Genomic DNA, 107,893 nt, shown 5'->3' on the forward strand with positions numbered 1-107,893 from the left:
AGAGTAGACGGACTGGAGCTGCTGCTGCTGCACTGCTTCCACTCAGACAGTCCTCATCAGGAAGACGATCAACTGTGAAGTTTATTTAAACTCATATTCATGTTTCTTGTTAGGTGGTGACCTCTAGTGGCCATAGTAATTAATATGGAAGCAAAGGAGGAAGTCAGGTGAAGCAGGACTTTCACCCAGGAGACCACTGGAGATATTCAGTGTGAACCCAAACCAAACTGTGAGCGTACAGTCAATAGGCCTGTCCCTGCTACGCCGATCTTAATTTATTTTTTATGTGTTGTTGCACCACATGAAGTGAGTATGAAGTAGAAAGGGGCACAAGATAAAAAGATCAGATGGTGAAGGTAAAGAAGGTGACGAAAGGGGAAAGAGAGTAAAAACACAAGTGGAGGTGATGCTCCAAGAAAAACAAACAAGAGCGAACCAACAGTAGTTTTTAGTCTGACCTCATGACTTTTGTCACACACCTTTTTTATTATTTTTATCTCTCTATCGCTCCCTAAAGAGCGTGTAACAAAAGAGAAAAGCATCTTTCAGGGGGAGCATAGAAGAAAGAGGAGGAGGGGGGGAAGGAAAGGTGGGAGTAAACAGGGAAGGATGCCGACGGGAAGGGAAGTCCCGGCTGCCTGATGGGAGTATTGTGTAAAAACTGAGCCGCTCAGCTGGTCACAAGGCTGCCAGGAGAGGCTCAGACCCCTGCTCTGGTGAAAACACACACACACACACACACACACACACACACACACACACACACACACACACACACACACACACACACATTCCCCTCTCACTCTCTGTGTTGCTCTCCTACACACCAAAGAGGAGGAGGGCTTGTTCTGAAGTGTTCAGGGAGAGCCCTGAGGACTGGACTGTTGTGTCACTGGACCTGTACGTGTGTGCATCGTGTGTTATGTTACCGCGGACGTCGGACTTGGCGCTGGTTTAGCCGCGTGGCTCGGACCCTCCTGTCTGTGTGGATTTTTTCACAGAGCAAGAACAGCAGCAGCAGCATGGGATCAGTGATGTGTAAGTAATGAACATGTTGGCTGTTTGTACAGTGTTACAGGTGTGTGTGGAGTGTGTTGGCGACACACCTGGTAACTTGTAGATGTGTTATGGAGGGTCAGCACCTGTTGGGACATGATGTACCCCTGCCTGTGCGCTTGGTGCCGCTTGGACATGATGGGGATCGGACCCCCTAAACATTTAATAAAACAGACGCCCAGTGTGAAGAATGTTTCAGGATCCAGTGCACGTTTCAAACAAGGTGGGACAGGTGATCAGGTTCACTGGTAACAGGAGATAGTATCAGGATTTGGTATGTGAGGAGCATCCTCAAAAGTCTCAGTTGTTCACAAGCAAGGATGGGGCGAGGTTCACCAACACATGTTTGTAAAAAGGATATGGGGTCCATGTCCAAACTCTCTGGAACTGGGGATACTGAGGTTATTATCTACAAAAAAAACCCCAAAACATCTTGACGTAATTGCCAGCAGTATGGACAAATGATTCCACTCACTTTAATCACTTTAATCATGTGTGATGTGCAAAAGGAAATACTGACAGACCTCAGCTCTCTGCTGTATGTATCAGTGTTGACAACGTTCAGCTGGATGTTCTTGACTTGGCGCATCAGTCGGAACATCATTTCAAATACAGAAACATCTGCTAATAACAAGTTTAATGATGTAATGTGAAACAAAGAAAATTAGGCCCCACTGCTCCGGCTCAGATAATCTTTCATTATGAGAAGATGCAGATATCACTCAGTGGCATCCCTTAAAATACACAGATCCTCTTGTCAACATGTTTCTGTGTGATCCACACAATGTTTACTGTTTTAAGTTGTTTTTTAAATGAGACATTTACGTGTCTCAACACTCATGCCTAATACAGCGACTTTTAATAACTGTAGTGACTATTTTAATTACATATACTGTACATTTTCTATCTAATTCTGTTACATGAGTTCAATGTAAAGAGTCACGTTTAATGCAATTTTTTTCGATCATGTTGAGTCAATGTGTATAAATTAAATAACTTTGTAACTTCGTCTTATTAAATGAAATGAATGCAGGCTAAAACATAAACCTGTGCTTATTCAGTTATTACATATAAAGTTAAGTGTAACTTTTCCATAAAAATAATGTGTTTTTCAATTATTATAAATAAAAATGATGCATCTCAGATCGGTGAGGAGTTTGAGAAAGCTGCAGTAGGCGTGATGCGTCTCACATTGACTGCATCACTGTAATCCAGGTGCACTGCTGCTTAAAATAACACGTCTGCAGTGGGATAGAGTGGACAGAGGTAAAAGCGTGGAGTCACTCCCTCACAGCAGATTTTAGTTGTTTGTTTGAGGTCATCACAGGGGCGGGCATATGCAAATGTCCTGTAATAGGCTTTACTTTGTAATGCAGAGATTATGGGATACAGAGAGACAGACAGAGAGAGAAGCAGGGAGGTTAGAGGCACCTTGCTGGACAGGTACACATGCAGGAACAGCTGCAGCAGCACTGCTGGAGGGGAAAGAAAACTGGGTCTGCGTGACAGTGTGTGTGTGTGTGTGTGTGTGTGTGTGTCGCAGACAGCAGAGGCATCGGGGAACCATGGATCGTTCCACTGTTTCTGCTGCAGGCTTCATGTGCAGACACAGTAGATAGAAACACACACAGGCTTGTCGGAGTTAGGTGGAGTTATGACCTGAGATGGGTGCTCTGGGCATGCTGCAGTGCCACACCCTCCTGTCTCGCTGTCCAAAGTGTGGTCAATATGGACCAGCCTATTCCACCGTGCGGATCTCCACCGCGGAGATGGAGTCTTACTTCCACTTCCTGGAGGTGTGTCGGGAGACTGAATCAGCCACACTGAGAAGTATGTACCCATCCCTCCATCTTTCATCCCATGCTTCCCTACAACATTTGTGTAGTATTTTACTGTCTGTAGCCTGTTTTTGAGAGGACCCCCAATGCAAGCTCTGCTGGATCTTCACAAGTATCCCTGCACAGCTGGTGTAATCATGAAAACACCGACACATATGGCCACTGAAACTATTGCTAGGTCCCTGTCTTGTTGTAGATATTAAGCTAACATGGTGACATGCTGAACACTGATGGTGCAAATTGACCTAAATGATCAGAACTAACTGATCGCAGTGATTGCAAACATGGGCTTCATGGTATTCCAGCATTTTAATAGCTCAGCATCATAACTCATCTGTCGATAGCACGACCAAAACAGTAGATTGATGGATCGTAAGCACATGTCTCTGTTAGTGTGTAAGGATGCTTACATTTACTTATTGGCACTAGCCTGACTCACCAGTGTAGACTGATGGTATAAACTCGTCACTGGGCGCCTATTTCAGGTGGAGTTCATCTCTTCCTTCCACTATCTGTGCGTTTTTCAAAAATCCCGACATGAAACAACAAAAACCTCCAAGCTAGCAACCTGCATGCTGAAACTGGCAAGTTACTCTAACACTCGACTGGACACCAGCGGTACCAACCTCAACACGCTAGCAGTTCTTACCTTACCTTTCGCTTGCTTGGTAGTTCCCTCCAACATTATTTACTGTAGCAGAATCTTTGGTTGAGTGTTGCCCAAGTAGATTGTGACTAGTTTAGAGAAATGCAAACGAGCCAGAGCACCCAGAGCTTCACTTTCTCCAGCGCTGACACGGTGCTGTGGAGCACGGTCTGAGTATGCAAGACTATCAGCAATACACAAAGTACATCTGAGGCTGATGGAAATGTCTTGCAGGTATTTGGTCATAAACCAACGCATGCCTGACAATTTTGACCTGATGACAATCTGATGGCAATCAGTGAATGCAGACACTTTGATTAAGCTGCCATCTGTTTTGAGTTTTGATGGAAACCATCCAGATGGCTGTGGAAATGATTTGACTATATTATTGGGTTACTTTTACTAAAACGACTAGACCTTTCTTATATCATGTTGGGTTGTGTACATTATCCCAAATGTTTCCAACAATGTTCAAATCCAGAGCATCTACAAATTTACGCGAGGCGTGTTTTGTTTGGTCGCCTGTCGCTATGACTTCCAGGAGAGAGTCAGAGAGTGAGGACTGAGGCTGGACGCAGTGTGAATAAAACTAATACATTACCTCCGACTGTGTACAAAGAAGGTCTCCCGACTGAAGGTTTTTTTTTAAGTACTTTATTTATTCATTTTCAAAACATCCAGGTACATAACAACCCAAACAATTACCCCTTCTATCCCACCCCCCTCCCCCAAAGTAGGTTAGGGAGAAAAAGAAAGAAAAAAGACAGATAAAAGGAAAAAAAAAAGAAGAAAGAAAGAAGAAAAAAAAAAAAAAGGGTGAAAGTTGTACTCTACTGTATTACAGTTTCTATGGCCATCCATGACTGTATACAATTATATACATTTGTGTAAATTATGGACAAATAAATACTCAAACATAATCAAGAAATCAAGGTGTCATGAGGGTCCTCTCAGCTGTGTGATGTGATCAAGAAATGGTTGCCATATTTGATGGAATCTGTCTGATTTTCCTAATAACTCAAATCGAATTTTTTCCATATATAAAATATTTGAGAACTCAGTGAGCCAGGCTTCAAAACATGGGGATGTTTCTTTGTTCCAGACTTTAAGAATAATTTTCTTTGCAACAACCATTCCATACTGTATTGATAAGGCTTTCCAGCGACTAAGAGTATCAAGCTGGTGAGACCAGCCAAAGATACCTGTCTCTGGGTCTGGCGTGAGATCATATCCGTAAACCTCAGAGTAGAAATGGAAACATCATGCCAAAATCTACCAAGTTTGTTACAAAACCAGAACATGTGTGCCAGTGTACCATCAGTCTGTTTACATTTTACACATAATGGTGAAGTGGATGCATAGAATCCGACTGAAGGGTTTGAGTTGTGGCTGGTAAACAAGTTACACAGAGGTGGGATTCATGTTCTGTTGACACCAGTTGGATGATCCGATCCAAGTTAAGGTTGGTTCTGTCTCGCCAGCTAAGGGCCTGTGTTACGTCTGAGTTGAGGTTCTTTTGTTCAACTCGTACTTCATATTGAATACAGTTCATGTGAGGGCGGCTGTACCTGTTATTTTATCACTCTGGTGTCTGTGGGTCTGTGACCTGTGAACAGAACCAGACAGAAAAGGAAAAGAAGCCGTCTGTCAGGGTTATGTGGGGACTCCAGAGTTCAGAGTCCCAAAGGATTAACTTTCTGGTCGCAGTTGTTATTAAGGTAATGCTGAAATCCAGGCAGCCGTGAGCAATCCTGCATTCCTCAGAGGGAGAATAATGACATCATGTAGGGGGGAAAAGCTCAATAAAGAATACAGAAGACATGAACAGAAACAGTTTGACTCTGAACAAGATAAGTAAAATACTTTCATATTAGACAGAGTAGAGAGCACCCTCTGCTCCCATCCACGATCAAATATCTCCTCTGAGGAAAGGCTGGAAATAACGTTTGTTATGTAATCATTTTCTAACAGGTAATTAAATATGCTGTAACAACTGGATCATACCAACACATTGTTCTGAGATGACATATTATCAAACATTAAAATAAGCAACAATCATCACACTTTATAACATTTAGTCAGTTTGGGCAGGCTTCTCTTATTTAGTGAGTGTCAGTTAAAACACATCAGTGAGCCTCCCTCTTGATGGGACTGAGTCATGTTTCATTTCATGTGAATTTATCCACAGCTGAAGGGTGTCGCTTCTGGGAAAGGGGTCCCTGCTCTGCTGCTCTTCCTGAGGTTTCTTTTGTTTTGCCTGTTACAGTAACAGGAGTTGTTCCTCAGCTGAATCCTGAGTTGTGCTCTTACATGATCCGAACTGTTTCCAACACTGTCAAACCCCGAGAAAAATCCACAGGTTCAATCGAGGTAACGGTGCGTCTCGTTTGGTCATCTGGTCACAATAACAAAAGTGAGAAACAAAGTTGGCTAATGAGACTAAAGGTAATGTGAATGAAACCAATACATTACCACCTGTTACGTTTATCCCTCAGTCACATTAGATGGGTTTTCATCAGCAGCGGTTGTTGTTTGATGGTGCTCCTCAGTGTTTATTCACCCCAAACAGTCAACTTTACTCTGGATTGTAGCCGTGAGCTAGCGAGAACAGCACGTAACAAGGGTGTGTGTTTGTCTGTGTGTTTGAATTCAGGCCACACACTAAACTCAGCACTCACCAGAGACTCTGGTTCTCTCCCCGCCGATGTGACACCAGGGGTTTCTCTCTCCTCCAGAGCTGGTCGGCTCTGAGCAGTTACACCACTCAGTGACACCCGTGCCAGTAGTCAATGCTTTAAATATGGATTTTGTGTTGAGTTAGAAATAAATGATAAACTGAGTTGGCATGAAATGTATTTTTCGGTGTTAACACGATGAGTCAAGGTTCATTTACTTTGTATGACGGCTGATTATGAGGCATGTTTGTTCCTTTCTTCAGACACTATCACAGCTCTAATCACATATTTTATATAATCCTCCTGAAACCCTGTTGTTGCTCAAACTTATGGTGATTTACAACAGAGACAATGACACGCACATTAACACACGTCCACACAAGTGCACACAACCTCATGCCACAGAAGGATGTCGTTCGTTTCTAGCGTGTCGACTCTTTCACTTTATTTTTTTTTTATAATTGGTGTGAAGACATTATCAGGCCCGTGCCTGTTTGTCAGCACAGTGCACGTCTCATGAGGCGATAATGATATTCATTGGAATAATGCGTGTGTGTGTGTGTGTGTGTGTGTGTGTGAGGTAGCCCTGTTATCAGCGGATCCTGTCATTAGACATCCTCTAATTGTCTTCTTGTGTTGACGCCTTCTTCCTGAGAAGCGATAGGAAACCCCCCCCCCCTCCTGGACCGTGAGGAACCAGCACCCAAAAACAACACAAGCCCTGCACAGTGTGTGTGTGTGTGTGTGTGTGTGTGTGTGTGTGTGTGTGTGACTGAAGAGTGTCTTTTTTTATGCTGTTGCAATTAAAGTCAGAAAAAAGAGAAGAAAAGAAAGAGAGAAGTGAAAGAAAAATGGAAACATTATAAATAATTCATCATTATTACTTTTAACAGGGTCAAAAAGCATCTACCTCAGTGTCCGTCTGTATATGTCTCTGTTGCAATTACATCAAAATATCAACCTCCAACCTCGGTCGGACCCAGAGTTGAAATCCACTGCCACAGGATGATGACTGAGCCTCAGCCTCTCAGTGGGCGAGAGAGCTCTACAGTGACTCATGGTCTGACTCCCTCACAGAGCGAAGCAGAGGTTCATGGTTGTTTGTTTTTTTTTCATGTAAAGTAGGCCAAGCACTTTCTGCACTGCTGTCCTCCTTTGGGCAGGAAGGTTTATGAACACGTGACAGTCAGTCAACAGCTCTCACTGTTCGACATACATTATCTGAGGAGTTCATGCAACAAAGTCACATTTACAGATGTTGAAATACAACAGCGCGACATGTTCATATCGACGGTACACCTTCTGTCCTCTCCTGGGAAGTAATCCTTTTTTTATGCATCCCTGATCCCTCCGAGGCAATCGTCTGCAGATACGTGCAGACGTCTAGCATTCATTGCATGTACGATCATGTGAACGGTGGCCATGAACTTTCCAGTCCCACGAGGAGAGGGATTTCTCTGCAGGGTTGAGTTACGGAGATGGAGAAAACTGACACCATCCCGAGATAAGCTGTAAACCTCTGTGGTCATCGAGGAATATAAACAGGCGCTCTGTGTTGTATGTTTTTAGATGTGCTGTAGATCCATGTGCCGTGTGAGGAGTTCAGAAAAAGTGAACTAGTGTAGAGAAATGTGAGAATTGATCTGAAATGTTACAGTGTACATTTGTGGTGATACCCATGCAAGTGGATATATTTTAATTATTAGATACAGGATATTTATGTCACACAAGGATCGCCCTGTCTCCTGCCTCTCTGTCCTGATCAGTCAACTCTACTCACCTGCTCTCACAGCTGCGCCTCACCAGTAATCAACCTGGTGTATATACACTCCTGTCAGATTGTTCTTCGCCTTCACGCGAGAATCTCCAGCACTTTTTCTCGGACTGATCACCCATTGCCGACCCTGCCCGATCTACGGTAAACTTACCTGCCTTCTGTCCCCAGCGTTGAGATTCTCCGCTACTCCTCTGGATAAAGTGTTGCCCGTGGCAAACCTATATCCAGAGTGTATCTGTGTATATGAGTGTATTTACCTCCTGTGTGAGTGTGTGGGCAGCTTCTGCAGTCAGGGCTGCTGTTGCTGATGTTCAGGTCCTCAAGGCTCAGGCTGCTTTGGTCCCATGTTGACTCTACCTTCAGACAAACAGCAGCAGACTGCAGGTCTGAGGGCCTTTCAGCACTCTCACACTCGTATACAGTCGATATCGGAGAGACGGGCTTTACGTGAAACAGTTTAGCAATAAACTTTAAGTTAACCAGTGAAGAGTAAAGCATAATGTTCCCTATTCACGGATTGCAGATCGGGGTTTGAAATGTGAACTTGTTACCTCTGCTGTGAGCTGTGAGCGCCTCAGGTCTCACGACAGACCAGAGGAGGTGACCACAGTGATGGCTCGACTTCCTTGTCCCATCATTTGATCCTCATTTCGATCACCTCTGATCCCATGACATGAGTTAGCTCTCCCAGCTTTAATGGAAGCTGCACCAAAGTGCATTTCTAAAGACGTCCTCAAAAGCAACACGTTGTGAAACTTGTCCAGGCCATTGATTAAAATCACATACATGGTTCCATAACCAAAGAAAAAAAGTAAGTAAAAGCATATTTTGCACAGAATATAACAGAAACACAGATTAAAGCTACCTACAGTATATAACACATCATTTAATGTCCATGCATTGCATTGGAACTGAAGACTGCCACGATATACATGTTCATGCAAGTAATCTATATCATCACACCCCGCATCCAGGAGTTTATGCCCTGTGACCTTCAGTATAACCAACTATTACTAAACGTAAAGCACCTGGAAGTGATAGTACACTCTGAGCTGCTTGGATAAGAAAAAAAAATAATGTACACGTCCAGATACAAGCAGAGGTGCAGCATCACAATGTGAGCAATGTCAATGTAGTGGACCACAGCACGATCCTCAGCCCTGTGGTCCACTACTGGTTCAGCCATCAGATAGACTCAGTGTCCCAGTGTTCGGTGTAATCTCCTCTGTTACGTAAGCTCCTCAACACAGACTCTATTGTGAGTGTGTGGGAGGTCTGCTGGTACGTTCAACCAGCAAGGTAGACTGAGCTAAGACACCAGGGTCGGTACCCAGCTGACACACACGCACGCACACACACACACACACACACAGTATAGTAATATCCTGTTCGTGTCTGGTATGTTTGAGTTGTGTGTTATTGATGTTCATGTACACGTTGAACCAAATTACACTGAGACATATTTGCACCTGTTTCCATTCACTCATTACTTTTGTCATCTTTTGTTTTTGTCAGGAGGAAAACATCCTGTCTTCACCCGTTTAAAACTTCACGAATCCTTGTTAAAACGATACTTTTTCTTAATAATATTTTATATATATATTACATGTATATAACACTCTAGTTATGGTTTGTTGGAAGATCATGATTTGAGTTGAAAGGGGACCTTCGTTCTCACGATTACAACAATTACTGCATACTTAAGATTAGGGAGTGATCGTGGTCATGAGTCAAAAAACAGTGTTTACTGTGTTGTTTTGTTGAACGATGCTCCACCCCCACCCAACGTCACCTGACTTCCTCCTTTGCTCTCATTTCTGCAAACCAAGGATTTGTTTAATTTACTTTTCCTTTCTGTATGTTACATTTTTTTCAATTTTATGTGACAATGAAGTGCTTATGGTCTGGTTAGGTTTAGGCACAAAAACAAACATCATGTTTTGGCGTAAAATACCTGGTTTTGTCACCACCAACGCGGCTGGATGCTTTAAAAATATCCAGTGTTTTCTCACTTGCAAATGTTGAAATGCCATCTGGAACAGTGGTGTCCGGCTCGGCGTTGTGACCACCTGCCTAATATTGTGAAGGTTCCCCTTGTGCAGCCAAAACAGCTCTGACCTGTCAAGACATGGACTTCAGACCTCTGAGGGCGTCCTGTGGTGTCTGGCACCAGGGCGTTTTATAGTGGATCCTCTGGGTCCTGTATGTTGGGGGGTGGGGCCTCCATGGATCAGACCTGCTCCAGCACGTCTTACAGATGCTCGATCAGATTGGGATCTGGGGAATTTGGAGGCCCGGTCAACACCTTGGGCCCTTTATTAAGAAAAATAAAGACACGTTGCCAGTGTGCCTACAGTCGTGATGTGCGATACCATTTAATTCTTTCAAATACCGAGTAAAACTGGCCGATACTGATACTTTGCAGTAACCTTAATTAAGTTTTATGAATGAAGAACTCTTATTGTTTGAACATCGGCACACAGACTGAGACACTTTCCCACGGTCAGTGACGGTGTCAGGACCCAGTAGCTACACTCTCTCTCTGAACCTGGATGATACCTGCAAGTGCCTCAGTGACTGAAGTCCATCTCACCCCACCAGCACCTCTGATGTCAGAGCGTTTAGATATTTAGATATCTGTCTAAACTTTGAATCGATCCTAGAACAGAAACATTCGTGAAGTTAAGTTTCCTTTAATATATATTTTGCAAACAAAGAAAATGAGCAGTATACGACCGACACACATGAAACATCAGCCCGTGGGAAACAGTAATAAGGTTTGATAGTGTAAGAAACTAATGTGGATCTGATGCCACTTGATAAACCGCAGACATTCATGTGATTTTATCAGCAGATAAACTGTGTTGCAAGAATGTGATCGTACCGTCTGACCGCGGGTCGAGCTTTTTTCACTTCCTTGGCTCAAAGTTCTTGTTTTCTGTAAACTTGTACACAATAGAGGAGAATAATGAACATACACACATCACTTTCCTGGGAATACAGCAGAGTTTATGTTCTTATAGGAAGCAGCTCCCAGGACAAATCTGACAGCTCGATAGGCATTGTATCGAAAACAATGTGTGTGTGTGTGTGTGTCCACATGTGAATTTGTGTGCATGTGCAGTTTTGTGTGGCCACTGTGTGTGTGTATGTCAGTCGCTACAGTCCAGCGTTTCCATATTTGTGTTTGTGTCCTGGAGGTTTTGTGTGTGTGTGTGTGTGTGTGTGTGTTCACGGATGTGTGTGTCTGTGTGTTGTGCATGTGTGTGTGTGTTTACATATGATTCTATCACTGTGTGACGTTCATTCGGATGCTATGAGCAGTGGAAAACAACAGAGCAGTGCTGCAGCTGTGGTTCCTGCAGTGTTTTAAACCAGGAGATCGTGTTGGTTATAAAATCAAAATAAAACAGGAACCTTGAATGTGAAAGGACCCAACAAGGAAAGTAAAAAGCTCTAAACTTCCTTAAACGTGTTGTTTCCTCTTTCTGCTGTGGTTGTTTTGGGCTCTTGGTGTTTCTTGGTCTCATGTATTCTCTTCTCTAGTTGTTCTGGTTTGCCTCGACGAGCTGATTTACAACACGTGAGTTATGCAATTGTTGTCCAAAAACAAGGAAAACCACAAAAGTAAGCAACACTGATGCGCTGGGTGACTGGTGACATGTTTCTTCACCACACACTGTAGTTTATTTTGACTCAGTCTCTCATTCACTGTCCTGCTGACCCACACACTCACCAGAGCACCAAATATGGATTAATGTGCAGATAAAAACCGTCCACGAGAAGTTTCCTCCTGTTTCAGTAATATTTGCTAAAAACTACAATGCCCAGCTGTCAAAGTAAAGACTGAAATTAAATAATATATGCATGACTTGCATTTAAAGATACATTCATCATCATCAGTGGTCCCTATCGGTCCTATTAATGCGTCTTGACGAGGCTGAAGTCGATCTAGAACCACAAACTTTATTGCAATTTGTCTTTTTTATGATGGTGACGATGCAGTCGATGTGAACTTCCTCTAACACACTGATGTTTGACACATCCACGGCTCTGATGTGTCCAGTGTAGCTCGTCCAGGTCTCTGGTACATACAGTACAGTGGAGTGGGACGAACCACCACCCTGTAAACTAGCAGTGTGGTTGGTACTGGTGTGTCTTGGTGTTCAACACTCTTGTCTCTTGAGCTTTGCAAAGGCCCGGCTGGCACAGCTGACGTGATGTTGCATTTCTTTGTTGATGTCAGTTCTAAGGTGTCGATGCTTCATCCAGATTGTCCAGTCTGATGTTGACAGTGTCTTATTGACACTGGTCTGAAAGCTGAGCCGTTTGGTGGCAGCTGATGGAGAATGTTGTGTCTTCCTGATACTCAGGGGCCAGTCCTAGGAGTGTGTAGAAAGTATTAAGCATCTGTACCAGCCACACGATGCGATTCATCTTTTGTATCCGCTGACATCGACTTCAGTCCTCACCAAATCTCCACCTCACCAGGAGCCAGACGGTGGTTCAGATCCATTTCAGCTGCTAGCTTAATGTTAGCTTAGAGACTCGGAAAAAAAGTGGACCTAGTGTTTTACTCTTCAGGGAAACCTGGTGAAGAGACGCCTCAGCCCATCATGTGGGTCTATAAAGTTTACCTTCACAGGCTGTTCACATTTGGCAGGCCGACATGGTCCTCATAAAAACACCGCAGACACACACACACACACACACACACACACACACGCACACACACACACACACACACACACACACACACACACACACACACTGCAGCTCAGCCCCATTCTACATTTCTCTCTCCCTCCATCCCTCCACACACACTCCTCTGTGCCCTCCCTCTCTGACTCCTGATTGGCTGATTGCTGCTCAGAGGAGAGCTCTTTCACTACCGCTGGAGCTGGAAAAACTGACCACAGACGCATGTAACAACACACACACACACACACACACACACACACACACACACACAGTTCAGGGCTCTGCTCCGGCTGGCGTTTTGTGTGTGTGTGAAACCGGGAGGAAGGAGAGAGAGGAGACGTTGATTTGTTTGTCTGGATGTCTGGAACAGCTTGAGTTTGATGATGAGGATCATGATGGTGATGAAGAAGAAGCAGCTGCTGTTCACACAGTGGATGTTACGCTGTCCCCAGTTGTTTTGGATGTCATGAGAGAAAGGAAGGATTTTTACTTTTTTTACGTCTGTGAATGTGTTCGAGCCAGCGAGGTGGCAGGATGAAGAGTGTCAGACACGTTATAGGTAACGTTCACACATCAAGCTCATTTATTCAGCGTGTCTTTGTGTCAAAAGTTGTGTATAGCTGCAGATTTACAGTGTAAATGATCATGTGCTGTGTCATACACACACAATGTCTTGTGTCTTCTCACGGGCTGTGTTTAGACACAACAGCAGACTGTCGAGGAGAAACACACACACACACACACACACACACACACACACACACACACACACACATCTGTTGCCAGCCACGCTTCTCTCCGTCTGCCTGGTGTCATCTTTTTTCCACTTCACCAGGTCTTTTCCTTTTACAATCTGCTGGTAAAGTGATTTAGTTTAGTAAGTATTTCCTTTTTACTTGCAGATGTCTTGTGATGGAGTTTTGAGTTGAGTCCTCACACTGTTATGTTGAGGCTCTGCCCGAGGTAACAGCTGATCTACTTGTGCTTTAAAAGGGATCTTTCTCTGATGGTTCCCTTGACATTTTAAAGTGGTCTGTTCAGTGCATAAGAAGACTACATATGGAGGGTTGAACATGAAGCTCACACATTGTTTATTGTGTTTCAGTTATATAAAGTAAAGTAGCTTTTCTGGCGCTCAGCCTCAGGAATCAGTCTCTGGGACATGAGTCATATTCAGTTTGCTGTTGGTCGTCATGCACACTGATATTTCTGCAATGACGGTGATAAACTCACTATGTGGTCAGCGAGACAACAGTGTTTCGTGCTCGCATTTCAGCAAACATATGGTTAGTGCAAATGATAGGCTCAATGCTAGCAGCAGGACACTCAACAGTGAGGTTTGAGGAATTTTTCCCAGAGCTTTATGGAGACAAAGTCAAATGCAGGAAAGGAGAAGAACAGAAATTTTCCTGGTGATCAGCAGACACACTCCACCCAATAGGTCAGTGTGTGTGCTAGCTAGCTTACAGAAAACAGTTGTACAGTTGAAGCATTGGCTGTTTGGGGAGATAAACACAGTCCTGGTGTGGCCCTGAGCTGAACTGAAGAATGCCCTTTGAACCATTTTAGATCACATCCACCATTTAACAATATATGTCAAGAAATTAACAAACAATCAGTTTGTTTTCCTGTCAGAAAAACCACTAAATGTCCCGTTTGCTAACATACTGGGCCGGATCCAGGCACACGCCTCGGGCCTTATGGCCACTAGGGGACCCAGACACAGGAGGAAATAACTGCATGCTTTAAATAATGTTTAACATACATTTAATTTTTTTTTTTAGAAAAATAGCAAGTTCAATGCCATCATGCTACTATATTACATAAAACCCAGCAGAATAAGTTTTGCTGAACATATGATGAGCTCATAATGTTTTAAATGTCCAAAGTTTGCTGCTCAGGTTGATTATTTGATGTCAAACATCTTCGAGAAAATGAAAAACCTGATGAGAAAAACATCGTAAACTGTTGAATTCAACATAATGCTGACATGACATGTAGGGCCAACATTCATAATCATGTTTTAAAAAATAGTAAAAATATTGTTGTGACTTTGTTGCCATATTCTGCTTTTCATCTTAAAGGCCTGTCTGTGTTAGTTACAGCAGAGCATGTACTGTGCTGTATTTAATGTTTTAATGATTGCATCTTTACGATGAAACATTCAACAATCTTCAAGTATCTTTGTGAGGTTTCACCCATAAAGATGGCTCCATATATTTAGTGTATGTAAACCTATTTTCAGAATGATTTGCTCTCACACAGTTTAATCTGTTCCCTGTTTTAACAGACAGCTGTCACAGACCACAGTCACTGCAGCCGACGCTCAGACGAACCAGGGCAGAGTGCAGTAAATAGACTTACTGCCGTCCGTCTTGGTTTTCTGGTTGGATTTTATAGTTACTGCGATTTTTACATCACTTTTTACTCTAAGATAGAGCGAGACTGAACTTTGTGTTGAATCAGTGTGTATTTCAAAGCTGGGATGGACAAATGTAGTGGTACATTTAACTCTGTAGCCTGTAACTTATTTTGAAGTACAAAAAAATTTTTAAAAGTACAAACACAAGAACAAAAAACCTTTTTTTAAAATTATTTGAATGTTTTATAGAAGTAAAATGGCTAACACAGTTGAGTAAAAGCAAGAAATGGCATGTTGCCTTTGTGTCACCGTGTTCAATCCAAGATGATTTTCGTCTTCGCCAAAATCACGCTGTGTTTGTGATGAGGTTAAATCCCAAATGTTGAGCTCCATCTGTCTGTAACTACCAGCAGCAGCGGCGGCGGTGACGGCGTGTGAAAGCATGCTGCTTAATCCTTTTTATATTTAGAGCAGTCGGATGAAGGTGACAACGAAGGTGTGTGTGCACGGGGTGTGTGTGTGTGTGTGTGTGTAGACACGGGGTGAGGTGGTGTTGGCACCATCATTGTGTTGCCATGGGAACATGGAGTTTAGACACCTGACAACTTGGCGGAGAATCAGCTGTGTGTGTTACTGCTCAGTCAGCTGTCAGCGCCTCGAGACGCCTTCCAAGATCTGCTTTTTTAATTCAGGCATATGTTCTGTGCAGAAGAAGATTTATTGGTATTATTAGGCTGCAAAGAAACTGCATGTTATGATTCAGATTCATTCTTTATTGACCTCTATGGAGAAAATGTGTTTTCATAGCCTGCACACAGAAAAGACCTTCTGATCAAGGATGTCATGTTGCACCGCAAATATCATCCAGGAAGTGATCGCCTAAAATGAAGCTGAGATGGCGTCAAGATGAGGTTGATGTACGATCACAGTCCAGTCTGCTCACAACTAAAGTTTTTTAATAAATTAATCTTAGAGTGCAGCTTTTGCTCACCTTGAGGTCGACAGGTGCGTAGGAGAAGACCGAAGGCCGACAAAAACAGGAAAAAGACTCCCGCACACTGTCACTGTCGGTTTCCGAAACGTTGTTGTCAATAAATGTAATTGCAGGTGAAGTGGACAATAAATGAATCTTAAAATTTGAAATGGATTTCACTTCACAAGGATGTTCTGTTCTGTGCGACTCCCAAAACGACACATTACAAATTATTTCTTGCATTTAACACTTAAGTTTGGCACCGGATGGAGGTTGTGCGTTTTTGTGGGCTGGTTGTGTACACGTGCTAATGTATCTCAGTACAGTATCTTCAGTTCAGTTTCAGCATACCTTTCCTTATCTTTCTGCAGCAGTCGTCCATCTTTAAGAGTTCTCATACCGTCGGTAGGAACTCCCTTTGTCAAACTGAGCAATGTCCCGTCCTTTCAAGAGGCTTTTCAGGGTTTGAAGCTTTCCTCCTGCGACCATAATTGTGGTCAGACTGAACAGGAGTAGCCGCCCAACATAGAAACAAATGACAGCTGACTAGCTCGCAGCAAATTGTAGCTTGTCCTAAACAACTACAGATCTCTTGCCATGTTACTCCCTCGCTTCTACCCTCTAAACCTAATCTCTCCAATCAAGAACCCCACCGGTTCCATTAGTGTGTTCTGACTATATAACACAACCTGACATCTGCTTATGTGAGTGCTTCCTGCACTTAGCCTGCCCACCGCCTCTTCAGACCTCTGTTTCTAAAAACAGCCTGGATCCAGAGGTGAATTTCCTTGAAGTGGTCATACATCACGTCTGTCTGCACCACTCCTTTTCTACTTTGATGTTTCCAACAATGCAGAACATCCTCCGTGCTGAGGTGCCTGGCTCTGGTTGCATAACCCTGCTGACACGTTCCTAGACAGCTACATAACAAGATCCTCTGACCCACTGCTTTTGTGGGGCACGGTGGGTTTTCATCCTTGAAAATGAACCGTCATATTTACTACTTTCATTTCTAATAGTTTTCTGCAGCTGTTTGTTTTGGTTTCATGTTAGATAATCTTATTTAAGACATTCAGCGAGGTCTTCTTCAGTAACCTTTCACCGGCCTTCACCCACGTTGTTGTGAATTGTAGGATAAAGCTTGACTTGATGGATTATAAAGGTTTTTTAGTTTGACCTCATGTTCCTCCTGAACACTGTAAGGAACTGCCTTTAACTTGTGATCCACATACAAGTCAAGCTTTTAGCTTTAGCTTTTAGGAGCTCCATCTGCTGAGGAAGCAGGTGAAAGCTGTGGAAAAGGCTCGTGAGTGTTGGACCTTAAGTTGGGATGAAGCGTGAGCAGTGTCAGGCCTTTAAATGTCTTTCAGCTTAGAATCTGCACGTTATTTTTATTTTGTGGTTCAGTGTGGTACATATGTGCTGTTTAAAACACATATGTTGGGTGAGTATGTATTGGTGTGTGTGATCAGGCTGTAATAGAAGCTGTATGTTAATATCCTCAGTCAGCAGGCTCAGATATAAGAACAGAGGTACATTGATATTTCCTCCATTAAAGTCTGGACTCACTACCAGCTATTGTGCTCTCCTTGTCCTCCTGTCTGTTCCCACCCCCACCAGCACACAACCTAGACAAGCATGTTTCAGAGTATTAAAGTACAGTCGGTGTTAATGCACGTCTTTATTCTGAACGACAAAGAAATGGTTTGTTCGCCGCACACTGAGCTCAGAGGCTCCAGGCTGCAGGGGAAGCGTAATAACCATGAATAGCAGAGCAATAATACATGGGTATACACACATACTCTGTTCTAGCTTCTTACATGAGTCAGTCTGAAATGGATAGTTACAGAAGAGGCTCCATGTGATGACAGGACGTGAACAAAGAGTATTTTCTAAATGTGGGAGAAGAGCTCTTAAATCATGTGTCTCTACAGCTCAGCAGGCTCACAACTTACATAAAATAAATCATATGATGAAGATGTGCACTTCTTCTGTTCAGGGTGATCCACAGTTCAAAGGTCGAGCTCTAAGATGGAGGTGAACAGAGAAAAATACAGTACATCTAACAGTTTGACTGATACTTGCTTGGTGTTCCAGGTATTAGTCAGACTCTCAGGTTTTGCAGGGAAATGGAGAAATGGCTTTTTCTTTGGCAAGTGATTATGATGTAAGTGGGATGATGTCCCTCTGGAGGTCCATAATCTGCAATTAATGGACTTTTATTATGTCTTCCTCAATTTTTGTTGGACAGATGCTAAACTTTTTGGATTTAACGACCTCGTCCTCTGGCACCAATCAGGAACAATATAACACTTTTATCCCCGCTCCTCGTAAGACCCTCCGTTTTGTTTTTCGTGGTGTGTTTTGTTGTGAAACAGCTTTTTCATTGCACAGCAGTTTTCCTTTTTTATAGTGAATCTGAAAGAGCTGCTTCTACTTGTGGAGAATCTTAAAGACGTGAAATCAAAAGAAATGTTGTGTCATTGAACTGATCAGAGATCAGACCGATCGGATCTTTGAACCCATTCACCCGGCTGACTTGTCTCCAGTGTTCCTCTCCGTCTCCCTGACTGTTGTATTTATATTGTTTGAAGGTTTTTATGTCCCAGCTGTGTCTGTCTGTATCTGATCAGTGTGTGTTCCTCCTTACAGATGAGATCATGCAGCAGGAGATCAGGCCCCTGCTGGCCGTCGACATCATAGAGCAGCTTCATCGCCAGTTTGCCTTGCTCTCAGGTAGGTAACACCACTCCAGCGTCCTGCTGTTCACACATGGAGGCTCCAGCAGAGAGATTATGACCCTTTCTACTTAAGTGCATGGCTACTTTAAAAGAAATCATGTTGAGTTCCTCAAGGGTAACTTTTAAGAGCAGTCTGTTGTTTGGTGCATCAAACCTGGAAATGTGTGCTGGAATTTATTCATATTTGTTTTTAAACTTTTGAAAATCTAATTTCTGCAAAACAAACTTCACATTTCAACTTTTTGTTGATAATCTGCAGCAAGTTTCTGTTTCTGGATGTTTTTTGTTTTTTTATTAGAAGCACATGTTGATTTGTGCGTCTGCTTCAACCAGAAATCAAAAGCACATTTGGATTTGAAGAAGGCCAAACCATCCATGTGAAACTCTATTTACTGATCTGCTTCTTTTTTACAAAACCTGAGAAGGTTTTTATGAAAAATCTGCCAAGAAAAAAAGTTTAAAAACACACAAGAGACAGACGAAAGGTCCGGATCTGTGCAGCAGCGGCCGAGATTTTAGCTTTTAGTCGTCTGTGGATTTATCTCAAAAAACACCAAGTAGACACAAGACTTTTAAACTCCCGTCTCCAGATCCTGCAGCTCCTCTAGGCAGACAGAAGACTTCACACAGCTGAGTTTGTTCTCAGGCTGGATCCTTTCGAATAGAGCAGAATGGCCTTTGTGTGTAAAATTGTTGGAGTTGCTGTTGAACCACAAACATCTGATCTGTAGCACAGCGAGTCTATATTGAATGTTACCACATACCCCACTCTCATGTTCCCACTACTTTTGTCCTCGTCACTTTAAAATAACTATCGCCAAGAAAACCTTCATTTGAATCTGGCTGCTGCTGATTCTGGTGTGAAATTATGACCAAATAATATGAACACAGACGCTAATATGGACCTGCAGAAGACTAAACTAAGGCTGAGCAACAGCCAACAACATGTGATCAGCAATACCTGTCACAATGGAAAAACAGTGAGGACCCACATGCTGATATGGAGACATGCAGTTAAGATTCCTCGTCTTCACACTGCCACTTCCCCCCCTCCTCTCGTCACGCTTACTGGAGCTCAAATTTCTCTTTAAATGCTTCTGATGTGGCCGCACATTCAGTTTCTGTTGACACAAGTCACAGAAGAAAAGGAATTAATGTTTAAAACAGCTGCTTGGTTCTCTTCAGAGAGGAACTCACATAGAAATCAGTAATATGCTCATTACAGAGGAAACACTCACAGAGAGCCCATCAGCTGAGTGATTGATTTGTATCATGATCGTTAAAATACAACAGTCTCACAGAATGTGGACGTGACTGGTTTAATCCCACATAACGTCGTGTTTCACCGGAGGTTTATCAGCTCATCTTGATCCCGGTAAGAGAGCGGGTGAGCACATTTCCCAAAACGTTGGGAATCTAACCCACATTTTTTGACGCCTGATCCAGAGCTCGGGGGCATTTTTGTGTGATCCTAAATTCCTCTCGTTACCAACGACCTCCTGAGAGAACTGTGCAAAGTAAATGTCCACCACAAACACCACAGCCTCGTCACGCCCGTATGGAGACGCAAGGCCATTAAAGTAGACGACCGGTACGTATGAAGTACGGCTTAACTTAACAATATAAACTTTAATTAGTTCAACTTTTTTTTATCACAGGCTTATTCGCTGCAGTCCAGCTGCTGGAAAGTCAAATCATCTTATTTTTAAATGTTTACGTAGGATTATTGCTGCCCTCAGACTTTTCCAGATGTGTTGTTACCGGCGGCACGGCAGCCGGTGTGGTTCCTCGGGGATGCCTCTCATTCCTTCTCTCAGTCCTCTCACAACAGCCCGAATAACAACCGTTTCCAAAAATCCCTCTCTCAGCATTACTTGCCTTCAGAGTTACATAAGTTGAACACAGGCCTGGTTTATGGCTCTCACCACATGTGTGTGTCTGTTGTGAGTGTGTGTGTGTGTGTGTGTGCCTTCTCAGTAGGATGTGGGTTGACACTCTGGATGGATATTATAGTCTTTATTTTTATGTTTTTTACGTTGTCACATATGAACTGGAACGATGCTGGAGGAGCTCTCAAACCTACATGAAGTGATTTTTTTGTCCACATGGGGGCAGTGAAACACGCTGCAAACACAATATCAGCACATCTTCACTCATCCCAGAGAGAACGCTGATATGGCTAATTTGCTTGCAAACAATTGAGTATTCACACAACAGAGTCAGAACACATGATTCTGGGTCACCTGGTGAACAGAAGTCACTCTTCTGTTAGCTCTGTTGTGGCGGACATCTTTTACAAAGGTAAACTTAAAACTGTCTTAAAGAGACAAATGGGAAAAGTATTTTCTCTAATAGTAGCACGCCTCAGATAAATAGACGTTGCCTCTTCTGCTGAGGCAGATAAAAGCATCTCTACATGGTCTCATAGAGCGTGTAGTATATTCTGGTCACCTTGCTAAGACAAGGTCAATGCGTTACCTTCCTCACAAGCCTTTCCAACAGTACGTGAGGCCACATGACACAAACATGTCCTGCTCCTCCTGCAGTGCGTCAGGTGCAGCTCCTCCATCACAGGAAGTTAATTGGATTAATGTGGTTGGCAGAAGACGGGTGAGACTGAAGGTGACAGCAGAGGAGATGAAATGTGTGACACATGTGAGTCAGTGTCAGACTCGGTCTCACGTCACACTTCTGCACTTCATGTGTTGGTTATTTCCAAACTTACACACAGCTTTGCTCAGTGACTGTGAGCTGAGGCGTTGGAGGAGTTTTTAGCTCAAGGTCGCCATCTTGTGACTTTTTTTTGTGGGTGTTAAATGGGAATGTTTGTGTCTTGAGTGATTTACAAGATTTTCCATGACTAAGTTATTTAAACTCTTAAAATGTTTCCTCCTCGCTGGTTTTTATGTTTGCTTTTAAAGAGATTAAGTGTTTAGTTTCACTACAGCTGGGCTGAACAGAGAGGCAATTCATTATATTCATGGAAGATAAAATCTCAGATGTTCTTTTGGAGCTAAAGAGTAAAATCTGTTGACTTTCTGGGATACAGATCAAAGTTTCAGGAACACTAATAAACCTCCTCAACCCACAGTCCTCTGCTGTCGGGACAGTCGGCACAAAGCAGACGTCTATTTTAAACGACAAAGTTTCAAACAAAGACTAGACTCAAGCTGATATTGCGTGAAATGTGTATAAATTGATACACAACAAGACGTCTAAACATGTGGAAGAAAATTAGAGTACATGTGTTGCTGTCAGACAATGTCAGGGTGGGTTTGTGTTAAATGTTGTGTGTGCGTGGTGTTTGTGTGTTGCAGGAGGGCGAGGGAAAGATGGCGCCCCCATCATCACCTTCCCAGAGTACTCAGGCTTCAGTGAAGTGCCAGAGGACGACTTCCTCAACGTTGTTACTTACCTGACCAGCATCCCCAGGTACACACACACTCCCAAAACTGTCACACTCACGTTAGCTGTCATTGACAACAGAAGGCCTCACTGTGCTCATCAGACACACAGCAGTGTCACATTCAACAGGTTGTTACTCTGACAGACGAACATGAGTGTTTACAATATAAACTCACTGTAAACTAAACTTGGCTGACACCTCAGCTCCTCAGATATAAGATAATGGTTTCATCCACATAGTAGCGGTCCTGTAGGTGAACTCTGTAAAGTGAGGAAGATGATTTTACTCTTCAGCTGAGCTCTGTGTGTTCAGGAGCAGTAAACCTCTGATGATAGAAGATTTGATTATGGCTCGCATAGATGCTCACATGCACAAAGCAGCAGTCCAGTCACATGTCCCTCTCTGGTTCCTGACTCCAGCCTGGATGCTGCAAGCATCGGCTTCGTCATCATCATCGACCGGCGGAAGGACAAATGGAGCTCGGTAAAGGCCTCGCTATCCAGGATCGCTGTAAGTTTCTCTAAGACACCTCGCATCACATACTCGAATACTATGTATATATATTTATATATATATACACACACATATACGTCAAGATGTTTATATCTAAAACAGCATCATGTCAGGTGCAACCAAACAAACCAACAAAGACTTCGGCAATAAAACCCAAGACTCTCTTCTGTGTGACTCCTCTGGTCTTCACTGCATCTGGTCCACAAATCAGTTCACAAATAATAATTCAAAACCAAAAATCTCACACGCCAACGTGCCTGTTCTCAGTGTGCAGCGGTCAGTCGAAGTCCAACCTGCTGCTGCATTATAAGGGAGAGTGTGTTTAGCCAACAAGCTAACAGCTGTGACCATCAGCTCACCTGACGCTGCGCTCCTCACGCCCCTCGTACCTGCAGCTCAGGGCCAACCACGCCCACGTCCACGTTATGATTTACAGAAAGTACAAAAGATGTAAAATATTCTGATGCATCAATTTCCAGGTGTCTATAGGCCTATTTTACTCTGACGGCACATGTAAAGGAATGATAGCCTGAACTATAAAGTGTTTTGTGCTTTAGTTTCTGTTCTTTCTTTATTGGGATGAACTCTTCCCCTCCTCTGTGGAGGAGCTCAGTGTTGTAATATGTAATTGTGTCCCCTAGAGGGCAGTCTATGGAAAAAACTAAACTCTTTTGCTTACTAACCTCGCCCCTCATGTGAAGGGGTGAAAGTTTATAGTTTTTTAAAACCATTAAAGCAAAAGCAAAAAACAACAGCAACAAAAAATCCCTCATCATTTTGTTTGCTGTACTTTTCTGTGATCGACAGCAGCACCTGCATGTTTCCTGGGAAATCTTCACCCAGCGTCACATTTAGATCGAATGTTAGATGTCTGAGGCCCGGCTGCTCTACTGACAAGCATGCAGTCACCATCAGATAACACAACAATGTCTTCAGGAGGATGACACACATATTTAACATGACTCACCTTTAGAATAGAATTCAGTGACGAGCTGCAGCCGAGGCAACGATTAGTTCAGCGACTCAGCTCATGGGCTGTATGATGTATTTGGATTTCAGCTGTATTATGAGTCAGCACCATTAACTAGTCATGTGTCAGAGTATCTGAATAAACTGATGTAATCATTTGATATTTAATGGTTTGATAACAGCATCACACACACATTATGTGTATACACACAGGTGATGGTGTAGAGATTTATTATAGATTGACATGCTGCTGTGTTATCTAGGGGGCGTTTCCTGGAAACCTGCAGCTGGTGTTGGTGCTGAGGCCGTCCAGGTTCTTCCAGAGGGCCATAGCAGATATCGGGATCAAACTGCACAAGGATGACTTTAAAATGAAGGTACCGGTAAGCATGCTTCAACACCGACCATATCAACTCCATGGGCTGCATTCATGAGGGAAAATGTATGTTTTTCTGAATGCGTGAGGAAATAATGATGTGACGATGAAGTCTATACAGAATGTACAGGATGCAGTACGCAGCCCGCTGTCTGCTTCAGTCTCAGCCTGTAGGGGTAGTGGCAGCAGTATCAGTGTCTCTGTGAGCTGATGCTGTGTCCTGCCTTTGTGAACTAAAACCACAACCAGGTTCTCAACATGTCCTCATCTGATACCAGATCTGTGCACAACATCCAATTTCTTGCACACAGGCATCTGTGAGCATGAATGTAGAAACTGGTTTTCGCTGTACAGAGAGCTGAGTTTTACCTGACAGAGATGTAAATGTCATATTGGAAGTGTGCAAATCATTTTTTCGTGGCATCAGCTGAATGTGCAGAATTACAGTAATTGCTGTGAAAATGTGTTTTTGATTTCAAACCTGTTTCGAAGCCGGGAGCAAGGTGCTGATGCACTGCAGAAGCTTTGCTCAGTGTTTTATAATTATATATATATATATAAACCTGTGTGACTGCTTTACCTTTTACTGAAGGCCTTTCCTTTACTCTGGTGAGTAGATCAGATCAGATTAGATCAGATCAGATTAGATTCAATCTTATTGTCATTGTGCACAGTACAGGTACAGAGACAATGAAATGCAGTTAGCGTCTAACCAGAAGTGCAAAAAGCAGTAAAGTGCAAAGTTAGACAGAATAAATAGTGCAGCAGGCAGATATTACAATATGTACAGTATATAAATAAATAGAGTGTAGTAGGACTAGGTACAGTATGTACAGTATATACGTGTTGTGTACAGTATATAAGTGTTATAGCAGTACTAAAGGTGGGGTTTAGATGAAGTATAGAATAGTCAAGAGTAGTGCAGTGTCCAGGTGGGGTGGGGGGGATCAGTTACTGGGGGAAGTGATGGGGGAGTAATGTGATGTTATCAAACCACAAGCCCTTTCCTTCTAACCAGCAAAAACATAACCACAGAAACCTCTGTGCTGGTGTGAACATCAAACTTGTTGGGTAGGATTCATTTCTCAACAAAGTTTCTACCGCAGTGTAACAGACAATAACTTTGTCTCGCATTGTCTCAACCTAAAACAGCCGGCAACGGCTTCGACCTCCTGTTCTGATCAAAGAAGTGACTAAAAACAACTAAATCTTTGTTTTAGATTTTGTAACTTGTGTTCTAACCCAGAGAAATCTGTAATTTTAAGTTTGATTGCCTGTTGCTGTAACTTCCTGGAGAGACTCAGAGGCTGAGGAAGGAAGTCAAATGAGATCAAACATCACATGAATAAAACTTTGAAGAAAGACCTTGTATGTGAAGATTTCTGACTGAGTCTCGTAGATAGATTTTTCATCAGCAATGGTAGTTGTTCAAGACAACAACTCCCATGATCCCACACTTCTTATATCTGTTGTTTTGTTTCCATACGGTGCGTTTAATGAGTCTGGTCGAAGCACGTTGGGGCTGTGGTGACCAGCGTGATGTGATAGACAGTGTTCAAGTTAAATTTAACAGTTTACAATTTTTACACACCCAAATTATCAGCTGTTATTTTTCATGCATGTAGAAAAATGAAATCTAATGAGTAAGAAATACTTTACAACTTGAAAAAAATTAGACCACACTCAAAAATGTTTACTTTCACTATGTAAATGACACTACAGCATGATGACAGATGGTTATTGTATGTATTGTAGTGTTGACAGGTAAAAAATTACAATAGAAAGCAGAGAGGGTCTGTAAGTGTATCTGAGCTGCCATGACATCACTTTCCACACTAACACCAGTGACTCTATCAACCCACCACATCTCATCTCACAGCCGTGCACACTGCAAGCTGAGATGTGCATTACCTTTTTTATTTTCGGCACCTACTCTCAACTTCACACCACAGATCTTTTCTGAGCACAAGATAAAAGTAAAGACAAAGACAAACAACTAAAACAGTCAAATGGGGACATTCGGAAGGTTTCCAAGGGCAACAGGAGACGTAAATCAATATCCAGGAGCCGCCTTAATCACAACCGCGGGTTTGTTTTAGAGAGCAGAGTTAAGTTAAATCTAATTTCAGGATATAGACCTGACTGAGAATTGTCTCAAGGAACAGGATATAAAACTCTCTGGGTTCTGTGTTTTTAGTGCTGTTTGATTTTTAAATGTGTCGCTCATCAGAGGCTGAAATGTCCTGACTGTAATCTCTAGTATGAGGCGGACTCCAAAAACACAGGAACTAACACCAACGCCAGCATCTTTTGTTCAACCCTTCCTGCCTGTCGTGCTCCCAGATAGTATCTCTCTTAGTGTGTTACATATTATACTTACAGAAAATACAAACAGTATTAAAATAGTTTAGGTTAAAACACTGGCAGCACGTGCAGATCACATGTAAGCAACATTTTTTAAATTAGGCCTTCTTAGCGCTCGCTCTGGAGCCACAAAAGACATATTACCACTGTTGTTACAGAGCTGTACTGTCCATGACAACTCAACTGAACTGTGTGTGTATAACCAGTGAACTTCTCCTTTAAAGGACACTAGCACATTTTTTCTCTTAATGAAGGTTAGTTTTCTACTGAATTCATTAGTCCTATCGTGATTCGTCGTGATCTAAAGAGCTCGTCCTGATCCGTTGAGTGTGTTTTGCAGATTGTGATGCTGAACTCTCTGTCGGACCTGCACGGCTACGTGGACAAAGGCCAGCTGACCCGAGAGCTAGGAGGAAGCCTGGAGTACTGTCACAGTCAGTGGATACACCACCGGACTGTGAGTGAACACACATCATCAATGCAGCAAGTGTAGCAGTTGTTTTAGGATGCTGCAGAGTCACGTGCGGATTTTTTCTCCTCAGGCCATAGAGAACTTTGCCATGACAGTGAAAACCACGGCCCAGATGTTACAGAAGTTTGGGACCGACCTGGCTGAGACGGAGCTGCCCAACGACGTCCAGTGCACCAAAGACCTGCTCACAGCACACACCGACAAACACGACAACCTCAAGGTGACTAAGCACCGACGCATGGACAATAAACAGCATGACAACATGCTTTTCAAACTGGTTGGGCTGAAACAGATTCGTCAGCTCCAGCAGCAAACAAAAGAAAAACAAGTTCCACTTGTTCGCAGATGCAATGTGTGAGAGTCAAATAAAGAAAAAGTCCTCGTCCTTGAGAAGACTCTAGTTGTTACTAACTAAAGTTACATTCATGTCTGAAACATGATGTAAACCAAAGGTCAGCACAGAGCAGATCCACAGTCCGCAGCAGTCTCACTGAAACACACTGATGTTGCTCTGAAACTTTTCTGTTGTAAACGCTGGTGTGACCGAGCCTGCAGCACAAGGACATGGACCTAAAATGTCTTTCACACGTCCTTCAGTGCCGACACTTCAGGGAGACCCACATCGGGGGGAAAAAAGGTCAAAAAGCTTCTCCTGCTCTTTCAAGCTGACTGTCAGAAAGCTACAGGCGAGCCCTTTCTCAAGAAGCAGAGCCATAAAAGTACAGCAGCATGGCTTCTGCAGACCCTGTAGGGGCCACTGCAACATGCATGACAAGGGTCAGGTGCACGACGGGGAGTCTACCGGAAGTGATGAGCTTGAAGCTAAAAGTGGCAGGTTCTCTTTCGACTCTCATGAGCCTTAAGCTTGTGTTTAGTTGCTTTAGTAGTTATTGTTGAGCTTATGTATGAACGTAACGGACATACTCATCTCTGAAAGGGCTTATTTTTATTTATTTGAATCGTATTTAATCGGGACGATGCAGTTTAACATGGTTCCAGTACAGAGAATGAACCTGCTGTGTTTATAGTTTTTTAGTCTTTTCCCTCGTTGGGCTTTTAAATGTACAGTGTAATTAAATCAATACACAACGGATATCGAAATACAGTAATATACACACACCAACACATCATCGCACATACAACGTACGTACAATTAACTAAAAATGGGTACAGCTCGGTGTGCTTTTAGCCAGCACTTAACCTGCGTTGAGATTTTATATCTGGAGTTAGTTTGATTTCAGTCGGTGATGTGCTGCACCGCACGGAGTCGTTTGTGCCAAGTAAGATTGTGCCAAGTGCCAAGAGGCCAGACTTTCACGTTCCCAATGTCTGACCTGTAAAGCTCGGAAATTAACTGTATTAAAACATAAACTTTTTGTTTTCTTTCTCAACTTTGTTTATTAGTTTTCACAATTAAAAAAGAAACATTATACATACAGAAAAAACAATTCACCTTTTTTAATCTTAGAGGTAGGTCGTCAGTCTGACTCTCTCTCTCTCTCTCTCTCTCTCTCTCTCTCTGCTTAAACAGCCTGAAAACTTTTAAATGAAGAATTTCTGTGACTAGCGACAGAAATAACTAATGAATGGGTTAATATGCCGACTAACAAAATGATCAAACGAATGCTGGAATGAGGTTGTTAAAGGCCGCCAGTTGAATAATCCTGTCACAGACCATTGGAAAGCCTCTGATGCATATTCCCCACTTTGTTTTAAATACTTTTACAGTCTTTCACAGTTGAATTGAGGACAAAGTGATTCAATTTCCCAAAGGGAATCAAAATCTGCCAATTGGTGGTCAGATATTCACTTCACATCTGAGGACCTCTGCATCAATCTGAACCTCTTCTCAACATCCCTTGACTTTTTGAATCTTGACTAGTGGTGGGCGGCATCAGCATGTTTAGGTTCAAATCACAATAAATAGCATCCCGTTGTGTCTCCAGGGACTGAATCTGTATGTGTGAGCAGAAGTGAGAATGTAATACAGCAAGTTTACTGAAAAGTAGCCGACAGATGCCTTCTGGCTGTCATGAGAACGTTGCACTGCAAGTTGTAACAGCCCCCCTGAAAACATCCTGCATACTTTGCATATAGCAGATCAGTCAGCGTTGTAAAAAGTGACTGAAAGTCATTTTTGAGTAAAAGTATCAAATATTAAATGTTTTTGATTATCAGAAGTACGTATTAATGTGCTTTAGTATCAAACGTGTGTACCTATATGTTCCTGTATGTACAGTACTCTCTGCTATGGAGCCTACAAGTTCACAATTAATGTTATTCTCAATGCTTCTGTGTCTCTAAACCAGGATGAACTGAAGCTGGCTCTGAAGCAGGGCACCACCTTGTTGGGCTGTATCAAGGAGCAGGCGGCCAAGTCAGAGAACCACAAACTCAACCCGGACGAGATGGAGAACCAAACCACCGTGGAGAGGTTGGACTTTCCTTTATGTATCAGATAAGTCTATATTCTCAGTCTATATTAAGCCCGTGTAGTCTATGTAGAGAGTAACTCCCAGTACGTGGTGTCGTGAACTTCCTGTTGTGTGTTTCAGGCTCCTTGCCCAGCTGGATGAGACAGAGAATGCCTTTGAACAGTTCTGGTGTAAACACCATCTGAAACTGGAGCAGTGCCTGCAGCTACGACACTTTGAACAGGACTTCAGAGAGGTATATCTGTGGATCTGTCTGTCTCCCAGTATGCCTGGCTGCCTCTGGACTCAAACCTTTGGATCTCGCCTCTGTCTCTGCTCCTCACACAGCTTCAAACAGAAAAAATCATACTTTGAAAAACATACTTAATGAACTGTTGGGGAGTTTGTAAATACAGTGTTCTCTCGTTGGTTCTGCAGGTCAAAGTGTCTCTGGACAGTTTGATGGACGGTCTCACCGGCCTATCAGATATCGGGGATTGTGTGGCCAGAGTTGAACACCTGCTGAAGGAACTGAAAGCACTGGAGGAGAAGGCTCGGGTCGGTCAACACACACACACACACACACACACACACACACACACACACACACACACACACACGTACAAAACCATTACACACACTGCTGCACGGAAATCTGAGAGGCCTTCAATGTCCAAACAACTGATATACTCTGCATTGATTCTCTTCCAGCCCACAATAGAGAAGGCCCAGCTCCACGCGCTGCACGGTGACCAGCTGATCCAGAGTAACCACTACGCCGTGGACTCCATTCGACCCAAATGTGTGGAGCTCCGGCGGGTCTGCGACGACTTCAGCAACGAGGCCAAGAAGAAGACGGACGTCCTGTCCAAATCCCTGCAGATACACGTGGGCATTGATAAGGTGAGGATATGTCTACAGACGTCAGTTCAGAAACATGTTAGATTCCTGATGTTGATCGTCCATTATATATATATTGGCATATTTTCCATGATCACCATCAAAGAGCGGCATTTTACCATAATTAGCATCAACACAAAGTAGACATGAGGCTGATGGGAATGCATCACCAATATGATAAAAACCTCCAGTTATTTGTTGGTTTAAATCCATCTGGACCAAAGTGGAAGACTTGCTGGACATTGCCATGGCTAGAGCCGTAACAACAGCGTGGCTAAAAACAGTAATTTGTTGGGCTCGTAGGCTGTTTATATAAAGATAGAAGATCTTGCCACCCCACCCAAACACCGGCCCACCTCAGTCACAAGCAGGGCTTAGCTGTCAATTGCGACATTTCAGCCCCTTTTATAGCGAGTGAAACTAAACTTTGCCTGGTTTCTCCGACGTTGGATGAAGTTTTTTCACCAACATTAATTGTTGGACACAAGCTTTCTGCTCCCTCTTCATCTCAACAGCCAGTTATTTTAATTTAATCCATTATAGAGTGACATCCACAAACACTGCAAACACATTAGACTGTCTGAGCTCCGTAGTGAAACATGAAACCAGCTGTGGTTGCATGTGCTGAGATCTCGGCCCACGGTGACATCAATGACAGGGAGGAAACGCGAGCAGTCAGACCGGTCAGACGGGCTGTAATTAAAGCTCCAGGTTAGCAAAGTTATTAACTACGGCAACTCTTTGTTGTGAAGTTTACAGACTTACTTCCTTGACGCCCTGTAGTCAACATTTTGGGCGCACTCACCTTCAGTTTGACCTCCAAATAAACAATGTGTTGCCAATATCAGCCGCTTGAGGAGCACAGTGTCATTATTACTACAACTCCAAAAATAAGTTGTAATGAGCCACAATGTTCTGTTAATTATGTTCTCACAGTCTTTATTGAAACTCGTAATTTGGTCTAAAAGAGTTTCAGCAGGTAAATTTGTACAATGGCAAATGAAATGGCAGGTAGACGTAATAGAAAGACTTAATTAAAGACTTAATGAGGACTTAATTATCCAGAAAATAACCTCTAAAAACTGAATATCTTTTCTTCTGTGCCGAAGAGGTTCAGAGTTTCCTGGACAGTATTCTCTCCCGCTCCTGTTTATATACATATTTTGTACATTCTCAAGGTTTTTATCCTTCATATCCTGCGAGTAGATGTTCCTCCTGTGATCAGATAACACAAGAATGCATGAAGAACAATTGATGGTTTGTCCCTTAAGACCCCAATTAACCCCAAATGCTGCCCAGCTTTAACCTGCTTGATTTTTTTGCTGTGTACAGGTGAACCAGTGGTGTGAGTCTGGCATCTACCTGCTGGCCTCCCAGGCGGTGGATAAGTGTCAGTCGCAGGACGGGGCAGAGTCGGCGCTGACCGACATCGAACGCTTCCTGGAGTCAGCAGAAAAGAACCAGCTGACCGAACTGAGGAACCTCCACAACCAGTATGAGGTGGTCCTGTCCGAGGATATTAAGGTACGGTGAACAAAAAAAACAGTCTGTCGTAAAAGTGACAATGGACGAGTGTTGATGGTGAGCTGTCTGCCTGCAGGCCGATGTCCTGAAGGCACTGAAGCGCCTGGAGGACGTCCAGGAGATGTTTGAGAAGCGGCACGTCAGTCTGAAGAGACTGTCAGCTAAACAAACGAGGCCCGTCCAGCCCGTAGCCCCGCGGCCTGAATCCTCTCCTAAACGGCCTTCCCTGAAGAACCCCCCCAGGACTACCGGGACCCAGCAGCGTGAGTCCGATGCTGTTGTAACTCTAACCCTTCAGACTGTTTCCACTCACGTGACAGGACTGACACCTCGAGCTTGTTCAGTATTGCACGTTTGGTTTTTTTCAGCCATTATCTGAACGCATCTAAAGACTGAATGCATGCGATGTAACACAAGCTCCACAGAAATAAATTATTAAAGTTACCTTTTGTTTGCGTTCTCGTCATTTATTTTCAGCTCTGGCTCGCAGAGCTTCCGACAACTCGAACAGCGGCAGGCAGCCAGCCGAAGCTGATCCCAACAAGAGGAAGATCATACGCAAGGCCAAAGGAGGCATCAAGGTACCAAATCTCACTGCAACAGAACAAAAACATTAATGATTTTTAAAGTTCTGTTAATCTCAAAATAAGAAAGATCAGCTGACTGCGACACGAGCGCGTGGTGTCGTCCAACAAGTTCTGACACCAGTACCGATTCTGATTCTGTGATTTCCTAACGTGACCTTTTTTTACTTGTAGTCTTAGAGATGTGTATCTTCAGAAATGTGGTCCTACTTTTCTTATTATTGTTTATCAGATGTGAAAGAAAATGAAAATGAAATGGCAGGAAGCATGTGTCGGCCTGATAAAGTGTACAAGAGTGTGCTTTAGGAAACAGCACCGATGCATATTGTTTAGTGTGAGCCAGTCTTATGTGACCAAAGATCATTTAACATGTTCAGGAACTTGTTTCTAGATTAAATTCACCCGACAGGTTTTACACTGACGTCGCTTTATGTTGTGACACCAGCCGTGTTTTTACCTCCGAGAGGCCGTGTTGTTAAAAATACCCAACGCCTGCAGCTGAATGCAAAATGAATGCAAATTTTATTTCGGACATGTGAGAAGGAAAGAAAACAAAACAAAAAGTTAAATTAGTTCCACATATATGAAAAGCATGTTACAAAATATTCCATTAACAAACACTGACAAGAAGTTTACACTTATTTAATCCTCCATCTTCTCCAGTTGAGTGAAGATAAAGTTAAAATATTACTATTACTAAATGAAAATGAAAGAAAAAAGTCAAAAGTATCAAGTAAATTATACATATATTTTCATGTATTGGATAGTAGTCAATCTGATATTCTGTATGTTTCTGATCATCAGTGTTTTTGTTATTGTTTTTTTTAATTATCTGATTAAAGATAAAAATACTCTGGTTCTGATACTTTATCAAATAAATGTAGTGGAGTACAAAGTGGCAGAAAATGGAAAATACTCGAGTACATGAGTAGATGTACTGAGTTACACTTGCATTACTGCTAACAGGTGGCCGCTCTAATTGAGAGGAAGCTGTATCACAAAGAGGAAAACTAAAGACCGTCAGAATCAATGACATGAATCGCAGTGATCCGACTGCACACCAGGTATTCAGGACTGTGTGCAAACTGAAAATATGGCCGGAGGGTTTAAGGGAACAAAAGCCGCTTTACATGAAGCACCTCGTTCAGGGTTGTGTAACCGGAGCAGTAACCAACTGACAGCTGCTCCCAAGAAGAGTTATATGTAATATCGCGATAAAATAAAATAGCTACAGTTCAGTCACTTACTGTTGAGGAGGTTATACAGATTATTGTCACTTCTCCCAGTAGCACAGGTCATGTTATGGAGGCGGTTATATAATATGGAAATGTGACCTAAATGCAGTAAATAGAGTGAAGAACAACAGACTGGGCTGTTGGATGCATCCTTCAGTCAGATCACACGTTGAATGTGCAGTCGATGCCAGAAGTTGATGACGTTCTTATTTTACTGCACCGTGGAGACGACAGTGCAACAACGCCATAAAGCTTAACATGCAAATCAGATTGTGTGACGGTACATCATTGGAAAAAAGGCTGCATTGTGTTTCTATTCATGTCTGTAAAATGAGCTTATAACAGCCCGCACCAAAGCACGGCCAATGTAAAGTTTCCATTCGTGAGAGCAACATCAGTTTTACTCACAGAACTCATTTGACTAAACACAAACAAATATTGCATCGTATCCAGTGAACTCTGACCAGCAGCTCTGTGGAAACACACGCTGCTGTATATATTTGCATTGAGCTGTTACAGTCAGTGTGTTACCCCACAAAGCCTCACGCAGAGGTAGGCCTTACACACGTGTTAAGTATCCTGTCAGGGAGGATATACAGCAGAATTAGATGTTCTACTATGTCTTAAAGGGTAACTCCACCAATTTTAGGTCTTGGGGCGTACTACTGCATATATAAAAAAAGTTGAATAAAGTCGTTTGTGGCTCCAGAGGAAGCTGCATGTAATCGGACACATTGCCTCCAGTGTCATTCAGTGGCTTTTAATTGCATTGTGGGTAATGTAGGTGCCAGGTTTTGAAAGCAGGTCCACTGGTCTATGGACAATTTAAAAACAATGCAGCAAAATCAGAGATATCTCCTTTTTTATCCCAACCACTCTCCTGGTGCCTACATTACCCACAACACATCTTCGCAACTGAGTGACATCGCTAGAGGCAGTTTATCAGAGTACATGCAGCTCCCTCTGGGGCCACAAAAGACTTTATACTATTTTTCCACAAATGTAGTCGCAGCCTCCAAGACCTGTGAACACACTTTAATGTGTCTCCTGCGCCTCGACAGTCTGACACAACGACCCGGTTTCTGTCGGCACTGCGATGATCCGTCTGTCAATTTCATGCTCTGTCTTACCAGCAGATAATAAACAAACTTACAAACAGAACCAACAAAAACTAATGTTATCACACAATGCTCTACCAGAATCCATTATAACCACACTATCTCTCCTCACACACAAACTATCCTGGGGAAGGTCAGAGGTCACCTCCAGACCCAGAGCCGTAAAGCTGGTGGGGGATTCGGTGTCAGCAGGGGTGATGGTGCTTCAAATAAAGTCCCTTCAACAGGAGGGTCTCACTGATCAGTATGCCGCCCTGCTGCTGTTTGCCGCTATGCTGCGATTTCGCTCTGATCTCATTAATTGGTTTACACGCACGCCCCGAGGTTATTTTGTGTTGCTGACAAACACGGTCTGTCTGCGCAGTGATAGTGTTGGTGTGTTAGACCATAAACCTTCCTCCATAATTGATGAGGACAGAGCTGTGTGAAGTCGGTGCCAAAAATCAAAAGCCGACCAAGTTAGCTTCCTTCTTGTCACTGGTTGTTTCCTCTAACATGCTTAAAGAGGCCTGTGCTGAATTCTAAGTGTTGAAGCAGTTTTTTCAACAAGTCACATTAATGCAGGAGGTTTTTTCCCTCCATGACGACTGCTGTCACATGAAGGGCACTGAGTCTCTTGACTTTTTTGTCAGAATGCATGAACCAAAACCTGATCAGGTATTCGGCCATGCACCTGTAAGATATCGACGCAAAACTGCAGGGTTGTCTAAGTCAATGTGCCCCAATTTAAATATGTGCTAATGAAGCAGAAAGACAAAGAAATATAAAAAAAAAATACATACATAGGTTTATGGAAATTAAATGGCAAAGTTAATAAATAGGTAAATAAATACAAAGATAAAAAAATAAACACATAAACTAACATTATCAATACAATCGGGAGAAACAACAGACGTCTTTGTACTGTGTTACAGAGATGTCTCCTGAACTTAGCATGCTAACCAGCTAGCCCCGGCCCATCCTATGATCAGCAGTTGTGGCCCAGGCAGACTCTAGTCAGCTAATAGACCCACTAATTGAGCTAACAGCAGCTAGCTAGCTACCTAAGCTATTGGGAGCAGCAGTTGCCGATAACTGTCGATATATTTTTGGAATTGACGCTGCATTCTGGCCATATTTTACATATTACACCTTTATGCCTGCGTTAACGTGTGTGTTTGTGTGTCACAGATTGAAGTCATGCACGAGGAAAGCCAAGGAGGCTCCACCCACGTTGTTGTAACCAATGAGACGGAGGAGAGTCTGTCCAACAGACGCAGGTAAGGACAGAACACACGCTGCTGTGGATGTAGTTGAGTGTCTACATCATCCTCCATGTCAGTGCACAAGATGTGAGGTCATATTGCACAGCAGTGATGAATTCACCCATTCCAGAGAGCAAACACACAGCTGCTACAGCAACAGATATATGAAGTGTGTGTCTCACCACCTGCACTGTGTGTGTGGAGCGCTCATTTCAGACACAGGTGGTGTAAGAGTTAACATCCAGGTGACGGCGTCACGGTGATGTGTGGAATTTATCTACGTTTAATTTCACCCTGCGCTGCGTGGAAGCAGTGAGATCAGAGCGGCTGTAGCATAACAACATTTATATTAACAGCTTCACAGTTTATAGATAATCCCCAGACATTATTGAAGATATATAAAGTACTGATATTGTGGTTTTTGTTCATAAATAAGTTAATTTGCCTCCACTGAATGCAAATAGTGTTGATTTCAAAAGTTTAACTGCTGAAGACAAGGCTTCTGCGTCTTCAGATTACCACATCAGGTTTGTGTAACCTGCATATTGATTAGATGTGATTTGACAAAATAACACTCGTGTGTGTGTGTGTGTGTGTGTGTGTGTGTGTGTGTGTTCAGTACCATTAAACCAGAGGTGCTCAGGCTTTTTTCTCTTGGGGGCCGAAACTGAAACTAAATGGTCGTTAAGGGGCAAAAAGCAAACACCTGTTGTACAGTTATCATGCAAACTGGTACCAAGATCCTTTAAATCCCCTTTACCCATTAATATTTAACTTCCCCCTTCTTCCCTTTCTCTGGCTACCATGCTCAGATTATGAAAAATCATGGAAGATTAGGGATACATATTTAAATAGCATTTTTACCTAACAAGAAAAGTGGCAAAATTACATGGCATCAATTTATATGATGTATTTTTATTTTTCGGTCAGAGTTTGTCCGGTGGGCAGCTCTTCTTCTTCATCTGCACTACAGAAGAAGGCAGGAAAGGTCAAATATTGATAAAACTCAAGTGGAGAACATGAAGGAAAATGACTTTGATATTTGCTTCATGTATTATTATTTGAAGAGCGTCTCAGTGAATTGATAAGGCGCACAGAAACAGATGGATGGAAATCTGTTTGAAGCAGTAATCTAGTCAAAGAGGTTTTTAGAAGTTTCACCCGTAGACTTTTTGACACTCCTTCAGTCACTGATGTCTCGTTGATCTGTGAACATCAGATCAGATCCTTTGTGAGGTCAATGCACTGCTGCAGTTTCAGAAAACACTTTCTTTTGCTCTATATTGCTTCCTTGACATGCACCACACGAGTCAAAGCAGCCTGGCGTCGGGTTTCATTTAAATCAGAAAGTGCTGACTGAACACGTTTTGGATAGAGACGCTGACACACGGTGTGTTTTGTTGTTTTGGTGTGAAAATATCAATATAGCATCAATATACCGTATGACTGTATTCCTAGTTCCAGTAGTGAATGCTTTCCATCTGTGGACCCACACATGTTCTCCCCCCGCGGTAAAAAGTTCCTTATACGGTCACGTTTCCAACAAACCTGCACGCTCCTGGTGATTCAGCCCGTCTTGGAATTTTTGTATAAAAACCACAGGATGTAGCAGACAGCAGTGGTGGGAGAGAAAAAAAGAAGAGTCACTGGAAAAGAGGGGGGACTGAGTGTGGAACAGGAAACAGAGCCGAGGGGGAGAGTGGTGAGAGAAAAAAAAAAAAAAAAGACCCGACAGTCTTGGCAGGAAAAATTCTCCTCAGGAGGTGGGAGAGACGAAACACAGAGGAGCTTGGGAACCACAGCTCTTAAACTTAAGAGTCAGAGGTGTAAAAGTCCCGAAGCCTCAAAGAATCTGGTTAATTCTCCTGCAAACCTGAGCTTCTCCCAAACATTTTCTGTTCTGTCTATACTGTGGTAGGAAACTCATTAAACTCAGAGTCTGGCCGGATATTTCCATTTAAATGTCTTGATGGGAAATGTCTGATGCACTTAGTCAGCCTGATGGAAGTGAATCAGTCGGACCAGAGCTTAAAACGTGCACGAAGTTCAAGAGTCCATGATAGACGGGAGGATAAATGAGTTTCTGGTCATCTGGTTGTTTTTTTTTAAGGCAAAATTGACAACAGGGCTGCAACTATTCATTCATCTGCCAATTATTTTCTCAATTTATCAATTAATGTCAAATGTAATAAAAAGCCTAAAGATATTCAGTTTTAAAACGATGTAAGATAAAGAAACTCAACAGTGCAGCAAACGGCAGACTTTTGCCATCTTTGCTTAATAAATGACCGACATAAATAATCAATTATAAAAATAGTTTCCTTTATCGATCATTGCAGCTCTGAAGTGCACAAAATAAAGTGCACTTTACCTTTGGATTAAAAGGTCTATCACAGTTACAGATGCAGTAACATGGAAACACATCAGATGTGTTGGATTTTTATATGTATCCCTTTTACAAAACAAGAACCTGTAGTCACATTAATATTGAGATCTTAAAATGGTTTACACAAAATTATACGATTCAACTTCCAGTCCATACTGGGAGTGAAAAAAACCACATTCCTCGTCTAAGTCACTGCATCTATCTCTGAATGTGACATGTTTGCCGAACATGTAGTTAACTTTGTCAAGTGATGAGAGAATTCATAATATTGACCAGCTGGTTTAAACGTTATCTTCAACAACTCACACAGAACTAAACCTCTTCAGAAGTCGACGAGTGAATAGTAATGTGAAACAAAGTGAAAAGCTGATGACTGAGAACAAATGAGTGCATTGTTTGCTTCACAGAACAGCTCTGTTCTTTATTACAAGACAGCAAATACACAGTATAGCCAGCAAACAGTGAAATTTAACATGAAGGGGGAAAAAAAAAAATGGCGGCAGACCATTTGTGTGAGGCAGCGCCATGTCTGTGTGGTACATTCAGCATTCAGCAGTCCTTCATCTTAAGAGCATTTATGTAAAAGCAGCCATACAGGAGTACGTGTTCTGGTAATACGGCCGGCACAGCAGCATCACTCTGACCGCTGTGCAGTACAGATTACCCATAAATCCTCTGGAGCGGTGGTACACTGCGGGGTCTGTCGCTTCCTGCCATAGCAGGCGCACATCTGTGGCGTGCCCGTGCGATGTGATCATGTGATCGTAGATGCAGGGGTGATACGGCGCCTTGCCCTCCCCTGAAAAGTACACATGCCCCTGGGGAGAGACCCCCATGGCTTTGGCACATATTCCCATGAATACGTCGTCAATGTACATGGAGGAGTTCAGCACCAGAGTCGCGTGGTAGATCTTAGCGGCCACGTCGCCTGAAACCACGTACCCTGCGCCAGCGGTGTAGTCTGGGTAGGAGGGCCAGGGGTACAGGTCATCAGGAACGTGGTATTTGCTTTCTTTACGGCGAATCGGAGGGGCTCCTCTGTGTACATGCCCCACCCACAGGTCTTTGTCCCCTGATTGACTACTCAGGAGCTGCCGCAGGTACGTCACCAGGTTGGGCATGTGTACGAAGATGTCGTCGTCCGCAGACATGAGGAAGCGTGCCTGGGGGCAGTACTCGTGGCCCCAGTGGAACTGCAGGATCAGTTTGGTAGTCAGGTTGTGAAAAGTGTCCAAAAAGTCCTGCTGGATCAGGTCTCTGTAGGACTGGTCCTCCCGCAGCAACGCTCTCTGCACACCGGATCTCCGACCGACGTCCGGATGCACCCCGAGGGCGAACACCACCCTCACGTTCGCCCCCAGCTCTGACCAGGCAAAGCTCTCGTTCCCCCATGTGTCTCGGATGGCCTGGCGCCGCTCAAAGTTCTCTGGCGATGATTTGACGAACAGAAGCAGGAGGACGTCATCTCCACCACCGACACCTCCACATTTACCCGGATGGTTGATGAGGTATGGATAGTTCACTACCCCGACATCCGCACCGTCCTTTCCGTGCTGGTGCTTGGATGTGATGGCGAAGGAAGAATTGAGAAAGTCGTAGCTGTTGACCAGGTAGCGATACGTGTAGGATCTCATGTGGCTGACCACGTGGTGGTCCAGCTCCTCCCAGCAGACCATCACCATACACAGCACCAGGCCCGTGGTCAGCAGCCGCACACACTGGCACTTGTGGATGCGACGGAAGTTCATGAACATCGTGACTGCTGCTTTATTTCTGCTGATCTCTGAACGCTGGCAGCACGTATCCTCTGGATCTGTCGAGACTTCTGCTCTCCTGGAGCTGTATCTTCATCAGTCTCACCTGACTCCTGTTTTTATGACAGTTTTTATGACAGTACAGTAGCTATTTCATCTCTGCCTTCATTCACTCCTCAGCTTGACTTCTCATTTGACTCCTCTGCCTCTAGCTCTCCTTTCATCTATCTAATCGTCTTCCTCATCATCTCATTCACTTTAGCGTCTATCGTCTGTCTCGCCTAACATGTATCCTCTTTCTTTCCCTCCTCCTCCTCCACCTCCTCCTATCCTACCAACTGGCTTCTCTTTTTTGACTTTGTCAAGTCCAGTAAGCTTTCGTCAGGCTCTTCAACGCTCTGGCTGCTCTGTAACCGGTCTTTCTCCGCTGTATGAAGCAAAAGCTCCAGTCCCTCATAGTGACCAGCTCCAGATGAAGCTCGGTGTCGTTACTTCAGCTCGAAAACATTCAACGTGCTCTGTCGTCGTCCTTCTCTTGTGTGAACTCCTGACAGGTTTCCCTCCTCTCGTCCACTTCCTGATCCCTCCTCCTCCTCTCAGTTACTGTAACGTCATCGTATCACAGGAACACATGGCACCTGAGGAAGAGACAAAAAAACTAAGATCAGAGTCACAGACAAGCTGTTAGCTGATGTATTCATCAAGTTATTGCCAATTATTTTGATATTAGATCAACTAATTAAATCATTCAACACATAAAAACAACCCATTCAGGCTGAAAATAAAAAGGTGATCTGTGTTTGCAGCATCACCGTTCTCTCCTGCTCCTGAACGTCTGTACTGTGGAAGTATCAGTAAAACAAAAATGCACAACAAGTCTGCTTTTAGGAGAGACTTTAATATGAAGACTTGTTCTATTTGGACTTTCTGTGACTTTAAGTGTCACAGTTTAAGATTTGTGGACAGCACTACTGTAGCTACAGCAGTTTAGGACAGGATTAGACCTGAAGTGATGAGTCGACTATTGATCGTTTAAATCGTTATCAAGCAAACATCTGCTGGTTTCTGTGTGAAGATGAGCTGCTCTGCTCTGAACATCTCATGGAAATTAAAGTCATCTTTCTTGGTAAATAAAGTAAAGACATAAAAAGTGTGTTTTTAGCTCTGAAGAAGAAGATCTGTGGCTGCAACAACACTAGTAGAGATATGATTTTTTGATTTATATTAAATGAAAACGTGTTGCAAATCATCCTGGGGGGGTTTTCTTGGATGTTGAGGACAAATTATCACCAAATCCGGTGAAAAATAACAACCGGTGAGGATCAGAACACAAAGAATCCCAACAATGATTAAATGTATCTGTGAGGAACAAACTGCATGGATGGATTAAAGCATTTGGAGGACGGAAAAATGAAAACTTCTGAATTCTGGCATGGAGCGCAGAGCCCGAGGTCTGAAAAATCCTGTTTAGTCTGAACCAAAAATGCACCTCTGAAGATATCCAATGTACTACTATTAATCATGATACATAACATCATTAAATCTTCACATCTGAGAAGCTGGAACAATACAACAATGACTGGTATTTTCAAATCCTTTCACACAACAGTTGTAGATTATTTCTCCGGCTCCAGTTTAATTCATCGTGTGTTTTCATCACAGGCTCTTGTGCAGATCCGCAGCGTGAAAACAGCCTCATGCACAGTGTCATCAGACTGAGGTTCAGTCCGGATCTCTGCGCTCACACGCCAAATCCACCAGCACAACATAATGAAGCTGCTGTTTTAATTAACGCCATGTGAGGGTGAACAAATCAGGGCGGGTTGATCCTCACCTCTGCGCGCACACACACACGCGCGCGCGGGTCACTCCGCGCGTAAAGCTCTCAAACACACATTTTTTAAGAATCCAAACAGAAGATGACATCAGAGAGTGGAGTCACATCAGGTCACTTTAATCTCCAACCTGATATCAGTCCGACGCAGCAGATCGCCATCGTCAACGAAAACGCATAAAACAGTGAGAGGTCCTCCGGTAAAGAGCGACTCACCGGAGCTGCGTCGATAAAAAACCAAAGTGGAGACCTGGAGAGTAAAAACCACCCTTGGAGCTGCACACGTGATCAGTTGACTGGAAGTACCGGTAAGTTGTGGTGACACGTAGCCACTCGTCGGCTGTGCGTCCTCGCCGAGGATGAGTTCATGCGACACCACGTGGTATTTGAGCAGACAGGTGTCTACAGGTGTCTTCCAGACCCCTCAGGGCTTTGCAGTGTGTGGGAGGCGTGTTGGCCCTGCACAGCTGAATCATCCTTTTAAACTGGCTGATAGCCTGTGTATTGTTTCACACATCGCAGAGGTTGTGGCTCTGAGTTTCCAGAATATTTGAGTATATTTCTGTGGAAAGTATCTCGTGTCAGGATGATTATTTCTTATTTCTTTTGGGTCTTACTGTGAGTCTTGTCAAACAAATGAACTCAGAAGAGTCTGTGTATGGGGTGGAGTTGAAACAAAGCACAAATATAAATCACTTAAAAAATATATATATATTTTTGGCAGGTATATGGAGGAAGAGGAAAGGTTGTGTCAGGGGTGTTCCTATTTATTTTGCAACACCGGGTGGATATTTAGGTTGTAAATTAACTGATGTGAATAAATGTTATTTATTTATTTATTTATTTATTTAATTGGGTGGCAGATAAACTGGGCGCGGTTGTTTGTATATCGGTTGTCAATAAATTTGAGAATTTATGTGCAGCAGTGTTTAAAAAACAGTGTAGACCGGCTGATTTTGGTGGAAAAGTGGCAAAAGTTAACTGGATGTCATTATTTGAGTGATAAAAGTGTCTTTCCTCCTCCCTGCTGCACGTCCTGCTGTACTGCGGCACAGAGGCTCAGAAAGGATCGACCGAGACGACATCACACTCTGTAGAACGAATCGGACACAGATATGGATGGTTTTACACAGTTACTCAGTTAAAGCAACAAAATGTAACTTTGGCGTCCAACCCGAGCTGCAGTCAGCTATCTCCAGGAAATCACATTTTGTTGCTTCAAAGTGTGATAGTGTCAGTGTGACACCAACTAGTGTCAAACTATCCAAAAATAACCATAAACTACAGTGTGAAGGGGTCAAACTAAGTGCTGATGAGTCTTCTCTCACTCACAGTGCTGAACGCAGCAAACTGCTTTATCAGCCGTGTCTCTTGTGTTTGACTGGTGATGAAGCCTCAGTACAGGGTGTCCTGTTTCTCTCTTGGCCGAGACATGTGTTGTGAATCTTTTGTTGTCGTGGCTCGACCTGTCCCCCGCCACCCCTCTTTGCTTCCCCCCCCCCATTTCCTTTGTAATCTTTGAGTCACATGTTTAACCTGCCTTCCTGCCATTGTTGGTCCAGATATGAGCACATATGGGAACATGGTTGAAGGGTCGACCCCTCTCACCTTTCCACTCACGCGTTCTTTACTTGAACTTGTTTCCGACTGTCGATTCATAAAAGATGATGAGCGTTAAAAACCCTGTCAGCAGGTTTATAAGAATCACATTTGTAACTTTGTGATTTCCCCTTGAATTAACGCGGCACTGATGAAGGTTGAGTCAGGAAGTGGCCTGGGCCAAAAGAGAAAATTAGGTGAAGCCGGGTGACGTGTATTATTCTGTGGAATACATAGTGGGCTGAAAAACAAGTCAAACACGCAGTTAGGAAGTGTGTCACCGCTGCACATTGTTCATAATGCTGGTTATGAAGCTGGTTTGCTTGGAGATGAGATCATTTCCACGTCAAGGAAAGGTTTTTTTTAAATAACTGCTTGTGGTTTTCTGCTTCCTCAGTCTTAAAAAGCATATTTTTAATCGTATTATATTCATTGGTAGTTTGCCTGATGTTGATTCTGTGATCGCAGGGACGAGATAACAAGCGTGATGTTCAAATGACATGCAGCTGAATTATATCTTACAAAATTGAAACTCAAAGATCTGCTTCCATTTATCTGCTTCAGTAAACATCACATCACGATACAGTAAATTCAATTTCATCACTGGATAAATGTCATCAGACTGGTCAATCTTCAAAAGAAAGCTATCTACATTGATCTAGAAGGTGACTTGCAGGACTTCTACAACTAACAGCTGCATCATTTTATCTTTCTTTTCATGTAAAAACAAGATGAATGTGTATTTATGTTTGATACAAACAGATGTATCTTTGTATTGATAAGATATTTTCCTGACATCATTCAGGCCCAACTGGGACCAGAACAGGGCGGATGGTGGACATGTAAACATGTAAATCAGCATTGTATACTGTAAACAGCCCGTCCCCCACGTTGGCTGAGTGTCTTTAACTCTGCGGAGGACACTGTGAATGTAAGTGCCGAGCCAGCACAAAGAGCTATAATAGAGGGGCTTTAGCCCGGCAGAGCCCCTGAGCAGAGAAGCTGCTGACGTCTGTGCAACGCTGCCACACAATAGGTTGAACACATATTTCCACAGCAGCATATTTCGAATGAACGCCGGGGTCAACCGACAATGGAGCGCTCTGACAACACGTGGGCCGGCCTTGACATCCACAGGTCTTGTGACTAAACACAACATGAGAGGATCCACTATGTAGGCTCTGGACATGAGGTCCGCTTAATTATTTAATTAAAGCAATTATCTATACAGCTTCATATATGACCATTTAGCTGCTCTGTATTCTCCATGACACACTGCTCTGCCCACCTGCACCTGTGAATTAGCTGGTTTTATTAATAAAAGGTATCGGTGTATGTATTTTTGATACTCTCTTTGATATCGCTACTTTAGAAACTGGAATAATTTCATCTACTTTGAAGATGGAAAATAACATTACTGTACACACTGAGTGCAAAATGAGACCCTTACATGTTAATACACGCAGCTGTTGCAAATTAACAGCGGTCACTCGTCAGGAGTTAATGTTTCTGCTCCCTGGTACGTTCATATTTGTACGTGTCATAGTTTACATCCATACTGCAGTTTGAGACAGAGTTTCAACACTTGTAAGCGCGACAAAAGTGTATATTTCTGATGGGAAGTTGAGGGGACAGGAAGTTAGACAGGACATCTCTCGTTGCTTATGTCAACCAAAACAGGTCTTGTAAGCCAAAACTTGATCTTTTCTGAGTGGTATTTGCGCCTAAACCTTACCAGACCATAAGCACAACGCTGTCACAAGCTAAAATTTAAAAAAGTTGAACCGAAGCAAACGTAAAGTTGCAACATAAAAATTGGCAGAAACGTACATTGCTAACATTTCTTCTGGTGATTAGGACGGGGGGTACGTTCTGGGTCCTTGCAAAAACTGGTAGTTACCTTCTTGAGGTGTGCTTCCTGTGGCAGGAGACTTGTAGTAAGAATGTAAACACATCTCAAAGACGCCTCATATAGTATAATCACAGTGAAACTAGTCTACTCTTAGTGCAACAGCTTCGGGCATCTTCACCCTGAAGCCAGAGTCGTGCCTCTCTGAGCTGAACATGAAACGTGCACGGATGCTGTTTGGACGCAATCCTGTGTTTGTTTTTGTGAGTGCTTCTGTCAGTTTTGTCACATGTGCTCGTGGACGTAGTTAAGACTCTCTCAGTGACCTCATCTGATTCATGTCATTTAATTTGACACTTTCGTTTTGTACTATTGTGTTTTGAGACAGGTGAAGCTGTAAAGCTTCACGCTACAGAGCAGATTGTGATGTTATCTCGTCCACGCAGGCTCTGCCACAACTTGTCATCAAGTCAAAACTCCCCTTTTTTCCTCTGCAGGAATCCTGAAGAAGCTTCTCAGCGGTTAGATGCACAACTGATCACCAATAACATGATCGAAGTACTTCATTCATTTTCTTGTGGTCACTTGATTGACAAAAAAACAGTACAACATGAACTCACGCGACAACAAATGATTAAAAGTAGGTCATCTTAAAATTTGAAACCCTCTCTGGAGAGCTGCAGCGTGTTTCCTCAGAGTGGGAACATAATGTGAGTTTTACACATTGATGGATATCAATGTTCAGGTGGTGATATTTGACACTGAGCAGTTCTTTATGCTCGAACAGCTCAGATTACCCAACCGATGTTTTTTTCCTACACCGCAGCAGACAGTACAGACGAGTTCACTTTACTACGGTGAAATTAACAGGAACTGAAACTGGATTTTCTCAAGTCTGTGTGAACTTTGTTTACGAGTTTTGAATGTAAGCAAATGTATAACAGAGGGAGAGCACTGAGAGCAGAGAGGACGGATTACATACTGGTACTTCCTTCACATACTCTTGGTTCCCTCCATAATGTGTGGTATTGGTCACTGGGGTGAAATATTACAGGCATGCAGGATATTTGTGTTATTCAGGCTGCGGTCGCACATGTTTATTCAATGGGAGTTTAATCATACAGTCTGTTATCTTAGATAACTCTCGTGACTGGTCTGCCACAAATGGATTAGAAGTGTCCACAGCCCCGCCTTTACTGTCACAGCATGTACTCACCAAGAGAGAAACAAGCTGACGGTTATACAGACCATCCAAAGGACTTTATTTGCAGGTAAAACTAAAAGTGAGTACGACTGAAATTTCTGTTGTAATCATTGTGCAGGAAACGTCTGTGGGCGCACAGTAAAAACTACAGGCGTACGACCCGTGTACAGGTCAAAGTCGTAGTAAAGTCTCACACTGTGGCTCGGTCTGAGTTCACTCAACTGACTTGTGACTTCTCCTGTCAGGATTAATGAAGTCAGGCGTCTGCTGCCAGATGATGGGTGCGTACCAAGAGCAGCGTCGCTGTCACTTCATATCACCTGTCAAATGAAATATCAGGTTTACCGTACACCTAACTCCTAACAAACCTTAACTGAGAGCCAAGTCAGGACAGTGATACAACCAGTATGAAACCTTCCCTCATGAGACGGATCAGTGGAAAAAGGCAAAGTCTAAACAGCACGCTGTTGATACAGCATGTGCATTCGACTAATACGGGCAGGAACATGGGCCACGCCAGAACACAAATGACAACCTTTGGCCCAGGTGGTACAGAGGCTCCTCAGTGAACTCTTACACACAGGTGGAGGTAATAATGTTAGTCCTCATGTGTCTCCATGACCGAAGTAGTAAACAACCGTGGTGCACTGCTGTACCTGCTGCACAGACGAGAGAAAGAAATAGACAAAGAGAGTTTCATCAGACTGGTCAGCTGCGGTTGGTTTGAACCCAAACAGAAGGGGTCAGCCTTCCTTTTGTTTTTGAAGACATGCAGATGGAGGCAGGAGGAGACATGAGGGAAACATGCCGTCCAAACTGGCTCGATGAAAGTAAGAGTAACATTTCCCTCAAAACAAAATCCTCCTCACACTGACCAACACCCAGCATCCACTGTGCTGCAGCAGAGGCTCTTCACTGCTACCATGAGGGAAATTCCACAACCACTAAATAAAAAAAGACACTGTGAAATATATATTTTTATAGTTTTACTGTAAAATAAGTGTAGGCCACAACCTTTGTTCTTTTATGAAATATCCCCTAAGGACAGCGTACGGGATATAATAGCAGTATTTCTTGTTCTCTCATCAGTAACAGCAGCTACACCTGTTGTGAAGCCCTATAGCATGACAAAACAATCAAAACAGGAACAAAGCTTTCTATATCTCGGTTCGAGATCTATCAGTGTCCACAGCGTCAGGCTTTTCAATTATTCAAACGCAGCTATGGTCATGAGCTGGCAGAGCTACAGCGATGACAACAAATACAGTGGCGAACATTAACGGAATGGACGTGACCGTCCTTGTTGTTGTATGTTGTCAAACAGATTAAACAACTCTTAAATCACCACATTTCTTCCATCAACATGACAAACACAAAGCTAAAAACACTCCCAGACAAAGCCCAGGAGGAGAACTGGACTGCGAGCCAGTTTTAGGCGCGGTGGCCAGGTTCTGTTCTGCAGAAACAATTGCACAATCACAATTTTTAGAGATTTAAAGATCAAATTGCTGAACTTTCTTATATCTCTTATATTTCTTATATAGATTGACACAGACACTCACACAGGAGAAGAGAGAGTGAAGGACACCCTCCTCACACAGTCCTCTTGCACATCTAATGGCCTAATTGTCGTCTCTGACCTATACAGCAACACTATTGTATCCTCATACAGTGTGCAAACTGTGACTGTGTCTGTTCAGTAACCGTCCTGTGCTCCGGATGATCTTGGAATCAAGCTATTATCTCACTCTCACTTAATTGATAGAGATCAGCCGTTGTGATCTTCGCCCTTGTATTTGCTGTTACGATGGCGTATCGTTTTATGCTGCTGTGAATCGGCATTACAGAGAATCTGTCGCGGCAAACATGATACGGTGTATCCAACTTTTACAGAGGAGAGCCCAAAGTGTACCAACACTGTTCACCCTGCTGCCGTCTGGCAAGCGATACAGAAGTATTCACTGCCGTACCACCTACACAGCAGCTCCTTTTTAACACTGACAGAAAAAAGAAGAACCTCGGAAGATTAATAAAGAACATTTAGACCGATGAAAACTAACTGTACTACGTTGAAACCAGAGCGCATTATCACAACAACATACGCAGGTACTCCGGCGAAGAATGAACCACTTCACAGCTACTTTTTATGACTTTCTGTCACGTGAGTTTCTTCAAGGTTTGCTAGCTTTTACACCCTGTGTGCTCTGTGTTTCCCTGCTGACCTCAGCCTGATTCATCCTTCTCCGCCTTTTTCTGCAACATTTCTTGTAAACTCTGACTGTGTCGAGGCAACCTCTCCAGCAGAGACCCGGAGAGAGAGAAAAAATGCTTTGAGTTCCAGGACTATTTACCTGTTTGACTTCATCATCTTGACACATGCAGCCTGTTTTCCCCCTCTTACCTCTCTTAACTCTGTCAGTCTGCTGCTGCAAGCTGACACCTTTAGCCTTGAACACTGGAAGGTATTATAGACCTCATTTAGAGCAACACCCTTTAGCACGCACACACACACACACACACACACACACACACACACACACACTGATATACACACTGTGTTTCCTGGCTTACCGGGCTGTTTTTGAGTCCAGTCCATGTGTGGGGTAAAGTACAGATAAACCCCTCTCCTCTCCTCAGCTCAGCTCAGCTCCTGTAAACTCTCCCTCTATCTGTCTACCTGTGACACTCACTTTCTCTGCCTCACTCTTCCCAGCTGCTTCTCTTTTTCCTTCACCATCACTGCCACTTAGATTTTTTCCTCTTCTCCTCGTCTGGTTTTTGTTCTCACTTTTTCCCCTCCTGTCAGACGCAGTAGTCCACTTCAGCAACTCAGCAGCAGCGCTTCAAATATGGCTCTGATTGCCCTGAAGGTCCCACTGTGTGTGTGTGTGTGTGTGTGTGTGAGAGAGAGAGAGAGAGAGCCACAGTATGTGTGAAGTGGGTGGGTGTATCTTGTAGAGGGGGAGGATCCACGAGGCGCCTCTTTCCCCCTTCACTTCATCCCACCTCCCTCTATCTGTGCTTCCTTTCACACACAGTGTCAGTATTTATATGCACAGGCACATGAGAGGAATTTCAGTTTTAAATGAATCAATATGTGCGTGAGCTGGTGCCCCGCACAGTACACACACCGGCACACCGGCACGCTGACAAACACTTTACGTATTATGACTTTTGGATTGTTATTAACGTTGTCGAATGTCACGGTTTGGTTAAGTTTAACTGCTTGGTTCCGGTTCCTGTTATCTACAGGCTGCTGTACAGGTTATCTTACTTCTGCTTTAAAGGTTTGTGGCTCATGTTTTTATTCATGTTATTATTGTTTAGATGTAAAATTATCTGTATTTGATTATTTAAATGAAACATATGAATAAGAAAGAACATATGTTCAGTCTCAATACCTGAAATAAGTCAATCACATAATATAAAACACACGTTAAGTCACTTACTCAACATACAGTAACTTCAAATTGAATTATTCTTGACCCTTGGCCATAAATGGAAGGAGGCCCCGGTCTCTCGAGGGGAACTCCAGTGTATGACGCATCCAACTACCCTGAATTCCCCCTGACTCCCACCTTTCGAGCTACTGCATTCAACAAGTGACGATGGAGGGGTAACTAGTGTAGGGCCAGGCTGCTGTGTGTGTTTGACAGATTGGAAGTGAGAACAGGCTGGTGCAACATGGTGGACTCTGTGGAGGAGGACCCGCTCCCTCTGTCAACAAACATGTCTCATTCTAAGGTAACAAAAAGACGATTCTTAGTTTCAGGTGATTATTCACTAATGAATAATATATAATTAAAGGCATAAGATTCCCACACACTGGACCTCTCACGCTACAATTAAGATTAAGATTAAGATTAAGATTGGCTTTATTTATCCCACGACGGGGAAATTCACTTGTTACAACAGCTCGAGATGCAACAGTACAGGAAAAAGAATCAGAAAAATATGCATAAAGTTAAATAGAAAATAAATAGAAACAAAGCAAGATATTTACAAAAAACAAACAAGTGAGTGGTAATATGGCATTATCAAAAAAAGAAAGGAAAACTATGCACAATATAATATAATATAATAAAATATAATGCTCACCACAAGAACAACAGACAGATATTAGTCCTAAATGCTTACTCCCTGCGACTGAGACTGAGCGCCCCAGATACTGTCTCCAGTGTAACCCCAGAGAGACACAGAAACCATCCCCTACGCTCGCAATCTGAAACCTCAGTAAACAGGAAACTGTTGAAACTCAATTAGGTTCATTTGCAGCCAAATGAAACTCTATTTACTCTATCATTTAAATTTAATAAGCCTGAAGAAAAGATAGATGAAAGGATTATTGAGGCATCTTTGAGATTGTCGTGACTCAACTGTGCAATCAACACCGTATAGAGGGAGAGAAACTGGAGGGTCGGAATAACTTTTGAATATATGTGGGTATAAAGTGGTACATATTATCACATGGGAGCGCAGGTGTCATGTCATTTATGCAATACTAATACAAGACTATGTTAAATATTGATTCTATTGTTACATTTTGATTGAAGAAGAGAAGCCAAAGTTCTCAGATCTTAAATGTTGTGTGATAGTAGCAGCACAAGTAGAGAGGGAGACATTAAATCAGCAAACTATATCAGCTTCACAACAATATTTACCATATAAAGTTTGATATTAGCTAACTTGTACCAGTGTAAGCTAGCAGTCACACCAGACCAGTGTACTGGATTAAATATGTTTCATTTTTTATGAGTGCAACTTTTATGATACTTGATACGACACCTTTTGTTCAGCAAGATAATCTTCACAGATAAACACCACTGTTATTATTTTTGAAGCGTAATTGAAATCATCAGAAGTAAAAAAAAAAAGCTAGCATTAGGCTACAAACAATCTACAGGCATCTAACTGAAAAACCCATTCAAGCGGGAGTGTGAAAATGCTAACTTAGTTCTGGGTTTAAGGTCTCGTTCCAGCACTACTCCATGAAGAAAGTTGGTCTTGGACATGTGATTGGAGGGTGGGCGGGACACGTGACTATAAAATGACTTGCTTGTCCTTTAACAAATCAGAGAATAACTAAAGAAGATTTCAAATCTGACATGTAATGCAGAAATGTTTTACTTGACACTTTCCTGTGCTCAGACATATTTTGCCAGGTACCAAAACTATACCATACGGTCCTCTGAGGGTCCGAGTTCAATACCAAAAGTCTATATTTAAAGGTCTAAAGTAGTGAATTGTCAGTGGTTCTTGTTTTTTGTTGGCAAAGAACATTCATTAAATATTAACTTATGTTCAACAGTATATAGAATGCATGTCCTCCAGGTTGCATCAGCTGATCCATGCATCATGTGCAATAAACCTAATTATGGTTTCAGGTTGAGGAGAAGTCTGTGTCTGTGCATGAGCACATGTGTGAAATCGTACAAATCAGTACCAGCACTCATGTTGTGAGTATTTTCTAAGAGAGCAGCGCACAAGAAGAGCCCTTTGTGTCCCTGTGCTTGTGCACATTCTCAGTTATAACAAGGTTAGAGAGAAGCGATTCAGTTACAGTCTGCAAGTCAGATTTGCAGCAACGAAAACACAGACACCTGAAAAGTCTCCGGTTGTCCAGCATAAAAAACATTTGCACAAGTTCTTTCATTTCCTGTTTGTATGTGTGATGTGACAGATGGGAGCACCTCATGCAGTTACTTTGAGCTTTATTGATGTTGTGTGCATTAGACAGCCTTTTAGCATTAGACAGCCTTTTAGCACAGCTCTGGGTGTGATATAAAAACATATGTACATGAAACAAATCATTCTCTGGATATAATGAAGGCTATAAAAGCAGTTTGCCAATAAAGTCTCAGGTCAAATAACTTACAAGCTTTCTCCAGAACTTTCAACTGCATCTGTTCATCTTCCCCAATGGATCGAGGATGAATACCATGTGGTGAAAAGCTCCGGAAACAGCTAAAAGGTTCACTTGAATTCTGACTTGTTTGCCAAAGTCAAGAATGAGCTTTCATACTCATCCTCAAAACTGGATGATGTCATCAGGGTTATCTAGGGTTAAGACTTCAAATGTTTACCAGAAAGGCCCAATCCCATGCATTCCTTGCCCCCTTCCTCCATTTCACGCACTCACGCTGGGAAAGAGGGCCACGGTGAAGTGATAAGGCTCCATGGCACACTTCAAATTCTCTGTTGTTTCAATGAATTATTGTCATTTTCTTTACAACAACCATAAAACAACCAGTACTGGCTGCTGATGTTTCTGTAGCACTCTAAAGCTCGAGGGAAGGTTAAAAAATTGGGATTGGGCCAAAGCCCGTGTCACAAGCTGGAGGTGTAGTTTGAAGACAAACACGCTGCCCGTCTCAAGTCTCTGCTCGAGTAACTATGAGCTGCTACAAACATAACACTCCCAAATCTCTGACCAAGGTGCAAGAGTTTCATTGTGGGTAATGTAGGCGACCAGGTCGAGATGAGGAAGAAGAATCAGTCAAATGAAAAACATCTGTGGTACCGCTGCATCCATCATTAGATCAAGTCAATGGAGTATTCGTTTACGGCTTTCTTGGGCGCTGCTCTCCTCTCTGATGTAGGTGTGGAAGTCTACATGTCTGATAAAGCCATTACAGCAATTACATTTGTAAACCGCTCTCTTAGATTTACAACTGTTAGAAACCGCTGCAGATAAACAATGATCCATTTACTGTGGTATGTTCTGAGAACAGGGAGTAGATTTCCTTCAAGCTCCTGGGCAAATCCTCAAATATTCCTGTTGAGCTAACCCTTCCTTCCGATCAAACTGTAAAATGACATAACAGAGCTTGTTTACCATTTTGAAATAATGACAGATGTGTCCTTGGGGAGGCACTAAAGGGAATCCCTTTATCTATGGATATCTGCGTCATGGTCCTGCTCTGTTTGTCTTATTTTATTTCTGTTTTATGTGTTTTTTAAGGTTTTTGTGGCGACTTTTCCCTCCACACCTGTAATGCATCACCTTTGTCAGCCCAGCCCTGTTTCCTGTGAAGCTCACTGTATAGCAAACACGGCTATAAAGTCGACTTCCTCCTGGTGGAAGGATCCTCACTGCATAATTGAATCATGAAGGTTGAACATGAATGTTCAGTTTCCTGATGACTTATAAAGCGATTAAGTCCCTTTTATTGAACATCAGGGTAACGATGCAATTACCAATGTAGAGGAGGCACCGTGAAATAAAAAAATGTTTCCCTTTTGTAATGGCGCCACATTTGCCCAATGGGAGACAAACCCTGATGAAGTCTGATCTCACTGCTCATCCTAAACGCCCACAAAACACTTTCTGGTGTCATTACTGCTGTGCAAAGATTGAAAAAGCCATTATTTGAGTTTTCATGTTGTTGTCAATATTGCGTTAGTGGGTCCAAGTGGACAGCTGCATAGATGAATACATGAATGTTTTTTCTTTCTGTCTCTGCAGACACATCATGACTGAGCTGATTGAAACAGAGAGGCTGTACGTGGAGGAACTGCAAAGTATCATGGAGGTACAGTTTTCATGCTTACATTTCCCACCGCTTTTACATGCTTCTTAATTGATCAGCAGCGAATGGACAGTGGATAGTGAAAATCTGAAGGGACACGAGGCCTTATTTCAAGGTAAACAAGACATATTTGGTAACCCATTAGCTACAGCTAGACGATAGCTAACTTTAGTATATGTAAGGCAACGTTAAATAAATGATGTGTGTTGATAACTGAGAATTAATATTCAGCTTTCCTATCATGTAACACAAGTGGTTGAATGCTGACGTTAGCTGCTGTCTAATGGTAGCTAACAGGTTATCAGATATGTTGTTTAACCTTGAAATATGGCCCAGTGTCCCTCTGAATGTTCATTATCTGTCGTCTTTTCAGTTGCTGATCAATGGAGAATCTGTGAAATGGTCGTCGTCTCTCAGATTCACTACATTTATATAAGCACTTCAACATTTGAGCGCCGTACCCTGAGCGTGAAAAAAGAGGAAAATGGCTGCCATGTGACTACGGTCTATTGCTTACTGAAAACATCTTCAATCCCAACAAACTACACTGTATAACCATGTCAATGTACTGAGCTAATCCTCCAATATAGAGGGCTGGTCTGATCCATTACTTTAAACAGTGATTATTAGTCATACACCTTTAGTTTGGAGTCACTTGACTTCCTGATACCTGACTCTGACGTAGGTCTCTGTGTTGGATTTTATCTTTTCAGCATAGTCTTCAATCCAGACACTGAACTGGTGCATCCCTGAGCTGAACACTACATTTCTCTTCCCTCATATGTTAAACCTTCAGACTCATGTCAGTGTATAACCTTCATATGATCTCCTGGGTCGAGTATGTTCAATCAATTTTCTGCTGGATTACAAACGCATGAAATGTTGAACTCCAGCAGGACTGCATTTGATTCTGACAGTACAGTTTATTGATCACACGAGCAAAGCATGATGTGTTGGTGTAAATAAGTCTTCTCATCACCTATAGATGTCAATCTGCAGGACTGCAGGTGGACCGAAGTCTTAAGTCGAAATGATTAGATGTTTTAGATGTTTTACAGCTTATTACGGCTAATCTTGCTTTCTTTTTCTTCTTATCTGTCCCGTTATTCTACCCTCCTCCTCACCCTCCATCCCAGGGTTATTTTGCAGAGCTGGATAACTCAGAGCTCAGCCACCTCATCCCCCCGTCCCTGGAGAACAAAAGGGATGTGCTGTTTGGCAACCTGCCAGAGATATATGAATTTCACAACAGGTGGGTGGAATGTATTTTGTACACTGCCCTGCCACTACGTCTTGGAAACACTGATATCGGTCGCAAACTTAATACCTCTCTGACACTGTAAACTGTGAGTTCCACAGGAGTGAAGTCATCTTGATCAGCTTCCATTAGATTGTTCAGTTTTTCATAATATCATATCACAGTGGTTTCAAAGTAGTCCAAACACCCTCAAATGACCATACGTATTTTGTGAAATTAAACCAGTCAGTGCCTTGTTAACGGGTCGAAGTAAGCCGCAGTTTAGACGAACGTTCAGTGGCTGTTTTGTTACTTATATAAACACGTTTTCACTTTGTCTTTCACTCTCTTACACTCTTGTATTACCTCTAAGTCCAACGTCCGTCTATCCACAGTTTGCATCCCAGCTTGTCTGTTTGCTGAAGGCGGTCACACACACACACACACACACAGAGACACACAGAAATAGTGTCTTCCTAACAATCAAACATTAGGACTAAGATATTCTGTGCAAATAGTGGGAGGAACAGAACAGATACTGTATATTATGTCAAGACTCCCGGCTGATCTTTTGACCCCGGCCTCACAGCTCACAGCACTGATACTGTATCGTAACCAGCTAAATTGTATTGCATAATTAGATAAAGAGCCAGTGTTTCCATTGTTGCTGTGGCTGTTGAGTGTGTTTGCTTGTTCAGTGTTCATCCTGTTTGCACATAGTTTACATTTTAAAATAGTAGGTCACCTCCATATATACTTACTTATGTATATTTACACTTCTTTTACTCAGAAGAGAGATATCCAGGTAGTATTTAATCACCTTTTTAATTTTTCCTAAACATTCCTTTTGTGTTTTTATGATTATTTATGAGTATGAGACACTAATCATGCTATATCTTATTTCACCTTTGCACCTTAGCAGCAGTGTCACTATTGTTAACACGATGACCATCATGACTGCTGTCTGTATAGGATGTGTCTGTGTTCCAGAGCAATCAGTGGAGACCTGACGTTGTTTTGGTTGTGTTAAAACGGAGGGTCGAGAGAAGTCATCCTAAAAATAGTAGTTGTAGATTTATGAGCCAAAGTTTTAAGATATTTGTGTTTTTTTTAAGGTGACTAAGATGTAAGTGATTGAGTTTCCACTCTATCACAACCATATAAGAAGATTACAACCCAAGTGTTTGTTGATGCTGGCTGTGTCGCAAGCAGATTTTATCTGTAGTTACCCACTGAGCAGGCAACGTCTGTGGACGTCCAAAACAGGTTGATATCATGTCCGTCGGGCCAGGCCATGATCTGGACGTCCACTGACAGCCAGAATTAGTCGATAAATGACGTTGAGAAAAGACGTCCAGTCAGGCCATAATCTAGACATCCACTGACATCCAGAATTAGTCGAGAATAGACATTCATACTGGCTATGATCTGGACGTCCACAGACAGCCAGAATTAGTCGACAAACGACATATAAACGTCTATACAACGTCTAGAAAAGACGTATAAAAAAACTTTCATTTTGGCTCCCAAGAGGACGTCTTTTAGACGTCTTGGATGTCCATAAATGACGTCTAAAAGACGTGATCTAGACCACTTTTTGCTCACTGGGTAGCTACTTAATGTTAAATCTGTGATTTAGCTGAAAACTCCATCTCCAGCTGATATTTGAATAATTCCAGCTGACCTTTAACATATTAAAACGTGTCATCGGCGTACTTGGGCTAACCTACCTGTGAGAACCACACAGTCTCATCTCATGGTCAAGTTAGTAATGATAAAATTGCAGTGTTACACTTTCAAGTAAAGACACCAAAACTACTTGGTTAAGTTTAGGAACACGCTTTGGTGCGAGATCGGGCTGTAAAATGAGTAAACCCTGTAGAAAGTTTATCGAGAGGCTGCCTCCTTGTTTGTCCCGGGCAGAGTCACCATGCTCACCAGTATCGTCCATGTAGTCCATCAGATTTGCTCTTAAACAGTGGGCATGGGTCATCAGAGAGATAACTCCCTTACTTAATGACCCCAGCACAAACAGCTCTCACAAGTTTACTTCATCCCCCTCTCCTTTCATAAAGACTCATGCGGGCAATAAAAGACAAATAATGACGATTTGTAGACTGGAATCGTGAACGTGTGGGACTGTGCAGCCTGTATGTCAACACATGAGCTGTAGAGTTTGTGTTTACTTCCTCAAATCGTCGCTTCACTCTGTAATTTATAGAACTGAATGCATGTGTGCATGTGCTTCAAGTATGTCGAGAAGATGGTTATTCAAAGCAACCGTCAACAAGCAGAACGATTCAGAGACATCACAGGCGTTCCAGGCAGATTAGACTCCCTGAAGGCCTGAACCAAAGACTTGTTCCTCCTTTCCCTCCCATCCTTTATCTCATCCATTCTCTTTCTTCTTGTACTTCCTTTCCCGCCTCTCTTGCTTCCTGTTTTGTCTCACCTCTCTTCTCTATCCCTCTCTGTTTTTTCTCTCCCAGTCTACTTGTTAGCACAGCCTCTCATCTCTTTGTAGTGCGACTGGTAAAAGTCTGAAGTGGAGCCTATATTAGACTACAGTGGATTATTTCATCTTCTTTAGGCTCCGTGGTTTTGCATTTCGTAAACTTAGAGGCCAAAGACTAAAAAAGATTTAAAAAGAAAAGATGGTAAAAATCGAAGCAGCACTGGCTGAAATATCCTCACAAATCACTGGACCCTACATTTTCCACAAGTCCACACCTGCAGTTTGTAACGCTTTCTTTTTCTGTTTTGCTTTGAGATCTCCGGGTCCAAGAGATGATCATCATCAGGGTTATTTTATCAGACTTGACTTGACTCCTTTAGAGCCTCAAGAACACTTTATACAATGATTTCACGGGCTTGGTAGATCTTCTCATCTTCTCATGACCCATAAACCAACCGTCATGTGTAAAATGTCATTTTAATGGAAGAGGTGTTTTTACATGGTGGCTGCTACAAGGAATTTTCACTTTTTGTTGATGGTGGCGTCAAACAGCGTAAACTATTCAGTGTTTTTTTGTGTCTTACTGTCATACCGTACCACGAGACTACAAAGCAGCTTCTTTCTTCAGACTGAGACCCCTCGATTCATCCTCAGCACTCTGCCATAAAAAAATAGTAACAGTATCAATAATAACCATTTAGAAATAGCCAGCCTTTCCACATTTGCTTGTGTAGGTCATACTGTATTGAAGCATCAGTATTAAATTGGGACTGTTTCATAACCAGTTATGAGTTCTTACATATTATAGCACATATTATATGCAAAAATATGTTGTTGTTTTAAACAGTGACACTATGAATTGGTGTTTGGCGCAACTGACAAATGAATATTATGTTTGATAATGAAACGAGTGGACCTGCCCTGCTAAAGCAAAACCAGACCAACCCAATCGCCAGAATAAATGTTGGGAAAGGACATTTTTGCAAAACCTCAGAAAGGTGCTCTGTTTAGGTTCAGGCACGAAAACCACTTTCAAAATAAGGTTCAAAATAAAAAATAGCCTTTTTTTGGGGGACAATTTTTGGAAATTGTCCCCAGGTCTCATTAAAAACATCCAGTGATGTCACGCTTACAAATATTGAAACAAATTAATGTCCAAGTTGTTGAAGCTGCTTACACACTTCAGTTTAATGGTTTAGTCACTTAAAGCATTGGCTTAATGTTGGTTTCCTGCTCGCCAGATTAAAAATTACAACGTGTGTCATGTTCTTGTTGTTCTTGTGTTCATTAATCACCTGCAGGACATTTCTGAGGGAGCTGGAGAACTGTGCAGAGAAACCAGAGCTGGTGGGAACCTGTTTTCTGAAAAGGGTGAGTAGCTCAGAAACAGTGGTGGACAGTAACAAAGTACATTTACCCAAGTACGTAGTATTTTACAGCAATATTGCCATTCTCTTAGTTCACACTTTTACTCAACTATATTTCAATGAAGATACTTTATTTCAGATATGCTGAAAGAATTAGAAAATTAATTTATTGACACAATAGGAAGGGTTATGACATCATATTTTAATTGGGTAGTGACGCACTGTGCTGTAAAGGAATTCCCCCCCAAAAGAAGTATTACCTTACCTCATTACCTGATGGGGTCGAAGCAGATTTCTAGATACAGTACATAATGTAAAGTTAATTCATGGAGAAGTGTAGCTGATAAAACAAAAGTGCTCTATTTTTCATTATATAAAAGGCAGCAGATGACGAGCAATGAATTGGAAAAATAACTTGAATTACAGTACAGTTGTGCAATGACGAGGGACCTGCGTCAGCGAGACAGAGATTATCAGGATGCAATAAAAAATAAAGCAATTACTAGGATGCAATGAGTGTGGCAGCAATCACTGGAGAGCAATTAACATGACGACTTACCAGAAAGCAATAATATGTAGCACTTACCAGCAACATAACATGGCAACTTGTCAGCCATGACTGAACAACTGAACCGGGGTTACGTATGTAGGCCGCGATGACCAGATGTGTTTTATGTTGTCGGCAATGATCTGAGGTCAGCTGTGACTAGAAGTACCAGACAAGATGAATTCAGAAGGTTGGCAGTGAGCAGCAGGATAAGGTGACTGACAACTGAGTGACACACAAGACAAGAAGTGTTTGAGTTTCCAGTGCTGGGTCCAGATATGTGAGTGGCTGCTTTTGGGTAAATCTCACGAAGTGCAGATGACATTGGGAGTAAGATGGAGGCCAGTTACTGCACGTTTCCTCCAACATGTATATTTGTAGGAAGCGGTGTCTGTCTCATGATAGTAGGCTCCTTTACTCAAACGCACAGAATGAGTAGATTCGTAGATGAGGGTATTTCATACTTGAGAAACAGCTGAAGTGGACCAGGAACTGCCGATGCTGATTTAAGGCCCTCTCGTGACTTTGACATGCCTTTGTGTCGACAGAAAGAAGAGCTCCAGGTGTATGAGAAGTACTGTCAGAATAAACCCCGCTCTGAAGTCCTCTGGAGACAGTGTGGAGACAGCCTCTTCTTCCAGGTAACACACACACACACACACACACACAATATAAGGAGACAACAACAGTATAAGGAGCCTTGTAAGATTTGGTGAATTAGATCTTCTTCTGGAGGTCATGACGAAGTTCAGTCATCAAGCGTATGGTGCTGTTTATGATGTTAGACTTCAGGACACTTCCATACGCCAGCAGAAGACACTGTCCATCGTGAAGCTACAATTTAAATACCTAAACAGCAACATCAACGCATTTTGTCACTTTTTGGAACAGGTGTGTTTTAATTATGATCATTTGCCTGCTGCAGCGTTAACAGCAGGTTGAGTCGGTGCAGCACATGTCGCTTCCTGACGGAAAATGTTTGGTGTGTGTGTGTGTGTGTGTGTGTGTGTGTGTGTGTGTGTGTGTGTGTGTGTGTGTGTGTGTGTGTGTGTGTGTGTGTGTGTGTGTGTGTGTGTGTGTGTGTGTGTGTGTGTGTGTGTGTGTGTGTGTGTGTGTGTGTGTGTGTGTGTGTGCCAATAGGAATGCCAGAAGAAACTGGACCACAAACTCTCTCTGGACGCTTACCTGCTGAAGCCTGTCCAGAGGATCACCAAATACCAGCTCATGCTCAAGGTAACTACACACACACATTGTTACGGCACAAATGAATCTATGAAGTGTTTGATTTGCTGTTAACGTGTGAGACAACCAGTGGAAGAACAGGCATTCGATGATCATAATAAACTTTGTTATTATGATCTGTGATTCGACTCTTGATGTAGAAATTTACAGCCGACCTTCTGCTGCTTTCTCCGGTTCAAGAGATAAGCCACACCAACGCAGACCTTTGCTATTTCAATCCCTGTCTTGCTCGGCGCGTTGCGTTACGGTCAGTGATTTTGTCCAACTTACTTTGGAGACGTGGAAATCTCATGCGACAAAGATCCGCTCCACGAGCTGCAGAAGTGGAGTGCTTGATGGAAAACGACACGCAAATAGATCAAGATGAGGGCTCATGGGAAGTTTTTAATAGAGTGTTAATGAAACTCTCCAATTCGCTGTGTAGAAATTGTACATTAAAGCCCGCTCGTGAAGTGTGTAAGTGAGTATTATTGCATTTTGCAGTCTTGCTCTCTATATTGAAAGAATGAGTACGTCGCAGCACTGCTCACCTCCCATCAGTAAAGGTCAGGTCAACTGTAAAGCAATCCATCTGCTGTCATAGCGCTCTGATATGTTGCCTGAGCTCTGGTTGAAACACCACTGGGCTGTCTGGCTGTCAGCTGTGCGACAGTGAATGATATGAACTCTGAAGTCTGCTCGCTTGCTTTGGTTGAGTAGCTTGTTTGATTTGATTTCAAAGCCTGAATAAAAAATCATCCCAATGTTGTTTGACAAATACTTCAGTACATTAATAACGGGGCATTATTTTGTGTAATTATCGGCTAATTAGTCGAGCCTGCTCCACTTAATCCCCCACAGGAGTTCCCTGAAAGCTCTATCCCCAGCCTGGTGCCGCTGACAGCGAGGCTTCAGTCTCTCACCACAGCGCCCACATTTATGATCATATACCGCTCCACTCCTCATGTTGGAGTGTGCAGGTTTATGATCTGATCGCTAACCAATCTGCAGACTTTAGACTGTGCTTGATCACGTGGTTTGGAAGCTCCTCTAAACTTCCAGTAAATCTGATAAAACGGAGTTGGATGGAGGTTTGATTTGTTTAATGATGTGTTGGTTTGTTGGGTAAAGCAGGAAGGGTTTCATGTAAGTGTGCTGCATTAAAATAGCCTTTTTTATGGATATGCAGTCAATAGTTAGGGCAAATAATTTAAGGAGGATCTGCGTGTCCTCGTCTTGACTGTGTTTAATGGGCAGTGGTTGGATGTACCTGTGTTTTGACCTTTGACTCCACTCCTTCACAAGCAAAGGTCTCAAAACAAAGTTTAAACATTTAGGAGGTCAAAATTCACAAAACTTTTAATGGGGCTTTAGTAACAAAGAAATGATTTCTCTTTCAGCTCATCCACACATTGTAGGTGTCAGTATTAGGACTTTGAAGTGATTGCGCCGAAAAACCACACAAGCTTGGTTATGGCAGCCCTGAGGGGCAAGTGAATTTTTTTTTTTCATGTGTGAAACAGAGCAAAATAAGTTTTTTCACTCGGCTCGACATGTGAAAAAAAATTTCACGAGCGAAAGTTAGAAAATGGAGCACCAGAAAAAAATGTCACTTGCCCTTCAGGGCTTCTGTACTTGGAAGAGGTGGCAGCACAAAATTGTATTTCAACTTTATTAAACATAAACTTATTATTATTTTTTGTGCTGCCAGGTGTCTGGCAAGAAATAAAGTAAGATTATATTTCAGTTGCAAGTTCAGGGTAAGGTCGGGGGAAACATCTGCAATAATTGTTAATAAAATCCTATAAAACTGTATACAAACCGCTGTAGCCTTATGTTAACAATGGAAATAAAAAACTAAATTTTCTGAAATATTGCGCCTCTTATAGTACACGAACGCTTTTTAAAAATGCTTAACCCTCAATACATCACCAAAATAGATTCCAGTGAAATCCTGTCCACTGCAGCCAGATATACATCATTGATGAGGGTTTACTCAACACCAGAGGAGCTGTTACTCAGACAATAGACCTCATCCTCAGCTTGATAACCCCGTCACCTCCGCCTGCCTATCAGCGTTAATGATTTACTCCTCAGTGTTCATCATCATCAGTCTTGTTCTCTCTCCTCTTTTTCTCCTCTTCTGTGTTCATTCTCTTGTTTTTCTTCTTTTTATCCTTAACTCACCTTTCTAACCTTTCTAACCTGCTTCATGTGTTCCAGGAGATGTTAAAGTGCAGTAAGGGCGAGGGGACGGCTGAGCTGGAGGAGGCTTTAGCCACCATGCTGGACATCATCAAGTCAGTCAACGACTCCATGCACCAGATAGCCATCACTGGCTTTGAGGTCAGTACGCGGAGTTACTTCATCATCATCATCGTCATCATCATCTTTATGCAAACTGTAAAAATGTCGAGAAAACTTGAGAAACAAGGAAACCAGACCGAAGCCTTGTTGACTCTACTGAAATGTAACCTTGTGTTAGGTTCACCAGACTTAAAGAAAGTAACATTTTATCATTAAAATGTCTAAAAACCATCATCACCATCATAAATGTTACCTACAATCTTTAAACCAAGAGAAATCTTAATTTTATTCAAGGTAATGGTGCATTCATTTGGTCGTTTGTCACTTTAACTTCTGGGTCAACGACAGATACGTCAGAGAGGGAGGAAGAGAGTAAAGAGAGCAAATGTGGAGAGTCGATGCATACGAGGAATTTATTACCTCTTTACCTCACTTCTTACTTCAAAGACAACAGAACCGGTGCAGTCGCACATTATCTACGAGAGATCCGTTCACTTTACCTGAGTCGATGCCCGTGTGATCAAAGTGTGTGAGTCGAGGGTTGTTCTCATCAGATGGTCTCAACCTCGTACGTTTTGTCTGACAACTGACGACTGTTTTTCTTCTTCAACATTTCCTTGATGTGATATCGACCACCATTTTAATATATAGATTTAAGATTGAGTCCATGCAGCTGGGTAGAGCTCAACAGTGCGGTTCTGGAAGTGAACATCCAAAATGTATTTTCTGAAGTGAGGATGTTGATTACGAGCCGTATGGTCACAACCTGTCAGGATGGACTCACCACGAGCTGTGGGGCTGTGACATGATGGCATATGCTCCTGTGGACGCCACAAGTCCAGCTGATATTAATTTTGTTTTAAGGAAAAACATGTTTTATTTGCTGTGTCATCAGGAAGTACTACCCTACCCTCCAAGTGTAGCAGCAACATCTCTGATTGATGGAGCGTGCTGTTACCATGGATGTGTTTACCACACCCACAAAGTCATGTCTGCAGCAAGTAAATGCTTCTGCGATTGGACGGTTACATTTACCACAGAGCGACCATGATCTCCCTGTGTGCCCATCATGCTGTGTTGTGTAGATGTGGAGAAGGGTCCAAAAATCACTGCAGGTCAGGTCATGTACTCGTGTTTGAGGGTTAAAAGATGGAAAAGGAAAGATTTGCAGTGGTTTATGGGATGAGTAAGCGTTCACTCTTCAAAGTATTATGTACACAGCTTGTACCTTTGCATTATTAAAAAGATGTCCAATTTTTTAAATTTTGAATTTTATTTTGCTCTGGATCAAATGTTTTATGGTCACAAATCATCTTATACTCGGTCGGCTTGGTTCCAGGCTTAAAAACTCTTTATTTAAAGGACTTTCTGAGGTGTGAGTGGAGTGAATGAAGGGAAATTCACATTTCACATTTCATTCAAGCATGCGTCTGCTGTTTCACAAACATAAACAGTCCTAGTGTGTCAAATATTCTCAAATCTGCATCAAAATATCCAAGAACCTGCATGGTTAGTTTATTGCAGTCCTATAAAAACACTTTTATAGGACTGCTATATCCACCCAGCTTAAACTCCAGATCATTCATTAACCAACTCTGTTAACAAGGTCAAAGAGTCGCAGTCATACTCAGTTAATAAATCATGGAGAGGTGCAGGTCAGTTGCGGAAGTTGTGGTGATTTTTTTGGCTGTGCTGTGTGTGTTTTAAGTCTTTGTTAGTGAAGAAACGTTTCATTTCACTCTCTGGTGACTTCAGCCTGTGTGTTCGCTCTGACTGTTTCTGTTTCAAAGACTTGACATGTGTATCATCATGTGGATCTTTGTAGTTACACAGAGACACAGTCAAGACACAAACGTTTATGATCATGGGATCAAATCCATGTTGTAAAATAAATCAGTTTTCTGGTAATGATGTCTGAGGAAAGCAGGGCTTGTTAAGTGGGCTGCGAAACATTCACTGTATGTTCACGACAGTAGATAACGAGCGTCATGTGAGAATATATCAGTGAGCTTATTTAATCCTCTGATGAAACAAACTCTCCTAACTTGATGAACTCCATCTTTTCATGAGGAGCTGCTCGTTTGTCAAACTCGATCATGAGCATAATCAATCAGTGCCCCTGAACTGCTTTTCTATAAGAGGCTTCTAGACTCGCTATATTTGTGTTTCGTTCTCAAAAGTGTCAAGTAGGAGCAGAGAGAAGATCTTCACACTGTGGAGATTGAAGACTGGCTGTCAGGAGTTCAGCACATTCAATTTTAACATTTTAGCAGTGTGGTGGTACCGGGCCCGAACAAGAGAAACTTTGATCAAACTATATTTGTCAGCTGGTCATCACACCGTGACAGAAATGTTTACAGGTAGAAGCATCGGAGAGATTTTACGGATTACAGATTTTCCTTTATTTCCCCTCAACCCCACATGATGTGCTGTAGACCTGAAGCTGGGTCGTGCACATAAAATGACGGCCGCTGCTGACTGCTGTGACTGTGTGATGTAAACGTCTGTGTGTTGATGTTCACAGGGAAACCTGAGTGAGCTCGGGAAGCTGCTGATGCAGGGATCCTTCAACGTGTGGACCGACCACAAGAAAGGCCACAACAAGGTACAACTTCTGCATGTAACATCACACGTGCCTACATGATCAGAAGAGGATGTCATGTATGTCATTTCTACTGGAGTCAAACAGAGAAGCTTTAAAGAACCAAAGCGGTGCAAGTTTACCTCCTTAATTAACGTATAACTTACATTTTTGCTGACCCTTTTCAGTAGCCATTTATTCAACAGAGCCTGTCTGATGTCAAGGAGGAAAAAAACATCAGAATTAACAAAACCTAATGTTTTTGTGCTGTTCTGTGGATGAAAAGTAAAGTTTTCTAATGTTGTTTTGTTCATTTCTGCACATAAATGAAATCATCTGTGAGCATCGTGACTTTAGAGAACAGTACTTTTTTCATTTTCGTGCACAAATGAGTTGTGTTGTTCCAGCACACCTGTCGGGCTCTGTTGGTTTCCATTTATTTCAGTTTGGTATCACAGTAACAGAAAACACTTCCTCGTACCCGAACAACTAAATAGGTCGATTGCCAGTCACTCCCAAAATGACATGGCCCTTGCAGCGTACCTGCGACAGGTGTACCGGACAGTCGTCATACAGTTGCAGTTCTGCACTAACACACTTAACCACATGAAGATGATAGTTGAAGTGTGGATGGGTAGACATACAGATTAACTGACTGACTGATTACCTGATCTCAGGTGAAGGACCTGGCCAGGTTTAAGCCCATGCAGAGACACCTGTTCCTCTATGACAAGATGCTGCTGTTCTGTAAGAAGCGAGAGGAGACCACCGACGGGCACGAGAAGACCCCGTCCTACGGCTTCAAACACTCGCTCAAGGTCAGTTACAGATGGTGCTGCATGTGTTGCTTTTTTCACAGCTGTCTCTTTTGTTTGACTCCTCGTTGTTTGGCAAAGTGAAGACTGTAATCTGAATGAAAACCAGACGTGAACTTGAACCAATGAACAGAAAAAAGCAGTTTACGTCCCCTCGATTGGTTGATTCTGCTGCCAATGAATTTAACTGCTTCTGCCTCTGTTTTTCTTCTCCTGGTCAGAGTTTATTAAACGTGCCACGTGACACTGAACACTACACTTTCTTCATGCATACAAACACATCCAGCAGACACGCAGCAGCATCTGCATTCATCTGGAATTTTGCTTCTGTCCACCTTCTGAGAAAAGATATGTCTCCTCAGCTGCTAAATGCCCGACTTTCTCCCCTCTTAGTCACAACTTTATCCTCCTGCTGTTCGAGTTGTTTTATTGTCGGCGTCAGGAGTATTTTCTGTGACCACAGCTGCCTGCTGCCGCTGCTGCTGCTGCTGCCGGAAACAAGGTTAATTAGAGCAAATCAAACCAAAAACAGTCGAGTGAAACTATGAATTCGTCAAGCCACATCCTACGAGTATGATGGATGATTCTCAGAGCAGTTCAACGCCACAAGTTTACCGCTAAATCATCTGCAGAACTGGAGCTGTCGTTGATAAGTATGCTGCACAGCTCCTCAGGTTCACATCCAAACAAGTCCACAGAAAGCCAGTCACATAGGGAGTCGAGCATGAAAGAAATTCAGTCACTTCTCCTTTATGTTCAGCATAAACAGCCGAGTACATCATGTATTGCAGTCTGTGTTGTAATGAACAGTAGCAGGGTCTGACTGAGGATAAACAGAAATGAAATGCTGCAGAACTGAATGAATAAACAGCAAACATACTTAAATGTCATTAAACCTGGCTCATTGTTTGCCCCTGAAGTACCTCCTGTGACCAGTGATCCAGTTTCTGTGTGACGGTGCGTTCAGGTCATTCATCCTTTCAGCACAGTAATTCTGTATTCACAGTACTTTATTATGGGAACTTCAAGGCAACAGGAAACAGACACAGTGCACACAAGTGTCAACAGCAGATCTTTTGCCCTGGTTCCTCACTCACAGGTTAACGAGGCCACGTCACCCTCAGTGTTCTGGTCATTTTTACTCGTGTCTTTTAGTCGTTGCTTATGAAACCGTTCAGCTTTGCTGCATCTCACAGCTCTTTACCTTCCTGTCTGTGTCCAGATGAGCGCTGTGGGGATCACAGAGAACGTCAAAGGCGATATGAAGAAGTTTGAAGTGTGGTACAACGGCAGAGAGGAGGTTTACATCATCCAGGTATGTTGAAGACAAACCCTTCCTCAGTCCTCCTTATGTTCAACTGCATTTTCAACTTTCTGTTTACCTTTAACTGGTGGGAAATATAAATTATACATTCTTCACATTTAAAAACATAAGCTTGTAAGGTACAAGTCATTGTTGAGATTAATTGGTCGTGATCATGAACATGTTGGGTCTGGACAAAGCACCGTCTGGTCAGGGCCTCTTTCACGTGACCACGAGCTGTTAGCAGTTCCCTCAAAGAGACATCAGATGGTCTCTGTTCAATCCAAAATATGAAAACAGATTTGTGCATCACAAAATCTGTTTATTCTACATTATTGGCCCAAAAACCACTCAGATTTATCGGATGGTCCAAGGTTGGGACCACTGAACAAAACTACCTGACTGTATCTAAGGCCCTGTTTCTTAAAAACGAAACCTTTCCTATACGTTTAGCTCTTTTATATGGTATATGCTAAAAAAATCAGCTTTCTGTTTCCACCAGCACACACATGTCCACTGTACGTCAATAACCACGACATATGTGATGTCAGATGTGTTAGTATGGCTGGAGATTATGTCTGAGCTGGTGCTAAAATGCTCCTCTGGACGAAGAAAGGTCAGGTCAGGGTGAACACATTTATTTCACAATGGCAACTAAAGCTGAAAAAACAGCATTTGAACACCCTGTGATGTGAATTAATACAAATATTTCAATAATGAATTTGATTATGAATAATTTATGTAAGTGTATTTTTACATTTTTTGGATCTAAATAAAGATATCACACAACTGAAAAATACATTAAATGGCATGCAGTGATCTTTTCCACAATCCACCTCATGGGGGCAGTGTTACACCACACAGATCACTACAGTTTGTCACTCAGCACCAGTGTTCAGAGGCTTTTGTTGTATGTTTCTTGACGTGTGTGTGTGTGTGTGTGTGTGTGTGTGTGTGTGTGTGTGTGTGTGTGTGTGTGTGTGTGTGTGTGTGTGTGTGTGTGTGTGTGTGTGTGTGTGTATTTTTCCCCAGGCTCCTTCCATGGATGTGAAAAATATGTGGGTCTCAGAGATTCGTAAAGTTCTTACAGGCCAGCTAGAGGCATGCAGAGGTACACACACACACACACACACACACACACACACACACACACACACACCTCCTTCCTTGTGTAATTTTACTCATTTCATAAAAAACCTTGGTACCAATTTTGCAGCGAGAGGACAGGCACGTGTCTGGTTCCACTCAGCTTCTGTCAGAGCACTATATACATGTAAAGTCACACATACATACATACATACAGTACATGGTGTGTACACAGTGAATTTCTAATCAATTATTCTCATTCATACACTGTTTGATTTTCTCTTCCATTTTCCACATGTCGTTGTTGCTCTATCATTATTTCTCACTGCAACAACTCAGTTTCTTTCTGTTATCGTGACGATTTTCTTGTCAACAGCAGCATCTATCTGCACATCTTGGAGTCATCGCTCGCAGCAATCTGGAGATAGTCTCGTCATTTTTACTAGTACCGACTGCCAAGTCAGGGAAATGTCCTCTTTCTAATACACCAGAAAAAAAAAAGCCATTGCAACATACGAACAAAATCACAGTATGTTCAGTTATTTTGTCAGAAAGACACGAATGCAACACAATAATTAAGTATCATGTACAACAGTAGTGTGTGTCAAGAGTTGAAAACACTTGAGTCCAGCTTCAGTTTAATTTGAGAAAAATGTCAAATGAAAAATAAATTTTTCTAGCATAAAAAAAATAAAGATCTACAGTCCATTAGCTGGTCTGAGTCTCTGTAGGTTTAGCTTTAAAGGTCCAGTATGTAGGATTTAATGGGCTCTATTGGCAAAATGCAATATAATATTTAGAGTTATGTTTTCATTAGTCTATGATCATTTGAAACTAAGAATGTCATGCTGAATAAACATGTTATATCTACAGAGGGAGCAGCTCCTCTTCCACATGAGGCTGCCATGTTTCTACAGTATCCCAGAACAGACAAACCTCACCACTAGATGTCACCAACACACACCGTCAACCAGGCTGGACCTTTTTAAAGGATGAGTTCACCCAAAAATGAAAGATCAGTCATTATCTAGTCCCCCCGTGCTGATGGAAAGTCAGGTGAACTTTTGTAGTCCAAAAAACATTTATGAAGCTTCACAGCAAAACAGTGTCGCAGCATTCTGCTAAACACCTGAAGATGTCTGAGACTGAAACAAACAAACAAAGTGGCTCCATACAGCTCGTCTGGCATAATCCAAGTCTCTGAAAGCCCTGAGATCACAAACTGATCTGAAAAGACATTATTTACACCTGGACGAGCTGTATGGAGCCATGTTATGTGGGTTTTTTCTTCAGTTGTTTCAGAGAATGCTACAAAGCTGTTTCGCCGTGAAGCTCCAGAAATGTTTTGTGGACGACGAAACTTTACCCAAATTTCAATCAGGCTCGAGGGAAAGTAAACGATGACTGAATTAAAAGTTTTGGGTGACCTTATCCTTAAAATGCATTTCAGACACAGCTGTTCAAAAAGAAACATGATGAAAATATGACCGAAGAGATGCTACAACAAACTTTCACCCAGGGTCGCCAAAAGCCAGTCAGCCCATTGAAGTCAGTGCTGGAATGATTCGCTTATCAAACAACAGTTGATGGACAATTTTGATTTAATTTGCACTCATGCGAGTTAGAAAACCTTGTTGGGTTTGGGAGAAGCCAGACTGACGGTGTAAAGATGATGCATAAAAAGAGGGTTGTACACACACACACACACACACACCTTTCTCTGTCTCTCTGTGTCCACCGGCCTCCATCCCCCCTCTCTCTCGCTCTCTCTGTATGTTTCTACCTCTCTCGACCCTCTCTGTGCCAGGAAGCATCAGTTATCCACAGTGCCACTCTGTGGTCCTGACTGACAGGAAAACCACCCTCTGTGAGCAGCACACTCTGCCTATCTGACAACCCGTCTGTGTGCGTGCAGGAGTGTGTGTGTGTGTGTGTGTGTGTGTGTGTGTGTGTACCTGAGCCTGCAAGTGTGTGTGTGTGTGTGTGTGTGTGTGAGCGGACTGACTAATAACACAGCCGCCCTGTCATGAAGCCTGGAGAGCAGAGGCTGTAGTCAGCTCTGACGGCCCGGTGCAGTGTGTGTGTGTGTGTGTGTGTGTGTGTGTGTGTGTGTGTGTGTGTGTGTGTGTGTGTGATTTACACCTCTGACTCCGTGTGAGGAGGTTAGAGGAAAGACAGAGCGAGGGAGAGAGAATGAAATTGGTCTGGGAAAAGGAGAGGGAGGAGATTGAAAGTGATGGGGAGAGAAGAGAAGAGGGGAGAGGAATGATGGGTGGAGAGAGACAAAGAGACAGATAGAGAGGGAGAGAGAGGGAGAGAAAGGATTTTCAGGGTGGAGATGGAGGCTGAGAGGCAGTGCAGAGGGGAATGAAGGGGGGCTTGGAGGGATGAACATGAAAGGAGGGAGGGGCAGGTATGAGGAGGGAGGAGGGGTGAGAGAAGAAGGACGAAGAGGAGCTGCAGTCCTTTCAGCTCTGTGTGCTGGAGAGAGAGAGAGTGATGGGGAACAGAGGAATAAGTGGATTATAATGTGAGAGATGTGTTCAGTAACAATAGACATCTTAAATAAAATCCCACTTCATGACGAGTCGGGCCTTCTGACAGAATAACATAACGTAACCATGTCGCATGGTCTTCATTATCGTTTACTTTGTGAAAGTATCGCTTCAAAGGTTGATAATAAACATAATGCTCATCTCTAAGAGGAATGAGTAAAACTCAGTGAGCTGTTGAACAAGCTAGTTAATGAAATATCATCTCTGATCTGTTTCTAAGGACAAGAATCAACTTCAAGCCAGACTTGAGCTTTGTTTTCACAGTTTTGTCCATCATGTCTCTGATCAGGTGTGGGAATCACAGAGTAACTCACAATACGATGCTACCACGGTACTTTGCTCATGGTAACAGTGTTATCACAGCAGCTCTGCAGTACTTGTTATACTGCAGGACAATCATCTACAAAACACCAGAAGAGGAGAGAAGCTGCATGCAAAACACCAGCTAGCCTGAGCTATGCTAACACAGCTAACATGCTATCTAGCATGTTTGTGCTGGTGCATGCCTCAGCAACCCTTGAATTTATGAAGCCCCTTCTTTGCAGCGCTATGAGAAAATCACGTTATTGTTGGTAGTTTATTGATCCCCTGAAGGAAACTGGGCCTTTGGGGGCAAAATAATTTGAATGTCAACACAAAACTACAAATAACATATATGAGGTATAACTTATTCAGTGGACTATTAAATGTCCTAAGTAGGATGCATACAGGAGACGTAGGGATTACTTACACGTATGGATTTATTCTAATTTCTTAAATAATAGCCTGGACGCAGAGTCAGCACGGACACATGAAGGCAACAGTGTGTCGGAGGCCTGTACTCTGTTTCACATGCTGAATTCACTTTGTTCATTTCCACAGCGTTAATTACAAGAGTGCAAAATCAGATATGTCATTCCTACTATGCTATGTACAGACTGAATTAGTGCTGTTGAAATGTACATTATTGTGTGCATTATATCCTGGATTTAAAGTGTTGAGTGAAAGCAAACTAAGGTAAATAAAAGCCCGTTGCCACTGTTTGCAGCTGTTTCTTCTTCTTACAGCTGTTTATATTCAGTGGTTCGTGCACCGAGGGTGTGTGTGTGTCTGTGTTTGAGTCAGGTCAACCTCTCGTTAATCTCAGCACTCACCAGAGACTCTGGTTCTCCCTCTCCTATTTCCCCCTCTCCTCTCAGTAACGTTACGATCATAAAGTAAAACATTTCCCCTCAAGCTCCGCTCAGCAGTCGACATTACAGAACATAAAACACCCGACAATGACAGTCACCTCTGTGGATCGCTGCTGGAGTGGAGATAAATCCAGCCTTTAATCCCAAAATGGAAATAAATAAATTATAATAATCTCTGAGCTCTCCTCCTGTCGGTAAACGGCTCCAGATCAGATCAAAATCTGATATGACTCTGGGTGTTTATTCCTCCAGGAGGTCCGGCTCTGCACCGGAGTCTCCTCCAGAGCTGATCCCCTCTGAGCAGCAGAGCAGTGGCTGACTCCTTAAAAAAGCACAGGGAGAGAAAAAACTGAATAAATCAGTGAAATGCATGTGAGTAAAATTGCCTGATGTCACAAGCTGACACAGTGCCTGGCAGGATCCCCTCGTTTGAAAAAGAAAGGACTTTGTTTGATTCCAGCATGTTTCTGCAAACTATGGCTGCTCGTCGATTCAACTCCTGACTGCTGCTCTCCGGTTCTCCTCGCACACCTCAATGAGACCAGTCTTTATGAATAAAACATCGCTAGATCCATGATGAAAAAACATATCCCTTTTGCTGAGCACAATATTTGGGAGCATGTGGAACGGCTCCACGCTGAGTCGGCACTTCTGCGACAGGTTCATTGGTTGCTTGGAACAGGAGGTGACAAGCCAGATCATTCACAGAGCTTGGTATTTCACTTATGTGAGCTATGCATTTGGCTGAGGCTGCGGCTAACTGTCTGCAGTTATTTTTACTAGATTCTTCTCTGGAGATTTCTTGTCACGCAGCAGAATCCTGTGGCAGGCCGCATTTGTTAACTCTGCATTTATGAAGCTTCTTGTTTAGATATGGGTTGATATCTAAAGCTGTATCCCCCGGTGACTTTTACTGTTCTGATGTTTCTTTCTCTCTTTATAGCGCCACAAAGTGACTTCTATCAGGCCAATAAAAGCAGCTCACGGAGTTGACGCAGCAGTTTGGGAGATTGTAAGCATGGAAATGACTTAAAAAATGTGAGAATGGAAGGAGAGGAGAGAGAAGCTGTTTGGTGTAAAGGATTAAGACTCCTTTGACACACAACCTCTTCCACTTCACAGCTGGTCAGAAAAACAGTGCAGTTAGATGGTGTTGTGTCCTGTCCTGTGCTATTTGTTGTCCTCTATGATTTAATATCTTGACCTGTTGTAATGAGGACTCATGAGGAGGACCATGTACTATTGTAGGTTGTATTGTGTATCGTGTATTGTAGGTCCTTTATTTTTGTTAATATATACAAAATGTTGCACTGCTGAGGGTTCAGTGAGGTGGACACTAACCAAAAGAGACATCATTGTGTTTCCGGTCAGCCAAGTTTGACTGGAATGCAGCGTCAATATACAGGAGGATAATCAGAGACACGGAAACAAATCAGGGCATTCACAAAGACGGGAAAGAGACAAAGACAGGAAGTAAAGCAAAAGATGACGCGTGAGGGCTAAGCCTACAAAATAAAACAGGAAATGACCAAACTAAAACCAAAAACAATGTGACAGAAGATTACAGACAGGACGCCGTAGTCATCCCAGGTCCCTCATGATAAACTAAACACATGGGACAGGACAGGAAATGAATGCCCTTTGACAAGGTCGTGAACCCAAAGCTACTGTTGTGAAGCAGCTTAGAGACAATTAGTAAAAGACTGCACTTACACAGGGCATCGGCTCGACAAACAGCATCCATGGAATATGTCGGACATACCAGCACATCCCACACATGATCGATCAGATTGGTATCTGGAGAACCAGGAGGCCTTGTTTTGATGCCCTGAGCTCTTTGTCACATTACTCGGGCCATTAGTGAGCAGTTGCTGCTACTGGTGTTGGTCTGCAGCGGTGTTTGGGTGGGTGGTGTGTGTCGAGTGGCGTCCACATGAATGCCAGGAGCCAAGGTTTCCCAACAGGACATCAGATTGTACCGAGATGATTTTCACTTCACCTGTCAGTGATTTTAATCTGGATCGGTGTGTATTTGTCCTGTTGTCCTCGACTGTCCTGTTAGCAGAGCTGCATTGTGTTTTCCTGAGTCTTTTGGTTTATGTCATTTCGTTTATATTCATCATGGATATACCTGATTCTATACAGTCTGTTTATGCTGTTGGGTTATTACCAGACTGGTTCTTGTTGTTTTGCTTGGTTTAAAAATAAATGACAGTGTCTGATATGTTACACACTTACAGTCTGTGGTTATGTTAACCAGACGTTAAGCACTGAGGCGGCAGATCAGAAAATGTAACTCATCACTCATAAATCATTTCTTTGACAGTCATGTGGATCATTCTGGAAAGCAGTGAAGAAACAATGTTGTTGTGAGATGAAAAGTATTAAGTAACGTCTCTCTTGTGTTCACAGAAGCCAGCCAGCTCAATATCTTCGGTGCCCCCATGAGGTGAGCTACCAGATCTGAAACCCAGCATCAGAGTTTCAGCCATTTTAATTGGCTAATACCAATTTTAACCCGTCCCTCTGATCCAATAGGAACGTGCGTAAGATGGCGCTGAGACAGTCTGATTCATCAAGTCCAGAGTCGGGCTTCAGGAGGACCGACCCCAGTCCTAATATGAGGCAGAAGAGAGGTGAGTGGACACTATGACTCCAACCAAGATAAACTATTTATAAGCTCTTTTTCTTTTTGTCCTGCAAGAACCAACATGTCCTGTTACCTTCAGGAGGAAACACAATCAGCTGTGGGTGAGGAGTGAAGTGTGAGCCCTCTAGGTTGCATTATTGAGTTTACTGTGGCAACAAAGTGTTAAAAGGAATAAAAGGCCAGACGACGCAGCACACGCTTACACACACACACACACACACACACACACACACAATCTCATCCAAACATGGATGCTGTACTTCAGGCATGTACATGTCCAGTCAAAAACACACATCTCAAAGCCACTTATCAACCCTTGCACACACAGTCAGGCGAAAAGCATGCAGGGATACAGGACAGCTACACACACACACACACACACACACACACACACACACACAGTTGTGAACCACAGTTGGGGATAAGATAACAGGTACGATTTCACGCTTGTGAGGAAGCCCTCGGTGTTACTTTCCAGTGAGCGAGAATATCAGCAGTCTATCAGCAATGGTTCTGTTGACCAGAGCAGTGTTTGTGTGTGTGTGTGTTGTGTGTTGTGTGTTGTGTGGGTGGGATTAGTGAATCTAAATCGAGGCGACAGGAGGCCTCCACCACAGTCGTCTCCAGGGAACCACCTCCTCTCCTACCTTCTCTTTCGTGCCTCTGCACCAGCGACAGCCTCGTCCAGAGGCATTTTGTTTTCAGTATGTCCGTCCATCTTACCGTCTGTCCGTCCCACTCCTGTGAACGTGATATCTCAGGAATTTCCACTCGTTCCTTGAGGAAGAACTGATTAGTTTCTGGTGGTCAAAGTTCAGCGTGACCTCACACAACCACGTCTTTGGGTGTAATTTAAGAATTTATTCTACTGACCCTCCTTTAATCACGTCTTTCTTCTTCCCTCTCTTTCTATCAGTCACTTCCTTCTTTACCACTCCGCCATCCAACTTCCTCCTTCCATGCCTCCTTGTGTCTTTTTAGGCTTATTCCATAAAATCAATACAAAAGGAGAAAACATACAGTGAAAATCATGTGGTGTACCAAACTGTGAAAAATATGTTCCAAGACTAGAAATGTTTACCCTGAACACACGCTACAAACAAGACATTGGAGGCCGACAAAGCACTTCTGAAGCATCCGTCCACAACGACTCCAAACAGAACCGGCTCCAATACCATCAGCACCATCTGTTCAGTGACAAGATTTAAGTTATGATGTGACTATGTGAGAAGTAGACAGGAAGAAAATAGGTTCAGTTGCCTACAGTGAAACCAGAAAGCTCAAAAGATGAAATTAATGAAGTTAATTAAGTCTACAAACATATGGACAACACGGGGCGAAGGCTCAGCCATGAGCTCAGCTGCAATGTTATGCTTTTATATGAGAAATTGTAAAGCCAAGACGAGATGTGAATCAGATTTTTAAGTTTAAAGTTTGAGCTGCACCTGTGGTTTAGTGTAAACCCAGGTTTGGTGCCTTGTAGGACCACTAGAGGTCCCTGTATCTGAAGTTTAACTTAAACCTCTCACACAGCTGGTTAAACAGCTCACAGAGTCCAGATGTGTTCAGCTCGTGTCAAACTAAATGACTCGTTGTTGTGTAATAACATTTAAAAGCTGTCACATCTGCCTCAGCTGATTTCAGACTGTAGAAAGCAGATTATCTGGTCTCACCACAGCAACAATATATTATGGACGGCTGTAAGCCAAAGAAAATATGTAAAATAATAATGTCAACTGAAGGATTTTATAGATTTTTGATAAGGATGTGCAGAATATTGTACAAAACACACATTGGTCATTGTTCCAGTGGTCTTTCTAAGGTCCAACTGAGCACACAGCTTCATTTAAAACCCCTCAGAGTTCTGGTTCAGCTGACACGTTGCTGATGTGCGTGATCTGATCGGTCTCATCTCACAGTCTACGTTTGCGTTAAGCCGTCTAAATTTAAAGCTCCGTTTCTGGTGCGAAAATGAGTGTGAAACGCTGAACAACATAAAAACAGCATTGATAAATTTAACAGGCTCAGTGTGAACGTTCTCTCAGAGCCAGTGTGGACTGAGACATTTTGTCAGACAGAGACAAAGACTGCAGAAACTTTCTATAACACTGGAGGTGTAGACAGTCTTCAGCCTTATATTTTTCTCAAGAGAAGCCGCAAGTGCACTCGTGGTTAGTGTCCTCGATTCCTTCATGCATTTCTTCTCCACTCCGCCCAGCTCTCACTCACAATTGGCTCTGCACACACACACACACACACACACACACAATCACACACCTCCTCTTTCAATCCCCACTGCTAGCACAAAGCTAAAGGTTAGGGACAGTTGACAGCAGCTGTTGTTTTTGGTCTCACCCCTCAAATGGGTGTCTGACCACTATTATAAAGCCAACTGTCCAAACCTATACCTGCCTCCTCACATCCATTCACACCTTCTCCTCTGTCTCCTCTGTCTCTCTCTTTTCCTCTCTCCTCCTGTCACGCCTCCTGCCACTGTTTTCTTTCCATCCTTTTTTTTCTCCTCCTTTTAACATTCAGTCTCCGCTCGACTCTCAAAACAGTTTCTACTTCTTCTGCATTGTCTCCGCTCCTTTCTGCCTCCTCACTGTTTGTGTAGTGTCTGTAGATCAGTGGTTCTACCCCTCGGAGGGTATTGATCCACTGCAGGGAGGCGTGGATGACCAGGGGTTATGATTTATGTGGGGTAAATTAAACCAGAGTTAGCTGATGCTGTCATGCTGATCCTTATTTCACTAAAATTCAACTTGGATCCTATTTATTAGTTGCTTCCCAAGTTACTGTTAATGATTGCCAACAAATGTGAGGTGGGGGCTTGAACTTGAAATGTTTTGCTTCTGGGGGGAGATGCCAGAAAAGTTTGAGAAGCATTTCTCTACATGAAGCATTACCGGTCCAAAATTATGGAGCTGTTTTAGTTCAGCTTTACGCTGTGAAATCTCTCAGCCACCCCCGACCCAACCACCACACACACACACACACACTGAGCAGACAGAAACACTTTTCACTGACATCTCAGCACTGATCAGCTGCTTCCCACTGATGATTAACTCACAGTCACACGTGCATCCTCGATGTGTATTCGTCACATTATTCAGGATGTGTTGGCTCGTCAGCTGTGTGTTTGTGTCAGAGGTGTTAATCTCCCTCTGGTAGAAGAGCCGGGCTTCAGTCATTTACACCTGATCACCTGATGCTTAAATGTGCACATTTTTGACAAATTAGCATGGTTTAAAGTGTGCTGAATTATCAGTTCTGTTAGTTCCTGTGACAACTCTCACTGTATTAATTTGATGGTAAAGAAAACTTTAAAAGTGTGATAAATCTCAGGCAAGTCTCGGAGCTGTAAGAGAATCTTTTTTCTACATAAATTGATTTATGGAAGGGGTAATGACCCTTAGAGGTGTCCATTATCAGGAATTAATGGACAGGGCACCTCAAAAGGCTTTATCTTACTACTACTATGGTCACAAAACCACAATCAGACCATTAATGTATATTTTCATGCAGTTTGCATTCAAAATCTCAAGTTTTTTCACAAGCAATACCTCTGGCAGCACCTGGGGGTTTGACTAATACCTGGAACACAGTATACATCCCAAAAGGTTCTTATGGCTCAGCTATTAGCCAGAAAGATAATGTTATGCTAGCGAGAATTAAACTTAATAGAATTGCATATGGTTCACATGCATTAAATACAATTACATAGTATGTTTAACAACAAGACTTGCTAGCTAGCCAGTCATTGTCCTCAAATTAATATCAAGAGTTTCTAGTCCGTGACAGTCATCCAGGTCATTCAGGTAAATCTAAGTGCTGTATCGTAGGCAACTGGACTTGTTTCAGTTTCTTGAAGACGTTTCACCTCTCATCCAAGAGGCGTCTTCAGTTCTAACTAACTGGAGGAGAGCTGCAGGCTTTTAAACTCTGTGTGGGTGGCTGAACCGGCCTTCATGTGGGCTAGGTGAGCCCAGGTGTGAATGGTTGGTAGCCCTAGCAACCCACATGAAGTCTGGTTAAGTCAACAACCCACAAGTGGCCCTTATGACTCTGAGACTCAGAGCTCACACGTGTCCTTAACAACTCTGTAAGGACACTCCCACACAGAGTTTAAAAGCCTGCGACTCCCCTCCAGTTAGTTAGAACTGAAGTAGACTCTTGGATGAGAGATGAAACGTCTTCAGTCCAGTTGCCTTCGATACGGCACTTAGAATTAAAATGGTACAAAGACGCGTATTCATGATTAACTTGACGTAGCTGGAGATCATGTGAGTGTGTTCAGATTAGACTCAGTTATGGCTCTGATCAGTTGGGTGTATGGGTCACTTCAGTGGGCCAAAGTAAAATGACTAACTGTTCCCTTTGTAAGTCACGTTATACACACATGCACACGTATTTCCCTTTGCATGTGTGCGTGTGTGTGTGACAGAGTGTGTGTTCTCCCACAGCGAGGTCACTGTGCCTTTGAGCCCAGACAGACAGACAGACAGACAGACAGACAGACAGACAGACACAGATGGACACTGTAGATGTTGCAGGACTCAACGAGTCGCTCTGATGTACAGATCAGAATACTGGATTATTTTACAGCGACTTCATATTGAATAACTTTTTCTTGGATGAGCAGGATGTTTAAATGGATGAGTGATTTGAGTTAGTGTCTTCTGTGCTGCTGACTTTTTCTGCTGACAGGCTGCTCTCTCAGTAGAATTATTCTTCTTTTTGTTTTGTTTTTTACCCGAGCCCTGCTTCATTCTCTCTCATCTGGGCATTATTGAGCAGCTCCACTCGAGCCATTCAGGGTTGATTTCCTCGCTCAAGGGCACTTCAGCTACAGTTGTTGAAAAGTGAGGTTGAAGTTGTTCTCATTATATCTTCCCAGACTTTTCTGGATTTATGTGGTTGTGCTGGAACCAGAGTTTTTATAAAGAAAAAAAAGATCTAATATCCAAAGACTTAACAATTCTGCATTTTAACCATTCCTCCTACTACAGTCAGTTGTGGGCTTTATTAGTGTTCATCAGTCTGACATTGTAGGATTGTCTATATTGGTTTTGTATCCTACTCCTGGACTGTTTTTGTCAGTAAAATAAAGTATACAGAGGTCAAGAGCACAATTCTACACACGAAGTCCAACCCGTATTGGCACTACTCAAAACGTAATATTCAAATCATTAACATCTCTACTCGGGCATCGTGTATAACATTTTATATTCAACACTTTCAAACAGTCGAGGCCTGCTCTTCTTCTTTACTCCCCCTGCTGTACTAACCCCTGCTCCTTCTTGCTTTTCCCACTCAGTTGATGCTTCAGCCAGCCAGTCAGGCCACTCGGCCGCTAACGCTAGGAAACGCTTCACCTTGCAGGGCCTTTCAAACAGGAGGTCTCTCCCAGCAGGTAACTGCGACACGTCCAGTGTTTGCTCACGATCATCAATCGTCACCGGCATTATTGTCCAAACCATCGTCATCATCTGTTCGTTATTCTCTTCATCTGCTGTCATCTTCATCATAATGACAATTATCATCATCATCATCCTGAACAGCAGCACCGCCTCCCTCGTATCTGTCCATTCAGTCTCCAGTCACACGACTGCCGCTGTCCTCTTTCTTTTTTTTGTCACTCGCATGTTATATAAATTTCAGTGTCAGTGTGTATCTGGTTGTCGTCGGGCAGATCTCTCTCCGTGTGTCCCAGCGCCCGCGGTGTCTGAGCATAATAAAGGCCACATCTCCCTCTACGCCCCTCTTATCTGTTCATGTCAGTATCGTCGGCATCTGCCCGCACTGCAACAAGGAAACTGTGATTTAGGAGAGAGGGAGAGAGACAGGGTGCTGTCGAAGAGACAGCATTTGAAGACAGGGAGACTGCAGGAGATAGACAGATGGACTGAAAGAGAGAGTCCCGGCAGTGGTGACACCACGGGCGAAGCGAGCGTGGCACTAAATGTCACCCTCTAATATTCGAGCCCTCTTGACATTTGGAAGCGTATTAACATTTTTGGTGGAGGACGGGCCTTGATTCCAGGTTCTGCTTTCCATGTCGCAGCGGTTCAGCCGGTCTTCAAGACACAGATGCTCCAAATGAGGCTGATAAGTGAGGTGGGCGGGGTCGGTGAATGTAGTCACATCACCAGTCAGGCAAAGATGTCCAGAAAGCCCAAAGTAATCCAACAACCTCATGAGGGACGGAAGTGAAAATGAAATATTGTAGAATTATTTTTTTTTAGGGAACAACTAAAGATGAAATTCAAAGTGGATAATAAATTTATTGACCTTAACAGGCTTTTACTAGAGATGGACCGTTATTGCTGATTTCCTGTCCTAAGATTATATTCGATCATGTTTTAACGAGAAGTAAATAGTCTGTTAAAACTAAGCACAATGTCACTGAAACGTAATACTTCCTGCACATATTTTTCACATTAAAAGCCTTCTACCTAGCTCAAAGGGCCGTTACCTCTCCTGGTTGAGATTCAGTGACAGTAGCTTCAAGAGTACCTAAACCCCAGAGGCTTGGCTGAAGTTCCTCTGGAAACTAAAAAATGTCTCTAGGACATGAACAAAGTTGTGAGCAGGGCTGCTACTTCTTTACATTTCTTTAGGTTCTGTTTTCATTTTGATGTTGTGACAACACTGTGCTTGTGGTCTGGATAGATTTAGTCACAAACATCTTGGTCAGAAAAAGAGAAATCATGTTTTGGCTTAAAATACCCGATTTGGTTGCCAAAACATGGCAGGAAATTGTCCCAAGGTCTCCTTCAAACGATCCAGTGGTGTCACGCTTAATGACCCTTAAATGAGGGAGTGTTGGTGGGTGACAGCTGCCCCAATACATGTCACTTGCCTCCAGATCAGCTAATAGCTAAATTCAATTGCAGTGATCAAGATGTGGACCTGAATCAGTCGGGGGTTTAGTTACTTTAACACCAAATGAAAGAACTGCAAAGTAATGATAAAGAATGAGAACTGAGTTTGTGTTGTAAAACTAATAACCATGAAAATCCTAAACCCACATTTTAAGTAGAAACTAATTTGTTGTAAAGATGACTGGATTTATATTTAATCGTCATACAGTGAGTGCGACAGCCACAGACACACTTGCAGTCATACAACCTACTGTATGAACACACTCGAGCCCTGACTGCGTCGTCTGCTGTCTGAGCTGGAACTCGATGCTGAGTGGATGGCAGCTGTCCTCCTGCTGAATGGACTGATTGTTAACAGGAGTGCTGTCTGCAGCTTCCTGTGCTTCACTGCTGCGTGCGTCCACTCAATGAGCCCGACGTGTTCGATCACTATAGAAAAGGACTGAAATCAAGAGGCGCTCTTGTCTGTCTGCTCCGACACGCCGACACTCACACCACGGCTCGGCTGTTTTTATAAAGTGACGCAGCCTTTTCATCTCAGCAGTGACAAACAACCTGCAGCTTTACCACATGGTTAACCCCGGTCATTTACACTGAAGTCACATTGTGTGCATGTCAATGGATCAAAAAAACATCCTCCCTCAAAATAAGTTGTTTTCACGAGTGTGTTGCAGTGGTCTTGTGTCAGGTATGATAACACATCTGAAGCTGGAAAGTCACATTTATTCAGTTGGTGATGGCTGACAGGTATTTGTCCTGATCTAATGCGACTCCTCCTTTGACGTCACTGAACGTGGGTTGCTAGGGCTAGGTGAGCCCAGGTGTGAATGGTTGTTGAGCTGTCTGGGGAGAGAACTCAGTACAGCATTGTAGGTGGGTGATAGGCAGTGTCGTAGGCCACCTCCTCTGTTCAAAGACGGTCGTTCCAGTTTGACATAGATGGATTCTTTTACTCCTCGTTCAAACCATCTGTCTTCTAGTCATACTGCAACACTTACTCTCAGCTCCTTACATACGGCAGCTAGATGCTTTAAGAAATTTGACGTAACATTACTTACATACATGACATAAGTCTTGACTTGTCACACTCGTGGCCCGAACTCCAGTCTCCAGGAGAGTCCAGTGTACTCAACCATCTCGACCGGTCCCCGACTTCGAACTCTTCGCGCATTTCCTTATAAAGTTGCTGTTTTTCAGCGTCGGCGTTCATTCTTAACTTTAGAATCAGTTTGAACGGAAACAAAAAATGTCGACTCACCTTTCGATCCCATGTCATGGTCTTCTTCAGTAAAAATCGAGTTTGAGTTTAAGATTCAGTCGTCTTTCCACGTCCAGCTGTTTGTCATCACATTGTTTCGTTTCACATTTTTTCATGCATTTCCTGCTTCCTCTTTCCTTTTGCTTGAACTGCTGTTATTTTCCATGGATTTCATGTGAAAGTCTCTTTTAAAGCAATTTGATAACTGCTCAGTAGATAAATTATTATTATTATTGTTATAAATATCATCTCTAGTATTGTACTAATAGGATCATAGCCTTGTGTTTTAATGTGAAGATGGGTGCCAGTGTAAAGAATGTAAAACTGATAACATCGACCCTTCTTGTTTCTCTGTTACCCTGTTTGTTCTTTGGTTTGCACTCTGTGTAACGCCTCGTCTCCCTGTCCTAACCCGTCCTCCTCGGCTTTTTACGTTTCTTCTCCCTCTCCCTCCCTTTGCTCTACTTCACCCTCTCTGTATCTCTTCCTCCTCCCTGACCCGCTCTGGCTTTTAGAACCAGCTGCTAAGGAGACACAGGTCCCCCGCCGCTTTTCTCTAACCTCCTCTCTCGCCTCGTCCTCCTCCTCCTCCTTCGCTGCGAGACGCACAAAAGGTACATGATTAGTTGTCCAAAGTCTTCCTGCCTCCACCTTCAGCTCTTCCTCTATTTTTTCTTGCTTTTGCAATCTGTCTTTCTCTATTCTGTCCACATTCACAGTCACACACTGCAAACTAATGAATGAGTGTTCACAGTAGAAGCCTAATTATAACACTGCGTTGTGCGATAGGCTCCTTCAGTAGTCAAGTGTTGAATAACAAGGTGGGAAAATTAAGATAATTTCAATGCAAAAGAAAAGTTCCTCTGCTGTCACTTAACTTTATGCTACAGTTGTGATTAAATTCAATGTTTTTTTCTGTTTCTGTTGTACATTCAAATCCATATTGCAGTGTAATATGGAGCCAGCCTCGAATCCAGGCCATATTCTACAAATTACACCTTTAACATAACTGTTAACACCAACATTTGCTTGGAGCTTAAACAGCAATCTGAAACACAAACGAGAAGAGCTTTGAATTTCAACCACAAGCCATGTTAGCTTTCTTCCTCCCCTTTAGCTACCAGCACGGCAGCTCGCTTACCTAATTAGCGTCACGACTGTAGCACATTTAGCAGCTTTAAAACTGAACTGCAACTGTCAGTGTCATTCAGTTTAGATGCTAAATGATGCACTTCTTCTTCTTCAACAACACGGCAATACATTGCTGTGTGTAAGCTAAATGTTAATTTAAACATCTCTTGTGACTTCAGTTAGATTTAAAAGACAACAAATACCCTACACATGCTATTTACATACATCTACAGTAGGGTTTATACAGTATAAATCACTACAATGGCTAGAATGAATGCAAAGAATTGACATATATTATATTCTGTATATTTAGAGGTAGAAAAATGTGTCAGCACAATACCTCCAATTACAAGATGAGAAAACACTGTTTAGGTAGATTTGGCCTTCAGAACATCCCAGGCTCTCTTTATTCAACAAATACTTTGCATTTTCCAACATTTTCAGGTCAGTCATGACCAAAACACACTTAGAATGAATCTGTATGTGTGTACATGTATAGAGTCGGGGTTACAAAAAAGCAATTTTCTTATTACCGTCTCCCTATTTGCTGCTCTCTAGAAATTTATGAGATGCATAGAAAAAGTCAAGCCTTTGCTGAGAATGAAAAACAATGTTAAAGGGGAAAAAAGCCGCAAATGAGTAGACATACATATTCTTTTTGTTTAAAAAAAGCAACGGTAAGGAAATACGAATTTTGATAAGCTGACATTTGGAGCGTAGGGTGACATTCAAAGTGGCAGGAGAAGTGCAATTTACTGCAGCAACACAGATGAGAAGTTCATTTTCAAGCAGGCAGACACAGGAGAGGAATTAAAAAACTCCAATTGAAGTTTTCCCTTGAACTATTTCCTCCGTCTGCTCTTGTCTTCTTTTATATTCCTTTTTTTCCTGAATGCCGAGTGTCTCAACACCGTACGACCCATTAGAGCGCTGCAGGTCACGCTGGCTGTAAAGTGCTCAGTGCAGTCGGGGACGTGGCCGGCTGATTTTAATTCTTATCCACCTGGTGCACTGAAATCAGGAAAATATATGTCATTGCTACAAAAGAAACATACATACAGCTGCACATGTTTGTGTCGGGGTAGAATTGACTTTTTTGCCTTGTTATTTGTTATTCGAACAGTAACCTCATAAACAGCCTTTTACACTGAACACATTTTGACATGTCACAGTAGAAAGAGCACAGGTGTAAGTAATCAGGTCAGTGATTGCTCCTTGTGTTCATGCTGGCTCACTGTCGCGCCGTCATGGCTGACTGGGACACTTGAAGAGAAAAGAGCCCTCGTTCATGTTATTATTAGTAACACCTGCGCTTTCACAGCAACAACAAGTCAAAAATCATTTAATATGCCAAGACTGCGAGAAATGAAAAAAAAGAAAGTTTGATGTGACAACAAGCAGTCAGATGATTTTGAATTTTATCAAATTCAATTATCAATTATCAACATTCACGCTCGGGCCACTATATTTATTTATTTTGACACTATTCATTTATTCTGACGCTATATTTATTTATTCTGACACTATATTTATTGATTTTTACACAATATTTATTTATTTTGATGCTATATTTATTTATTTTGACACTATATTTATATATTCTGACACTGTTTGTTTATTTTGATGCTATATTTATTTATTCTGACACTATATTTATTGATTTTTACACCATATTTATTTATTTTAACACTATATTTATTTGTTCTGACACTATATTTTCACAAGAACTTGAAAGCATCGTGTCAATTGACTTGACTCAACCCGACGATCATTTCTTCATTTTTGGAATGTGAAAAAAAAAAGACCCAAGGCGTAATTACCAGGGATGATCCTCTAAGCCCCCTTCAGACATGAACCGCACTCTGCAAACACACTCGCATATTTACCTCAAATTTTAATAAGCCCTCGACTCACTTTTCTGTTTAACTCGTGACATGTAGGACCTGGTAATTTATGCACAACACTTCCTGCACTGTCCAAGTTTGAATTTAATGCTGTCATATTATAAAAATAAGCTACAACATACACAACAGTAACATTTTTAACTTCGCTGTTTGTGCGCCAAAAAATCAAATAATTTTAATTATGAGCCAGTTTTAAGTTGTCAAGGAATTCTTTTCACGCCATCTCACTAGACACTTTATATTTACAGCATGTGAGAATTGATTACCATCTTGTCTCAGACCATATGAAGCAGTGGGAATTCTATATTCTACCTAATAAATAATGCAGCTGATGAGAGCAGGGCTGCTTAGAGTAGTGAGAGTTTGTGGTTGAGCCTCGGTCTTCAAACACTCGTTGGTGGTCATTAATTAGGAAAAAACAGAAATGAACAGTCAGTAAACTGCAAACAAAGTTCTGGAATCTGAGACAATTAAGAACTGTGAGCAGCCTTGATTTCTTTTTATTTCCACTTGTTGCTCGAGCAGAGCCACCATGTCCTTTGTGTACACTGTAAATAACTGTGAACTGGTTCCACTTGAAAATGCAAGTTAAACTGCTGCCTAAATATTTAGTTTTTGCAATTCATAGTTAGTTAGGGACAAAACAATAACCTTAAGATAATAAGGTAAATCAACGACTCTACTTACACTGGTGAACATTACAAACAGGTCTGATTTACATTTACATGTTTTTAGTTTGAGTCAGTAGAAGAGCTAATATTTTTATAAGTTCTGAAGTGGTCCAGAAATAATTACCAGAAATGTTATGTTTAATTAACTTGAATATATATACTGTATATATATATATTCCTGCACGATTTTTTTTTTTTTACAGTTTACCAATGGGCAGTTATCTGAATGCAGTTGAAAAAACATTTTGGAAACTGAAAACTGTGAATGACAAAAAGCTTTTACTCGATGTTACACATGAAAATACGGTGTTTAAAATGTCAGTGTGTAATTAACCCTCTGGTTGCATGTTATTTCCCCCGGCCAGGTCCTCTCTCTGCTAGCATAAAGAGCAAGAGACATGAGATAAAGAGTGATCCCACTCCGTTTGGTTATGAAGGTACATGAACATGCCAAGATGTTTCTGTCGTGTGCAGGTTTTGAGCATGCTGCGTGTTTTAGCCTGTTGTTTGGTTAATTAGTCACAACTTATTTTTTTGTTTTTATTGGTGGATGATTTGTGGTGTATGTGTACTGTATACGCACGTATTTGTGTGCTTGTTCACTTTCCATATCGCCGTTTCTTGCCTGCTGTGTTGAATTGTGATTTGTGATGTGATGCATGAGCATATTAAACTAGTGTCAGGTCACATATTTTGTTGTAGTTTTGGTGTATGAAGCGTTTGCCGGGTTTCCAGCCTGTTCGACTACTTGTTTGATTGCTGCATGAGTAGAGGCGCACTTGCTCTCTCGGCCCGGTAGACTGAACTTCATTTCATTTATCCGAGCTTTCACGTTTTACATTTTTGCTTGTGGACTTTGAAGATGTTGAATGGCGATCATATTGAGAAAAGAAGGTATAAAGCATTTGGCTTCCCTCCAGATACTTTGCGTGGTGCTATGGCTGCAGTCAGGAAACGTCAGAGCATGACTAGCAACACTGCTTCTGCTGCGGGCGCTGTCCCTAGATCCACCTCCCAACCAGGTAACTGCAGAGCAGGACTCATCACTAATACAGTCATCTGTGTGCTGGCTTTGTTGTGGAGTTGATTTCAGTTTTACGTGTTGATGAAGTTGGTGAGAAAGTTTTGTTTTGGCTTTTGGTGGAGGTCTTTAATTTCATATTATTCATTTTTCCAGAGTTTCACATGTGTAATTTTTCTTACTGCAGCATTTGGTTTCTACCCTCAGATTGGTGTGAAGTCACAATGTGTGAGACTTTGCTGTAGTGGGAGTATCAGAAGTATCTTCCAAAATGAGGGACATCTCACCCTCTAATCAAAAATCTACATTTTTCCTCTTGATGATCCACAGACCTTGTTGTGAGCACGTTCATGTTGGAACTATTTTCTTAATGTATCCCTACGCAGAAGGGAGTATGCCTCTACTAATGGACAAAAGGCTAGCTAATTACTATAACTAGTTACTAAGCTAACTTAGCTAGCTATCTTTAGAGCTCAGCCGAGGAGCAAACCATTAGTTCTTACATCCTGCTCTCTAACAAGCCTCTCCTCTATATGTAGATGCATGTTTCCCTATACACGGTAATACAGGAAAAATATGTATCTTTGACTGTCCCTCTAAAGAAATAGTCCACCAAAAACTCAGTTCTCTGAAAGGTGAACTGAACAGGTGATTTGCCAGTGCCTTGCAAAGTGACCCATATGATGTACGACCTAAACCTAACCCTATGGTTCAGTTTAGACAACTAAAGCTATCTTTATAAGTCAGAGAAAGATTGTAGTCATCAAAGTTAAAAGAAGGGAATTGACTGTCAGTAGGAGATGGGATGCAAACTGCAGTCTCTGCTGTCTACTTGTTGGCTGTTTATCATTTGCCTTGCTTAGGCTACAACAATGAGGGATTCTGCTCAGACGCTGGAAATGTTGCTGTCTAGTTTTTGGTTCAGTGAACTGTAGATGACTTTATGCAGCAACTCAATCAGAAAAGCAAAGCATCCACCCAACAGCTCAACATGGCTAATTAATCCAGTGCTTCTCAAACTTTTTCTGACGTGCCCCCCTTCAGAAGCCAAAACAGTCCATCGTGTAGACCCCCGTGACATCTTGCTATTTGTCTGCTGCTGGTAGGTGTGTCCCCTGAGGCCATCATAGTATAACTAGATGTATAAGAAGAAGTTGATAAAGAAGAGATCAAACTACCTCAATGTGTTTCACTCATATTGAAAACACAAATATTAGACAGTTCTAACTAACTGGAGGGGAGTTGCAGGCTTTTAAGCCCTGTGTGGGAGTGTCCTTACAGAGTCGTTAAGGTCACTGTGAGCGCTGAGTTTCAGAGTCGTTGGGGCCACTTGTTGGTCGTTGACCCAACCGGCCTTCATGTGGGTTGCTAGGGCTAGGTGAGCCCAGGTGTGAATGGTGAGAGAACTCAGTACTGCATTGTAGGTGGGTGATAAGTAGCTGGCCTACGACATTACTTATCACCCACCTGCAAGTTCCCTCTTAACGACTCTGTAAGGACACTCCCACACAGGGCTTAAAAGCCTGCAACTCCCCTCCAGTTAGAACTGAAGAAGCCTCTTGGATGAGAGGTGAAACGTCTTCAAGAAACTGAAACACGTCCAGTTGCCTACGATACAGCACTTAGAACAAATATTGGACCTGATTTAATCTTTATTTCTAAAGAAGATTAGTTAAAAGTCTCTGGTGCTCAAAACCACGTTTAAAATATTGATTGTGTGTTTGAGAAGCTTCCCTCGAGGTCTGATTATTTCAAACTGGTCCAGCTTTTATGATGATATATCACTTAACTGCACAGCAACAATGGTTCCCTGTCACCTGCCGAGTGGAATAAGGATACCCCTCCTGTTTCTGTCTACGTTTTAGTGGTTAATAACGTGTCTTGCTTACACTCAGGCTGGGCCCAGCGGCGTCTCCCATCCATGGACACAGACGACTTTGAGACGATCCCCTCCAGCGCAGAGGAATCCTCCAACTCTTCAGAGGAGGAAGGCAACAATAAAAATGTAGGTGACACTCAAGACTTGCAGCTCACTTCAGCCAGTAAATGTAGGAAAGTCACACCCAGATATAACCTGAAGCATTACTGGACCCAATGTCGAAAAGGGATTTTCATAAAAAGCCAAAGTTGTGAATAATTGTATTCTGAATTAAAACAAGACAGTACATTGTCAAACATCGGCATAAGTGAAAAATGTAGCTCGAGCGCTCCCATTGCAGTCCTGCTGGGTCACGCCAGCTTTCGCCATAAATCATCACATTCCACGATCACTCACCGTCCCTCGACAGCTCTCCACTCATCCCTCATTTCCTCTCCACTCATCCTTCACTTTTCCCTCTTTTCTACTAAATCCCCTCCTGATCCCCCCGAAAGAGAAGCTTAATTATTTCCCATGGACATGTGTCTCATTAGCAGCGGGCACTGACGACTTGACATTTAAGAAGCGAGGGGAGGAGAGAAGAAAGGATGTGATTATAGCCGCACAGGTCTGCTGGGCATGGCAGCCTTTCCAGATCCATTATAATCTGTGTGATGTACAGTGGAGCCACACAGGCACACAACTAACACACACACACATACACACACACATACACATCAATATTGCCAACAGGGCACTAAATTTCTCCACTATCTAAGAGGGGACCACTGTTTCTGGTCATTTTGAAGAAACAAAAATCAAATAGAAAAGCTTATTTTAAGGTCTTTTACTGTAATATTACTTCAAATGTGTTCTTTTAATTTTTTTAAATAAATTGCCAAGAGGGGACTTGCTTGCTCGGGACATGTTTTCAAGGAATTGACAAAAAATTATGAATCCCGCCTGTGGATATAACTGGAAGACAACAAAGAAATACTCATGTGGTGTCTGAGTGTAATCAAAACCTGACACTCATCAACACTGTACAAAACAACAGTACAACCCAAACCATGTGTTTAAAGTGACAAGAGAAAGGCAAATATGGCTCCTTTTTAAATTCTTTAAAGCCGTACTGATCAATGTTTTAAAATGATGAGAATGAATATAAAGCAAAAAAAAAAAAAAAAAAAACAGAACTAAAACTAGAGTGAATATTGGACTTGCATTAATGAAGTAGACTCAAATGTGTGTGATGTTCAGCCCCCCATAAAAAACCTAATTACTGAATCTTTAATGAAGCTACTCAGATTTCACTCTCAGCATGTTAAAGGCACGGCTGCGTTATCTTAAAGATTTAACATAACCGAAAGACTCAAACTAAACTTTTGATTGGAAACCTCATTAATGTTCAAAACCTGAAGCTACAAAAATGAATATACGATGAGCAGCAGAAATTTAAACCTGGATTAGATATGTATCTGACACTGCAGGTCCCAATGAGCTATTACCTTGTTAAGCTAAAAATATTAATGATAACTATGTGAAGTTTAAGAGGGAGATTCCAGCCACTTAAAATTGATTGACTTGACCAGCTCCAGTAGAGAAGCAGCAACAATCTTAATAATCAATTAATTGTTTCATTTTTCAAACAAAACTGTCAAACATTTGCTGGTTCCAGCTTCTTAAATGTAGAGATTTGCTGCTTTTCATTGTCTTTTATAAAAGTAAATGAAGAGTCTTTGGGTTTTGGACTGTTGGTTTGATAAACAGTTTTGCCTCTGGGAAATGTTCATGAGCATTTTTCAACATTTTTTTTTTACATTTTATAGACTAAACGATTAATTGATTGATCATGAAAATAATCAGCAGATTTTGCGATAATGAATATATTTGTTACCACAGCATGGTTATTATTTTAGGTTAGGGTTTGGAAAAGATCATGATTTGGTTAAAAATACCTCTTTTGATCGCCACAAACACAGCCGGCAATGTCCCGATGACACCTCAAAAATACCCGGTGGTTTCACACTTGCAAATGTTGAAACGCAGTCTCGAACTGCGGTCACTGGCTTGGCAGCCTTGGTACTAAACGCCACCATCTCCTGATGTGCAAGTCGGGTCATAACCCAGAATGTGAATATAATATGACATGTACCGTAGAAATGTTAAAAATGCTACGTAGCTAACATTAAAGATCTATTTGTTACATTTGAGCTTTAGTGAATATATAATTTAACAACTGTGTCAAAATGCAGAGTTTGACTCCGTCATTTCTGTCCGCAGGCCGATGCCAGTCGTTTCCGGGTGCAGCTGACGTACGAGTCTAATGAAGCGCGGGACCTCTCTCTGGAGACGGGAGACCTGGTCCAGTTTCTGGAGGAAGCTGAGAACGGACACTGGTGAGTTCCACTTGGCTCCGCGGCAGAACTGTTGGAAGTCAGTCAGCATGTTCCTGCCCACTCATTGTCTCCCTAGTTTGGTTGCAGCTCCCCCTGAATTACTACTTTATTTGACTAAGTGGGTCTCCATCTGCCAGTTCAGACATGTCTTGTTCCTAAACAAAGGTGCGAGAACATAAACTTACCACTTTGAGCAAACATCTCACAAATAAGGCAAAAAATAAACTGTCTGACTTTGCATTATAGTTTATTTAGGGCACTGGTGTTGAGCATCTCATTCACTCTGTGTGCCCTCAATAAACTATAATTGCCGTGCAAGTCCTCTGTTTCCACTCTCATTTGTGGAATGTGTGTGTGGTTTTTTTTAGTTCTCCTAAGGAGTTTATATTTTTGGCTCAGCATTCTCTGCAGAAGACTTCTATTGTTGAAGCACATTCTCCATTGCAACAAAAGGATCACAGTCTGTCTATTACAGAGTCTTTTCATGATATTTTCTGCTTACTTTTAGATTTGGTCTTTAGTCCCTGGATACTCAGCATTTCATTGTTGAAAACGCTGGTTGTTATATCTACATAGTTGATTCTTGTGATTGGTGCTTCTTTCTTTGTCATCATCACGGTATGAAAGAGCTATTTATGAAATGAAAGCGTGAAGGCGGAGGTCAGCTGTGAGCAGCAGGTAAAGGCAGTATTCAGGTATAATACATCAGTACTCCAGTTGCAGAGCGATATGATATCGGGAATGATGCAATAAATGATGCCACCTGAAAAGTAAAACACATCCTCATACCTAAATGACCAGAGTTTGATTGCCAGTGACTTTCGAAACGACGTACATGTGAATGTGAATGTGAATATTATCTTGTTTCTTTCCTGTTCTATAACGGTCCACTGAATATCTTCAGGATGTGGAGGAAACAAGATATTTGAGAATGACATCCTGCGCTTTGGGAAACACTGATGACCATATTGTGACATTTTATAGACCAAACATGTGATCAATTGACAGATTAGTCAACAAAAATAATGTCTATCCCTGTGATTGGTCTGAAACAGCTGGCATGCAACTAATCACTGCTCATTATTGATGTTTTGAGACACAAGAATGAGCTAAATATTGCTTTGCTGAGTAACTAATGAAGCCAGGAGGTGGGTTGTGATTGTTGGGAGTTGGCTGGTTGGTGAGTGAGTTGTTATTCAAAAAGAAAGTACAGGCCACAAGTGTTAAAAGGCATCACCTGGTGAAGCAATCACTGCCTCGTGGGTATTCATCAGCTGCCCTATCAACCACCTGCAGCTGTGTTATGGTCATTTGCTGTTACAGAACCGCTCTATGGGTCATATCGGTGTCATTGTTTCACAGGAAACCTGCTCAAATGACCCTAATAGCACTGCTGCCCTTCATTCTGCTGTTTAGAATGCACTAATCATCCAGCTATCAGCTCATTGAAAAATTGCATCATTGTGATATTTTATTCATGCACCATTTTGGACTAAAATGATGCTGTATATTGCAGCAGTCTTGGTGCCAACACATTTCTATGAAGCTGTAATTGAAATTCAGTAGCAACAGCAGCATAAATTGTGACATTGAGGCTTTTAGCCGCAGCAATATGTTTTCATAATCCTTTGATTGTCTGTCTGAAAAAATGACACAATGTGATTAGATTCAGAGTTGTGTGGCTAATTCAAGATGAATTTTCAATGTCAAAGTATCTGTTCTGAGGCTGGTCAGCGGCGTAGGATGATACTCACCGACACGGAGCCTTCACTGAAAGAACAAAGACGTGTGTGGAGACGAGCTTATTCTGTTAACTGGATGAAAAAACAAATAATGAAAATGATTTTGCAGAACATGTTATATTTCAAGTCGGGTAGGAAAAGTAGTATAATTTTGGTATTGTACCTGTATTGAGACAGACACTTTGTGAATCTGTAAAACCAAACGACTGCATTCTGATTTTGATTCACTTTCTTTCACAGCATCCCAACATCTTTTTGAAAATCAGGGTTGTATGCTGCACACGTCACAGTGTACCCTGCCTTTAGACTAATACATGCAGGCTCCAGCCTCCCACGACCCTGAGGAGCATAAATGGATCTAGAAAATGGATGGCTGGACCTCACAACATAATGCAGTGCAATACAACAGCAACCATAAACTTGAGCCGCAGATATTGAGTTGGATCCATCCTCTCTGACAGAGTATCAAGAAAAATCGAACATTAAGCTGGAGAAAGGCCGTGTTTGATGCAAGGCTGTTATGTTAGATTGTATCAGTGTTGATGGCATGATGTCGCTCTGCATAAGGAAAGCCTTTTTTCCGCTTCCTCCGCCGCTATCCGTGATCATTACCCATACCATGACTTCCCTGGTTAAAAGTCTGTCTTGGCTTTGATTAATGAATGAATGAATCAACCAAGCCTGAGAAAGGAAATGAGACTAGTTCAACAGCTGCTCCTCTGCTGCCCTGCTCTCCCTGTACGAGGATTAAAGGCTCAGTGTGGCTCGTTTGGAATTAAAATTTCATTCACTATAACATTACCCTGATGAACCAGTGGGAGATACAACAACAAAATGTGTGACTAATGGTCTATTGCCAAATCAAAAGGAGGCGGCTGAAAACACAATAGCTTTAGATGAATAATAAATCTCGGTTTCATTCACCGCACCGCCACCATCCATCCTTTTTCGGCTCGCCAGAAAAAACAGAGGCCACTGCCGTTATGGAGAAACAGCCCCTGGAATCAACCGCTGAAAGAGTGTTTTGGTCTCATGCAAGCTCTCTGCATTTGGAAGTGACTAATACTCCGTTAGATAAAAGCTCGACTTGCTTTGAATATGCTCATTTTTCATCAGCTCATGCATATTTCAGCCCTTAAAACCGTCTCCTGTCGTCTACATCTATGGGTTTTTGCTGCTAAAAGGTCTCACTCACTCATGCTTGTCTCTCCTCACTTGAGGAAAATGAAGAATTCATAAGTTCTCCCTTTATTCTTTAGCCTTTTTTGGTGGATCAAAGTTAATGTGTGACTGTAGAAACTTTGCAGAGTGCAACTGATGAACCGTGTGTGTTGTACACACCATCATGTATGCGTGTGCATGGGTGTGTTTTTGTGCATATGCGTGGATTTTGGTGCATGCTTCTGGACTTATGTGTGTTTGTGCACTGCTGATAGTCACTTATCCCAACACAAGCAGTAATACGCCTGCTAATGTAGCCCTCCCAAGAGTGCGTTTCCAGATTTAGGCTTTCATTTCACACCCACAACACACACTGCGTCCCTGTCCCAGCTCCCTGCGGGCTTGCTGTTGGCAATGTGTGGTATATTTGTATAAGGGCTGAGAACACATCCGACCACATCCTGTCAACACTAAGTCACAGTATGAGCAGAATAAAGAGGGAGCTACTTCACTCTGATGTATAACGCCAGAGTCGCAGCAACTTCCTTTCGTCCTCAAAGTCGACTGTAGACGAGTCCAGGCGTGCCAGTGGCTCAGCTGGAAAAAGAGGCAGATTCTGGTTATGATTTGGGAATCACGACTGATCACAGTGTTGGACGGAGCTCATTCCAGCCCGAGCCAGTTGCTGTTGCTGCTGACAAAGTAAAGAGATGAAATCACGGCCGTCGGAGAATTATGTTCTCGTTAGATGATTCATCAGGTCATGGTGCCTGTTCAGTGCCAATGTTTAGTGCTCATGCAGATGGTAATGTGACCTTTTATATAGAAATTCGGAAAGTAACCCTCACCCTCTCCAACAACTTTTACCAAGAGTTTTAGTTGATGTTACACCATATTTTGGAGTTTTTTATTGCCATTTTATTATAAGTTGCAACATAAATGAGTAAATTAAACTGTATCAGAATCAGAATCAGAATTGGCTTTACTGGCCAAGAACGTGTACAAGTACAAGGAGCTTATCTCCGGTATACATCACCAACACCATTAAAAGTATCCACTGAGGAGCCTGTATACAATTCACCTGTTGTGTTTGTTGTAAACAGAAATAAAGAATGAATACTGGATCAATATGTGAGCATGTGATGGATGGATTATGCACTATTATACTGTATACACATTTATATACATTATGTACAGCGTGCAGGGCTCAGATTGACAGTGACGGTGTATGATGATATGTTAAACACTGTGCATTTTAAACAGTGAGAATATTGCCTGTAATCAAAGTAAGTGGATGTTTTGGTGCTCGAGGTGTGCTGACACTGTGTGGCTGAGCGATGGCCTCTGAATCGCTTTCGAGACAAATGCTACTCAGATCAAGATCTTTATTAAATGAGGCAGTGTAATCCTTTATATTCAGGTTTCATCATTCTTCATATTTTAGATATTTCAACTTCAAGCAGACCTTCAGTGGTTTAACGTCTCATTCCGCTGGGATGATGTACAGGTTCAATCCAGGACACTGTGACATCACTGTCAGGTGTGGTTACAGGCACAACAGACTTTAAACCGTATACACATCATCTCTGTCGAAGTCCCAAAAGCCAGCTCAGGTGTCTTTTCACATGTTTTTATCCAGTTCTTTTTCCTCTCAGGCAAATATCCCCCAAAAATATTTTTTCAAAGGTGAGGACATCTGTTCAAATGCTTCATCAATAAGCTTTCTCTGAGACTTTCAGTGAGTTGGCACGATTCCAGCTCTGTGAAACATGCCCCCCCCCCTCTCTCTCTCTCTTTCTGAATGTGTGGTCTGGAACAAAGCTCTGCAAAACCAATTATGCTCCTCAGTAAGACATTGCTCAGCATCTAACTGACAAATCACTCACATTAAGCCTCAATTAAAGCCGTCTAAAACAGTCACAAATGCATTTCTCTTTTCTTGTTTCAGGAAACATGAGACTTCCAGTGCACCAGTGTTAATTCTGTCATACTACCCATGAAGAAATATATTCTCTGTTTTCAGGTCGTGATGATAGCCAGTCTTCTTCCTCTCAGGGTTATTCTGTTTTCACAGGCAGTGACATCAGAACTTGCAGACCTGTTGTGTTTTCATTTAGACTTTGCAAGAACATTAAATATAATCTGTTCCATAAAGTCCTGACCTTCCTTTGACCTCACAGCACTGAGGCAGGTGGCACACTGGGGAGATCGACGATTTGGACTTCCTCAGTTTTATTAACTCTTTTATAGCTGTCCTATAACTTGATATCCGTAGGGGCACTTATAATGATGTTTACAACCCCCGAATCCCAAAAAAGTTTGGAGGCTGTGTAAAACTCAAAACAGAATGTGATAAGTTGCTTATCTTTGTTGACGTATATTCAACTGGAAGCAGTGCAAAGAAAATATGTTTAATGTCTGACCTTGTCGACTTCATTGATTTTTGATTGATCTACTGTATGCTTATACTGAATTTGATGCCAATGCTTCAAACACGTTGGGGCAGGGACAACAATACCAGTCTTTTGTTGTCCCAACCCCAACGTGTTTCTTGGCATCAAATTCGGTTGTTGAATGCTCCAAAAACACCTTTTTGATTGGCATTCCACAGGTAAACAGGTCCATTGGTAACAAGTGATCATATCATGATTGGGTGAATAACTGAAAGGCTCAGTCTTAATGAGCATTGATGGGGCCAGGTTCACAGCTTGGTGAAATACATGATAGTATAAAGGATATTACGACATGGGCTCAGGAACACTTTGTTAAACTGTTGTCAGTGAACACAGTTTGTTTGAGAATTTATTTACATTTTACACAGCAGCCCAACTTTTTTGGAATCAGGGTTGTAAGCTACAAAAACTGCTCCCACAGCATCTTCTCAAGCTTTGTGAGGGATTTTCAATAAAAAACATCCACATCATCCACCTTCCTGCACACTTGGTTGCTTTTTATACGACTTCAAATGACTTCCTCCTTTGCTGCTGTAATATTCACTACAGCCACTAGAGGACATCACCTAATTAGAAGCGTAAATGAAAAAAAGGTCATACTAAGCTGCTTGCTCAGACGACCTATGTGGTCTTTTGGGTTGACTAATTGACAATTTGTCAAAACTTACCATTCTTGATTGTTTTGCTTCTTGTTTTATTATACAGTGTAATGTTTTTCTTCTATATTTTGTAAAAGTTTCTTACCCAGCAATTCCTTTGTAGGGAACAAGGGCACTATGGGATCTTTAAAAATAAAGTATTACTGTGTTTACGTTCCTGCTGTGAGCGAGTGAAGACCCTCCCCTGCATTGTCTTTCATGTTCTAGGCTAGTCAAGAACCTTTTAACAGAGGAGACGGGGCTGGTCCCGTCCAGTATACTGCAAACAGCATCTGAAGGAGGTCACTCATTAAGTAACATCACAGCTATTTCTTACTAACCACCGACAGCTTTGCTGTAACACGCTCGCTCACTCACTCACTCAGCCACCTCCTCCTCCATCCCCTCCTTTACACCAACTTCTTCAGTTGCCCCCTCACTCTCTCACATGGCAGTTGGTCCAGTAGGACTGGGTGGGCTCGGGTGTGCCGCTGCTCTGGGGAGAGGGAGGCAATGTTGGATAGGGTTCAGGTTGGATGGAAGAGCTTTGGCTTGTTGAGTTGAATAATCAGAGCATGATGTCACTGACTGCAGCACATTGCCTCGACTACACCCTTCACATTTCTTCTCTTTCTTTCTCTCTCTCTATTAAACATGCTAAGAGTGAGCGTAGGAAGAAAAATAGATTTTGAGGCCACGATTTATTATCTTAGTGATGGTACATATGTCTTGTTTCCTCATCTTGCAAAAATGTGTGCTCAAAAATTTTTTTTTTTGTTTGAACCCTGTGGAATAACAAAGTGGGAAGATCATCCAGGGCTGTAAAAGTAAAAGAAACAACAACTTTTGGTTAGAAGAAATGAACAACCTCCTGCTTTAATCATCAGCACAAAACTGGTGTAATATAATAAACATAAGGACAGACGCACTATGACTCTCAAGGAGTTGTGAGAAGCATCCAGTTACCAAAACTTTTACTAAACATTATGTTTTCAAGAGAGACTATAAAACATTTGGCAGTGTAACTCGATTTGGATTCTGGGTCTGTTTTTAAATTAATTTGGAAACTATAGCAGTGTTTGGTTTCCAACTGCAACAATGAAGCTCTGATTTGAGTCTCTCACTGGCTCCTTCTCCACGGCAAAGGTGGCTTAGGCTCAGGGGCATCGTAGTATTTAGAGCGACCATCTTTGCCACACTGGGAAAACATGATTACCAGTTGTTATTAGTTGGAAAATGAAAGCTATTAAATTATAGCCATAATCCAGGGACTAGATTGAAAAGTCCACAAGTTAACTCGTGTTAATAATAACTTCCACGAGTGAGACAGAGACAGGAAGGAAGTCAGCGAATGAGACTAAACATAACGTGAATAAAACTTTAAAACATCACCTCGTCTGTGAACATTTGTTCGAGTCACATCGGATAAATTTTCATCAGCAGTGGCCTTCACCAACAGGGAGGGGGAAGGGGTAGGGGGAAGGGATTTTTTTTTGCCAAACAGCCGTAAAGTTAAAGTACATTTCCACTCCTGCTCCGGTCAGCAGTCAACATAATGGAGGTCATCTCCATGGTTTGCTGCTGCAGTCAGGTTGATAAACAGGAGTGAAGATAAATGCAAAAGTTAAAAAGTAATATCTGTCGGTAAACAACTCTGGATCAGAGCAGAACCTGATCTGACTGAGTGTTTATTCCTCCAGAAGGTCCAACTCCCTACTCCAGAGTTGGCTGGCTGTTTACACCAATGCATTTTAGCCGTGTTAATACCTGGAAAGTACGATGTGACAGTTGTTGTAATAGTAGAACATGTTGGAACATTACAGGATTTAAAGTTTAGTTACTCATTAAATGATCCAGGAGATGCATTTTCATGTTGAGCGATGGTGACCTTCTCATTAAAAGGCTACTTTAAAAACAGGAATTGACGGTGGCGATAAAATACTGGTATGAACCAGTTACTCTTTCGTAAACCGAGAGCTCCACATACACAAATCTGAGCCTCACATCGAACATGAGCACTGATTGTATGTAACAGTACTGTGTGGATAAGATCACAGTTTGGTGCCACAAAGTACTTCTTCCTCCTGGACAGCCACTCCTGGGCTATTTGCTCTTCTTCTTCTCTCTCTCTCTTCTCTCGCTTCAGTGTCCCCTCCGTCCTCCATCCATCTCTCCACCATTTCCTCCCTTTCATGCCGACTTGAAGGCTGGCCCTTGAAGTGTTTGCCACGGCCTTGCTTGTTTTGTTATGGAGCTCTGTCCGCCCCCTCTTCAACAACAACTATCCCTCCCTTCTCCTCACTTGCCCTCCTTTATCCCTCCTTTTATCTCTTTCTCCTTTTGTTTCTGAGTTGTTGTTTTTATTTTTTTCATGTTTGAGGAGGACAGAACTCCACGCTCTAGCAGCTGACCTTCAGTATTTTGGTTAAGTGGAGCCCATTTACAAAAAGCCCTCTTCACCTGTCTGCATTGATTGCCCATGTCTGCCTTCCCTATAATTCTTTACGCACTCTACTGGCTGATATTGTTGCAGATATTGAACGCCTGACTATTATGTCTCCCTGTTTTACACTCCTATTAAAGCTGCGTTGTTTGATGTTTTATTGGCAATGCAGTCCGGCTGTGCATCCCTCTTCTTCAGCACTGTGTTTGAATGCCACAGTTTGTCCACATGTCCCCACGCTTGTTCTGTTTATTATATCACAAGTTACCAAACTGTATTTAAAGGTTGAATCTGACTTGTATCTTTCTTGTTTTTTTCCAGATATCTTCAGTGATCTGTGTACAGCAGCACTCTCCGACTCGGACGACAATGAAGCCAGTACTTGGGGAGAGGTGTCTCAGGACAGCAGATAAACATGGTTGACTGTTGTAGTTCATTGCGTTGGACTACAAAACACTTTTGTTGGATCACAAACAAGCCTGAGAACAGTGGTTTTTCAACTGTAATTTCCTAAGCTTGACTTTCGATATCAACACCTAATAGTTTTCTACTTGTAGTTCTTCATGTTCTACTACAAATATGGCCTGCTATTGTTTTTTCAACTGTAGTTTTTCATGTCCGAAACATTGATGCTTTTCCGTGGAGCCCCCTGGAAAGAGCTGGAACCTTAACATGCCCGGACGCCACAGTGGGGAAAGCCATAAAAGACTTTTAATTCAAGGAAGTTGTGGAAGCTGTCGTCTGTGGAGGACTGAAGGATGTGGACACTGAACTTTTCTATCCAAAGTTGGATGAATTCAGATTTCATACTTGGGGCTGGATACCTGAAAAACTCAAATCCTTTTTCTAACTTGGATAACCTTTAGGGAAAAGAGATGAATTCCATGTGCTGGTTGTGAGCTGGGCCTTGGCAAGGTGCCCTGTTTTGCTGCTACGCTGCGCTGAAGGAAAATTTCTGTCAGACCAGGTTCTGCTTCAGCTGCTTCAACTTTTCAGGTTCAGAATACAGACACTTCACAGTAGCTGCAGTCTCCACAGAGCAGAGAAGTTGTCTTGCTTTGCCTTTCTTCGTCGTGGTAGAGCACCCGCATAATGTCATTACGTTACATCAGATATATTATCTCAGCGTGCCCGTTCTCACACCCTGTAGACTGGCAAATTATCTGTATAAATTGCTGTAAGAGGTTTGGAGATATCTCCTTTCCATATATGAATTTATAACCCAGCCGTTCCTCTCTTGTGCACTGGAGGAGAAAAAATACTTAGTTTTAAATTTGGTTCACTCTATCTGAAACAAAACTTTTTAAATTATACTGTTTTGTACAGGAACTGTATATCTGATTGTTTAGAGATCCTCCCATGCTCCATCAATGAACTCTCACAAATTCTTAAAAAACAGCTTTTTGGGGGGTCATGTTGCAAACAATTGGCAGTTGACACATCGAGCAGACATAGAGTTACATTTTAATTCATTTTGGGTCGTGTTTCTGGTGACCTGAATTATGTTAGTCAAATATGAACTATTTGGGTATATAACTGGGTATGTTTTCAGTATCTAGTCCAGGTAGTTGCTAACATCGTTTGTCTGCCTTCTTGTGCCACAACCCAGTTGCCCGAATAAATGCTGTACAGTACATTTCTGCAAAACCACAGATGAGTTAAAACTTTACGTTTCTTTTAAATTTTCTCTTATGAAAAAACTGTGCTTATGCTCTGGTTAGGTTTAGGCACAAAATGTCTTGGTTAGGATTAGGAAAATATCATGTTTGGACTTAAAATACCTGTTTAGTTGGAGATAGCCCGAGGTCTCGCTAAAAACGCCCGGCTTCGTTGCCACAAACATGGCTGGAGATGGCCCAAGGTCTCCCTAAAAATATCCAGTGGTGTAGCAGATGTGACGGATGATACGCTGTGGATTTGTTACTACAAGTGACCCATGACATGTTACAATGGCGTCATTTGACTTATTGTTCATATAAAATGTAAGATTGGTGCAGCTTTTTTTTTTTTTAAAAAAGGACAGTTTGCTGTGTTGAGGGTGCATCAAACGAAAAAAATGTAATTCTTAAAGAATCTCCTTTCTCAGCTAATGACAGCTAAATTACTTTCCAGCACAAAATGCACGTGAGAAATGAATCAATCATAATGTGTTTTCAACTTTATTCGTTTTACATACACAGTGAATAGCAGACAGAAGAAGCCAGCAGCTTTTTGATGGAAATCAAAGCGTTAGTGCAGCACATCTCTTCTTTAGATGAATGGGCTGGTGGTGTTAAGGAAACAGATTTGTCTCTGTGACATGTTATGCTACTTGGACTCGTCTCTACAAAATGGGATTTTCACTTGCAAGCTTTTTGAGGACATTTCACACTTTGTTCTGCTGCACGCCGGCTGCTATCTATATTCAGACATTGTGTCTCTGATTTGTGTGCATGTAAACACTTCACCTACTCTGTTAAGATGCTATCCAGGCAACAGACACACAGATATTTTAAGCGGATATTCAGAATATTGTATTAATTCATGCACACAGATCACTTCATATCCTGCTGATTCATCTCCACATCAATATAGCCACTCATTGCCAGCAGCGCTGCAGACATATACTGAATCAGAGACCAAATTGATTGTATTCCTTGAAATTCCTTTAAGGATCCGAGTGTCGGTTTGCTGAATCCAAGCAATAGTTCAGCTTTTCAACAGTGCTATCAGATTCATGAGAGTCTCTTCAAGTCCACGTTAAAAATACTTACACAAGTGGGTTTTTTTACAGCAATCTTAACGTTTCTTAACAATTTGTTAGGGTCACCACCATTAGCCAGGTAGGCTAAAAAACATTTCTTTTGACAGACGGCACTCATGTCCTTTTTTTATGAGAGTAAACTACAGTATGTTGTGGGAAAAGTCAAGGAACTGTTTGGCTTTTTGCTGCAAGTGATTTTTCAGGGAAATGCGTTTTTTAGTAAGCAGCGCCTGCTGTTTCTTAACATCGACTGTATAGGTTTCACCTTTTCAGAGAGGGAAATAGCTTTGTGCATTCAATGTCCATTCATGGAAAGAGCCGGGAGGACATCTTGGTAAATGTAAATAAACATCAGTGTTGGCCTAAAATTGCATATTTTGGGGGGCAAAGATCCATTTTCTGTTTGACTGCTGTATTATTGTACATGATTCTCCTTCAGAGTTTTTTTTTCAACATTGTATTGCATTTCTACTGACAGACTGAATTATATGAGCTATTCACGCAAAAATCTGAATTAGCACCGCTGGATTTACTTAAAGATGGCACATCACGTCACAGGGAGGAGCCAAAAAATGTCCTATTCATAAGAGTTTAGATGACAGATGACCCGTAACATCTTGGGAATGAAGAGAGAAATCCAAAAGGATATCAAAAGGCAAAATATTCACCCGATGACTGGATACATATCAGAATGTAAGGGTTAGTTACTCTGTTAGAAAGCTACAGTAAGTAACAGGTTCGAGTTTAAGCTATTCAAAGATTAATGGCTTAGATGGACGGACGGACGGACGGACGGATGGATGGATGGATGTTGGATTCATGGATGGATGTTGGATGGATGGATGGATGTTGGATTCATGGATGGATGTTGGATGGATGGATGGATGGATGGATGTTGGATTCATGGATGGATGGCTGGATGGATGACGCATTGATGGACAGGTGCAGTAGATGGATAAATTAATGGATGGATAGATAGATAGAAAGATATTTTGACACTGTAACTGGGTTGCAATCAGTAAGAGAAGGCCAAACTCTATGAAAGGTCATATACATTATTATAAGTCTGACTGTAAAGAAACAAACTCCTCTTGAACATGCTGTATATTTTGTTTATCCCATGTTAAATGAAAAATATTGTATCTTTGTAAAGGAAATATTTATACTGTACTGCATCCTGCTGCAATTTAATTGCCATTTAACTCTATTATAGAATGTATCAAGTCTGTATATTGTACAATCCGTCATTGTAATGTACATATTGGTTCATTGTGATAATATGCATTTACAATATGAATTTTGTCACCTGACTGTTTTTTTTCTTGCATGCACGACACCCATTTGATACCTAGAGGTGCTAGATTTAAAATTAGACTACATTCAGACTTTGTTGCTTCCCGTTGAAAAAGAGATGCATCTTTTTTCCAATGTGTGCGCTGCAGGAACAGCACTGTTTTACCGTTATGTGCCGTAAAGTAATCCAATATAATCCCACTAGATTTTACCTGATGTTATATATCTGGTTTATATAGACCCCGTCAGGTCCGGTGGTAAAACTTTAGATATCTTTTATGCAATTAGTGAACTGTGCTCTTGAATTATGGAATCATACGCAAATTCAGCCTATAGATTAATAAATCATCACAAGAACAAAGAATATTCTGTCATCCAATTAAACTTTGGGTTGGTAAAATTGTAGAAACGAGCAAGGACAAGCAAGCATTGAAAGTATCCAATCAAAGTAATTCCACCTCCTCCCTTCAGGCCTCCCTCCAGAGCCACTCCTCCAAAATACATGAATACACAATATAACGCATAAGTGTACTACATTCCACAATCTCTCTTCACTTTTTAATTTTAATAAACACATAAATAAACAACTGTGTTCAACGGCACAAGTATGTAAATATAATAAACCTCATGTTTCACTAATGTGAGGAAACACCTAACATTATATGGCTGTTGTTAATACTAACTGCTGTCAACCTGGTATCTTAGTACTTGGCTGCACTTTCTCTTCTGTTCTTGTGTGACTAGTTCGCTAATAGCTTTGTCAATATACCCACTGAGCCTTGTGGAAGACTCCAGTCAGATGCAATGAGTGCTTTCAGAGTGTATGGAGGCAGGCAGTTACGTAGTTAGACAGGTGGCCTGTTCAGTCTTTTTTTAACGGGCCAAATGAGAGTATCAGATGAGCATTTGATTTATTGATTGCTGTCTGAATGTTAAGAGATTTTCTACAAATATAACAAAAAACACTTCTACAAATATATACAAGGGATTTTAGAGATGGCAAAACACAAAGTATATCCATCTGAGTCAAAAATTTAAACCCATGGGGTTCAGTCAGGTTAGATTAGATCCATAGAGAAGTGCTGCAGTAATGTAGCAACTGTGTAAAGAGTGTTGAGGGGTAATGGGCAAATGGAATGAAAGCGATAAGCAAACAATATTAAAGAAAAACTAGTGTTTCATACAAATTGGATTTAGTTTTCATGGGTCTGACTCATTTCTTTTGGTCGTGATAACATTTTAATCAGAAAAGTGATTGCTGAGATCAGGAAACATAACAGCGTCGCTCCAATGACGTCCAAGTGGGAAAGAAACGTGCAGTCCGACGATCAGACATGTTGTAAAAACATTTCCAGGTAAGACAAAACAGTAAACGGTATAAATAATTACCTGAATTCTCGATTGTAGACATCCACCTCAGATGACCTCCTGCTTCAGCTTTGACCAGTTTGCTGTAGCTGAACACACTCAAACATTTCTTGTGCATTTAGGGATTATTGTTAACATTGAGCGCTGCAATGTGGTCTCTCCTCTTCATCTCCTAGATTTTCATTACTTTGATGAGTACAGTGTTATAACAAATATCAGTTTGAAATAGTTATTGAGGTTCAAGTGGAAATCTTTTTAAGTCATCAAGGCTGCAACCATACAATTTTTTTTACATCTTCCTCGACTGTCTCTGCAGCTGTCGTCACTGTAGACCCACGAACAAGAAGACAACACAAGTGTGTCACTTTTAACAGTGATGTGGTGTGAAAACATTGTGTCTTTGCTTTCTTCTACAGAGAAGATTGAACCACACAGGCTATTGTACTCTGAGAGAGAAAAGCACAGTGAGTTTGGACAAGATGTGATCTTTTTGCAACACCTCACTGTGTCTCTATCTCCCAGTCCAGATCTGTGTCAAGAAAAGATTGGTGTTAAAACGAGATGTTATTAGAGTCTGTGCTGTCTGGGAAGGATCCTCTCTGCGTGTTGTCGCAACTTGTTTTATTATGATATAAGACTGTATTAAAAATGAAATGTAATTATTCTAAGTTTAGCAGTGAAAGGAAAAGAACAGACTATCTTTACTCTGTTTTTGCTGCGGATGCTATCAAGGTGATAAGTGTAAATGGCTTTTCTGTAGGTTAAAATATGTGATGAAATACAGGCATCATGAAAAGCCCTGGTGTATTTCTGTTCTTTTGTCAGTGATCAATGGTTCCTCAGGTATGGTGGAGTGTTGCCTCTGCATCATTACCATTCCAGTCGGTCTCCGCTCCCCATCAGGGGGAAGAGAGCAAGCTATTAATGTTAGACTTAAAGCATAATGTATTCTCTCTGTCTGTGACTGGTGCGCACTCTTTTATCTGCTATCCACTGCCCCCAGATGAAACCGTAATTTGAAGAGAGGAGACGTGTGTTATAAAGTCTTAAATGCTTCAGATTGTCTGTCTGGCCTCAGACAATGACATGGAGATGAGTAAAGGCTGCCATTTGTATCAGGATGCTTATAACTTGCTCACTTTTCACACTGTCTGAAAAATATGTTAATATACAACTACTGTATACAGCTCAATATATACTCTGATCAAAGTATGAAACAGTTGTAAGAAATTTAATACCACCCATATTACTTTTTTATATTAACAAGCAATTGAAATCTGCAAACTGCCGACACAAAAGCAATGAATACATTTGCAAAGTAGAATATCAGCTCCCGATAATCAAAGCATGTTTAAGGTTTTTAGCCATGCTAGCTTGAGATGGTAAGGTCTGCAGGTCAGCACCGTAGGCAACCTAGACAGCGTACGGTGGTCAGATGCTGGGGTGACACTGTAGAGAGAGGATCTTGTAGATGTGGTGTGTGAGAGGCCCGGCTCACTGAAACCTGCCAGGCGACACAGCAGAACTCCCAAATTGGCCAGGTTTTACAATGTGTGTTGAAGATTGATGGCGAGCTAAACCAGA

At 42.2% G+C, this 107,893-nt stretch overlaps 2 protein-coding genes across 6 annotated transcripts; one reads left to right on the forward strand and one right to left on the reverse strand.

Moving 5' to 3' along the window:
* The first annotated feature begins 13,009 nt into the window (after positions 1–13,009).
* On the forward strand, positions 13,010–104,945 carry mcf2l2 (MCF.2 cell line derived transforming sequence-like 2). Its single transcript, XM_073476084.1, has 36 exons — positions 13,010–13,252; positions 18,681–18,764; positions 22,087–22,201; positions 22,595–22,685; positions 23,921–24,034; positions 26,738–26,854; positions 26,940–27,089; positions 29,179–29,303; positions 29,425–29,539; positions 29,722–29,841; positions 29,995–30,186; positions 31,516–31,707; positions 31,784–31,970; positions 32,185–32,288; positions 35,815–35,903; positions 53,980–54,046; positions 55,180–55,295; positions 59,037–59,106; positions 60,198–60,290; positions 60,790–60,882; positions 63,094–63,216; positions 65,702–65,782; positions 66,436–66,576; positions 67,796–67,888; positions 68,909–68,987; positions 75,102–75,138; positions 75,228–75,325; positions 80,660–80,755; positions 81,415–81,417; positions 84,000–84,098; positions 87,556–87,627; positions 88,111–88,212; positions 90,107–90,216; positions 92,353–92,468; positions 98,691–98,782; positions 101,224–104,945. Exons 1-36 carry the CDS (start codon positions 13,201–13,203, stop codon positions 101,316–101,318), a joined length of 3,723 nt encoding a protein of 1,240 aa, XP_073332185.1. The 5' UTR covers positions 13,010–13,200; the 3' UTR covers positions 101,319–104,945.
* b3gnt5a (UDP-GlcNAc:betaGal beta-1,3-N-acetylglucosaminyltransferase 5a) lies at positions 38,667–49,398 on the reverse strand. 5 transcript variants are annotated; one of them, XM_073476087.1, is made up of 2 exons: positions 49,086–49,398; positions 38,667–40,666 (listed from the first exon to the last, which is right to left on the reverse strand). In XM_073476087.1, the coding sequence occupies exon 2, from the start codon at positions 40,026–40,028 to the stop codon at positions 38,850–38,852; it is 1,179 nt and encodes a 392-aa protein (XP_073332188.1). In that variant the 5' UTR covers positions 40,029–40,666; positions 49,086–49,398; the 3' UTR covers positions 38,667–38,849. The 5 variants fall into 5 exon arrangements, with proteins under 5 accessions (XP_073332188.1, XP_073332189.1, XP_073332187.1 ...); XM_073476088.1 differs by lacking the exon at positions 49,086–49,398 and adding an exon at positions 42,169–42,357; XM_073476086.1 differs by lacking the exon at positions 49,086–49,398 and adding an exon at positions 42,079–42,357.
* Positions 104,946–107,893: the final 2,948 nt, after the last annotated feature.

This window comes from Pagrus major, chromosome 11 (assembly GCF_040436345.1).
Source record: "Pagrus major chromosome 11, Pma_NU_1.0".
In the NCBI taxonomy this organism is placed as follows: Eukaryota; Metazoa; Chordata; class Actinopteri; order Spariformes; family Sparidae; genus Pagrus; species Pagrus major.

Excerpts from the sequence above, each read along its gene's own strand:
- b3gnt5a (XM_073476087.1), bottom strand. The coding sequence starts at position 40,028 with ATGTTCATGAACTTCCGTCGCATCCACAAGTGCCAGTGTGTGCGGCTG.
- mcf2l2 (XM_073476084.1), top strand. The coding sequence starts at position 13,201 with ATGTGTTCGAGCCAGCGAGGTGGCAGGATGAAGAGTGTCAGACACGTT. Across the intron at positions 75,139-75,227 it reads ATCTTCGGTGCCCCCATGAG|GAACGTGCGTAAGATGGCGC; the intron begins GTGAGCTACCAG and ends CTGATCCAATAG. Across the intron at positions 92,469-98,690 it reads GAAGCTGAGAACGGACACTG|GCTAGTCAAGAACCTTTTAA; the intron begins GTGAGTTCCACT and ends TTCATGTTCTAG.